Source organism: Adiantum capillus-veneris, chromosome 14 (genome assembly GCF_014529385.1).
Source record: "Adiantum capillus-veneris isolate H3 chromosome 14, ASM1452938v2, whole genome shotgun sequence".
NCBI classification, from domain to species: Eukaryota; Viridiplantae; Streptophyta; class Polypodiopsida; order Polypodiales; family Pteridaceae; genus Adiantum; species Adiantum capillus-veneris.
Genome location: NC_140944.1, coordinates 59130925 through 59275103, shown reverse-complemented (window position 1 = coordinate 59275103; position 144179 = coordinate 59130925). Strand labels below are relative to the sequence as shown.

The following is a 144179-nucleotide window of genomic DNA, read 5'->3' as shown; positions in this document are numbered from 1 at the left end:
GTCAGTGATTGGGAAACATATTTCTTGAATAACGTGATAAGGGAATTGTTACGAACTTTCCAAATCATGCATAAGAAGAGTACTCCTTATTATCTGCAAGCGAATGGTTTGGATGAAAGCAACAATAAGGTAATTATGTGGATGTTGACCAGGTTAGTGGCTACAAAATGTGATGATTGGGATCTTAAACTTCCTATGACACTATGAGCATATCACAATTCATATAAAGTGGCTATGGGGTTAACTCCGTTCAAAGTGGAATTTGGAATAGAGACCATTTCTCCATTGAAATTTGTAGTACTCAACAAGTGAATTGCGGTGTCGGAGAAACTCTTACTAGAAGACTTGGTGGTATACCGTATAGATCAATTGCTTCACTTGGAAGAGGATCAATATACCAGTTTGATGCTAATGCAAGAATTTCAAAACAGAAAGAAGAAACAAGTGGACCGGTTAATGTGGTTTAAAATATTCAAACCAGGAGGCTTGGTGCTTACATTTAATTTATGGCAAGGGAAGCATAAATGAAAGCTTAAGTTGCACTGGCTAGGCCCGTATCGTGTTCATGAAAGTGTAGGTGCGAATGTTTTATGGTGAATGGGTTCAAATTGGGGCAAATTGTGATTTTGAGTCTAGTGAATGGATTCAAATTGGGGCATTACATTGGGACGGTGCCCAATAATCATGATGAGAAGATCACGGCTGATCCAACTATCACTGTAATTATGTTGGTGAGAAACTTTGAATGAGGAATCTGTTTTTGAGGGGGATATTTTAGGCATCATGAGATGGATAGTGGAATGAGAAGTGTATTTTGTCATGGAATGGTGGTTCATTGATTACTACACATGTGAATTCACAAATCGAGGCATGGTCTGCAGTGTTCAATATGCACAAGAAATCCTATAAAAGTGCAATGCCTATTTTGGACTTACTTTTACATGCTGAGTGTTTTCCTCCTACCTATGTGCAAACTTTGCACTTTCTTGAGCACCTTTTCTACCTACAAGCTTTCCATACTCCATCTTTGTCAGGCCAAGAGCAATCCTGGGGGGTCACAGACCCCGGGCCAAGGGTTGACTGCTAAGTTGGGCAAGGAACCCTAGAATGCCAAGGGCTATATAAAGGGCAGTAGGGAGGAGGGTTCTCCATAGTAGTTTCTAGGGTCCTTTCACTGGTATCAAAGCCTCACGCTATTTTTGGAAAAGGGGGGGTGTAGTCTTCCACTACATGCTCATGCAATACATGCAATAGCCGTGGAGCCGAGGAAGAGGAAGGAGAGGAAACCCATGTGTAGGACCGCTTAGGGAAGGAGGGAGCCAAAACTTGACCTGCACCAAAGTGCAAGCAATCGGGATCTCTTGGTTCTCAAGGGGGAGAGCAGCAACTCATGCTCGTGGTACATAGGCCAGGGAGCACTATAGCAGGCTCCAATGCTCTCTCTCTCTCTCTCTCTCTTTCTCTCTCTCTCTCTCTCTCTCTCTCTCTCTCTCTCTCTCTCTCTCTCTCTCTCTCTCACTACCACTAACACTACAACCAGTTGCCACAACTCCAAAGGGCTTCCTTGTCACATCAAGCGCCCAAGGCTTGTGTCCTTATGACAAGTAAATTAAGCCAAAGGAGGATTCTCATGGGCCAAACCCCCCTTCAACGTCTCTTCCTCATGAGCAAAGCAATCAACTCGTTGCCGGGGTGAGCAGATGACTGGGGTGACCAGATGACTTCTTCACAAATTGATGAAATTCTATACATTTCAAAAATTTATACAATTTCCAAGCAAGCAAGTATTCAAGACAATTTAAGTTAATGAACCTCACCATAGCCAACAATTCTAAGCGAGCTCTGCATGGTGGGAAGGCTTTCAACAAAATTTTAAGCAATAGCATTCGCTTCATTGATAAAAACAATCCTGGATTTTTACCAAGATTGACTTGCGGTTGGGATATCACCAAGTATACATTTGACTTGTTGATATACCCAAAAATGCATTCCAAACAAGGTTTGGACATTACAAGTTTTTGGTTATGCTCTTTGGGTCGCAACTTTCATGATGCTCATGGATATGTCCTGAGACCGTATTTGGCAAGTTTGTTATCATCTTTCTCGATGAAATTCTCGTGTATAGTGCCTCTGAAGAAGAGCACTTGCAACATCTAAAGCAGGTGTTTGGATTGCTAAGAGCAAATAAGTTATATGCCAAAGAGTCAAAATGTGATTTTCTCAAAGAGGAAATTCACTACCTAGGGCATGTCATCTCAGCTGATGGGCTGCACATGGATCCATCCAAAGTGGATGCCATTTGGAGGTGGCCTTCTCCCAACAATTTGAAAGAGTTACAGATTTTCTTAGGATTTGCCGATTTTTATCGAAGGTTTGTTAAAAACTACGCTCATATTGCTGTGTTGATAGGACGAACCAACTGAAAGCCAAGGGGAAAACCTTTCAGTGGGGTGCCGCTCAACATCAAAGTTTTGATTCTCTGAAGGACGCATTAGCTATAGCTCCTATTCAAGTTATTGTGGATCTTTGAAGCCATTTGTTTTGGAAATGGATGTTAGTAATCATGCTATTGAAGTAGTCCTTCTACAAGAGGAAGGTCAATTGAATTTGAAAGCAAGAATCTTGATTCACCACAACAAAATTACTCTGCTTATGAACGAGAACTCTATGCAATAGTGTCTGCTTTGAAGACATGGCAGCATTATTTGTATGGAGCTCAATTTGAGATTGTGTTCAACCATGAAAGCATAAAATGGTTTACACAACAAACTGATTTGAAGGGTCAAAAGACCAAGTGACTGAGATTCTTCAGGAGTATGATGCAAAGCTCCGATATCGTAAAGGACGGTACAACGTGGTAGCTGACGCTCTTAGTCGTATGCTTGAGATCAACTCTCTTCTTTTCACGGAAATTTGAAGTGGGTTTTTGGAATGTCTTAAGGGTAAATATGAGCATGATGATGCATACTCCAAAGCGTGGAACCGTGTGAAAATGAAGGATCCTTCTCACTCTAATGTTGGTAATGTGTCTTTAACCTCCACACATAGCGCTCCTCTATCGAGTGATGAACTGTAGAGATGGAAGAATTTTTCCATCGATAATGGGTACCTACTCCACAAGGAGAGAGTTTGTGTACCGACGGACGGGAAAATTTGGTGCCAAATTATTTATGAATGTCACGATAGTCCAAGTGCAAGGCACCCATGCATTAGGAAGACCTTTACTCTTGTAAGACGATAATTTTACTGAACAAGTTTATATGGTTATGTTCAAGAGTATGTCTTGCATTGCCAAAAATGTCAAGTTAATAAAGTAGAGCGCTTGAAAGAAGGAGGAATCTTACATCCTTTGGAGATTCCCAATGGTAAATGGATTTCATTGTGGTTTTACCAACCACTGTACGAGGTCATGACTTGGTATGGATGGTCATAGATCGGTTGACTAAACTATGCAAGTTTATTCCAACTAAATCAACAATCAAGACTCCAGAGTTAGCTAAGTTGTTTGTGGACAATTTGTATAGGTTGTATGGATCGCCAAGTAACATTGTGAGTAATCATGGTCCTAAGTTTAACAGTCATTGCTGGAGGGATGTGTTTAAACGATTGGGTACACAACTCAATCTAAGTATAACAGATCATTTTGAAATGGATGGTCAGATTGAAAGAGTCAATTTGCAAGTGCTAGAGGATATGCTACAAGCATATGGTAGCAAGAAGCAATCAGACTGGGAATATTATCTACATATTCTTGAGTTTGCTTACAATAGTGCTAAGCATGTAACAACTGGATTTAATCCTTTCATGCTAATGTACGATTTTTGACCTACATAACCATGTACGATGGGGTTGGCAACTGAAAAGCTCCAACAGGTCAAGGATTTTATCTAAGACCATATGTTTGACAAGTGTAGGATCGTTATAAGAAGTACACTAATGAGAAACATCGGTAAGTTACCTTCACAAAAGGGGAAGAGTTATTTTTGCGTATGCTAGAGCATTCAAAAATTCTGAAGATTGGACCAACACCTAATTATCTCCGAGATAATGTGGGCCTTTCAAGATACTCAAGTGAGTTGGTGATCAAGCCTACAAACTCTCGTTACCTGTATACACACTCTCATATTCATCATGTATCTCATGTAAGTCATTTATATGGGGACGACAATGTCATTGCCCAACAGATTCTGGTTGATTTCATTGAACCTCCTACCCAACAACATGAATCTGAGGGAATCTTAGACTACCATGATTTATGTACATTTCATCATGTATGTCAACAAGCTTTAGTCAAGTGGAAAGGTCGACCTGAAGAAGGTGCCACTTCGGAAAACATTAGTGTTCTTAAGAAGAAGGTTCCCACTTTTGTTTTCAAGGACAAATTTCACTCGATAGCTTGGTGCAAGGGTATACACACACGCAAGCTTTTACCTTTGCATGGACAATTTTTGCAAGGGTATGCATACACACAAGTAGAAGAAGATCAAAAGCTTGGCATCATTGGAGATTCTTTGAGAGAAAGAAACCTTTCTTACTGTGTGTATAATACACCCACTCTCTTGGCAAACAAGAAGAAGTGTCTGAAAGTTGTGTATACATTCACACACACACACACACACACACACACACACACACACACACACACACACACCCACAAACAGATACACACACAGACAACACATTGAGTGTAGACACACGTACACACACTCTCTTGGCAACAATGAGAAGGGTTTGAAAGTTGTGTGTACATTGACACACACACTTACCAGATTGTGTGTAGACACCACCCTTTCCTTTGACATCCGCAAGCATCAGAGGCCTCTTCATTAGAGGCATTTGGCCATCCCTAGCCTTCACACACACACACACACACACACAAAGAGAGAGAGAGAGAGAGAGAGAGAGAGAGAGAGAGAGAGAGATTTGGGCTATCTTCGACACTCACATCGATGACATCTCCTTGCATCATGGCTTTCCATGACCTCAAATCGAGAGATGACATCTCCTTGCATCATGGCTTTCCATGACCTCAAATCAAGAGAAAGTGGCATTGACTCTCCTCTAGCATGCATCTCAAGTGGTCAAAGTCATTGTTGCCATGCGGCATGGCATAGACTACCCTCATCATTTTTTCAACATGCTTGCTACCTGGCCATCGGCTATCAACTGTGAGACCACCAATTTTGGTCCTTTTTGGCATATGAAGAGAGAAAGAGAGTGAGCATAGCTCTCTAGCTATGCGTAGCTTGTCGGCTTTGCCATAGATAAAGTGAGAGAGCATGTAGCTCTCAGATAGCTACATTCCCGTCCATGGCAAGAGTCAACATCAACCCTCTCGTCTAGCATTAGTGACAATCAGCCCACCTCCAACGGATTTCCCCTTGGTGAGAGCATGAGAGAGAGAGCTTCTTGGCTCTTCTCCAATGTAGCTTCAACATCGACAAGGGATTTTTGACATTTGACCCCCCAACAATGGTGTTTTTGGTACTTTTGTCTGGCAACAAAAGACGACATCAGCTAAAAATCTCCATATTGTCTACTCACGAGTCAACAGAGGAGCTTTTGAGCCTTCATGTGCTCCCTTTCTTTGTGGCCTGACACATTGGCAGGCTTTAGTGCTCATGTAACTATCTCCAAATTTTGAACAGATACATGTATAGCACATTTACATGCATTTATGGCCGCAATTTCACTGTGGGATGTTATGCATTGCATATGTGTTTATTTTTTATCACTCAAAGTGCTATCGATCTACTTTGATTTTTTTGGGCTTGTGTACTAGTGTTTTGGGTTGTTCAAGTACTCAAAACATGGTTTTCAATAAGTATTTTCAATCGTGCTCTATAGCTTGTGAATCGGACTTGTACATCATGAGTTATGTGCGTGCGAAGTGGGTGGTCTTGACTTAGAAAGTGGTTGCAAATGCGTGCGACAAAGGCAACTGGGCCAACTTGAGGATCTAAAATTATAAATGTTGAGATTTTAAATTTTTGGAGATAGCCGAAGTAATGGGCTCTAAGTCGTGCTTTTCATCATCGTATTTGGTGGCCGGAGCGGTGCTCTATGCCCTGGAAAGTTGGTCCTGAGAAGAGGTCAAGCTGGAAATTTTTGGTGGAAAGGAGGGAGTTGAAGAAGTGTGGGAGGAAGGTGCCATGTGGCAAGGAAATAATCCCACATAGAGGAACTTGGGTTCAAGGCAAAGGGTATAAGATGGGGAATGGGTGCCTATTAGAGGTGTATCAAAGGTGAGAAGAGCTCTCTCAAGGCTTGGCTATGGGGGCTCGTGGGCTTCATGGGGGGGAAGATGGCCATTTTTGTGTTCCCACTGCCTTCCCAGGTGATTGGCTCCCTTTTTGGTCCCCTAGACACTTGCCACACCCCCCTGCCTTGGGTCAGAAGTCACCGACACCTCATTTCCTACCCAAAAAAGGCAAAAAATAGACCAATTGAAAGGAGCCTACATGGAGAGTCTTGTCGGCTGAGAAGAGAGAGAAAATATTTGGGGATAAGAGATAAAAAGAGGCCCCATTTTATAGCTACAATTCTCGGCAACACCTGTAAAACTTTCCAGAGAGCTCATTTTTTAGCAAGAGAGAGTACACCCCAACTTCGGATGGCCATATCTCTCTCATCTTTCATTTGTTTTAGCCTATGGATACTCTATGAACATCTACTCAAGACGAGCTACTTTGTTCTGTCCTTGGTTTCTCCTAATTCCAAGTGTGCATCATGCTAGAAGGGTTCTTCATAAATCTTTACACGTGCTTATCACAGGTGGTTTCGGCAGTACAATAGTTCTTCCTTTCAATAATGTGACTTGTGCAAGGCTATAGAGGCACTCGTTTTCCTTGTCGTTTGTATGCTAACATTGTTTTGGTGCCCCCTTTACATGCTTGTGAAACATGCCTATTCTGCAGGTAGAGAATGTAAAGGGGATGTGGGTCCTTATGGACAACCGTCTATGTATGTGCAAATTGTGGACAACACTTGAGGCAATCATGTAATTGGATTGTACCCTTTGGAGGGTTGTGAAGTTTTATGAAGCCAAGCACTGGGGCCAAGGTTACCCACAGTGTGAGGTGGGTTTGGTACTAGAGCAATCCATCCACATCCCTTGAACTTTCGACTTCACATGTAAGTGTTTTTGTGGCAATCGAACATGGCGGACGAGTTCCACAATTTCATGGATTGCCTTATGAGAATGCACAGACTTTTATTGAGAAATTGGAAGTTAATTACTTACTACAAAATTAGATCTATATTATTGCGGTTGCTGCAATACAGTTTACAAGATGAGGCAAAAGTTTGGTTACAAAATTATGAAGAGGTGGTACATGCACAAACTCCAGGGGTGGTTTTGGACTACAATCGTGTGAAGCAGGCTTTTCAGGCACAATACAGGAGCATTGAAGTACCTGATGAAGTTTGGCATGAAATTTTGGGGTACACTCAGAAGGCTAATCAAATGTTGATGACTTTGTCATACAGTTCACCCGTTTATGGGATAAATGGGCCCAAGCTTTGGGAAATGAAATCCCGTAAGCCATGTTAAAGAAGGACCGTTTTGTGGCAAAATTAAAGGAAAGTCTGAAGTTCAAAGTTGAGCTGAAAAGGCCCGCTACATTTGAGGAAGCAATCACTATCCCCAGGGAGAAAGAATGGAAAGCTCAAAGACTCAATGAGTAAGGAAAGCGGTCCATGTGCAAGGTAATGGTGGCCAAAATGAGGGAAATTAGGCAAAGGCTGAAGCCCAACCTACTCAAAGGGTTTCAAACACTGAACAGTTACAACAAAATATGCAAGAAATGATAACCATGATGCAAGAAGTGCAGCTCAGTGTTCCCAGAGGTGGTCATGGTTGTGGTCGTGGTCAAGGTAGAGGAATGACCCAGCCATATGAAGCTCAACCTAATTCTAATGTGGGTCATGGACAAGGTGTCTTTGAGCCACAAAGGAGGTTCATCCCTACCTCTGATAATTGTGGTGAACTTGGTCATATCAGCACTTATTGTCCAAAGCCAACAAGGATGGGAGGTGATATGTTTCCACTTCCTTAGCATCTTCCTAACAAGGCTAATGATTATGCATTGGATATACGGGGAGATCAAGGTACTGAACAGAAAAATCAGGCCTCAACCTCTGGTGGTCATGTGGGTATTGTGCGGATTGAAAAAAAAGAAGTAGATATGATAGCTATAGACGCGAGAGAGAGAGAGAGAGAGAGAGAGAGAGAGAGAGAGAGAGAAGGCTATGCTGCTCTAGGTCCCAATAAGAAGAAAGGGAAAGAGAAAGATGGTGAAGATGCGAAAGTTAAGAGGAAGAGAAAACCCCGTAGACGGTTTGATGTAGTAGATTTACCTTTGGGAGAAGGCCAAACAACTTACAGTTTAAAGAAGACCTGATTGGGAGGAAAGTAGATTGCACTTTTGGACAGTTGATGAATATGGTACCCAAACTTAAGAGTCAATGGAAGTCATTAGTGAATCCAGAGAAAGAGCCAAAGCATGGACAAGCCAAAGTGTTGGCTGTGGGAGAGTTACCCGATATTTTTCATGTGGTGAACGCTTGGCACAAAGGTGTGGGCATGGGAGAGGCCTACATTGATGGAGGTGCTCAACTTTGTGTGATCACACTGTCATGTGTCAAGAGATTGGGTCTCATTACATGCGAAAGCTCTGGGTTTAGGATTTGACTAGCAAACCATGCCAAAGTGAAGTGTTTGGGGCTGAGTAAGAATTTGGAAGTTGAAGTCTTTAACATGAAGGTTATAGTAAACTTTCATGTTATGCCAACTAGCTTGGGAGCTTTTTCTCTCATTTTGGCACGACCTTGGTTGAGAGCTATTGGTGCTGTGCAAGATTGGGGCAAAGGCACAATCTATGTGTATGGAAAGAAGGGTGAAAAGAGGGTGTTTGGATGTAGCAAGCATTGGATATAGTGTCTGTGATGGTTATTCAGGGTATTTTCAATTTATCCTTGCTCTTGAAGATTGGAAAAAGACTACTTTTATCACTCCATGGGGTTGTTTCTGCTTTTGCTGCCTTCCTTTTTGGTTGACAAATGGACGTGCAGATTTTGAAAAAAAAGTGGATCGGGTCCTTACCCCGTTCCTTGGGAAGTTTGTCAAAGGGTTCATAGATGATTTCTGTGTATACAATTCAAGGAAAGAGCATGTTCAAAAGCTTGAAATGACTTTTGCAAGGTATGATGAATGCAGGGGTTAGTTGAACCCTAAGAATTGTCATTTGGCGCAGACAAGGGTGAAGCTTCTTGGAGATGTGATTTCAGAAAATGGGATTGAGGCAGATCCAGAGAAAGTGGAAGCTTTGTTATTGCTATCATCTCCAAAGGATACAAGACAGTTGGCCACTTTCATATAGAAGGTTAAATATCTGTCTCGATTCATACCTTTGGCATCATAGTTATAGTATCCATTGCAACAAGCGGTTAAGAATGATCCATTGGAGTGGACATGTGATTGTGAAGATGTTTTTGACAGAGTCAAGGAAGTTCTGAGTACACTACCCATTATGCAAGCTCCTGACTAGGAAAATGAGTTTTATGTTAACCCATCAATGGTAGATGATTCCAATGGGGCCATGTTGTTGCAAAGGGGAAAGGAATCTCAGTATATGAAGCCTATTCATTATGCTAGCAGAGTGAAGACTCCTCATGAAAGAGATTACTCAAAAATTGATTTGGTTGATGACCAGTATGGTTTATGCTTGACAATTCAAAAATTACTTGTTGCAAAAGTTTGTTCGTTTTTCTTACCAGTTATTCATTGCTTCCTTAGTTGTTTAATAACTCAAATGTATAAAAGATAGTGATGAAGTGGCTTATTAAACTTTAAGAGTTTTAGTTCACTTTTTTAGTGGAAGAGAGTACTTGGGCTACCTTGGCACATTTACTCATTTATAAGAAAACTCCTGTTTTGGTCAAGGAAGAGGTGATGCAAAGAAAGAAGGTCAAAACTCTTGCTACATCCAATGCTTCACTGTTATATTTTGATGGCTCTTATCGAAGAATTCATGATGTTGCTTTGAGAGGAATTGTCATTTGATGCACAAGAAAAACTTGTAAGAAAACAAGGGTTGAAACTTGATGCAAAAAGTAACAATGAAGCAGAGTACATGGCTCTTGAAGGTGGCTTGCACATCTGTTTACAGTTGGGAATTAGACGCCTACAAATCAAAGGAGATGTCTTGTTTTGGTTGTGAAGCAAGTATTGGGAGTATGGAAGAATAAGAATCCTAAACTAAAAAATTTATGCTTCGAGGTGAATCATTACTCAAAAAGTTCAAAGCATGGAGTTTGTAGTATATTTAAAGGTCTTAAATGAGGAAGCTCACGACGCTGCCCAAGAAATGATCAGTTGTGTGTTTGTGTTGAAGGCTAATGCCCCTTTATATCATGGAAGAGAAGTGTTATCAAAGGAGGTGGATTTTTTGTTGACAAGTGTTTTACCTTAGGGTCTATCATCCAAAAAGTATGCTTTTATAAGAAAATCTAGGAAGTACAAAATGCTTGATGATGTGCTTTACATGAAAGGAAGTGATTTAGTATTGCGTCGTGTGCCCTGGAAAGAGAAAATCTACAAGATTTTGGAAGAAAATTATGAGGGATCTTGTGGAGACCAATTTTCCAGATTACATCACATAAGATTGTGCAAGAAGGCTATGTGTGGCAAGTATTCAGCGGGATGTTAACCATTGGTGCAAATCGTGTTTATCCTGTCAAAAAATGGGGATCTTGTGGAGGCCACTTTTCGAGATTACATCACATAAGATTGTGCAATAAGGCTATGTGTGGCCAAGTATTTAGTCGGATGTTAACCATTGGTGCAAATCGTGTTTATCCTGACAAAAAATGGGGAAGGAAATTTTGAAGCCTGAATTACGAAAGACAATTCTAGCTTTTGATGTGTTTGAAAAATGGGGTCTTGATGCTATCGGACCCTTACCCATGACTAGTAAAATAAATTCTTGCATCCTGACAGTAGTAGATTATTTGTCACGTTGGACAGAAGCTAAAGCTGTCAAACAAATTACAAGTAAGGCGATGGGAAAATTTGTATATGAACATATATGCTGCAAATTTGGTGTGCCATTAGAACTACTTTCTGATAGAGGACCGGGATTTAGAGGAGAGCTATTATATTTCCTGTGCAAAAAGCTCAAAATACAACACCAATATAGTTCTCCTTATTATCCACAATGCAATGGTCTCAATGAAAGGTTCAACAGAGAGTTGGTGAGAGTCTTGACAAAGATGACCCAGACACATGGGAAAACTTGGGATTCAGAGTTGCCTTGTGCATTATGGGCCTATAGAACTCCTATCAAAACAAGCACAAGGTTTTCTCCTTACCACTTGGTCTATGGCAAGGAAGCATTATTGCCAATTGAAGTGGAAATTCTTGCACTTAAATTGTTGTCATTGGGAGATGAAGAGCAAAAAGATACTTGGCATAAAAGGTTATTGGAATTACAATGTTTGCAATTGGACATAGTTTTGGCTATAAGCTACTATGAGGAAGTGTCAAAGAAATCTCAGATAAAGGCTAATGAATGTGTGAAGGATAAGGGAATTGAAAAGGGTGATCTTATGTTGCGATACAATAGTAAGTTGGACAATACCTTTCAGAAAAATTTTCAACTTAAGTGGGAAGGCCCTTTTACTGTTGTGAACAAGTTTGACAATGGGACATATCAGTTGGAAAATTTGGATGGTGCACAACATAAATACCATGTTAATGGTTACAAATTAAAAAAACATCTGACATGTTTGATGAAAATTGTGACAGATGAGATGTTATCAATGGAGGAAGACAACGTGAAGACATCTGAAAATGTGAATGAGGTTTTTGGGAATGAGCTACAACAATTGTTTACCTAGAAACCTCTACTTGTCATGAATGATCAAGGAGGCTAGGAGGGGGGGGGGGGGGGGGGGGGGGGGGCTGGCAAGCTATGTCAGGCATTTTTTGGATGAGCATAAATCCAGTAGATCATGCCAAAAATCTTGCTAACTAGCCTTATGTATATATGTGTACATAGTGCTTCAAGTCTTGGGAGTGACCATGTAAAATTTATGTACAAAGGTTTGGTTTTTCCGGGATTTTGTACTAGTGTTTTAGGTTATTCAAGTCTCCAAAATATGGTTTTCAATAAGTATTTTCAGTCGTGCTTTATAGCTTGTGAATCGGACTTGTACATCATGAGTTATGTGTGTCCGAAGTGGGCGGTCTCGACTTAGAAAGTGGTTGCAGATGCATGCAACAAAGGCAACTGGGCCAACTTGAGGATCTAAAATTAGAAATGTTGAGATTTTAAATTTCTAGAGATAGCTGAAGTAATGGTCTTGGAGCCATGCTTTATGGCGTCGTATTTGGTGGCCGGAGCGGTGCACTATGCTCCTGGGAAGTTGGTCTTGAGAAGGGGTCAAGATGGGGACCCTGGACACTTGCCACACCCCCCTCCCTTGGGTCAAAAGTCACCGACACCTCATTTCCTACCCAAAAAGACAAAAAATAGACCAATTGAAAGGAGCCTACAAGGAGAGCCTTGTCAGTTGAGAAGAGAGGGAAAATTTTTGGCGATAAGAGATAAAAAGAGTCCCCATTTTATAGCTACAATTCTCTGCAACACCTGCAAAACTTTCCAGAGAGCTCATTTTTGAGCAAGAGAGAGTACACTCCAACTTCGGATGGCCATATCTCTCTCATCTTTCATTTGTTTTTAGCCTATGGATATCTCTACAAACATCTACTCAAGACAAGCTACATCATTATGTCCTTGGTTTCTCCTAATTACAAGTGTGATTCATGCTAAAAAGGTTCTTCATAGATCTTTACAGGTGTTTATCATAGGTGGTTTCGACAGTGCAAGAGTTCTTCCTTCCGATGGTGTGACTTGTGCAAGGCTGTAGAGGCACTCATTTTCCTTGTTGTTTGCATGCTAACAATGACAAGGGAAAAGCTAAGATTGAGGAGCTTAATGTGCTAGAGTCTCATAAGATTGTGGATATGCTCAAGGTCCAAACTTCCTCACATGTTCTAGTTTTCACAGTAGATCTTAATCCATATGCTCTTATTGCACAAGATGCTAGCTTTGATTAGAATTGGGTCCTAGATTCTAGAGTCAATTTCCATATGATGCCTCATAAAGTATGGCTCTCTACATATGCACAGACTCATGAACAAGTGAAGCTCAATGATGCCTATGAGCTTGATATACATGGTGTTGGGGACATCAAGCTAGTCATGCATAATGCCATGGAATTCATAGTTAAGAATGTGAGACATGTTCCCAAGTTAGCAGAGTTTGATATCTACTGGTCAGCTTCATGACTTGGGTTACACAACCACCTTTGGGAATGGTTCATGGTCAATCAAAAAGGAAAATCTTGTGATTCTCACAAGTCAAAATCATGGAGCACTTTACTTCATGTTTGTTTTGTGTGTGAAAGAGGGTTGTATATCCATAGCCGAGCTGCCAATTATTGAGTTGTTGCATAGCTAGCTAGGCCATATGCGCCAAATAAATTACCAAATTCTAGAGGAGATGTGGTCTACAAAGAAGCCACATTTTCATCACTTGTGTGTCTTTGGATGTGAGGCATATGCACATGTGCCCAAAGAGCTTTGTAAAAATCTAGACCCAAAGTCACCCACATAATTTTCTTGGTTATGGCATAGACGGAGAGATGGGATATCATCTCTGGCACCCAAATCTTGCAAAATAATTTGTAGTTCACGTGCTATATTCTATGAGTCAAAGATGCACAAGAAACCTATCAAAGAGGTTGAGTATAGAAAAGTCCTATATGAGGACATTGCCTTAGAATCTATGAAAACTCAGGAGACTAGTGACTTACCTTCTACTAGAAATGCTCCCACTGATAGGGCACAGAGCAATAGTCTGGCTTTGAAATGATCCAGAGGTCCTCACATCCGCATGAGAGATTTAAGCTAGGGTTGGATCATATCATGCCAATAGACTGCGATGAGCCGTTTTGTTACATGGAAGCCATGCAAATGGATGACAAGGTCCAGTGGCAATAGACCATGTAATTTGAGTACAATTTGATTGTCCAAAATTAGTCATGGGACTTGGTTGAATTTCCAAAAGGCAAGCAGGAATACCTTCAAGTGGGTTCACAAAAAAACTTTTACATGTGATAATCACAAGCCTAAGTACAAAGCTAGATTAGTTGCAAAGGGATTCAAGCAACATAATGCAGTTAATTTTGACAAAATCTTCTCGCCCATGGTCAAGATGACTACATTGTGCACCCCTCAAAATGTAGCTTCTATATTGCAAATTTACTTTAGATGATACAAAAAAACCTGTTGAAGTACATTACAAAGTGTCTATAGACTAGACAAAGTACCTATGTAGGCACCTATGGCACTTAGAAAATACCTATGTCCCAAAAAGTAGTTTTAATAGCTTCTTAATCTACCTTTGAAGGACCTCAAGGATTACAAAAATAAAGGACTTGTAAAACCTACAAAACACCTACGACTATACAAAGCTAGTTTAGAACACAATTTGTATATGCTTTACAACCACCCTGTATAATAGAAAAACTAACTTTGCAACAATACCTACAGGAACTAAAATACAAAGGGACTTATTTTTTTAGAAAAAAGTACCTGCATAAGAGATACATATGCCTTCATATTAGTCATGCTGGAATCAATCCCAACCTGCTCTTCATTGCATGTAAAAGGGCATAAATCTATGCCTTAAGGGATACCATCAATGGGCTATCTTTGTTAGCAGTCCCCTTGATTTTATCACACTTGGGCTTGAAGATCCACTGTTTGCTTTATAATCATAGCCAACACTCGAACAACCAGTAGCAAAAACCTTGCCCCCTTTTATGTTTCACATGTTTGCAAATTTACTAATGGATAGTCCTGGCAGCAAAAACCACCATGTTTAATAGAGAACAGTTTGCACCATAGTGAGTGTTTGAGGACAGATCAAACGGGCATCCACCTGGCCGGACACGTAGCCGGACACCACATTTGTACTCTATTAATTGACCGGGCTAGTGTAATGATACTCTGTGTAAATCATGATTCCAGAGTAATGGATCAATTCCCTAAGTTGTAATGCAAGTTGTTGATGATGATTTTGCCTCAGTGTTCCACATAGATTGTTGCATGCTCTCAAGCTCTCCCTGCTTTGATTGAATAGAAGCCTTCATATCTTATACTCTAGCCACTGATTGCACCATCAATTTGTACATAATCTCCAAGTAAAGCTCTACCCATGATGCATTGCCTAAGCCTTGGCACCCATAAGTTGCCTCTTCTTGCACAAATTCTATTTGACCATATTCATGGATTTCTACGTTATTGCATGTTGGCATGCCAGAAGTTGGCTCATCAATCATATTGGACCCCCCATATTTTGTGCCAACAACTTCTTTTCTATTCCACCATGCAATTTCTTGCAATGGTCCGCCACCTACTCTCCAAAAACTATCCATGTAGCTTGTGGCCATTTAGGTCTCGAGTGGTAGCTTTAGAATTCTGAAATACATACAACATTACAAATTTGTATGCAATCTCCTTGTTAATTAGGGTTGCTTTTGATAAACATGATGGAAAAGTTTTTCCACGGACTGAGGAGCTAGTGCATAATAATTTTTGTCTTCTTCTCTTGCTTGATGCTAAACATGCTAAGCCAATATGCATAAAAAAAATACTCTACTCCTTGGTGTTGGAAAAACTTATAAACCAAATTTAGTATGTAAATATACTACGATGAAGAAAAATGATTTTTGCTTTGGGTAAAGAAGCTCCTTCCCACTAGGTTTGACATGTTGATTAACCGGTGAGGTGTAAGCTGCCTGCCTATTGTTGCACACAGAGGGAATGGAGAGAGAGAGAGAGAGAGAGAGAGTACAATGCATTGAAAAACAACAACAAGAAGTGTCTTAACTATTAAGTGGTCCAAATTTATATTGAGAAATTGATGCACTCAATATAACATCTTGGGTGAAAAGTCACATTATGTTAGCTTATTGCCATGAAGCTCCCTATACCTTTGTATTTGAAAAGTGAAATTTTGTACCACCTTCCCTTGCTTCCACCCTATCGTGTCATGTGTGTAATTTTTTTTGCTAACATTGACAAAGTCATATATACATAAGTATAATGTAGAAAAGTGAATAAGGCATGATCGTGGTCGTAACCCACACTAGGAAATAAGTTGCATGGGAAACATGAAGATTTGGAGGTAAATAATTTTAGTAGATGACATAATCTTATTGAATAGAAATAGCTTTTTTAAAAGTAGAGATAGAGAGGCTTCCTAAGTAAGTGAGGGTCTTAATACGTAAGTGGGACAACGTGTGGATTGAGGATAGAGTTTTTTCATGAGGTGGGATCGGTTTTGAAGAAGGGAGCAAGAAGGATGTGCTACAAGGAAAGAAAAACGAGCATGTGTGTATAGAGAAGAAGGAAAAGCTTTGATAATGGTTGAGAGACATAGCAAAGGTGTTTGAGGGTGGTTTGTGGCTTGGTTGAGGGTGCATCTTTCCCTTAAATAAAGGTTGATTGGTCTCTATTCAATCATCTCTCGTTTGGCATACATAGATGCTATGGAGAGATCTCTCTTTACTTTGTTCATATGGTTTCTCATTATGAGGGGATCATTTTGATCATTTAAGAAAGGTCTTTGAGAAGCGTAGATTATGTAGGTTTAGTTAAATCCTCAAAAGTGTGTATGTATGGTTCAACAAGGAAAAATTGTTGGACATATAATGTCAAAGAACGGGATTTTTATAGAAAGATAAATGCAATCAAATTTTAGGGCCTTTTGAGTATTTTTGACTGCTAAGTCCCAAGCTTTGAAGGTTGAAGTATGAGAACTATATGCATTGTAAAAAAATTCTTTTACCTTAAGCTTAACACATTGAATGGGAAGTAAAGAATGATAAGTGTGAGGCCAACCAGCCTTGTGTACATATGTGTGCTTCTTTAATGAATTCAAACATGACAGGGGAGTGATCTGACATCAGCATAGACTTATCAATCCAAAAGTTCACTTGCCAAAAGTCTTGCAAATATCTAAATTCATATATATTCTATCAAGCCTTACTGACCTGTAGTAGTTACCTTGTTGTTTGCTGGACCAAGTGAAGCCAGTTTCTTGGGAGATGTCCAACAAGTTCTTCTTATCAAGCATACCATCCCATTGATTTTTTTCTGTACCACCTATGCTTTGTCCCAAATTGTTCCATATGTTATCCAAATTTTAAACCATGTTAAAGTCTTCTGCAAGAATACAAGGCTTAGAAAAATTGGCAATCTCAGACCATACTGTAATCCTATCCGATAAAGAGTTAGAGCATATAAAGACACCATTGTAAAGTTAAAGGGATTGTTCAAGTGATAAAAACCCAGCAATCGATTGCAAATTTTTGGACAACAATAACCAATGCATTGTGCTGATTTGAGATGCATATGGATGCTCCTCCTTTGCCTTGACCATGGTCAGTGCTATACCAAATAAGAACAACCCCTAATTTGAGAGAGATTGTCTTCAAAGAATGTTTTGAGTCTTTAAGCTCATGCAAACATATAAAGTGAGCTTGAGGCCCAATTCCTTGAGCCAATGTTTCAAAATATGAGCTCTGATGGGATTTGTAAATCCTTTGCAATTTAGGGAAAAGCCTTTAATAGGTGGTTAAATCATTTTTTACTATCGTGGAGGGGTATTAGGGTCTTTTGAGGACTCCTTTTTCCTCTTAGCTTTGGAAGTTATGGGCATAGGTAACATTTCTTCCTCAACTCGTGTCCTAATGATATCCACTGAGGGAGCATAAGACCTGTCAAGTTTACCCTTTTCATCCAATATCTTGAGCTTCCAGATATTCTTCAAAAGAAGGATTATCCTTGACAATTAAATGAGGTAGTTGGGTACTAGGAATTGTTTCTTCTTCAGTATCTAATGAGGATGTGGATGAAATGCCTCTAGTACTCTCCCTATGGATTGAGGGACTCTAGGTTAGGCTCTTGCTCTTCTTCCTATTCATCTAGTAGATCATAACTTGAAGGGGTCAAACACATTTTGAAGACGAGGGCTGTAGTTGAATTTATTTTTGGAAATGTTTGCTCCATAGTTTTCCCTCCTTTAGTAGCATTCCTATTTGGGATAGAGTGGAATACCTCACTGTTGTCTTGAGCTACCTCCTTTGGGATAGGGATAGGTTTCAGATCAAGGCAGTCCTTGATAAAGTATCCTTGCTTAAGACAATGAAAACAAGCATTTGGAAGATTCTTATAGGCCACTCTTTGGAGATGGAGAAATTTACCTGCAGAGTCCTTGATAGGGACTTCATACTTTAAATCTTTCCCAATATCAACTTCGATGAGAATATGAGGGTCCCACTTAGGATTGATGGTGCCTCTGCCTTCTGTCCTAACACTTTACCAACCCAATTTCCTACATTTTTCAACTAGGGGTATAGTTCAATAGGAATGTCTAGAAAATCAACCCACAATGGCACCCTTGTGGGTTTAAGGCCTTTGGGATTAAAGTCAGGGTGCGGGTGCCAGTTAAAGACATTCATAGGAATGTTCCTAATTATCCATTGTCCATGTCAACAACTTGTAGAGCAGCATTTGGGTCTTCAAAGAAAAAAATATAGTAGGTTCTAGGTACGTATTGCATTTGAGAAACCTTAATATTTTTATTGGTCCATTATTGTGCATTCCAGTTCTCCCGAGTCTCCATGGAGGGCCTAATGCCATGGCAAAGCCCAATGACTACCCTATCATGCAGTTGATTATGGCACATTTCAAGTTCTTTGGTGGGGAAAATAACACCACTCTCATTGAGGTATGGCTACTCAAAGGCTTCTATTTTCCCTGTGTGGAGGGGACCATGATCTTCAACAAGATGAAATTTTGGAGCTGAATTATGTTCAACTTCATCACCTACCATAGGCTATCACCGTTAAACCCATTGCTCTTTTCTATATTTCTGCTATTGAGATTGAAGTTCTCAAAATTTTCTTGATCTTGAGGAAAATGTCACTTACCCTCTCTATCAAGTGGTTGAATGTGCTCCAGTATAGCAATTGAGCTAGGATGAGGGTTTAGAGGGGGGTGCATCACAACCGTAGCATACAAGGGATGTTGGGGAAATTGATGTAGTTGGCCTCTATTGACGAAGGTACTTCCCACAGAGAAGGGGGGTAATGCTGAGGCAATGGAGGAGGCATTGAACAGAGGCCTATATTGAGCATGGGGATTTGGGGCATTTGGTTGAGAATGAGTGAACAGAGAATGCTATTGCGAGAGTGGGTTATCAGAGAAGGCTCTGACTAAACCATAGCATAGAGCATCCTGCAGCTCCATCCTCCCTCACTCCCCAGTCTAGGGGGGAGAAGGGAGAGGTGGGGAAAGGGGAGAGATCAATCAAGTTTCCTAAATGGGAAAAGGGAGAAGGGATCGAAATGATGGCGAGATGTCTCCAGGCGTGGTGGCTATAAACCTAGCATGAGCTTTGAGATCAAATGATGCTAAGGAAAACCTCAGGTAGCACATTCAGGTAGAAGGTAGCTCAAGCAAGCCAATGACAAGCGACATAGAGCCTTGTATTTCAAGGAGTAGCTAAAAAGGTGTAAGTTGCAACTGCTGCAAGTATTTTGTAGAATCCAAGGCTTTGTGGCCTTGTCACTAATTGACACCTCCATTTGGAGGTGGGATCAATGGCTCACGATCACCGGTTGATCGTGACCATTAGATTGCCTACGGAATGCAAAAGATTCCCACTTTCTCGGATCCGGGACTTGAACCCACTACCGTCTCCCCCACGGGATTGACTCTAACCACTAGGCTAACGCGCGCTCGTTGGAAGGTGTGTGTGGGATAAGTTTATAGATCATGGCGTCGCGAACAAGTTTACACCTAGTTCACACCGAGTTCGCACTAAGTTCACACCAAAGTTGGTGTGGTGTGTAGGCCCTCCCCAGTTCACACCGTGTGAATCACACAGTGTTCACGTCCAGTTCACACAGAGTTCACACCAAATTTGGTGTGGTGCACATATCTCCGAGTTCACGCTTAGTTCACACCTAGTTTAAATGTCGATCGGATGGCCCGGATTGCACCCGCCTCGCGACGCCTACTGTGGGCCATTGATCCCACCTCCCTGGGGAGGTGTCATTTAGTGACGAGGGCTTTGTGGGGCATCGGGGCACTCCGGGACCACAAGGCAGCAATGGATTCTATAGGGCGTAGGTGGATTTCAACGATCAACCGGCTGTAGACGACACGAGCTACAATGATGATGTAGTAGGTGTCTGCAAAAGTCTACAACGAGTAGCAACGGATGATGTGGTAGGCTTGGCAAGACAATTAAAGAGCAGCAAGTAGCAACAAATTACTGAGATGGGGCTAAGGATAGCTAATGGTGGTTTTTGCAACCGATTGATAACAGTAACCCAGTGATGAGGTCGATAGTAGGACAAGCCAACACCATTGAGGCAGTACACAAGCAGCAAAAGAAAACACCAAGGCGTAACAAAGCATTCTAAAAATCCCCCTTTTTTTTGTCCTATGCGAAGTTCACACCTCTTGTACACACACACACACACACACACACAAACACATAGTTCACATCTCTTGTGCACACATATGCACAAACAATCAATGAAAGGACGTAACTAGAGAGAGAGAGAGAGAGAGAGAGAGAGAGAGAGAGAGAGAGAGAGAGAGTAAGAGAGATTGTTGAACCAACCAACCAGGCAATGATTTAGTGAGTATACACTGGGGGAAAGGTGGTGCTTATATACTAGCGTGGGGGCCCTTAAGTATCCCCCTTTGTAAATTTGCCTACCCAAAATTTAACAAATCAGTAAAATAAATACTAAAGCCAAAATAGATTTTGGGATCACATTGGGCCATTCACTTGAGATGCTATAACTTTAACACCCTCTTTGCAGCTCATAGTGGACATATGTAGGAAGACCAAGTCGATGAAGAAGCTACCATGGACACCCCATCAGGGGAACCTTTCCACTGGATACACCTTTGTTATGCGGCCTCTAACTTTCTACCTTAGAAGAATTTCATCTTGAGCATTGTTTGCCTCATAGAAAATTGAATTATAGACCACACTACATCCAAGAATTCCCATTTGTGAACTATGAGCACATCACGTCCAAACATTCCTAGACAATGAACTTTGAAACACATCCTATCCATAATTAGGCCAAAACAAATCGATTGGTGTACTTATCCAAAGTGTTTTTTGTACATCGTGTTGGTTCCTTGTTGCCAGATGCATGTGCCTTGAACTCCAACCCACGGGTTCAAACATCGATAACTTGAAATCCAAAACATGGGTTCAAATCATTTGTAGGGATCTTTGTTTGCCCCTCTTTGCCTCTATCTAGCTGAAGCTAGCAGCAACAACCACCACCTAACTAGAAACTTGGCATCATGGCCACTATGGGTGCCATCATGTGTTCCTTGTCAATTTCCTTTGTCAGATATTTATCGCCGTTATCTCTGTCTAGCTTGCCTTTTCCTTTGTCCTTTTGTGAGTTCTTGCTTTTGCCTTTGGCTTTGCATTCCTAAGCTAAAGAAAGCATCTTCTCACATTCAAATCACAATGGCTCTCGGACCTCGTGGGGTACCGAATTGAGCACTTGCCCTGATGTTCTTGTCAAGCTTGGCCTTTGCCTCTATCCTCTAGCGAGCTCATGCATTTGCATTTGGCTTCACAATCCCAAGCCAAACAAAATAAAGGCTTCCATGAGAATTTTAGTTTTGCATAGGCCACTAATTGGGTATTGGTTGATGCACTATCCATAGCCAAGAGTTGGCGTTGAATCACTTTTGGAACTATCAATGCCGATGCCAAATGAGAACAACCACACTAGAGTTTCAAGAACAAACTTATCAAGCGGCCTTCCAATCCAATTTTAATGGTGTTTTGAGTCGCTCAAAAGGAAGTCCAACAACCTCTTCATTGACCTCGTTGCCATTGTGTAGACAATGCTACCCAGCCGGCCAGTTCCCCCAGTGTTTTTAGAGCTTTGTCACTCACCAAAAAACAAGAGGATGTTTAGCCTAGCACCCTTGCATTTAGCATTTTGATGCGTTGGTTGACAAGTTACTTTAGATTTTGTTGCAATTGCAAGATGCTTTAGAATGATGTGTGCAACACTAGTGCAAACTCTATCGAGCCTAGGTGTTGCAAATTGCAAGCGATTGAGGCTAGGAGAAAATGGCACCAAAGGCCTATGCATTGCAGAAAGCACACTCCTCAATAGTTAGTCATTGGGCCTGACTGCATCTCAAGACACAAGGTTTTAGAGCTCTTCTCCATCATCAAAGTGACTGCCACCTCATGTGCAAAGCAAAATTTTGATCCAAGGTACTAAGGAAAATGCGGTTGATGGTGCTTGCATTTCTACATGCTACCAGAAACGCCAGACTTTGAGCATTTTGAAATGCTACCACCTTCAATACAGTTGTCACCCCGGTCATATGTAAGAATATAGAGCCATCTTTTTCTTTTGATCTTCTTCGTGTTGGTTCTCCTCCCAAGAGCAAAGATCGCCTTGCTTTGATGCCATGTGAAAGTCAACAATGCAAAAAGCGTAAAGCAATGAGGGGAATACATGTGTGTGTGTGTGTGTGTGTGTGTGTGTGTGAGAAAGAAGGAGAGAGAGAGAGAGAGAGAGAGAGAGAGAGAGTACTGGACCAACCTCAGGGGGCTCACTGTGTATAATTTGTGTATATCGCGTGCGTTCAAGGACTATTTATAAAACTCTTTATCTGTAAATTTTTAATAAATAAAATACACCCTTTTTTATTCAATTTGTAATTTTTTTTTCCAATTTCCTTTTACAGTACCCTTCTGATTGTGAAACTGTGAGAAAAAAGTAAATATAGTAACCCCTTCTGCTGCACTCACATGATAGTCACAATTATTAGGTGACCCCCCCGAGGGACCAACCAACTGGGGGATGAACTAGTGAGTGTACAATGGGTGGAAGGTGGTGCTTATCTACTAGCCAGGGGGCCCTTAAGTACCCTCCTTAGTAAATTGCCCTATCCAAGATTTGACAAATGAGTAAAATAAATACCTAAAGCTAAAAGGAATATTGGGATCACATTGGACCATTCACTTGAGATGCTATAACTTTAACAAGGACCTCTCCTTCTCATACTTCTATTTCATTGTTACCCGGGTATACAATGAAAGTGATCTGGATTTGGACTTTTATTTTCTATTTGGAATTAGATTTTCACTTTGTATATGATGATTCCTGTCGCGATAGTGTTTATGAAATTGAAGTTGAGATTTATGAAGTTGATTTATTGAACGATGAGTGTGACCAATGATATCTTGATTCATCACGGTATGACATATACTACTTATTCTAGTGGTATGGGACACTAGAATAAGTAGTATATGGATGACGGTAGGCATAAGCAATGTTGTTTAATTCTAAAAAAAATTCTTTTGATATGTGATATTTCTAACACAGAATACTAACCATTGTTTTTGACAAGTATGGTTTGAAAATTCTTATCTTCAGAAATGAAAACATTTGCTTTCTAACGGAGAGGTATGTAATGGACATTGATATATTGTTATTTTCTACAGCTTCTTGGTGAAAAAAGCAGGACCGAACTATGGGTTGTACAAAAGTACATCACATTCATGTATATTTTATTATTCAAGTGCTCTTTATGAGATATGGCCATTTATGCCCAGCCGGCCAACATGTATTTATTGTGAGCATTCAAGAAATCTATAAATAAATATGTGCAAGAGGAAAATATATACTCACTCTTGTACGGGGGGAGATTGTACCCAGTGCTTGTGTCTTTCTTCTCTCCTCTCCTCTCTTCTCTCTTGCCGTGTCGGTGTAGCACTCCGATCCAGGAGGTGCACCTACATGTACTTTTGTGCTTTCTCTTGCTCTTTGTCTCTCTCTGTTTGAGTACGATTTGATTATATGCTCACAGGATTTGTCAGGCATGTAGATTGGTCTATTTTATGGGTTGCAATATGTTGTTTTCAGTATTTTGCAAGGCTCTCTACGCCATTGTCTGTAGCATGTGGTAGTTGGAAAAAGATAAAGGATGCACTTGTGGATTTTAGCAAACGCCTTTTAAATGGAAATGAAGAGCATGTTGATGAGCATGCATATTTGTGGGATAAGGAAGACATTTTGTTTGATAGCACATGTAAGAAAATTTTGAATGTGAAATTTTAATATGAAGAAGCTCATGTAGGAGAGTCTATGGTGGAGTATACATTATGGTAGCTTAATACAAATTTTTGTGAATTTGAATTGAAGCATGAGAATGAGGTAGCATGCAAGCATGTGGAAGATGATGTCATACATGTGGTTGATATGTGTGATGAAAATGCAAGAAACTATTTGGTTATCCTCTTGAAGATGTACATGCTGATGTGGATGATGTTGAGATTGACTTGGAGACCACGAATGAGAAGGATATGAAAATGGATGAAGACTACATTTTCACATGTGGTTTGTTTGATGAGAGTGATTTGGAGCCTTGACACTATATAAGAATATGCTAAGCTCCAAAATATTGTGGACCCTCTTGGTGCATATGCTATGGATGATGAATTTGCATGTACACATGGGTTGTTTGATGAGATACCCATGGTTGTCACTATCGATGAAAGTGATTATGATACACAAGATGCTTTGTTTTTTTATGAATCTTTTGATGATGTGAAAGTGGAGTTATTTGATGATGATAGATATCCCATTGGTATGTGTGAGATGGTGTCCCATGAAGATTATGTGTCTATGTTTGGATTGTTTGATGAGGTAGAGAATATTTCTAATGATGTTGGGCACATAGAGATGAAGGGCATGCATAAATTGAGAATTCTAATATTGTGGATGGTATTACGACTCTTATGAATGGTTTTGAGATGCAAACAAATAAGGAAAATGCTATGAGGGATGATGTTGGTGTTGATTGTGAGAGACAAGGCTTTGCTAATATTGTGCCTCTAGTTATGCCAACCAAGGATAATATGGATTTTGTCATGAGTGAGATATGATTTGATGCTTATGTGATGAGGATATTGGATACCTTTTAAAATCGTTTTGATGTATCCCTACCATGTATTTATGGTTGTCATGCCAATAGCTCGTGGGAAATAAACTGCTTTGAATGGCATTGTATGGTGTCTTTTTTATAATGAGATATATGATAGATATTTTGGGAGGTATCATGCTGATATTCATGATTTTGAGAATGATTTTTTTTGCAAATTATGACATGCGATGTTATGTGTTTGATAGAGGTAAGTGGGGTATGCTTGATATCACATGGGCTCTTGCTTCAAGAGAGGTAGCTCTTGGTATACCATGCCTATGGTTGTTAAATGAAGCATGGAAATGGGAGTAAGAGAAGCCACACTTTTTGGTATTATCATGGTCTTTTATACCTTCTTGAAATGCAAACTATATAGAATGACTACTTGATGCTAGAATGTTCATATGAAACACTTGAAAGTGTTCCATACTTGTTGGGGGGGCAATATGTGACGTGTTTTTGAGGAATGATAGGATCCACCCCAAATAATTTAAGAAATTTTATTTTATGCTTTTGGTTCCTTGGATGTAAATAAAGCATGATTATAAAAAGTGTACAAAGGCGATATGTGCCACTTGTTTCTACGCATGCGGGCCAGTTGTACGAGTACATAGTTTTGATGTTTTTGTACATAAAAGTGTCGAGAATTCAAAGTGTGACTAAGTGATTTAAGAATATGAAAAAAAGAACTTTTATTAGCTTAGGGTCTCAAGTGAGTTGGGATATTTAGATGTGAAGAAGAAAGCCATTGTTGTTGCAACCTATGATGGTTCATGGGGATTATGTAGTCGAGGTGTTTGTGTGTGTGTTCCAAGGCCCGGAGACTTGATTGGAGAGTGTGTCTTTCATAAATAAGGCCATGAACAACGGTGGTGACCTCTAAACTTTCACCCATCCTCTCTCATTTTGGTGATGGAAGCTAGGTGAAGTAGAGCTACCTTGTATGCATGTGTCTACGACTCAGGTTTGGCAGTGGAAGCCCTCTGTTATTGTTGTGAATGAGACAGTGTTCCCTCATGTTCACCATGGATTTTTCTGAGTTTTTTGGCTAAACATCATGAGTATTTTTATAACTCATGATTGGCATGGTTTTTGATGGGTGTGTGTGCGGTTGGGAGCGACTATGGAGCCTCATCTTGCATATGTAAGGGCTATTGAGATGCTGTGAGGCTATGGTTTTTATGGTCAAAAGTGCAGAGATTTTTCATGGTTTTTGTTGAATACCATATTAGAGAGTTTGAGACTTTAGAGCCAATTGGGTAATCACCAATGTCTTAAAGATGTGTCCATATGGACAAATCTCAAACTATTTTTAAAGGCCAAATCTGTTCACAAGGCAATAATTAAAAATCTCTTTCAAGACATGCTCTCAAAAATTTGGCTAAGATTTGGTTGTGTGGTCAAATCTTAAAATTCTTTTGAAAGTGGGAAATCAAGAACTGGTGCAAGCCCCATATCCAGTTCCTTGTAAACCTTGTGTTTATAGATGAGTTGTAAATTGTAGAAATAGGGATAAAAAAATCTCACCAATGGACCACAAGTCTATACATGAGTACCATCAAATACATATGGCAATATAAACTTCTCTCAAAATGCATAGAGAGCACAATAAAACTACGCATGCAAAAGTAGCTATCTATGGCAAATAAAATCCACATGTAAAGTTGTCATCAAAATCTATGCCTCGACTAGAATGGAGTCCTTGGTCGAAACTCCAAAACTAACACCACCTGTGATGTCGATGTAGAAAACTCTGCCTCTGAGCAATGTTCTCTAGAAAATAATCTCTCAAAAGACTCTATGGGAGAAAAAAGTACACTTGTACTAAAAGACTACACCATGGTAGCCTTAGAACACACCTTGGCACTCTCTTGTTGATGTTAAAGAGCATGTTTGTATGCCAGAACAAAACATAGGGGCATTGATACAAAAACTATCTACACGTGGTTGATGTTGTAGGTCCTAGGTAGATAGTCAATGGCAAGGACACAAGGTATTCTGAAGTCAATGTTGATGAGGAATGCCAATGTTGATGGGATCTAAGAATATAAATCAAATCCATGTCATAAGCCGAGGAATGTTGAGAGTCAAATCTGATGTCAAAAATGCTGAATGAAATCTATCTTATGATGTGTTGCTTGCATGGATATTTTGAGGGTAGAAACAACTTTGAAAGAGAGCTTAAACTCCAAGACAGTAGGATACATGGTCGGAATACTTTTGTCACAATGAGGAAGCTGCAACAAAAACCAAAACCCAAATCTAGGCTGAAGCTGCATGCGCATGACGTGAACGAGAACTTCAGCTCTCTTTCTCTCTCTCACTTGCTCTGAGCTCTCAAGCCCTCTTCTCTCTCTACTTTGATCATTGTGTGTTGCACTTTGTGTTTTGTGTGCTATCAAGCTCACTCAAAGCTCTAATTTAATATCCACACAACCTTGATCCACCCAAGACATAGTGTGTTAGGTAGAGGGAGCTCACGCAGACGCGAAGGGGAAGAGCTACCATCATCATATATCTCATACCATGTGTGAGTGCATGCGGAGCATGTGTGTGGTGAGTGTAGGAAGGAGAACAAACATAGCATATGGTGGAGCACCAAATTACAAGAATACTCATCTAGTATTAATAATTTTATTAAACCAATAAGTGAATTATGTTAGCAATGGGCTAGTGAGTGTTTGGCCTGAATCCTCGTCAAAAAAACTTGAGCAGAAGTGGTGACTCTAATAGCATCACTTAAGGCCTATGAAAATCTCATATGAAAAAATTAGCATTACACTTGATTATACCATCAAAGTAGCAAGTTTATGATGACATAACATAGTTGCCAACTCAAACCAAATTGACATTGAGTATAATAAAATGCCGCATGACAAGAGAAACACAATGCACTAATCAAAAATTGATTCTGATTACTAGAGAAAGAGTTATGTCAACTGTAAGTTTTCATAGAGTAGGTAGCTCACTCATACAACAATATTTTCCAGAAGGATTCCTCTTTCACTATACATTTTGTTCTTTATACCTAGGGTTACTAAAAATGGCTGTCGTGTTTCCATGGCTTAGAAATTAACAAAATGAGAAATGGATTTATAGAGTGCAAATCAAAATTTGGGCTTTTGAAAATTGATATTATAATTTAGCTTTTGTACAAGAATATCAACTAAAAAGGGTATCTGTGACATCATCTATAAACACCATAATTTTCTTATCTCTAAGATACACGTCTTACCTTGGGTGTAATTTGATTTGAAACAACCACAACTTTAGGCCCTTCACCTTTAGAGTCTTTCTCATAAGCATTCAAAATTGACTTGATGTGTTAAATCATTTGACGCTTGATTGAATCAAGTTCTTGTTCAATTGGTTCACAACATTTTCCTTTAATAATGTCTTTTTACCAAAAAAACTTGCACTTGGTGATCCCAAGAAACTAGTGGAAGAAACTTGGTGATCAAAAAGTTGTAGGTGTATGATGAAAGTGTTAGAGCTAAGGGAAATTTGTGGCCTTATGCTTTAAAGACAATTAAATCAAGTAAGGTTTATGGTAAGGAGGTCGATGAAAGTGCTAGAGATAAGGGCAATTTATGGCCTTATTAAAGACAATGAATCAAGTAAGGTGGCTCGCAAAAAGCTATCTCAAGTTGGGAATGTATTTGTAAAAATTAGGGTGGTCAGACTGAGTGGAATCTTATTTATATATGTGTTTATTGCTAAATCTTAGGTTAATGAAGCGATAGTGGAAGAGGAGCGTAAAAGGGATGAAGCTAGTGCAAGATCATCAAAGAGGGCTACAAGGTCCAACAAGAAGAAGCATACCACCTCTTCCATAATTCAAGAAAATAGGCTCTCCAGTTTCCGTGAGATGGATCCTCATGTCCTTCCAAAAAATAAGATTTTTCTTGTGTAAGTTTCATTAAAGTATTCACGGTCTTCATGTTCATGATCCAAACTGTCACACCTAATGCAGAGGCCATCCCCATCCCTACATGGAGGATGTTTCCTTTGCCCTGATGTAGAGACATTTGTCCTTAAACCTTTAAGTTTTGTAGCTTTCAAATTCAAATTTAATTCTTGTTTAGCTATTACCAGCTCATCAACAATTGGCTCCTCCGACTTGCACTTTGTAGGGATTAACTTTTTCATTGGTTCTTTTTTAATTGTGTCCATGGGATTGACAATTAGCTTGTACACCCTCATTTATCACTTCAAAATCATGTTTACTGCTTCAAAAACCATTTTCCAATCAGAAGTTAAGCTCAACTCACTCATTGGATCTTCAGCTAGATGCATCAAACTCTTTCATAGTCATTGATTAGGAGCTTGGACAAATAACTCCACCCTTGTTAGGTTCATCAATCATTGCTCTATGGTGGATAACTACTCAAATTTCTTCTCAAACTCTCATAAAAACTCTCATGCAGACATTGGCTTTCTTTTTTTTGTGCACCCACTTCATAAAACTCTTCTTGGTCACTATCTGAGAATCATCAAGAAAATAATCCTCCTGGAAAGCCTACTTAAATCTTGCATTTAGCACCATTGCAAGCCAAATCTCCCCAATTGATCCTTGAGTTCTAGAATTACAATCAATTGAAACCCTTCAACAACATCATGGTCTTCAAATATTATGGCCTTCATATCATTGCAATTTATTGGTTACCACTTGTCTAGCCTTTTGAATTTGTTCTTCAGATGGAATTATTGCTAGTTGGCCTATTTTTGTTGCATGTAAGAAACAAATTAATTCATCATCTATTGCATGGTTACCTCTTGTGGTGTAGACATCATCACAAGGACAAATTTTCTCACTTCATATTGGGTTCACCAAAGATGTCAAAGTTTTAAGTGCTTTGGGAGAGGAATTGAGAAGGAATGGGGCCCTTGGCTATAAAAGAGTAATTGGGAAGAAGCAAAACACAAGAGATGATGCAAAAATTATAAATTGATATAAGAAATTTTCTTGCTAATATAGATTAATATTACAAACCAGGAAATTTTGCACAAACAAGGTCGCATGTGTATGCTCGATAGAGACGACAAACACCAAGGTGAACTTTCCCTCTATGTAAATCACAATAGGTGACACACACTAGAGGAGAGGAATAAGCTACAGCCAAAACTTTACAAGAATTTGGCACAAATGGGGTCCTTGTATGCTTGATACATAGAGCAAACTCCCTCTATGGAGATTGCAATAGGTAGCATATATTGGAAAGGAATAAGATAAAGCCAAAAATTTAAGTTGATTGCCAATTTCTTAGCCTTATTTGTCTTCAAATTTTTTTTTCTAGAGGAAAAGATTGAGTGAGAGTGAAAGTGAGAGACAAAATCTCCTCCTTTCCTTCTTAACAGAGAGCAAAGAGAGAGAGAGAGAGAGAGAGAGAGAGAGATGGAGATGTTGTTGAGAGTTCTCTTCCTCTCTTTTCCTCCCATTTCTTTGCCAATATATCTACTTCACCCAAACAACAACTCATTCGTCTTCTCTCCTTTGCACAAGATTTTTGTGTGCTGCAAAAAAATCCTATTAAAAACCTCCAAAAACTACTCGTTATCCTTATTATATGTGCTTTTTTGTTGCTATACCCAAAATAGCAAAAATTTGCTTTATTTTTAGTCCACTACATTTTCTACATGCCATTGCCCACTTAACTCCCATGAGAACAACCTTGCATAAGGGGTGGGATTTGTATGCCCCTACCCTATGTGGGAAATCACCCTCCAAAACGGCCATCAATAGTGTCCCATCACTATCTCTACTGCACACCCGACACCGTCGCACAACCATAGCAGCACTCAATTGTGCCATGAAGCGTGCGCAAGGAAGGAGGACCAAGCGAGGGAGAGCTCCAAGGTCCTCACTTCTACTGGTGATACCAATGAAGGGAATCACCTTTAATCGTCTATATACATTGAGAAAATCAAACATTCTTTTGCATACAGGTTAATTCCCTACCATGTGGCATTCCCAAAGAAGCCCCCTAGCATAACTTGACCAAATGGCACCCAAATTGAACACTGTAATTCATATCTTGAACCTTGTATCTGGGACTATCAACCAAAACCCTGGTGATTTAAAAACATCATGGCATGCATTCAAAAGCCCACCCGTATACTATAGACTCAACCCTCAAAAGAACTTAAAGTGCTTCTAACTTCCCCACCTGGATTTTGATTAATAAGTGGTTGGCAAAGACAAGCTTGAAGAGCACTTTGAACATTACGTAATTAGCCCATAAACCTGCACTTGGTAAACTTTCAAGCATCCCAATCCAAAGCATTAAAAATTCACTTTTTGATCCCAAAAATCCACATTTGGCATACATACCATCTGCTCTTGTTTGCATATGTGCTCGATCATTACACAAATAATATATACACTTTATAATATATATATATATATATATATATATATATATATCTTTTCCCTTTTCCGCATCATAAAGCGTAGCAACATGACAACACTAAAAATACACGAGCTAGTGCTATCTATTGACTATAGAGAGAGATTTGGGATGAAATGGTACAGAAGAAGTGCCAAGCTGAGGCAATTTTGGGGAAATAGATTGCTTCATTTACAATTTAATATGATAAATTTTTGAAAATAGTGCACACTTCTCAATGCAAAAAGGCCATTAGTATTTCATCTTGGAGTGAGTACTCTGATGATGTGCAATCAAATTTGAACTCATAAATTAGCCAATGGATGAATTCCATGCCTGACAACACATGCTATCTATCCATGTGACTTTGTGCCATTATTAAACACAAGCCCTTATTGCTATTGGGACTTTAACCTTAGATGCATTAGGCTTGGTGGTGGATTGATTTTTTAACTATTGATCATTCACTAGGAGCAATGCTAATACCCGAGGGATTCACTCCATATAAAAAATGGAAAGCCACATGTGAGAAGACAATTTGGGGAAAACTCCCATTTACAACTTGTATAAGGTAAATATAAATCTCATTTTACACTTATACAGGTTCATTAAAATTATATATATATACACACACACACACACACACACACACGCATACATACATACACACGCTTGACTTATTATATAAGATTTTGACTTAGGTGACTTTATATAACAAGACAAATCAAAGTGATAATCTGTTTGCAATAAAAAAATTATGCTTTTTTTTTTTCACAATGGCATGGTTTCCAAGAAGAAACAAGGCAATTATTTGAAAATCATGTACTAAACAAGAACTCCTTCCGATTAAACAACTTGAACCTAATATAAAGAGGTGTGAGTTCCTATTGTATAAAAACAACTATTGTCTCACAAATTGGAGGATGGGGATCTTGCTCCCTTGGGCAACCATCCCTATGTGACACAAGAGTTCCCTACCTTTGTCTCCCCTGTGCTAAGCCACCCTTTCCCTTAATTTTAAGTTTAGGGGTATAATTATTGAGCGCCTATGTAATCCCTTACTTATACACTTCTGTAGCCTTGTAAAAAAGACCCTCCTCTACACTTATGTGGTATAGTAAGTTTCCCATGGTCGATTCCCCGGGTGCTCAATATGTGTCATATAAGAATACTATGGTAGCCTTTTTGAACTTTTATGCCATGCTATGTCTAAGCCTATAGTGGAGATGGGTGTAAGAAACCAAACACATGATATCTACTCTTCTCCATGGTCATTCTAGGAGACAAATTTATAGATGACACTTTCACTCTCTATGATCATAGCTCTCTCTCTCTCTCTCTCACAGATTTTAAAAAAGAAACTAAAAAATGAAGTGTTCTTTCTCTAAGGGAAACAATATTGATGAGGCATTTTTCCATCTAGCGTTTATGCAAACCATTTTGGATGTCCAAAAAATAGTGAAACTTCCTACTCAACAACTAACAAGGATTGGTGCAAAATGGAAGTTTGTGCATTTTGTTTATTCTTAGGCACCCTTCATATGTTTTTGATATTTTTTATAAACACTAGTCTTGTAGAGGGAAAGCCACTTTTGTGGCTTTTATATCCTTTTGTAAAAGAAACACGCCCAACACAATAGAAGTTGATAAAATATTATTGAAACTTTTTTGAATGCTCAATGTGCCTTTTTGTAGCCATCTCAATGAATTAACTTTTTCAAGTGCAACAAACTTTACTAAAATATTTCAAAGATAAGTCAAATAAATTTTAATCATAGTCAAAAAAAATAAATTTAAGGTACATGATAAACGTATCAAAATTGTAAAATTATGGGATAAAGATTGATTACATTTTTAACAATAATTACTATTTTTTGAAAAAGTGATTTCTTTTGAAATTTTTGAGTCAAAAGATTTTCTCAAAGCCTTGTTTGCATCTAATTTCAAGAAGTTTTGTGAAGGTTTGTTCTCATATGCAAAAGTTATGCTCAAATTACTAAAATATGACATGAACTACGACCCATATACAAGACTCATGATAAAATGATACAAAAAAATTAATTGGCATCACAAAAAAAGTGCAGCGAGAATTTTTATTTAAAAATGTATATAATTTTTATTATAACACCATATTAGTAAATTTGAAAATTTCTCAATTCCCACTTTCAAAAGAAGCTTAAGATTTGACCACATGGCCAAATCTTAGCCAATTTTTTGAGAGTAGGGCTCGGAAGACCAAATAAGTACTACCTTGTGAAAGGCCTTAATCTTAAAAACTAGTTTGTTATTTGTCCATATGGCCAAATCTTCAACACATTGGTGATTCCCAAATTGTCTCTAAAGTTGTTTCAAACTCTCAAATATGGTGTTTTATATGTTAGCTTTATACTTATTAGAAATTACATTTGAGGGTATGACGGAGAATACATTTCCAATGAATATTGGATTTAAGTAGCATACACACAAGGAGAAAAACCAATTTATAAATGATGTCATTTTTTAATGAAAGAAGGTATCAAAGTAAGCATGGGTGATGATATATCTTAGTACAAACTCCTAAAAATAATCAAGATATATCATGGAGATGTCCATCAATTATGTGGTTGTTCGGTGTGTCCAGGTTGTGCTGGGGGGGTGTGATGGTTGGGTCCTGGTGGACGATAATCAACAAAAAAGGCCAACTTTCTGCTTGCGACCAAGTCCTGTATCAAAATGGAATCAAATTTTTGTACATTTATTAAAACTAAACTCAATGTTTTCTCTATTTTAACTAGCAATCATCCTATTAAAAATGAGAAGCATATTGACTTTATTTTTTCAAGACCTTTCTTTGATTGAGATTAATTGTTAGTTTACTATCTAGGTTACCTTATTATCATGGCTGTTTGTATTTGAGTAACTATTTATTCCTATTTCACATAGTCGTCAGTGTATTCTTAGTAAGCTAAGTTGTGCCCTAGTTAAAATCATCCTTCCTTGAAAAAGTATGTGATACAAAATTTCACCATAAAAATCTTCACGATCTACTTATAATATGATCTATTCAATTGCTTATGCAATGTATTGATGTGCTCAAATCTTGGGAAGGAAAAGATTTTGGCTACTTTATCGCCGATTCTTGAATTTATTTTGATGCAATGGTACAATCGAGAAGTAGACAAAGAGCTAGTATGTTTTTGTAGTTGATGTACAAGATGAGATACCTACTACAACAAGGAGCTATCATAACTCAGTTGGGAGAGACAGGGCTACTATAACACTCATATGCTAGATGATCTTTTTGATGTTTGGAAAGGAAATATTACAAATTTGGAGGTTTTCAAGGCTTGTTTTTTGGAACGTGGGCTGGGTTGGACCGAGGAGAGTTGTAATCATTGGCAAATGCCAACATTTTCCTCCTTGACATTCCATATAAGATACACTCCTACATAAGATTGCATAGAAACCTTGATGAAACTATTGTTCTATGTAGTGGCATTGTGCTTAACTAAGTTTGACACAAATGTGGCATGACAAAAATGAGGTCCAATTAAGACAATATGGCAAATTAATCCTTCCTTTTATAACTTAGTCACTTTGATGTTATGCTTGGTGTGTTGTCCATCCCCTTGATACATGCAACTAGATGCGTGCAACATTCAACATTTTTTTAGGGCAATGCATGTGCCATGCAGATTGAACTCATATGTAACAAAACCAAAGCATCATTAGCACAATTGAAAATGAGAGGAGGACTTACCTTTTCCTTTATTGCATGGCCTACATGCATGGACACAAGCCAAGGTGAAACTTTGTGGGAGATTTCTTATCTCCCTCCTAAAGAAACTGATGGCCCACATCAATCAATCCTAGTAGACCATCATAGACATCAATCCCTCTTGACCCTCCTTGTGTCATTTACTTTAGTGGGGAGTCAAGGCCTATAGGTTTGGACATAAACATGTTTTCATTTTGTACCCATCGATGTTTTATCAGCACATTTGCATTTGTATGACTCATGTTCTTTGGTCTATCTAATCGGGAATGGCATCAGGAACATCACATTGTTGCATCAGTGGGTTTAGAAGTTTGATTATAATGTCTTCAAATGATTGAGAAAGAGGCTTAATGAAGCAATAACCTCAAAGGATCTTAATAGTGGTCATAACAATGCATGTGATTTTCTTACATGAACCTCAGAGTCACAAATATTGCTTACGAAATCTCTCAAGTCATTTTGAAGCGGGAACCAGAACTGGAACCGGAAGGGCTGTGTGTATAGGACGCGTTCAGAGCTTGGAACGACGTTCCCTTGTGGCTATGGCTTCTAGGCCCCTTTTTGACAACTTGGTTTATTCATCTCGATATAGAGCGGTACCACAAGTTAAGAAAGTGCCTTGCATGCTGGGCAGAGAGAGAGAGAGAGAGAGAGAGAGAGAGAGAGAGAGACGTACCAGGGTGGCGGCAGCAGCGTCTTCTTTGTTTGGCCGCCCGCCCAAGAGTGGCGGCTCGTCCCAGCCTGCATGCAACAAAACGAGGCGTCTCTCAATCAAAGTGTGACCTCATGACTTAATCCGAATATAGAACTCGCTTACTCTCTTCTTCTTCTTCTGCTGATGTATTATTGGCGTGCGCAGCTACGAGCTCCCCACAACACGTCCAATGCACCATCATCATTAACACAAACACACTCCATGCCAACATTAATTTACCCATTAATCTTCTCTCACTCTAACCTTAGCTAACCACGGCCAAGGACGTTAACACTAGACTAGTACCCACCGTCTAGGAAACCCTAAATTAAAACCATAGCTTGAGCTACCCAAGTCTAGTATACACTTGCTAGCAAACCCTAAATTAAACCCTTAGGCTAACTCTAGAGCTATGCATAGTTACCCAATTAGCTAGCAAGCCTTAACCAAACAATGCAAACCTTAGCTTGCCTAGAATCACCCACTTACACCCCCTTAATTAGCTTAAGAATGCCCCAACCTAAATTTAAGCTCTCATCGATCTTGTAGCCATTTTACTTCATCGTCACCAGTGTGCATGCGTCAATTTATGGACCATCCACATCGCTCTTTAATAATTCCACAAAATCTCTTTTTTTTTAACCTTTTATACCTACACTTGCGAAATTTCAATTCAAAAGTTAATTGTGGTGGCCTCCAAGGAGGGAGACATCATGGCATTGTAGTAAAAGCTTGGGGTGGCCTCTAAGGGGGAGACATTATGGACATGGTAATCAAAGGTCACTATTGGAAATAGTATAGTGGAGCCAAGGGAATCCAATCTAGTGCTTCCAACCTTTACCTTCTTGTTCCTTGGCATGCCCTCATTGATTATTTCAAGGCCATGTCCTCCTCTGCAATCACATAGACATTCTCAATATAGTGCTTAAGATTCCTCTGGTCTTTCCATTAAGGCCTCTAAAAAATAAAAAGAGATATCCATTATTATATTAGAGTTAAATTTGAGCAAACAAACATAGGACACACCAAGGTTATACTAATTTTTCACAATTTCTTACTTATTTCCATTTTTCATTTCTTTTTATTTTTTGGCTACAAAGAAGTCATTTTATGGATTATTTTTTGTTTTGTGTGATTTAATTTATAGGATTTTGCTTTGGTGATTAGTGGTGGAGAGCTTAGATGTAGACAATTAGAAGGTGATTTTAGACTCTTGTCCTCGTAAAGGCATATACGCATATCTCGAATCTTCTCTTGTTGTTTAAGATCAACCTCTATATCTTTCCATAAAAGCCTCTAAACTTAGCAACTATTGTAGTTTAGTTTGCTTGGGTAAGCCACACGACTTTTTAAGTTGTTTTTGTGATAAAAGCAAACCACTTTGCCTTTTCTTCTTGGGACTATCTATCATGCTATTGCTAGTGGAAGCTTTGCACGTTTTCCACTTAACATGCAAGTTGCTACTTATAGTAATATGCATATGTCTTACATAGGTGGAAAGATGCATCAAATATGTCTTATAAACTTGGAAAGGAACATCGAATTTGGAGCAAGTTGTTGTAGAGGGCTAACAACAATCCACATAGAAAGTGATACTTTGCTTGTTAACCTTAAACATACCAGGGCCCAAACTTTTCAGGAGAAAAAGATTCATCGACCATGGCTGAAACATTCTTCTGGAGTTATATAGTGAGAAAGCTTAAACCATCAACAACAATGACATAGAACAGTGGTTGTGATCTATTGATCATAGAAATATGGTCCACACATGGGCTACTATTCTAATGTAGTACCTTGAGCAACCAGACATAGAACTTAGGCCCGATGCATGGTACCTTTCTAGGGGCACCACTTTAGCATTATTCCAATGATCAAATGCAACACTATCATTTGAATATGTTTCCTTAAACAATCTGACTCTTCCTATAGCAAAAACTTTTGTCTTTGTCCCAAGATCTGGTTGTGCTAAAATATTACACAAGTTTTGTCACGTACTTATGATTCATTTCCATATATAATGATTGGCATGAAAAGAAAATGCATTGATTGGAATGTTTTAATAGATTATTCTAGATATTTACTATTACATTGTTTTTATAAACCAAGAACAAATCTTCCACGCAAGCATGGATTTATACTATGCATATTGGCAAGTCCACTTAAGAGAATGTGTGAATGCTCTAGTAGAAATTGTGACCAAATACACATGCCATTTCTTCATATGCATGCTTCTTTTGTGTATATGTGTTTACATGTGCTTGCACCATAGAGTATTGGATGAAACACCAAGTGCATATGCTTAATCATATTGGAAGGCATGCATGAGGGGCGGTCCCTCTCTCTCTCTCTCGTCCTCTCTCTCTCTCTCTCTCTCTCTCTCTCTCTCTCTCACACACACACACACACACACACACAACACACACCCCTTTAAGCAAGACTAACTATCCCCCTAAGACACTTAAGTGTCCTGGGGTGTAGTGCATGTCGTCAATAATTTTTTCACATTTCCATTCATAGTTTCGGTGTCATTTCTTTTTTAAAGAAGAAACTACAATCTTTTAGACCACACAAAGATCTTACAAATAACAAGACCCATAAACGGGACTAAGTGTCCCCCCAAAGACACTTAAGTGTCTTAAAAAGTAGCAATTTTGTCAATATTTTTGGCTTTCTAAGACATGCCTTAGAAGAGAAGAGAGTTAGGCACACATTTAAAGTTGTATTATTTTTCACACTGATTGGACGTACCTTTTCATGTGACCGATTGAAACTTTCTTAGGTTTTTGTGTAGTCTAAAAAATTGTAGATGCTTCTATATAGAAGAAATGACAAACAAAATATAATTATTTTTCACTTTATTTTCACCACTTTCATTCATAATTATAATTTGGGTGTCATTAGAAGAAATGACACCCAATTATAATTTTATTTCACTTTGTTTTCACCGGGTGTCATTTCTTTTATATAGAAGAAATGACACCCAAATTATAATTATTTTTCACTCATTTCTTCTATATACAAGCATCTTTAATTTTTTCAACTACACAAATATCTCACAAACAACAAGATGTAATCAAGTGTACTTGAGGGATAAAATCTCACAATAAATCACACTAAAACTAGAAGCTATTTAAAACTTCTCATTTTTTAGATTTTCAATCACCATAAATTTTGGCATAAATCCCACTTGGCATTATTAGCTTGACCTTAATAATCAAAGCAAAGAAAAGGGTTTTTGGCCTGTCCAAAGGGCTAAGGCCATAGTGGTGTACTCCCTTTTTTTTTAGTGAAAAATGTCACATGTATTTTAAAAATAAAAGTAAGAAATAAAAAATAACCTATATGGTTTTGAGTGGCTCTTCAGAGGATAGGTTCATTGGATTGGGTGTCTTTTGAGTGGTTCTAAAGATTAAAGGTTAGGTGTCTGGTCAAGAGGCATTTTTGCAAGCTGGAGGGCTTAAATGGGGTTGGTGAGAGACCATATAATGACTGGAAGGGTTTCATTCTTCCCTCTTTTGGAGTGGAGACTCCTTGAGCTCCGTGGAGGGAGCTCTCCTTACCTTTAGGAATAATGAAACCCTAGTAATGCGTTGGGGAATGGGAATGGGTAGGTTGTAGCAAGCTTGGTTCAAGCCCGCTGGCCTATGGCGGTTCTTGGTCTTGCGTCGGTGTTGTGCATGGGCTACCTCTGCGCGCTCTTCTGTTGCTTTTCTCTGTCGTCCTGCTCGCCAGCTTGTGGCGGTTCTCATCCGTGCTTGTGCTCTGCTGTCCTGCTTCCTGCATGTGTTTGTTGAAGAGATGGTGACTCGTCGTCCTGCTTGTCGGCTTGTGGCGGTTCTGGTCCGCGCTTGTGCTCTGTTGTCCTGCTTCCACCATGTGTTTGTTGAGAGAAGGGTGGATTTTATGTTAGCATGGTTCCTCTCACCGGTCTATGGCGTTGTTGGGCGTGATTCGGTGCCCTGCCTCTCCGCGGTCTTGTGTTGTTGTGGTTTGCCATCCTGCTCGCCGATCTTTGGCGGATCTGGGCCGCATTTGTGCTTTGCTGTTCTTCTCTGCGGGTGCCTCGTGTTCCTGGTTTGCTGGTCTATGGCGGATTCGGGTCGTGCCTTGGTGCTATGGTTCTCCATATCTCAGGGTTGTGCTGCTCTGTTTGCTCGTCCCCTTCGTCGATCTGAAGCGGATCTTGAAGACTCGTCCCCTTTGGTGATTTCTTCGCTGTTCTGTTGCGTTGAGGTTGCTCCTGCCATGGTGCCGTGTTGCTCTGTGCATCGGGGTTGCGCTGCTCTGTTTGGATGTCCCCTTCGCCAATCTATAAAACGGACCTTGGATGCCCATCTGTTGTGCTGCTCTTGTTTTCGGTGTGGTCGTGCTGCATTGTTGTCCTCTCCGTCGGTTTGTGGTGGATCAGGCCGTTTTGTTGTGTAGCTCTGCTGCGGTGTATTGCGCTACTCTGCTGTGTCGTCCCGCCTGCCGGTCTATGGCGGTTCGGCGTACTGTGCGGCTCGTTGGCATCTCTATTCTAGCTTTTTGTATGCATTAAAGAGATCTTTTATGGATATTTTTGCTGCTTTACTTTCATTTGGATCTTTTATTTACTGTTTTGCTTCTCAACTTTGATGATTTTTGCAGGGTGGTACGCAGCCATTGATGGGATCGGATGCTTTATTTGGTTGTCTTATATGCAGAGGTCGAGCACAATATTTTCCTGGGGTGAATATTTTGAAGCTTTTAGATCTAACTATTATGGTGTTGATGGAGTTTATTAATGTGTAATGTTTCTGAAGCTGTTTATGTCTAGAAGCTTGTCTATTTTGTTGATAAATTTTGTGCTTTGATCTGCTATAGAAAGTTTATTTTGCTTATTGTGTCAAGGTGCTCTAAATTCAAGACGATTAGCTCCACATTCTATAATGCAATCTTGGTCCATGATTTAATCCTATTGATGGATTATTTGGACTGGCTGAGCATGTGGTTAGGGTTTGGGGACAAGCGATATTGAAAATTTATGGCTCCGTGGCTATTTGTTGAATGCAAGAAAGAAAAAGAAAATGATTTAACTTCGAATATTATATTGAATGATCTCATGGTTCATTGTTTATATTGTAAAGTAAGAATGGGAATAAATCCGTTTTGATGTGTTGATCTAGAATGGTTTACCTCAAATCTTTATAAAGTTTTATGTTATAAGTTTCTCTTTCTTAGTTACTCTCAATTTACTTTTAGTTGTAGCTCTCATTTCATTTGCAGCGTTGCACCTCTCTTCTCTTCTCTCCTCTCTCTAATAATAGTTGAGTTTCTTTTCATTTATGCTTGTAGCTTTTATTATTATCGCAAAAGTTGAGGTAGAGTTAATGAAAAGAGAAGCCTTTTTTCTTTCTCTCTCTATGTAGTATACAGGTCGTGACCCAATATTATATAATGATAGATGATAATAAATGTAAAAATCTGCATTTACTACAAAACATTGAGTGAAACTTCAAAGTATCTATCTTGAAGTACTCAAGATTATGCATCAAGTTTCACTCTTTGAGTTGTAAGTATATAAAAGCTAAAGGTATGTGAAGAAGCATCACGTTTTAGAAGCTTCCTCATCTGAGATTACTCGTGCTAAGAATTATACTCCCTCTATAGTACAGTCTCCTTAACTTTACAGCCACAATCTTTTATCAAAGCGAACGCCATACTCTTTATTACTGGGCCTTATGGATTTGAATATGGATGGTAATATACCTCTGCATTTCGTTTGCTCTTTTGTTGTCTAAGAGTCTTGTTGTCTTGCTTGTCTTGGAAATTGTCTTGAATCTGCTCTTGATTATAGATGCTTTCACAACAAATTCAAGCAATGACTACTTCAAAACTTTAAGTGTAGCTCCTAGTACCAAAAACTTGCACGAAGTTGTGTCTGAAAGTGGGGGCCTTGGATCGTCAAGTAGTTTAGTGAATTCTCCAAACTCACCATTTAAAAAGCTTAGTCCCAAAGCCAAATTAAAGAAAACGTCTCCAATATTTGTTCAAAAGGCCCTTAGTATTGCAAGAGGGATGGCCTCTGAGAGAGGTTAGATTTGTTTTTCGTTTCTGTGGCTTATGAATGTGTAGTTGATAATAATAGTATCGTGTGCAATGTGTTGTAGGGCGAACACCGCTTAGCTCTTATGGGATTGCCACTCCTTCCGGCGGTGTGAGCCGTTCGTTGGGTTTAGCATCTATTAAAGAAGAGCCAAGACCTATAGTTGATTCCTTTGGATCTCAATTGGCATTGAGTCGATCTATGCCTGAGCTTCTTATATCTGAACTTTCTGATGCTATTAACTACCGTTTTGTCTTCGTTGGCAAGGTGCTTGCAAAGTATGGCACATATAAAATCCAAAAAGCAAATTACAGCATATTTTTGAAGGCTGATCTTGTGAATAAGGTTGCATATCATACCATCACTTTGTTGTGGCAGAAAATTATATAGAACATTTTGTTAACACATTTGTGGTAGATGATTTTTTACGTATTGAAGGGCCTGTTGTGAGGAAGAAGAATCCTAATGATGGAGGCACTTGTCAGCTTGCTCTCTATGCTGATGCAACTACATCTATTGTGAAGTCTCCTTCATTTGACTTTGTGCTCACTCTCTTTCCCAAGCATAAGATAAAAGATCTCGTTTCATCATGGACTTCTATGATTGAAGATGGTGTGCCTACTGTAGCTTTTACTGTTATCAAGGTGGAGAACATGGCCAAAAGTGATGGCAGTAGTGGCACTAGACTTATTGTTGTTGATGGTCTTGCCGATGTTGATAGAGCAACGGTAAGCTTCTATACGCAGCTCTAAGCCCTCTTAATAGTGTTTTGACTCTTTGTTATTGCTGCAGCTTTTGTTTGTGCCCTCTCGAAAGGCTGACTTTTATAACATTTCCAATGAAGTCAAAGAGAATGGATTTTATGATTGTGTGGCTCACAACATAAATTTCTTCAAACAATTCTCCAACACATTGTCCGTCCTGAACTACACTATTCTGCTGCCATTGCCCTCTTAATTGAAGTTGCTTTTCAAAGATATCCATGTTAAGAAAATTGCCAACATGGGGTTTGGAAAAATGGTGAGTTCTTATTCATAGGTTATTTACATTGCTTGTGCATTGTGTGATCTTTTTAGGTTAATTTCAGGTGTTCGGTTCTCTCGAGGTTGTTAACGTAAACAGCGTTGGATTGGAGTATTTATGCGGAGTTTGCAAATCTGCCCAAGTCAATCGTCAAAGCTCAAATCCTCATTGTTTCGCTTGTAACAAAGTTGTTGAAATTTGAAAAGTTCCTGCTCTTCAAGCAAAGCTGGTTCCCCGTGATGGTAAAGGTATTTTTGTCACCTTGCACGGGAAGATTGTTGACCAAGTCCTTCGCCTACCCTCTTCTTTTTTTCACTTGTATGAAACTGATCTATTGAGTTTGAAAGCTTCCTTGGTGGGAATGAAGAGAGCTGGACATTTCTCAATTGATGCACAGGGGTATGTAACAAGCTTTAAATCCGAATAGGAAGATACTAGCTTTGCTAATGTGCCTTGCACTTCTCTAGGAAGGTCATATTTTGTTGAATATGCTTTTGTATCTAGGCATTATGGTGGGATTATCTCTTGGCGATAAAACTGTTTTTTGTATAAATGGCATCCAATCTTCAATCGACTCAAGTTTTTGGAAGACATTTTCTTTTAATCAAGATGTTTTAAGGGCATTGTTGTTTGTATGTGGTGTAGATATCTGTATCAGTTCACTAGAAAATATTATGTCCAAGCATATTGTTGCAAAAATTCGTTCTCAAGACTTAGAGATCTCAAGTGTGTGGCTAAAATTGTGGAATGATGAGAGTGGTGCTTGTAATGTTGACGATAAAACTCTTGAATCTTTAGTTTGCCAACGTATGAGTACAAGAACAAATTCTGTTTTGCTTTCAATCAATTTGATCACTCTAGCTTGCCATGTCTTGGAGTTTTAATGTATCGTTCATGTGTTTCAAGAACAAAATCATCAACATTCCTTCAATGCTAATCCTCGTGTTCCATCTTCTTCCTCCTCTCGTGGCTTGTTGGTCTTTATTTGTCAAGGTGGATTGTTTGTTTTTCCACAATCAGCTTTGATCGAGAAACGTAAGCATTGCTCTTGGCCTAAAGATCTTGCCGCTAGGTTGCTTGATGTTGTGAAGACTTTTCCAAATGAAACAGCATCGCATATAGCTTCTCAATTTCAAACACAAGTCTTTTCTTCTTACACTTTGAAAAAAATTCAAAACAAAGTTTACTCAATATGGAAAATGTTGCATGAAGACAATGTTGTGCATCAATCATATAAGAGATCTAGGAAACGAAAATATGTAGTGGAAATACAAGACACTCCTTCATATGCATGTTTAAGTTGTGGTAGTCTTGTGTTTCAAAAGAATTTGCATCGTTTGACCCTACTCGAAGCATCCTTTCTTCAAACCTTGACAGGATTGCAAACATTTAACTCTGTTGTAGACAAAAGAGTTTGTTTCTCTTGCAAGCAAAGCTTAAAATCTCAAAGAAAGCCGCTCTTTTGCATTTATCCAAATTCTCTACTCAATGAAAGTATTGCAAGTGTTGCATTGTTAAATGCAATTGAGAAACGTCTTGTATCACTTCGCATTCCTTTCACTCAAATACGAGAGCTCAATTATGAGGGTCAGTTTGGGCTGCGAGGGAGTGTCATTAATGTCATGGCAGACTTAATAAGAATTCAAGCAATCTTGCCACGTTTTAGTAGAGAGCACACTACAATCCTTGTCAAGATTAAGCGTAAACTTGAGTATGCCCATGCATATCTTAGTGGTGGTGTACATCCCTTTTATGTGCTCCAAGCATCGAAAGACTTGATTGGCACCCCTTTATACGTAGAGCACAAAGCCTCCATTAATGAAGCTTGGGTTTCTAGTTTTCACATTAGTCTAGATGTAGTGTTGCATGAAGAAGATGAGGTTGATGAGTTGGTGAATGAGCATTCAGACACCCTTGTCCATGGCATCTATTCTTCACAACAAGTCATCGATCATAGTTCACATGTGCATAGCGTCGCACCTTGTGAAGGATTTACCCCTTTGTGCTTATTCCATGATGCCGACTGTGAGGAATTATCATTTTCAGCTTTGTTCTTTGGGAAAAGAAGAGCCTACGCAGACCTTGCGAAAAAAAAATACTTGAAGGTGGTGCAATGGGAACTCAAAAACAAAGATAGACGCTTCTCCTTGGATATTAAAAATTTGTTCTTCAAAGTGATGAAGATTATCATCCACAAAGTGCTTGGCTCTATATGGGTGTGTCTACGAAAGGGAAAATTGCAAGGCAAGCAACTATGCGCAAAAGATGTTCAGAACAACACTAACATTGAGAAAATACTATCATCCCAACTAGGATATCACGACTTTGAATCTCTGCGAACGTCATCGGATTACAAGGCCAAGCTCAAGTGTAATGTCTTCGCCATGATTTGACAAATAGGCCAACCTGCCTTTTTTGTCACTCTATCATGTGCAGAGCAAAGATGGAAGCCATTACACAAATGTCTTGCTATGCTTAATCCACAAATCAACGAACCTAATTTCAATCTACTGCACACTATATCCGTGCATTGGTTCGTGCGGATCCTATCACTACAGCTCGATACTATGTCCATAGATTCAAAGCTTCAAGAAAGCGTTGAAACGAAATTCAAAAATACTTGGCCAAATCATGGATTTTTTCTTTGTCACTAAATTTCAACATAGGGGAAGCCAGCATGACCATGGATTAATTTGGATTGACAATTCTCCAAAGCTTGGGATTTCTGATGATAAAGAAGTGATTGCTTTTGTTGATAAATATATCTCAAGTAACAAAGATGAATTGGGTGTTGACCTACAAAAAGTACAAATCCATTCCCATCGAAGAACATGCAAAAAAAGAAAGAACCATTGCAGTTTCGGATTTCCAAGACCACCTGCACTGGAAACGACTATCTTGCATCCGATACAACCAAGTGAAGAAAGGAAATCCATGCTTCTTGCAAATAAGAAACAACTCGAAAACCAACTTGTAGCTTTACCACACTGCCCTGAAATGAGTTTTGATGATTGGTTATCCTCTTAAGCATGGATGAAGACATGTACCTTGAGACACACTCAATATCGCTCTTAGAACCAACACTTTTGCTCAAAAGACAACCAAAAGATATATACACAAACAATTTCAACAAAACAATGTGCATATTGTGGGATGGCAATCTTGATATTCAGTTTATTTTCAACCCTCATGGAGCTACTGCATACTGCACATCATACATGACAAAAACAGATTCGACCACAAGCAAAGCAATCAACAAAATCCTTGACAAATGCAAGAAAGAGAGTCTTCTCGCAATGGAGCGGCTTAAGAAAATTGGAGGTGCCTTGATCAATGCTCAAGAAATCACAGCTCAACAAGCAACATACATTTCACTATCTCTCCCATTGCATAGCACAAGCAGAAAATTTATCTTCATCAATGCAGACTTCCAAACCCAAAGGACAATATTGTTAAAGAGGAAGACTTCCTTGCAAACACTTCATCCTGATGACACAGACATATTCTTTGATGACCTCGTAACAAAGTATACAAAAAGACCAACTAGAATAGGAAATCTTTGCTTGGCAGAGTATGCAAGCAACTACACTATCTCACAAGGGACACACCACAAGTGCAAGAAGCCTCGTATCATAAGATATACAAACTTCAGCAAGGAGACCGACAAAGAGAGGCATTACCACCAACTATGTCTACTATTTCTGCCATTCACAAGCGATGAATACACGTTCGATGCTTTGACATCAACTTGGAGAGAGAGATATCAGTCTAATATTGCTACAATTGCACAAAACATGGAGCCTTTCACAAAGCTAGAAATCAACAATCAAGAATCATCAACATCATGCTCAAACTCCTCGCAAGAAAATCAACAAGAACGGTTCACTTATGAGCTTGATCTCGACCTACCGAGCACAAGGCATCATACCACTCAACTACCAACATCATCCAGATTCCTTGGCATGCCAAATGAAGAATATCACTCAATTGTCATGAGTTTGAATATAGCGCAAAGACATCTTTATGATGATATCATGACACGAAAGAGCGTATATCCCAATGATAGAATCCACCTTTTTTAACAGGGGATGCCGGAACAGGAAAAACCTTTACTTTGCGTGCAATCGTCCAAGGCCTGGTCTGACACTATGCACCTTCGATAGAAGGAAACATTGAACTTCCAACAGCATTGTTGATGGCGTATACAGGCAAAGCAGCATTCAACCTTGGTGGCATAACAATTTACTCTGCATTGCGCTTTCCGTTGATGCTAATTGAGATGGTCCCTCTTTCCAACAACACTCTCAATGAGCTATCCTAAACACACGCAAATCTCAAACTAGTTGTCTTTGACGAGGCTTCCTTAATAGGCAACAGACTGTTGCGTATTATTGACACAAGAATCCGATCTATAAAGCGCAAACACAACGAACCCTTTGGTGGTCTAGACGTTATCTTCTGTGGTGATCTTTGCCAAGCAAGCCCTGTCCACGATCGATGGATATTCAGCAACAGAAACAATACACTTGACATCCTCACACCATCAAGGTGAAACACACATGTCACATGTGCTGAGCTAACAACACCAATGCGCCAATCAAATGAACTGTTTATAGAGGTCTTAAATAGGCTACGTGTTGCAGAGCAAACACAAAGAGACTTGGCATGTATCAATGACACATTTGGAAACAACAACTTTGACATTTTTACAACACATCATCTTATCTTCACAAATAAACTAAAGTCCAAGCACAACCAAATGGTCTTTGAGAACTTGCAAGAGACACCATACATCATCAAGGCTCATGACAAATTCCACAAACATGCTGAAAGAACCTAGTCATTCCAAACTACCCTTCAGTAACTGCTGGATTATCCTCCATCCTTGAGCTAAAGCCAGGAATGATAGTCGAGCTTTGTGCTAGCAATATCAACGTTCTTGATGGTTTGGTGAATGGTGCGGATGGAATCTTCCAAACAACAAACAACAGAGCACAATCATTGATAGCTTGGGTGGAGTTCTTTGATACCTTAATTGGGAGAAGGCAACGATCCCAAAATGCACATCTCTACCATGGAAACATAAACAAACAATGGACACCAACACTTCAAGTCACGAAAGAATTTCAAGTAGGCAGGAACCCACTCAACTTAGTCTCAAGAACACAACTCCCAATACAAGCAGCGAACGCACGCACAATCCATAGATCCCAAGGCTTGACAATGGCAACAGTGGAATTTGACCCTGCTGGGATCCAATCTCATGGCTTGGTCTACACAGCTCTATCACGTGTCAAAGACCCTACAAATATGCATATTCTTAGCCCCATTCTCAAGAGCCATATCAAAACTGACCCCATAGTCCTGAAAGAAATCAAACGCCTTCAAATGAATTCTAGGTGGTTTTACTTGAACGAGCCCCTGGTTGCAATTGCGCAAACACACCATATTGTTTTATCATTAAACATCGTCTCAATCAACAAACACATTGACCACATCAAGGGAGAGCCAAACTTCATGTCATCCAGTATCTTGTGCTTCCAAGAAACAAAACAAAACAAAAGTACGAACCCCCTCACACCAGACTTTGAGCATATTCAACATTATAATGGTTATGGTCTATCTATATTCCACCATCCAAGCATTCAATCCATATCTCCAAAAACTATCTCAAGAGTAGGACTTGAAATAATCGATGCAACTTTCTCTTTCAGAAATCAAACTTCAACTCATATCCATGTCATGAATGTATACAAGTCACCCAAGACACCAATAAAGACACTTCTTTTAGAACTCCAGCACTTGATACAAAAAAATGATAAAAAAAACTTGAGCATCATACCAGGAGACTTCAACATCGATATCGACACCACAAACACCCAATACCAACATTTGGAATCTCTACTTCATTCGAAGAACTAGCGGCAACAAATTAATGAAACAACAACCATCTATAATTCAATGCTAGACCATATTTGGGTGAGAAGCCAACAACCTCACTACATTTGTGGCACAATATTTTGCTTTTGGTCAGATCATTCGATCACATATATACTGCTTCCAAAATAAATAGACCAAAGATCATTGGAGGGGACACCTCCCCTCCCTTCCACTTCCCCCTCCCTCCCCCGCCCCCCCCCCCCACCAACCCATCAAAGCAAAGGAAATCTACATTCATGCCGTCCAAGTACCTCCCTTAATATATATCAACTCATCCCACCATATGTATCAAACACAAATTTTGTAACCTACAACCATTTTGTCAACATAGTTTTTTCCCCTGCTCAATCTCGAATCTGAGCATGTGTATACGACAATTACTTCATCTCTAAAATGTTTGTCTTCCAAACCAACTGCTACTAGATTCAATGGATCGCCACCTACCTCTCTTTCTCGGTTAATTTTTTCTTTCCGTTTTTTGTTAGCAAAACAAATTCCTATGGCAGGCCTCGTGATTTTATCACTTTTTTTTCCTCTTGTTTCAATAGTGATAAAGTGTACTTTTGAGTAAATTACTATCTTTAAATTTATCATTTTTTGTGCAACCTTGCCCATTTAAGTAATTTGCAAAAAATTTAGCACCTTGTAAATGTTGATTTGATGGTTTACCACATTATGTTTTCCACCAAAGAGGCTTGCAAATGATGACGATGCGTGTGCACTTGTAAAGGTAGGTTTAGAACCCATGCCTCCAAAATGGAAGGGGGCAAATTTTAATATTAGAAGGGTGGTTTGTATTGAGCAAGGGGTAGATAATATATGTATGATTTCAAAAATCATGAAGGAAGATATGAAGGAGAGGTGGCTTCCCTTGGATCACGAAACCCTCACGATAAACCTATTTACCGGACCATCAAGTATGCCCCTTTTGATACTTTATGCAAGGATTAAATCCTCCAGTAAGCAATGATTGGACTCCATGAGGCTTTCATCTCCTCAAGATGTAGTATTTAGGACAATTTTTTAAGGATGAGTTGTATATAGGGTAAACCAAAGCCATGTGGTTGCCCTCTTATCTTCTCTCTCATGAGGCATACTTTCAAACTTTTAACTACTATACATGGTAAAGAAGCCACTCATGTAGATGAAGAAGAGGAACAAGCTCAAATCTACAACTTACATATTGACCACCAACGAAGGAATGAAGAGGAACTAGCTCAAATCCATAACTTACCTATTGATCACTAGTATTGAAGATCCCGCCGGTTTCCAAAGTAAACATCACATGTAGAATATAAAATCAAGTTGTAGAAGGATGGGGAAACTCGACTCTCATTGATAAAGGAGCTGATTAACATTGAGAAGCAAATGAAGACATTTCAAACGAGGAGCAACAAAAAAACGTGGGAAGCCTCTTCATGGGCAGATATCCGATGCTCCAAAACACAAAAAAACTTCACATACTTCTTAGGAGAATATAATTGATAAGGACACCAAGCATCTTTGAAGACATAAAAACTCTTTAAATAAGAATCTTTGCAGACATCATAACTCAACTAAACTTCCCTACCATATATCATGTATAGAGAGATGGATAGGTTGAAAAAGCAAGCCAAGTCATGTTTTGATCCCACTATAGTAGAGAGCCAAAGTGTTGGATGATTTACATAAAGACTTAACACTCGAAGGATTGGTCTAGGACTACGTGTGCCTTGTTGTTAGCAGATGGAATGCCTAGGATGTGGGAAAGTCTTGGCCACCGGTAATTAAAAGATCTCATAAGGACAAGTTTATGGACCTTGTGTATCGAGGAGCAAGGGGGGTTTGGTGGGGGTGACTGCTCTGATAGCTGATGTAATTATAGTTCTTGGATGATGTCATGGCTCAACAAGAGCATGACAAGACCTTGTAATTTTTTGGGATGTTCAATATAATTCACTCACAATTGTGAGTTTTGCTATTTTTAAAAAAAAACACTATATGGGTAATGGAAGAATTTTATAACCTGAGACACTTTTATGTCCTCTTAATCAAGAAACTTTCTATAATTATTTCAAGAGATTCAAATTGAGTTTTGAAGTGCTTTATATCTAAAAGGTTGGCATATGAGCTAGAAAAACCTTTGCATTTTTTTTCGCTATAGATTTCACCTTTAACCTTACGCTTGTGAAAAAGTTTTCAACCTAAATTGTATAAAAAAATGCATGCTATATTTTTTCCTTTTCATAATATTGGAAAATGACCATCTTAAAACTCATGTTAGTTAGGTTTAGAGTGCTATATAACTTGTACATGCTTCTAAGGAATAGGTTGTGTTTGTCTTTCAACTTATGGTGTATTTACAAAAAATTGCATATACTAATTTATTCATAAATTTTGTAATTTGATGAGTTCTTTTTAGTATCTCAAATGCAATACACATGGTTGATTGTGCATATCGATTTCCTATCATTTAAATATTACTCCTTGAGTTTTGGGGCACCTAATAGCACATAAAGCACGCAATGTAATGTTGGGTTATATTTTGGCTTTACTAGAATCCAGATCATTTTGAAACATAGGTATATTTAATTCAGTATTGTCCATTTGATAGGGGAAACATAAAAATTTCACCATAATTGTTCAATTTGGTGTCATGTGTCCATAGATTTCTAAGGGATTATAAAGGCCACATTATGGAAGCCAATTTTTTCATACATGTAATTTTAGCACTTCATACTTGTCTTAGGATGGCTTTGTTGATTAGGACATCAAGCAGTCTCTACTTCCATATAGGGAAACTTGTACCATCAAATATCTTAATGTAGTAATCTTCTTTATCAGAAGATCTAGCCATACTGACAATTAGAGCTAACTCCAAGAGAGTAACGCTAACAATTTATGGCAAATTTTTTGTGAAAATTTTAGTAGATTCTCTTCTGCTTGGAGATGTAAATCTTGACTAGAAACTTAGCAAAAACAATTGCAATGTCAATGCAAAAGAGTGCTATAAGCAAACTAGAGGACTCGTTGAAAAAATCTGGTAGAGTCTCCTCCATTCAGAGATCAAAATCTCAAGCAAACCTAAGCAAAAAAAACAACGCATAAGTCAACAAAGGATGTTAATCGAGCTTAAAATGACATACACTGCTCAAAAAAATTGTTAAAAGACTACCAACATGCTGTCAAAGCACCTATATTCATCTATATATATCCTATGGTGAGGCCACAAAGTGGGATCTCTAGCAACCTAATCCACCTTACACAGGTAACCTGGCCCCCACTGCTCGGCTTCAAAAAAGCTCACATCGCAGGCATCACAAAAGGTTATTCAGAAACAATTAGCCACATTCTCAAAAAGTTCTCTTTTGGATCGAGTCTCAAAAATGGCTGGGATTGGCAAAACAAGCCAAAATTGGCTCCACAATGAGGTACGATGGTAGTATACGATTTCCACCATCGGGTGGAAGTGTCTTGCCATCTGATACCACTTGTGGAGCATGCGTGCATAGATGCATGCATGTTTGACGTGCAATGCAAGGAAGGAGTTATCAGTGAGGATTGGAATACCTCATCTTCTTGTGAAGCATGCATGTGCAGATGTGTCCCTGCTCTTCATGCACTGCAAGGAAGGAGAATGCATACTATTTTGGGTGGAGCTCTTAGTGAGCACTAGAATACCTCACTACTCCTTATTGAGCTATTTTATCAATGAATAGAGATAAGGTTAGTGCACTTAGTAAGATGGGTGTCTGATCAATTAGCCTAAACCCTAATAGGTGAGACAACTGAGAAGCTACATACACATGTTGTATCTTTGCTAGCCACTTGTCATCTTGAGTTTGCTTGAAATCCATGATTCTTCCCTTTCCATGCCATGTCCAAGAAACCATATGTCTCCTTGACACCTTCTTTAAACCTCTTGAGCTTGGTTGTATTGTCACCCACATAAATAATTTATGGTCGCCAAGAACCGCTATCATCTTGCACATTTCTACAAAACAGTAAATAACACTCCCGGATTTACGAGTATTTGGAGAATCCATGAAAGGAATACAACACAATGTGCCAAAAAAATCAAGATTAGTTCATATACATGGTTATTCTTAGTGTGGACTAGCGATGCTAAGATATATGCAAAGACAAACAATGGCACGGCTACAAATCTCTACATGCAAGATGGAACAAAAACCAATATGGTGAGCAAAGTTATGAGACAAACATTGAAAATAGAAATGAAGCTCATTGTTCTTACAACATATATGCTGAAAGAAGCCTAATAATCTTCCCAAACAATGGTTCTATGCCTAATCTTCAAAACAATGTTGATGAGTAAGGGACCATTTTGAATCTAGATGAGGAAGAAGGACTAAGGATAGAGGTATCATCCTTGAAGAGAGTAAAGAGGAAAGAGACACTTGAAGAAAGAGATGTAGGTTTCATAGCTAGAGGGGAGAGAGGATAGAGGTAGGAGCCTTGGAGAGAGTAAAGAGAACACACACACACACACACACACACACACACACACACACACACACACACACACACAAGGGAGAGGTAGGAGCCTTGGATAGAGTAAAGAGCACACACACACACACACACACAGAGAGATTGTCAGTATGTTTTTTGAAATGGTCCCCTTTTAAGGGGGAGGGGGAGTCAACGTATTTAGAAAGAGAAAGAGTGGGTTTTTGTCCCAACTTTATGAAAAAAGGTTCAAAATTAATTCTCATTTTATTAATAAGGAAAAGACCCCTCCACATCTAGGCCTATGAGTTTGACCACTCACTTTTAGGAGTGCCATACCTACCATTTCATCCACATTGCAGCCCCCCATTTGCTCATTCTTTAATTTCATTTCTAATCCCATGGAAAATAAAGAGGCCTCCTACACCCCATTCCCTTCCTAATGACTACACTTTGAGTATATTGTTTGGCATTCATGAATTTTTATGACTTCTTGATATGCATAAGGAAGAAAATCATCATCTCTCTTGGTTTTTAGCTTGCCTCAACATATTTGAAGGATTGGTTATGTCTTTGCTAACTTTGGATGGATCATGTTAAGGATTCCTTCACACATGAAATTTTTCACACATGGATACCTCTAGCTACTATAAAGGTCAGGAATTGAAGGAGTACGAGCGGAAGTGTGACGCGAGAGAGAGTGCGAGAAGAAGAGCACGACGATATGGTGAACTCGCTCTACTGTAATGTGTAGAGCATAGTGAGTTCTTATTAGGTTTTTACAAAAGAATATGTGTACATACCTGGCGGCCCGCCCACTTACCTGGGCGACCACATTGGGCTTTATACCCCAACAACCTCCCACTTAAAGTCCAATGTGGTACTTTAAGTGTGAGAGAAGCTACTATACAAGCTAATATACAAGAGATGTAGAGAAGTGCTGTACTACCCTACACCTAACTGCTTGCGAAAATGCGCAAAGCTCTCTGAGGGAAGTCCTTTTGTAAGTAGATCAGCAGGATTTACTGCTCCACCAGCCAATGTAAAGACATACCCTGACGTAGACCTTCGGTTGTCTAAGTCACCTGCATAATCTGAATCTGTAAAACCCTTTACACTTAGCTCCTGACTCCCATAGCATATACGCATACTCTTTGTAGCTTTCAGGTATCTCAATATTCCTTTCACTGCCTCCCAATGTTTCTTGCCTGGGTTTGACATGTATCGACTTACTACTCCCACTGCAAATGCAATGTCTGGGCGAGTAGCAATCATTGCATACATTCAACTACCCACTGCAGACGCATATCATTAGGAAAAATATGAACCCTCTAGGGGCCCTTTGGGATTAAGGTTAATTAGAGGCCAGCCAATAGGAAGAGGGTGGTGGACACACTCTATACCCTCAAAAAAGTAGGAGGACAAGGTAGCCTTACACCTCTTTATGGCCTCTTACCTAGTGAGAAGGTAAGGGAGGTGGCTAGGGGGGGGGGACCACTTTGACATTTTTTTCCCCCACTTTTTGGTCCGGATTTAAAAATACACTAAAAAATTCAAATTTTCAAAAAATTTCAAATTTCAAAATTTCCCTCTTTAAAAGGTCTCCAAACTTATTTCATGGTAAAAAAAAGTATTTTTTACCTCCAAAAGTCAAAAACTTGAACTAAAAAATACAAAAATTTGAATTTTTTCAAAAAAGTTCAAAACATCATTTTTCACCCTCCAAAGTCTTTCCAAACCTATTCTATAGCTAAAAAGTGATTTTCTCTCTCTACAAACTCTTTTCTAAGCTTTCCATTGCTACAACAACCACATGCACCCCCTATAGTGTAACACTATCTCTCTACTAGCTTTCTCCCACCTCCATTGTAGCACCAAGCAAGCTCCTCCCCCATCTCTTCCCCTTGGACACCACATAGTTTCACACCAAGCTAGCTCCTCTTCCTTCTCTCACCTCCATTACACCATGAAACAAGATTCTACTCCTTCTAATTCTATTCACTCACACTCCATGGAAACCTCTACTCCCGAAGATGGAAAAAATATGAGCTCACATGACTTGAATACCACAACAATAGGAGGTGTGAATAGTGTGTGGGCTTTGCAAGGGTTGATCTTCAACATAAAGATAAAATGGTAAGAAAATTACCCTTGTAGCTTACATTCAGAGCTTAACATCATCTCCATCTTTAAGTTTATCATGCTAGAGAGAATAAACCTCTTTATGGCTTTCAATGTTTAGGCTTCATACCTCATAACACTGGGTGGTGCTATTTTGTTGATGGCTTTGGCACGCCATCTATAGTTGTGTAGCATGTGATTGAGTCTCACAATGCAAGTAAGTTGTGTTATCTATAGAGAGTCATCAAAGATTTTTCTTATAATTTATTCTTTGTATAGTTGTCATTAGATTATCATTTTCTACTTTATAACTTTGTGCTCACATAATCTGTTGTTTACTTACAGAGTCAACTTCTTTTCAGAGGACATGAGCAAGCAAACATGTGCAGAGATGGAAATCACTCTATTTTTGTTCTATGAGGAACCTTTCACTACGATGTTAAAGGATTTTGATAAGAATAGTAGAATTTTTGTAGAATCTTGAACCAATAGGTACTCTCTAGGAGCTCTTAGAAAAGCCATCCATATAGTACTACTATCTTCCCTAGTGTCATAGACACACAAATACTCAAGTGTATATGAATCTCTAGATGAGGAAGACAAATACTTGTAAGAGAAGCCTAATAACAACAACATTGTCTCCGTTTGTAATTATTTTCATGAGGCTGGATTCTTCTATAAATGCAATATAAATGTGTTTTTTTGTTAAATGGCGTCGCATTGAGTGAGAGTATTTAATTTAGATTACTGGAGTTTCATACACATTTGAGAATTATTGTTGAACTTTATGGATATTTTTATTTGCCTGTAAGATGTTTCAAGTCTCAAGTCTTAATCAGAAATTCAAGCAATATTTTGATTTCAGTTTAATCATTAATGGTTATTCTTATTAAAGTGGATCATAACCTTTGTCAAGATGTCCTCATTTGGGGATGCTTAATATATATCATTAACAACGTTTCACAAGTTGAGAAAGCTAAATTCTTGCTTTCCAACATGTTATTGTTTCCATACTATGCCTATGCCAAGCTTGACTTAGAGAAATGCCAACTTGAGATGAAGGTGTCGATGTATAAGGGTGACTTATTATTGACTCATGTTTCATCATACATATATTGTAAAGCCTTTGAGTTTCCACCTTTTTGAGTAGTGGTGACAAGTTTTTGGTATCAAATCTTCTTAAATATCCCCATTCATGAGCTACTGGTAGCTATTTCTTTGGTATTGCTAAAGATGATACCAATAGCTATTACCTTGTGAACTTAACTGTTAAATTGTGGATTTGATTTTTACTATGTAGCTCATTTGGATAGAGAAAGTGTAACATAAATTATAGATACATGCATTATTAACATAGAAGATATGTATCAATCGAGCCTATGTAAACTGCTAATCAAGAAACCTTTGGTTGGATACTATAACAATAGGGGTCACATGTGGTTTCAAATACCAAAGAAATGGCTTAACCAAAACATTCCCAAGAACACGAGATGGACACAAGGAAGTAAAAATTGGCTCCTTGTTTGGTCAATTTCTAGTGTGAATGTTTAGTGCACAGGATTTGTGAGGCCTTTGACCTGGGGAGTTCACTAAAGTATATGTAGCATAGCACACGTGTTCAACATAAGGGATTTTGTATTCTTGTAAAGTTACAAAAACATGTGTAGATAAGGTCTATAAGGGGTACTTTTAATCCACTCTAGTGAACGCACATGATATAGGAAAATTTTACATAGTGAATGTTCCAGACCTTTGAACACATAGAAAAAGGGACCGGGGGGGGTGCTCTGATTACATCAAACGCTACACCTCTATCTCATGGCCATGCATTAAAAAAGCTTCTATTTGTCAGTATAAGACCCCAAGGGGGGAGCTCTTTCTCTCTGTACATCTATCTTACATCCTTTTCTCATACTTATAACAATAGTGTTACAAAATTTTCTCATGTAAAGACTCCCAGGGCTCTCAACAAGAGTGGCCACAAGGGCGCACAAAATGGCCATCCAAAAGTCCTGGATGGCCATTTCGCGCGCCCTTGTGGCCACTTTTTTTTTTTTATAAAAAAATTAGTGTTGAACTTGTAGATTTTGATGAAAAAAAAAACATACCTTGTTTGGATTCTCTAAAAAACAACGTGCAAGTTGACAATCTCTTAAAAACTAATGTAAAGCAGACATTTCTTACTTTTTCCTTAATCTGCGGGCTCCAACGAACATTAAAACCATGGAATCTGAAAATACTCAAAAAACTAATGTTTTTTATTGTGTTAAGGACTGTATTTCCTACATACAACACTTTCTCAAAATCTTGCTCTAACACCTTCAAAGACCCCAGGGGGTGAGCTCTTGCTCTCTGTACATCTAATTTACAGCCTTATCTCATACTTATACACAATAATTTTGTAAATTTTTGCCATGGAAAAGCTTCCAGGGCCCTCAACAAGAGTGTCCATAAGGGCGCGCAAAATGGCCATCCAAAAGTCCCAGATGGCCATTTCGCGCGTCCTTGTGGCCACTTTTTTTTTTTTTTTTTTAGTGTTGAACTTGTAGACTTTGATGCAAAAAAAAACATACCTTTCTCGGATTCTCTAAAAAACAACGTGCAAATTGGCAATCTCTTAAAAACTAATGTAAAACAGACATTTCTTACTTTTTCCTTAATCTGCGGGTTCCAACGAGCATTAAAACCATGGAATCTGAAAATACTCAAAGAACCAATGTTTTTTATTGTGTTAAGGATTGTATTTCCTACATACAAAACTTTCCCAAAATCCCACCCTAACACCTTCAAAAGTGGCTTCCAAGAAGTACCCTCGGTCAAAATTTGAAGCTGAAGGAAAATAATCAGAATGAACTCCTAAACTCTGTACAAACTTTAAAATAACCAGAATTTCTTTCAAAAAAAGTTATTACTAAAAATTTGAAAATAGACTTCCCTTGAACTTCCCACAACGATAGAAATCAAAGGGTTTAAGCAGAGATGTGGTATCGAGGTTTATTCCGTCAAGATCTCTTCTACTTTATCATGTCTTCTCATGTACAATCTTACCAAACAAAAACAAATTTACACTTTAAATGACTACAAATCTTATTTAACTTATCAAACAATCTAAAATATGGTAGACCTAGAGTGCTCTTTCACATTAACAAACAAAAAAGTCCAAATTTCTTCTCATTAACTTTGATAAACATACATTTGTAAACAACTTCCAAGGAGTAGTGCGGTCATAGTTCTTACATCCATTCCATGGTATGACATGGTATGGGGTGACCTATCACATAAAAATATCTTTGGTAGGAGTGCCCTCATGTTAGAAAAGGATGTGTTGCTGTTGATGAAAAGATGTTGCATTGTCCTACTAGGGATCTCTCCATGTTAGCATAATGATTTTTGGTGTAGTGGGAGCCACATTGTCGTTGAGGAGAGCTTTGTGCCACCGTAAAAGCTTCATATTATGCCAGTTCCTTGAGCCATTCTTGCAAACAACAACACTCAACTAGCATATTAAGAGGTCACCTTGTAACAAAAACATGTATGAATTCAACATTTGCAAGCTGTATAATAAAGACACTTGTTAAGTATAAGTTGTACAAATGTGCAAGTATTTCCATCCAACTGGGAATAAACAATCCTAAAATATACATTATAATCAGATTACCCACCTCTAATAATCATGGATTTGAAGCACCTACCTGCAAGATGTAATAAAGAAGACTGTTTTAGAGGAAAAGTGGTGACACTTGGCCTCTCTAACCTGCAGTTTTTCACTATTTGTGAACAAAAGCAACCTTTGTGCCAAGCACTACAAAACAAGTAGAGGCAACACATTATACTTCAAAGTTTATGATAAAAAGAACACAACCAAAAGAAAGAAGTATATTGTTACCTTGCACAAAGGGGTGTTTTATTCAAATATGTGATGGTATTGGCAAGATATTGAAGAACCATCAACATTCATCTCACCGACGGTACGACGTTCTTGGGATAACCTCTACTCACCCTTAAGTGTGGCCTTCGGTGCAAACGCCATGGACAAGAAAACATGTATGCATACGATTTCTAATGTCCGTGAGTACCATGGCAGCTGTTGCATGAGGAAGCAAAAGATGAAAAGAGAGAGGGGGAGGGAGAGGAAGGAACATGGGAGGAGAGAAGGGGGCAGTGGGGGAGAGGGAGAGAGAGGGGAGGAGAAGGAGAGAAGGGGACAGGGAGGGAGAGGGAGGAACATGGGAGGAGAGAAGGGGGCAGTGGGGGAGAGGGGGAGAGAGAGGGAAAGAGGAGGAGAGAAGGGAGCAGGGAGGGAGAGGAGAGGGACAAAGGAGGGAGGAGGAAGAGAAAACAAAGATTTTTTTTTTGGGGGGCTTTTTTTTTTTGAATAATTGGACTTTTAGTGCTTGTAGGTTTTAAAAAAGGTCACAAAATGATTTTTTGATATGCATATATGTTGGGGGGAAGTTTTAAGTAAAAAAGAAGTAAAAATTTTTATTTTTTTTAAAGTCATCACATATGGTGGCAATGGAACACTCAATGCCTTTTCCTTCTCCATATTGAAACGTTGCAAAACCTTGTCAATATACTCATTTGAGATAACCAAATCAACTTCTTTGATCTGTCTCTCTCAATGCGCATACCAAGTATATGACTTGCCTCACCCATGTCTTTCATGTCAAACGATTTTTCCATCTTTGACTTCAAAGCTGAAATCTCTTCCAAGTGCTTGCGAGCAATCAACATATCATCCACATACAAAATAAGGATCAGCCAACTGCCATCCTTAGCTTCTTTGTATATAAACAGTGATCGAACTCACTACTTTTGTAGCCTTAAGAAAGCATAAACTTGTGGAGCTTATGGTACCATGCCCTCGGTGATTGTTTTAAACCATAAAGACTCTTTACAACAATATGGCATACCAAATCTTCCTTGCCTTTCTCAACAAACCCTTCTGGCTGCTGCATGTAAATTTCCACATCTAAATCACCATGCAAGAACGTTGTCTTGACATCCATTTGGTGCAACACCAAATCTAATATGGCAACCAATGCAAGAAAGCATCTCAATGTAGTCATCTTGACCACCGGAGAGAAGACTTCATCAAAGTCAATGCCTTGTTCTTGCTTAAAGCCCTTGGCAACAAGCCTTGCTTTGTACTTTGGCAGACTATCATGAGCGGTGATCTTATACCTGTAAACCCATTTACAAGGTAGAGCCTTTTTGTCCTGTGGTAATTTAACTAGCTTCCATCTCTGGTTTTTATGCAGAGCTGTCATCTCTGACTGCATGGCCAATTGCCAATTATCGGAGTCCTTCATTTGCACTGCTTCCTTGTAACATGAAGGCTCATTGCAATCAGTCAACATGACATAGCTCATAGATGGAACAAACCTATCAGGAGGTCGCGTGACACGTCCAGATCTACGCACAATAGGTGGCTTAGGCTCAGCACCTCTGGTTCCAATATATCCTGTCCTTGCTCCTCTTGAGCCCTGACATTTTGTCTTGCACGTGCAGGTCCATCTTCTTGGAAGACGACTCTTCTAATCTCCTCAACCCTCTCTGGTTTAGAATGATATGTGGATTCATTAAAGTGAACATCATTGCTGCGGACAACCTTTCTGGATTCAGGATCCCAAAGTCTGTACCCCATCTCACCAAAATTACCATAGCCTAGAAAGATGCACTTTCTACTCTTTGGCTCAAGTTTGTTCCTAAATTCCTTTGGAACGTGAGTATATGCCTCACAGCCAAAGACTCTGAGATGCTTGTATGTGGGCAATTTGCCTGACCATACCATCTCTGGCACTGAATCCTTCTGCAAAACCTTGCTAGGAGATCTATTTACAAGATGAACAACTGTTGATACAGCTTCAGCCCAAAACCCATTTGGCAGCTGTGCATTAGACAACATACTTCTGACCGTCTCTTGTATGGTCCTATTCATCCTCTCAGCAACACCATTTTGAGGAGGATTGTAAGGAGCAGTAAGTTCACATTTTATACCTTTTGACTCACAAAAGTCCTGAAAGGCCTTTGAAACATACTCTCCACCATTGTCGGTGCGTAAGCATTTAAGCTTCTTGCCACTCTGATTCTCCACAAGTGTCACAAACGTTTTGAAAACACTAAATGCTTCATCCTTGTGCTTGAAAAGTAAACCACAATACCATCTCTGGCACTGATATCCTTCTGCAAAACCTTGCTTGGAGGATCTATTTACAAGATGAACAACTGTTGATACAGCTTCAGCCAAAACCCATTTGGCAGCTGTGCATTAGACAACATACTTCTGACCGTCTCTTGTATGGTCTTATTCATCCTCTCAGCAACACCATTTTGAGGAGGATTGTAAGGAGCAGTAAGTTCACATTTTATACCTTTTGACTCACAAAAGTCCTGAAAGGCCTTTGAAACATACTCTTCACCCATTGTCGGTGCGTAAGCATTTAAGCATCTTGACCACTTGATTCTCCACAAGTGTCCACAAACGTTTGAAAACACTAAATGCTTCATCCTTGTGCTTGAGAAAGTAAACCCATACTTTCCTTGAGTAATCATCTAATAAATGTCATAAAGTAGAGAAGCTCCCCTAGAGATAGGTTAGGCATAGGTCCACACAAATCACTATGAACAAGTGCCAACTGTGTATCTTTCTACTGCTTCTATGCTTATGTGGCTGCTGTGTTTGCTTACCATACTGGAAATGTTCACAGAATTCAAAATCATTAAATGAAAAGCCAGGCAAATAACCAGAACGAGACAAGATTTCCATTCCCTTCTTGGACATATGTCCTAACCGGCTATGCCACAAAGAAACGTTCGGCTGCTCGGTTACATTGATTACATTTTTAGAGACATTTGATACATAAATCATGTAAAGTACTCCAGACTTTACTCCATGTGCTACTGTCATAGAACCCTTGGATATCTTCCACATGTTTTGTCCAAAAGTGGTGACATAGCCAGCATCATCAAGTAAACCGGTGTTGATCAAGCTCTTTGTAATTGCGGGAACATGTCTCACATTCTTCACCGTGAAAGAAGAGCCATTCTGAAACTTCAATTGAACATCTCCAACACCTAAGATCTCACATGTCTGCAAAAAGGGAGGACACTTTCTGAAAGATTGTCTTAAAAATCTTTAAACAAGGGTAAAACAGTAGTAAATGTAGTCCAAGTGATTCCTAGTAGCTCATCTGAGAGTGAACCGATTGTTCCAATCAATGTAATCACTAGACCCCAGGCTAAGAAAAAGAAACACAACTCCTCTGATGATTCAGAAAACACGAAAGTTTCCTCTCAAAGGATCAAAAGAAGTAGAAGCAAAAGATATGAGATGAGAAACAAAAACAACGGGCGGAAATCGAGGAGAAGCAAAAAAGCTATTCAGGTGGAAATGTAAAAGAAACTGGAAGTGAGTCAAGAAATGAAGGAGTACGAGCGGAAGTGCGACGCGAGAGAGAGTGCGAGAAGAAGAGCACGACGATATGGTGAACTCGCTCTACTGTAATGTGTAGAGCATAGTGAGTTCTTATTAGGTTTTTACAAAAGAATATGTGTACATACCTGGCGGCCCGCCCCACTTACCTGGGCGACCACATTGGGCTTTATACCCCAACAACCTCCCACTTAAAGTCCAATGTGGTACTTTAAGTGTGAGAGAAGCTACTATACAAGCTAATATACAAGAGATGTAGAGAAGTGATGTACTACCCTACACCTAACTGCTTGCGAAAATGCGCAAAGCTCTCTGAGGGAAGTCCTTTTGTAAGTAGATCAGCAGGATTTTCTGTGGTGTGAACTTTGACAAGCTGAAGTTGCTTATCCTCGAGCATTTCCCTGATGAAATGATACTTCACATCCACATGCTTTGTCTTTGAGTGATAAACTGGATTGCGAGCCAATTGTATAGCACTTTGACTATCACAATATAACACAGGCATCTCTTCTTTGATTCCCAAATCTGTTACTAGTCGATTAAGCCAAATTGATTCTTTGCATGCCTCTGATGCTGCAACATATTCAGCCTCTGTAGTAGACTGAGTAACACAATCTTGTAATCTAGAACGCCATGATACTGCTCCACCAGCCAATGTAAAGACATACCCTGACGTAGACCTTCGTTGTCTAAGTCACCTGCATAATCTGAGTCTGTAAAACCCTTTACACTTAGCTCCTGACTCCCATAGCATATACGCATACTCTTTGTAGCTTTCAGGTATCTCAATATTCCTTTCACTGCCTCCCAATGTTTCTTGCCTGGGTTTGACATGTATCGACTTACTACTCCCACTGCAAATGCAATGTCTGGGCGAGTAGCAATCATTGCATACATCAAACTACCCACTGCAGACGCATATGGAATCTTATCCATTTCAGCCTGTTCTTCCTCAGACACAGGACAATCTTGTTTGCTAAGTTTCACATATGGTGGCAATGGAACACTCAGTGCCTTTCCCTTCTCCATATTGAAACGTTGCAAAACCTTGTCAATATACTCTCTTTGAGATAACCAAATCAACTTCTTTGATCTGTCTCTCTCAATGCGCATACCAAGTATATGACTTGCCTCACCCATGTCTTTCATGTCAAACGATTTTACCATCTTTGACTTCAAAGCTGAAATTTTTTCCAAGTGCTTGCCAGCAATCAACATGTCATCCACATACAAAATAAGGATCAGCCAACTACCATCCTTAGCCTTCTTTGTATATAGACAGTGATCGAACTCACTGCGTTTGTAGCCTTGAGAAAGCATAAACTTGTGGAATTTATGGTACCATGCCCTCGGTGATTGTTTTAAGCCATAAAGACTCTTTAACAACTGGCATACCCAATCTTCCTTGCCTTTCTCAACAAACCCTTCTGGCTGCTGCATGTAAATTTCCACATCTAAATCACCATGCAAGAACGCTGTCTTGACATCCATTTGGTGCAACAACACAAATCTAATATGGCAACCAATGCAAGAAAGCATCTCAATGTAGTCATCTTGACCACCGGAGAGAAGACTTCATCAAAGTCAATGCCTTGTTCTTGCTTAAAGCCCTTGGCAACAAGCCTTGCTTTGTACTTTGGCTGACTATCATGAGCGGTGATCTTATACCTGTAAACCCATTTACAAGGTAGAGCCTTTTTGCCCTGTGGTAATTTAACTAGCTTCCATGTCTTGTTTTTATGCAGAGCTGTCATCTCTGACTGCATGGCCAATTGCCAATTCCCGGAGTCCTTCATTTGCACTGCTTCCTTGTAACATGAAGGCTCATTGCAATCAGTCAACATGACATAGTTCATAGATGGAACAAACCTATCAGGAGGTCGCGTGACACGTCCAGATCTACGCACAATAGGTGGCTCAGGCTCAGCCACAACCTGTGGTTCCACTCTATCCTGTCCTTGCTCCTCTTGAGCCCTGACATTTTGTCTTGCACGTGCAGGTCCATCTTCTTGGAAGACAACTCTTCTAATCTCCTCAACCCTCTGGTTTAGAATGATATTTGGATTCATTAAAGTGAACATCATTGCTGCGGACAACCTTTCTGGATTCGGGATCCCAAAGTCTGTACCCCATCTCACCAGAATTACCATAGCCTAGAAAGATGCACTTTCTACTCTTTGGCTCAAGTTTGTTCCTAAATTCCTTTGGAACGTGAGTATATGCCTCACAGCCAAAGACTCTGAGATGCTTGTATGAGGGCATTTTGCCTACCATACCATCTCTGGCACTGAATCCTTCTGCAAAACCTTGCTAGGAGATCTATTTACAAGATGAACAGCTGTTGATACAGCTTCAGCCTTAAAACCATTGGGTAGTTGTGCATTAGACAACATACTTCTGACCTTCTCTTGTATGGTCCTATTCTTCCTCCTCACAGCAACACAATTTTGAGAAGGATTGTAAGGAGCATAAGTTCACGTTGAAGCTCCCCTAGAGATAGGTTAGGCATAGGTCCACACAAATCACTATGAACAAGTGCCAACTGTGTATCTCTTCTACTGCTTCTATGCTTATGTGGCTGCTGTGTTTGCTTACCATACAGACAATGTTCACAGAATTCAAAATCATTAAATGAAAAGCCAGGCAAATAACCAGAACGAGACAAGATTTCCATTCCCTTCTTGGACATATGTCCTAACCGGCTATGCCACAAAGAAACGTTCGGCTGCTCGGTTACATTGATTACATTTTTAGAGACATTTGATACATAAATCATGTAAAGTCCTCCAGACTTTACTCCATGTGCTACTGTCATAGAACCCTTGGATATCTTCCACATGTTTTGTCCAAAAGTGGTGACGTAGCCAGCATCATCAAGTAAACCTGTGCTGATCAAGCTCTTTGTAATTGCGGGAACATGTCTCACATTCTTCAGCGTGAAAGAAGAGCCATTCTGAAACTTCAATTGAACATCTCCAACACCTAAGATCTCACATGTCTGCCCATTGCCTAGCCGAACATGATCTTTAGTGGTCACATAAGAGGTAAACCACTCCTTGTTTGGAGACACATGAAGTGATGCCCCTGAGTCTATAATCCAGTCACTCAGTGCATTTCCATCAGATGCTGTAAGAAGAGCTGAGTCCATTGTATTCTTCAAGAAGTAGATGTCTCCTGACACTAGACTGTCATCCTCTGCAACAGTGTTTGTCACATTTATTTCTTGAATCTTCACTGAGGACTTGTTCTTCTCACCATGGTCTTCAGCTTTCTCTTTGCCTTTTTCTGCTTTCCATTCTCTGCAGTCTCTTTTCATGTGACCCTTCTTGCCACAATGGTAGCATTCTATGTCACTCTTGCCTTTAGCACTGCGGGACTTGCTACGAGACTGATTCCTCTTTCCACCTTTGTACTTTTCTTTGGTCCTTCCCCTGACAACTAAGGTTGTTCCTTTGCCTTTGTCCATTGTCTTTCTATTGGTTTCTTCAGTAAGCAGACTTCCTTCTACACCTGCTATGTTCAAACCATCTGGAGGTGCAGAATTACTCAAAGCTGTGCGAAAAGTGTCCCAACTTTCGGCAATGTGATCAACAGGAACATAGCTCTAACAGGTTCATCAAACTTGACACCTTGAGCTGACAACTGACTATAGATTGTGTTGAATTCATTCAGATGATTGGACATAGGTGTCCCTTCTTTCATCTTCAAGTCAACAAGCTTCTTAAGCCAGTATACCTATGAAGCTGCACTCTGCTTCTCATAAAGATCACTCAGCTTTAACCATGCTTGATAAGCCGGCATCTCGTCTGCTACATTGAAGTAAACGCTTTCTGCCAAAGTCAGCATAATGGTAGAAAGTGTCAATTTATCCATTTCACTCCATTCATCTTCGTCCATATCTTCTGGTTTTATCCCCCTGAGCTTTATAGGTTTTATCTGCTTCTTTTGTACCAACACGTGTCAAATCTGCTTCTTCCACAATGGGAAATTGGTTCCATCCAGCTTCTTGATATTGTAAAGAGAAGTGTCCTGTGATCCAGCCATAGCTACGCTTCACATTAGTTTACTTTCCTGGGAAAAATTCGGCAGAGTTTCCCCTGTAAACTGACCTCTGAACCAATATCAACCTGTCAAATGAACCAAGAAAGCTTCAGATTCTGCAAAAAATTTCGGCAGAGTCTCCTTTGTAAAATGGCTCTGGTGTACTCAAAAAAATACCAAAAACAGCTCAAAAAACCACTGTCTCTCTAACACTATAAGCTGTGGGTAAACCTGTCCTGCACCTGTACTGTCTCTCACTGTCCTGTCACTGTCCTGTAAGCATAGATTGCGACAATGCGTCAACAGCAGTAAAGCAAAGATGCAATCCCAACTGTCTAACTCACAGTCAATACATCCTAGCTGCCTATCTAAGGGTGCTCGAGGGATCGCTCCAAGACATGTATCACCAAAAGGATCTCAACATTCGAGAATCCCCCAGCTCAATAAAACCTCACTCAACCCTCAACAAAGGCTGCAGTAAATCTGACAGTACATAGACTTCCCACAAAGTCATACATCCACAAATTTCCCACTGTATGTTGTAACCGCTGCGGCGGTTGTTTGCTGCGTGACTCACAGCCAGCAAACCCTCAACAGCATACATCATCTCTGACAATACATCCCATGTGGAAGTACCTGCAATGTCAGGATGAAATCTGGAATATCAAGAAACAAACACAAGCTACCTGATGAACTAGTGGATGTCGCCTACAATCTGTGTGTAGATGCGTCCGTGTCGTATGTGACACGCCTCCAAGAACTGTGAGCCGTCCTTCGTTGTGTAGACAGCCACAAATCAGCACTCTGGAAGTGCAGATATCCTCAGGACTTGCAGTCGTAGGCCGAAACCCCAAATTTGCAGAGTCGGATCTGCACCCGCCGAGACCACGTAGTCGAAAATGGCCTGCGCAAAACTTTGTCGAAGCCGAATGGCGGCTGAGATGACCTCAGAATAAATTGGGTCCGTGTCTTTGCCTGTCGAATTGGGGCCGTGTCTTTCCCTGCCGAATTGGGGCCGTGTTTTCGCCACAGGAATTGGGGCCGTGTCTTCGCCTATCGAATCTCACTCCAATCTAAGCAGGTGACTCTGGCTACCTGCAAATGCTGCCCCGAGCCTCGATCTGAGCTCTGATACCAGTTGAAGGAGTACGAGCGGAAGTGTGATGCGAGAGAGAGTGCGAGAAGAAGAGCACGACGATATGGTGAACTCGCTCTACTATAATGTGTAGAGCATAGTGAGTTCTTATTAGGTTTTTACAAAAGAATATGTGTACATACCTGGCGGCCCGCCCACTTACCTGGGCGACCACATTGGGCTTTATACCCCAACAGGAATCTTCGTCCCCCACTTAGGTTTGAGTTACTTAGTCTTTTGGTTTTCTTGTGTGTGTGTGTGTGTGTGTGTGTGTGTGTGTGTGTGTGTGTGTGTGTGTGTGTGTGTGTGTGTGTGTGTGTGTGTGAGAGAGAGAGAGAGAGAGAGAGAGAGAGAGAGAGATTTTAGAGATTGAGAGAGTGAGAAAAAGAAAAACTGCAATGCAAATACTTTATTCAATGGGCTTTGAGATGTGGGTTATACTCTCCCTTCTACACGAGGAATTTTGATGAGGGTGTCTCCTCTGTTACTCAAACGCTCAGTTTTACTATTTATCGCTTCACGTTGCACTTAGGATTCTTTTGTATGATGTATAACATTGGACTATTTGAGAAAATTTACACTTAAAAAAGACCTAGTGCCATAATTTATCCCAAAGTGGTTTGCTATGATGTATGTAATTTGGTTAGTTTGTGCATGGATTTGATCCCACTAATCTATTGGTATTATTTTATCTCACTAAGAAAAGGCATGCTCTATTGTTTTTGAGCTAGATCCTCTTTCTAATGACTGGAGTACCTGGGTGATATCCTTTGATCGTTTTTTTTATGGGTATTTTCTCCCCATAGGATTTCAATCCTATAATGATGGCCTTGGTTGGTAAAGGATACCCGATATTATTTGAGGATGCTATGACTTTTTGCTAGTTTTTTTCTCTTTGATGATTTTGTACCTCCTTTTTTCTTTAGGCTGATGCTTCATCTTATGCTATAAGAATCAATGTTTTTACTTAAATGTCTTGATTGCTTCTAGAGTCTACTTTGTACTTGGCTTTTCTCTTTTACTTCCCCTTTCTAATGAGTGTTTGCATCTCATCTGCATGTTACTTGGTGTTTTATACTAGCTAGTTGCTCTGCTTTTGTTCTCAAATTTTTGCAAGCTTTGAAAAGCTTCAACATTTCTATTAATACTTCAAAAGAACTCATAGTACTTGGTGTGCTCAAACTTTTCGTTCAGGGTCATTTTGGCCTCCGCTTCCACTATAGGCAATACTACACATGAAATTTTATCCTTTTGTGCATAATTTTTGTTAGTACATTTTTTTGCAAAATAGGTCCTTACAATCCTCTTTGGGTTTTTCTATATAGCACTGGCTAGTCCTACTTTGTTTTCCTTTTTTGGGACAATTTAACCATCTTGTGTAGTCACTCACCATGGTTGACAACAACACAAATGTCTTTAGACTATTTGCTATTGAGGATAAATTGGATGGGGATCATTACCCATTGAGGGCTTGCATGATGACAAAATGTCTTGTTTCAAAGCTCATTTAGAATGTTGTGTAGTGCATTGAAGTATATCCACATTTTGTGGATATAGGCTTCGTTGAGGATGTTGTAGGTTCTAGCAGGTACATTGCTACTAGAGTTCTTTTGCCTACAGTTGAGCAATCTTGTTGGGATATTGGAGATTTATAGGATCATGCATTGATTGCATTATCTGTGAAGTACATTATTACTACTCACATTTGCTTAGCAAAATCAATAAAACAAGCTTGAGAGACTCTGGTAGGTCTTTATTCAAGTCGCAACATTGAGGCAAAAAATACATTGCTTTGTAAAGATCTGGAATTTAAGATTATGCAAGAGGAAGATGGCATGGATATTTTTCTTGCTAGGATCAAGGATATCAATGAGCAACTCATTCCCATAGGTGGTCATATCTAATAACTCACTTGTAAAAATTATTCTAAATGCATTGCCAGACTCTTACGATATGTTTGCTAGTACTTGGAGACTTACAACCCTATGAAACTCTCAAGATGTCAGGTTTGATGTGTTATGCATATTGCAATTACAAAATTCACTTTCAAGAAAGAAAAGGGTGAAACAATGTGCAAATAGGCTTTGGTTGTTTCCTAAAGAGGAGGTGGTAATAGCAATGCAATCAGTTCTCGTGGTTCTTCTATGAGTAGCAAATCACCTGTGTCTAGTGCTTTTTTTGGCAATAACTCCTCTAGGAATTTTGGTGAAAGAGGCAAGAAGAAGATGTCTTGCCATTATTGTAAGGTTAACGATCACTTGATAAAGCAATGTCCTAAGTTGTTGAACGCAAAAGAAGCCAAGAAGAAAGGATTTGGATCATCTACTAGTGCAACTTTGTAATCTTTTATAAATGGAGATTGTGATGATAATGTAGATGTTTGTATTGAAAGTGATGGGTTTTTGGGAGCCAAAAATGAAGCATGTCAGATGTCATACAATAAAGCATATGATTTGCTTTGGCTTGTATTGTTGCTCAAGTGCATTGCATACATAAAACAGATAAATTCATGGATGCTTAGTCGTGATCTCTTTCTCTCTCTCAAGATCTCCACTGGGAGATTTTGCCAAAGGTTAAGACCTACACCTAGAAAATGCACAAGCCCTTTACACTTCTATGCACATGTTGTAAGTTTGATCTTTCAGCAAACGCCAGATCCTTGTTTTTGTGGATTTGATGATCTCACAAGGAAAGTGTGCACACTTCAAATCTCAAAATGGATTTTAGAATTCTTGCATATTCTCAGAAGGAGATGCTATAGCTTTGGAGGAAGAGGTTGCAAATCTAAAAGGAGATGTTATATAGCTAAAATGATGAGTGGTAGGCAAAAAGGTGCCCTAACATGATAATAGGAGAGGAGAGAGAGATGTCACGGCATTTTAGAGAGAGAGAGTGGGATTAAAGATTATAGATGTGCACTTTTCAATAGCTGAGGGAAGAGAAAGAGACCTTGGAAATTTTTTGAAGGGAGAGAAAGAAGAAGAGAGAGACAATCAAGAGGGACTGAAAAAGGGAAACTTTTAGTATTAGAAAATTGAAAAAGTACTTATTGGGGGAGAGTAACTCCAACTTTATCTAGTTGGAGAGTAAATCCAACTTGATCTAGTAAAATCTACATATACTCTCAGAGAGAAAAAAAAAGTATTTTTATATAGGCATGTCTATGTTGTCTAGCCCACCATTCTAGCCTTTGGTCAAAGCTTGATTAATTTGTAAGTATTTTATCAAATTGCCAAATAAAGAGGGCCTCCTATATCCCATTCTCTTTCTAATGTCAAGGTTATCCATGTGCAGTGTTAAGAGGAGAGGGGATGCAGAAATCCTGAGAGAGAGAGAGTAGCTTTGAAAACAATCAGGTTTTATAGGATGTACACAACCTAATAAATGCAATGCAAAGAACCCAATGTAGCACATGAAGAGTACCTACAATCCTTACTATAGAAGGAAGGGCCAATTGATAGATCAAAGAAGGAAGGCATGGAAAGAGAGAGAGAGAGAGAGAGAGAGGTACAAGGGGCACACCATGGTGTAGGTTGCCATGAAGTGAGATAGAGGAAAGAGAGCTAGAGTCAGTCCATGTGACTAGAAATGGTAAAAATTATCATCACTAAATTCCTAGGTGAAAATTGGGAGGTAGAAGAGAGTTTAATCAGACCAAATCCCCAAGCTACCAACCTTCGACAGTTCTGAGGCACATCCACCTAATCCAATAAATTTTAAGAAAAGCAAAAAATATCCATAGGAAATCTTATCATAGTTATGGAACAAACATCAAAAGAGAAGCACAACATCAAGCTTAGAGACATCAACCTTTGAAGAAGCCTCAAAAAAATCAAATTTATGAAAAGTGGGCATCAATAGCATGTTTGACATGGGTGGGTGGGTATGCACGCACACCCATTGCATGCACGCATGTGCAATGTGTGTGCGTACGTGCCCACCCATTCCTAGGCACCATACTCAATGTTAAGGTTGTAGGCCCATTGAGTATGGGTCTACTACCTCATCAAGTCTTAAGCCAAGTGAGTTTTTATACTCAAAATCAAAGAAGAATTTCTACAAAAAATACCAATGCTAGAACAAAACCAAAACCCCAATGTAATGAGACTCATTCCAAGCATGTTTAAGCTTTAGGGAGTTTTCTTAGTCTAACCTAGAGATACTAAGTAATCTTTTATAACCAACAATTTAGCTAGATAATGCAATATATCAAACAAACAACAAGAGTCCAAGGTGTTATAATGTGACAGTTTAAAAGTAACCAAATCAAGATCAAGTGTTAGCCATGCTTAAGACAAAATTACTTAGACTTTAGTCTAAGTAGAGTAAAATCAAAAGGGTAGCAACCAATGACAGCACTTAGCAAAGTGTTCCAATCATGTTATCAACAATAGAAAACAATAGCCATTAAATAGTGCCACCCATTTTTTGTTCAAAAGCGGCCACAATTTTTAGTGAAACAAGTATAGACTTCATAAGGTGTATAAAACTAAAGTCAAGGAGACCTAAAAAGTTGTCTACAACTTGATCCAAGAGTCCAAAATATTCCTTGCAAAATGAAATGTGCATTTATCAACGATCTTTTAGAAAAAGATAAGAATCGTCGACAAAAGATCAAAGTTCCATTGGAGAGGCATTGTCTAGACAATTCAAAAAAACAATAAAAAACTATTTAGAGAGGAATGTATTATTCCCCAAATATCCTCAAGTCAATGGAGCAAACACTTTGCCTTAAGATCCTCATACAACAAAAAACAAAAGCTAGCCTCAATAACAACCAGCAGTCGTAGTAGTAGTCCATGCTCCCAGAATCACTCTCAAAAATTTATTGCCATGCCTATTGTAGAATCAAACCAGTTAGTCAAGGGTCTAAGTCCAGTAGTAATGCCATAGTGCTCCATGTCCTAGCAGCCCATACCAACATCATCTTAAATAGAGATAAATCAAATCACTACTAAATAGCAGTATAGGTTCTTAAATCATATGCCCTTGTCTTCTCAAGGTATATTTTTTTAAACCAACCATTAGCAAGCCAAAGCAAGTACTAATATGATTTCAACTCAAATATATCATACACATACATGTGCATCTAGTCAACCTTGAAAAGTGTAAGCCCAAAACCAGTATAAGTTTAAGTGCCAACCAAAAATAAGAAGTTAAGCTTGCACCAAGATCCCATCAAAAAAGCTAAAGTTACATTAGCTTATTTTATCCTATCACTTTGTATAGAGCTCTAAGTAACCTGCAGACACTCATTAGAAAGGGGAGAGGTAAAAGAGAAAAGCCAGTACAAAGCAGCCTCTAGAACCAATCAAGACATATAAGAAAAAACACCATTTTTCAAAGCATAAGTTGAAGCATCAACCTAAAGCACAAACGAGGTACAAAGTCATCAAAGATCAAAACCTAAAACAGTCACACAGAATCCTTAGCAATAACTGCAGCATAAAACAAACACTAGCAAAAATAATAAAGTTTTTGTAACCTGTAAAGAGGTGACACATACATCAAAATTCTTTGAGTACAAGAGAGAGTATAACTCACATCTCAAAGCCCACAAAATAAATTGTTCTCATTGCAGTCGTCGTTCTTCACTCACTCTCTCAATATTTGTAATTACTCATACTCTCTCTCTCTCTCTCTCTCTCTCTCTCTCTCTCTCTCTCTCTCTCACACACACACACACACACATATCTAAGCAAGCTAGAAGGACTAAGTACCCCAAGGCTAAAAGAGGGAAAAATCTCCCTCACATTTATAGCAGTTGGAGGTTTCCATGTGCGCAAAATTTCAAGTGTGAAGGAATCCTTTTCTTGATCCATCTGGAGTGCAGCATAGACAACACCAATCCTTCAAATGTGAGGTAAGTCAAAAACCGAGAGAGATGATGTTGATCTTCCTTATGCATATCCAGAAGTCATAACAATTCATGAATGCCAAACAACATAATCAAAGTGCATTCAAGGTTATCCATGTGCAGTGTTAAGAGAGAGGCGATGCACACATTCTAAAATTTTGTGTGTGTGTGTGTGTGTGTGTGTGTAGCTTTGAAAACAACCACATTTTGTAGGGCGTACATAACCTAATAAATGCAAGACAAAGAACCCAAAGCAACACATGAAGAGTACCTGCAATCCTTAGAAGGAACGGTTGATCAATAGATCAAAAGAGGAGGCCATAAGTTATTGATGGGAAGAGAGAGAAGTACCAAGGGCACACCACAGAGTAGGCTGCAAGTGAGATAGAGGAAAGAGAGCTAGAGTCAGTCCACGTGACCAGAAATGGTAAAAATTATCATCAATAAATTTCCATGTGAAAATCGAGAGGTAGGAGAAAGTTGAATGAGACCTAATCCCTTGTGTGTGTGTGTGTGTGTGTGTGTGTGTGTGTGTGTGTGTGTGTGTGTGTGTGTGTGTGTGTGTGTGTGTGTGTACGCGCGTGTGTGCGCGTGCCCACCCATTCTCAAGCACCATACTCAATGTCAAGACAGTAGGTCCATTGAGAATGGGCCTACTATCACATCAAGTTGATGAGAGGAAAAAAATCAAGTCTTAAGCCAAGCAATTTTTTATACTCAAAATCAAAGAAGATAGTATAACATAATTCAAGCTTTGAAAACCATCATAGCAATATTTGATACTTAAACAATGCCATACAATGTTTCCGTGAACATTTTACTTTGGTAGGAGTTCTAAGTAGTGTGGATGACTTTTGTAATCTTTCCTTGAAAAGGAAGACTTCAATATTGAACAAAAACTCTAACAAGAGGAAATATGGTTTGTAGCTCCTACTTCCTGAAACTAGCCAAGTCAAAGGACCAAAAAGGCTTTGAATAGGAACCCTTGTCTGAGGCCAATTTCTAGACCACCTAACACCTGTCAACCTAAAAGGACTTACTCACAGTGGGCTTGTCAAAGACTATAGACAATACAATAGTCCAAAGTGAGCATCGTGGCTAGCACAACTACCTAGGAAGGCCTTGTGTTCCAAATTTTTGTGTTCTTGTATTGAGATACTACTTATACACAAAAATGATTCTGTATTAGACTCGCTTGTTGGTACAATATGATCAAAATCAAATAACATTCTAGTAATCTAATACATCAAGACTAAACCAATTTACGAGGATGAAAGAAGATTTTATCTCCAAGGTCGATGGACTACACCAAAGCTAAACCATTTTATGCAATTCTCACCTTCATCCATATAGACAAGACAAAAGATTATGTAAGACTTAGCTATGTATAGCATGTGTCAAAGGACCCATCAATTTGTGTCCATGTCATAAGTTATTAGACAAGCAACAATCCTATATGTGCACAAGGTATTTAAAGTAGAAAAATGCTCTCATTTCTAAGCAAGAAAAACATCCTTTCCTTTGAACCTTTCTACCAAGCTTAATTTTCAAGGCTCAAACCAATAAGAGATAGCCAAGCAAGAATCCACCATCAAATAGTAGTCTAACCCTCACAGTGCCATCATAAGGCTCAACATTACAAGTTTTATAAGCATAGTGCGGAGTTATTGATGGCCATTTGAGCAAAGCATCCTCACTTTAACAACAATTGTAGACAAAAATATCGAAAGAAGTATTGCAGTCTCTAAGTATACTTACAGATTTCTAAAGAAGAAGTAAACCCATATTTTTATTACTGAGCCAAAGACCAATACCCAGCCTACATCTATAAGGATCCATACCCTTCAAAGAATCCTTTAGTGTACCATGTCAGGAGCAAGTACCAGTACCAGTATCATCCAAGTAAAAATATCAATGCCAAAAGAAAACCAAAATCCCAATGTAATTAGCATCATTCCAAGCTTGTTTAAGCTTTAGGGAGTTTTCTCAGTCTAAACTAGAAATACTTTGTTATCTTTTATAACCAGCAATTCAGCTAGGTAATTCAATATATCAATCAAGCAACAAGATTCCAAGGTGTTAGAATATAAAAATTTAAAAGTAACCAAATCAAGATCAAGTGTCAACCATGCTTAAGCCAAAATTACTCAGTCTAAGTAAAGTAAAATTGAAATGGTAGCAACCAATGACAACATTAGTAAAGTATTCCAATCATGTTAATCAGTCATAGGAAACAGTAGCCATTCAATAGTGCCACCCATTTTTTGTTCAATTTAGTAGCCAAAATCTGAGTGAAACAAAACCCAAAAACACATGACAAGGTGTATAGAATTTGATCCAAGAATCCAAAATATTCCCAACAAAATGTAAATATACATTTATCTGATATTTTTCATAAAAATATAAGAATCATCTACGAAGTTCAAAATTTCGTTGGAGGAGCATTGTCTACACAGTTCAAAAAACCAATAACAAAAAAAATAAACAGGAATGAATTATTCCCCAAATATCCTCAAGGCAGTGGAGCAAACACTTTGCCCTAGGATCCTGATACAACAAAAAACAAAAGCCAGCCTCAATATCAAGAGTCCTATTAGTATTCCATGCTTCTGAAATCACTCCTCGAAATATAATGCCATGCCAATTTCAAAATCAAAGCAGTAAGTCAAGAGTCTAATTCCAATAGTACTGCCATAGTGTTCCATGTCCCAACAATTCATGCCACCATCATCTTTAAAAGAGATGAATTAAATTAGTGCAAAAAACCATTACACATTCTTAAATCCTATAGCCTTGTCTTCTCAAGGTACAGTTATTTAAACCAACCATTAGTAAGCCATAGCAAGTAACACTATAATGGCAACCCAAATATGTCATGCACTTACATGTATAACCTGTCAACCTTGAAAAGTGTAAGCCCAAAACCTGTATAAGTTCTAGTTTCAATCAAAAGTAAGAATTGAAGCTTGCACTCAGATCCCAAAAACAAATCTAAAGATACATTATCTTATTTTATGCTAGTGTAGTCAATTAGTATAAAGCTCCAAGTAACCTACACACACTCATCAAAAAGGGGAGATAAAAGAGAAAATCCAAGTACAAAGCAACGTCTAGAACCAATCAAGGCATTTAAGGAAAAATTCCAATTTTCACAGCATAAGTTGAAGCATCAATCTAAATAAAAAAGGAGACACAAAGTCATTAAAGATCAAAAAACAAGCAAAAAGTTAGAGCATCCTTAGAAATACTAGGTATTTTTTACCAATCAAGGCCATCATTATAGGATTGGGCATGTATGGGTCAAAACTAACCATGAAAGGAGATTAGCCAGGTACTCCAGCCATTAGAAAGAGGATCAGCCATTAAAAAAAACCAAGTCTCTAATTAGTGACATAAAACATTATCAATAGATTAGAGAGATCAAATCCATGCACAAATACTATTAGCCAATTCTTATCCTTCACAACAAACATCCTGGGATAAATTATTCAAGCACATTTTTTTATAATTGCAAATACTCGAAGGCTATCTCATAGAAAAAAATCATAACTGCAGCATGAAACAAAAAATAGCAAACATGAGATCTTGAGAGACCTCTAAAGAGGAGACACCCTCATCAAATTCCTTGCGTAGAAGGGAGAGTATAACCCACATCTCAAAGCCCACATAATAAAATGTTTGTAGTCTTGCTCTTTTACTTACTCTCTCAATCTTTGTAATTACTCTCTCTCTCTCTCTCTCTCTCTCTCTCTCTCTCTCTCTCTCTCTCTCTCTCTCTCTCTCTCTCTCTCTCTCTTTCAAGCAAGCTACAAGGACTAAGTAACCCAAGGCTAAGTGAGGGACAAATATCCCTCACCTTTATAGAAATTGGAGGTATCCATGTCCACAAAATTTATGTGTGAAGGAATCCTTATTATGATCCATCTACAGTTTAGCAAAGATAGCACCAATCCTTCAAATGTGTGCCTCAACTCAAAAATCGAGAGAGATAATGGCGATCTTCCTTATGCTATCCAAAAGGCATAACAATTCATGAATGTCAAATAACATGTTCAAAGTGAACACTTCAGCTAATTGTCTAGGATCTTCACTTGCTAGATTGTGACAAATACTCCTTCATAATCTCCTTAGCTTCAAAGTTCATATAATTATCCTTCTATGTAGGATTGATTAATGCTTGAGGAGAGGAAGTGGTAGCATTAGGTGGCCAAATATTGTTATGGCATGTTCAGGCTTCAAGTACTTTACCATTGCCTCTTGAAGTATTTTCAGCTCATACTCAACATAGTCTTTAACTTCTTGAATTTCTTCTTCCTCTGTCCCTCTCTTTGGGCCCCTAATGGCTAGATGATGTTCTTCCATTTCTTCTTCAAAATCCACATTTCTTTCTTGTTTTGGATCTCTTCCGCCCTTATCTAGTGTATCTATTAAAGAGTCGTAGATTCCAAGACCTGCGTTGATTGAAATGGTCATCATTGGAGGATTTTGAAGCTTGAGATCTTTAATCATAGATTCTTTTGTGATTGTTATGTAGTTTAGGTCTTCAATATGTTTGTCTTTCTCAAGAAACAAATCATTTGAGTGCAATCACTTCCTCTTCTACTTGTTTGAGCTTCTCATCTTGTTTTTCTCCCATGGATCCAGGTACAAGAGTGTTTCTCTATAGCTTCTCCTCCTATAAGTGCTCCTATAATTTGATTATTTTAGTTGATTTGACTCTTGATGTCCTAGGAGCAGCTGGGGTGGTTGTGTAGATTAGGTTGGTCAAAAGATTGGATAGAGCATGCCAAGTAGACTCATGTGTTTTATGTTTTTGGTTATAACACCCACCTTATTCTCTAACTAGCATCTCATTTGGAGCTCTGCGACATGTTCCATCACCTTCTCTTTGTCTTCTTCAGTATTATCTGATTGTGAGATTTGCATTTTTCTTTTGTGGATCTATCATGTCTAGCTTTTGATTTTCAACGGATTGGTGAAGTTTAAGAACTTCTTTCTGCTGGATCATGCGACTAATTTCTCTCAGAGTGAATCTCCCACGTGCTAGCTCCAGGTGTCTTTCAATGTCATAATCACCTATGACGAGATGTAGTCGTTAGTCTAGCCTTTCTTGCTGCTCCTTCCTCCTTTCATCATCTTGATGTTGTTCTTTTTGTCTCTTTCTCTTTCTCAAGGTCTTTGGCAACTCCTTTTAGTTTGACTTGGGTTCTTTGTACTGATGTGGTCCTCGTCTTTCTCAACCTCTGCATCTTTAGGTTTTTAAAGCTTGGCCTTTTCATTGTCCTTTGGTGGTGTAGATATTGGTCTCACTTCATCCTTTCTTGATGTTGTTTTGCTATGAGGTGTCGCATCTTCTTTTTTAGGTTCCTTTCTTTTGGATAGGGATTTTTGTCAAAATGGTGTGGGAACCTTTAGAGGTGATGGGGGAGGTGTGTTGTGGAGAGTTGAAATTCTTTCATCCTCCTTTTTCTTCATCCTCAACCTTAGTTTCTTCTTTCTTTCTTTTCAATTCTTCTTGTGTCTATTCTTGTCCTTTGGCCATTGCCACATCTTGACGTTGTTTTCTTAGCAGCTCCTCCTCACTTCTTTTTAACATGTCCTCATCTTTTAGGTCACCTTCTTCCCGTTCTTTTATCTCCCTTTGTGCAACTCTCTTTCTTGTTTCTTCTACTCGATGTACAATATAGAGTGATCGAAACCCCCCCCCCCCCCCCCCTCCGTGAGACAATGAGCTCTTATAGCCAGCTTTTAGCCATCATCATGATGTCCACCCACTTCCTTGGCAACATGTCCCCTTAACATATGTCCTCCTCTGCTTGCCATTAGGAGATTTCAAAGGTCATTGGAGAGTCTTGTAAGAAATTCTATTTCTCTCTCTCTAAAAACAATTCGTAAAATGCACTCGCTTATTGAGTACGTCCAAAAGGACAACTTAACACTCTAAAAAGTGAACCTGACTTTCTAGCAATCCTTGAAAACGATCACCTTTTCATTCAATGTGTAAAGGGAATGGCCTATGAACTTTGAGAATAGCGGAATTAAGAGAATTAGAGTGAGCATTTTTGTGAGATTACTTTGAGAACTTGGAGGGTAAACTTAATTGATGGTAGCAATAGAAACATAGTACTTAATGAACTTGGCATGAACAATACTTTTTCAAGAGAGAGAACATGACAATAGATGAGGACCGGATTTAATTGGAGCCGGTCCCCCCTTCAAAAGGCGTTTGTATTATAGATTCTCCCATCAAGAGAGACTTTGTTACAATCAATCTTTGTGTTCCTTGTGACCTTGGTGATGCTATGAAGATGGAAAGCTTCATGCATCACGAGCTTAACATAAACTTTGCAAAAAGCATTAACTATCCCAAGCCTCGGTCCCAAGACCTTAAACACCTTCGAAGGTGGAGAGAGCTAGCAGGGAATGAGGGTAGGGAAGAGGAAGAAGAAACATTCCATAGGAGAAAGAAATAGTTCCGCACTTATAATCACTCTTCTTGCATAACATAGCATAATTTCATAGTAATGAAGATGAAGAAGATGGCAAGCTTAAGCATTGAAGCATGGCTCTTGGTTGGATTTGCATTCCATAGCCAAGAGTGTTGGTGTAGGCTCTCCACTTCTCAACAAACTTGCAGAAGGAGATGGAGATCTTGCATTTTTCACTCCACACAATGAGAGAATATGTGTGTGTGTGTGGGAGAGTATACCCCCCTCTCATGCTTGGTCCACACCTCTCTCTCTCTCTCTCTCTCTCTCTCTCTCTTATTATTTTATTATTTCATTTGGACATGTGTCCTCTTTTTCCTCTTTGAGAGAAAGAACTTAATTATTTATTTTTATGTATCTAAATTCTCATTAGACACCTTCAAAAGCTAACCAATAGCATTCAAGCACATCATGAGGGCCACATTTGGAGGATCATTTGAACATGTGTCTTTTATGTTTATTAAGTCATTTGGTTAAATGGCGTACTTCAAGGACTTAGTCAATCAAGCAAGCATGTGTCTTTTACGCTTCTTAAGTCATTTGTTTTGAATTGAATACTTCAAGCCTTAGTCAATCAAGCATGTACGTTCATGCCTCTTGAGAATTTATCTTTGAATTTAACATTTCAAAAACCTTAGTCATTTAAGCGTAAATATCACCTCAAGCTTTGGGCAAGGTTCCCACAACCACTTTAAGCTTCTTAGCACCTAATCCTTGGGTATGATTCCCACCTCGAGGTTAGCCCTAGCTTGCTTAAGATCAAAGGACTTTTTAACACTAACTTTTGAAGGTCTTTAATGAAGCTAACCCTAACGTCTTTTAAGCTCCATTAGGTAGCATTGCTCTTTGACAAACCATCGTGTCATTTAAAAGAAACATGTACATTTGCTTACTCTAATGTAGCATTGTAAGCGTTGTCAAGGTTCATACTATCCATAAGCTGGATTCCTTGCATCCATCTAGCATCTTCAAAAGGATAATTTTTTAACTTAATAAGATACCGTTGGATAATCTTACCATGTCATAGTACCTTGTCTTCATGCCAAAGGATAGCTTCTTATTATAGCACCTCTTTTTGGTCTTCGATTTTGGGAGGGTCTTCAATAATTGATTCATTTGGAGGCTCTCTTTTGTAGGGTTTAAGTAGGCTCACATGAAAAGCATTGTGTATGAGCCAATGGTAAGGCAACTTTAGTTGATAAGCCACCTCATTGATTGGCTTCAAAATTTGAAAAGGACCATAGTATCTTTTTGCTAGTTTAGCATAATACTTTTGATGGCCCGTAGGATTTTTGCCCGTCGTTTGCCTCAATCGAGCCTTAGGAAACTTAAGTAAGACCCAATCATTTTCTTTGAACGTAAGGTCCTTTTGTGCTTGTTAGCAGCAGCTTTTTGCCTTAGTTGAGAGATGGATATAGCCTCCTTAATCTTTTGAAGGGATGCTTGCAGGTCACGGCTATACTCATCGGCAACGAAGATCTTTCCATGTACTTTAAGTAGTAACGGACTTTTAGGTCTTCCCTCTTATGATTTCAAAAGATGCTTTTCCCGTAGAATTATGGATAGTATTATTATACGCATACACTACAAGAGGTAAGTACTTTTCCCATTGTGAGAGTTGATCTACTTCTGTAACATAGGTCTTAAGTAGATCAAGAATCGTAAGATTGGCTATCTCACTTTGGCTATCTCTTTGTGGGTGATAGGCCGAAGAGAAATTCAATCTTGTACCTAGATTTTTGAAGAGACCTTTCCAAAAATTAATGGTCATTCTAGGATCTCTATCTGACACGATGGATGTTGGCAATCCATGGTGTTTCAAAATATGGGATATGAAGAGAGTTGCTATTTGGTGTGCCTTAATAGTTTTCTTGACATGGATAAAGTGTGCTTGCTTGCTAAACATGTCGACTATTGTCCATATTCCCGTATTCCCATGGATAGACTTGGGTAATCCAAAGATAAAATCCATGGATATACTCTCCCATGGTGAATTAGGTATTGGCAATGGCTCGAGTAATCCAAGTTGCTTCCCTCTATCATACTTGGCTTTTTGGCATACCACACATTTTGAAACATACTCTTGTATGTCCACTTTCATGGTAGGCCAATAAAAGTATGTCTCTACTCCTCGAAGAGTAGGTTAAATGCCTCTATGCCCCACATAGGGAGGAGCATGGGATTCATACATGACTTTCTCACGAAGGGAGTGGGTAACACATAGCCTATTGCCATGGAGAAGATAACCATTCTGCAAGGTGAATGGTTCCTCTTTCTTCCCTAAAGCAAGGGCTGACATTATGTCTTTAAAGTCAGGGTGAGTAGCATACTCATGTATCATAGAAGATAGATCATTGTGAGTTGCTATAGACAAAGCATTAACTTTTGGTTGTCGTGAAAGTGCATTAGCCACTTGATTGTGCTTACCAGCAATGTGAGTAATGTGGAAATTAAATTGCGAAAGAAAATTTGTCCACCTCATTTATTTGTCAGAAAGCTTTGTTTGCGTCATGAAGTACTTGAGACTTTGATGTCTGTTCGTAAAATGAATGGAGTCCCCAATAGATAGTGCTTCCATGTGTCTAGGGCATGTAAAACAGCTAAAAGCTCTTTCTCATAAATGCCCAAGACCTATTCATCCATATTGAGCCTTCGGCTCTCATATGCTATGGCATGCCCTTCTTGAAGCAAGACTGCTCCAAGGCAATCACCACAAGCATCACATTGGACCTCAAATGGTTTTGAGAGATCCAGAAGCATGAGGACCGGTTGAGAGGTAAGCTTCTCTGTGAGCTTGTCAAAAGCTTTTTTCTCCTTAGCAGTCCATGAATACTTAACGTTCTTCTTTGTTAAGTCATGTAATGGTCCTGCTATTTGAGAAAATTTTGCTATGAAGCATCTATAGTATGCACATATACCAATAAAGCTTCTTAGCTCATGTAGATTCCTTGGATTAGGCCATGCTTTTATTACCTCTAACTTCGATGGATCCATACGGATACCGTCTTGAGAGATAATATGACCTAAGTATTGAATCTCTTGAAGGAAAAATTCGCTTTTCTTTTGGTTGAGAAAAAGCTTGTTCTCCCTCAATGCTTGAAAAATCACTTGGAGATGTTGCTTGTGTTCCTCCAAGGACTTGGAGTAGATGATGATATCATCAAAGAACTATCCACTGAACTTGAGGTGGGGTCTAAATATTTTCTCCATCAAATGATTGAATGTGGCAGGTGCATTGGTCAAGCCAAAAGGCTCATTAGATATTCATAAAGACCAAACGTTATACGAAACGCGGTCTTTAGGATATCTTCCTCCACTATCCTTATTTGATGATAGCCACTTTTAAGGTCACGCCTATTGAAGTAGGTGGAGCCTTGTAGTTTATCAAATAGATCTTCTACCCGAGGTACGGAAATCTATTTTTGATAGTGATATGGTTTAGTGCGCGATAGTCCACACACATGCGGTAAGTTCCATCTTTCTTTTGCACTAAAAGGACTGGAGAACAAAAGGGAGAGGAGCTAGGCCTCATCATCCCTTTTTCTACCAATTCTTGTACTTGCCTCATGATCTCCTCTTGTTGAGCTTGGGAAACTCAATAAGGAGGTTTGTTAGGCGGTGAGCTTCCTGATAAGAGCTCAATTCGATGGTCATCATCCCCTCGTTTTGGAGGTAAGTCCATAGGGATATCATCGATGAACACATCTTGAAATCCTTTTAGAAAGTTAGACAAGTCTAACTCTTCTTGATTCCTACCATTCACCTTTGATGAACCATTAGGACCTTTTAGGGACTCTGACAAAAATCATGTACGCAGAAACTGAGCTCTTCATTGATTTATCAAGGGCAAGAGGATTTACAAGTGGTATAATACGACCAGACTCATTAGCATCTATATACATGTTCTTTCGCATGTAGGTGAAGTAGATTCTCCTTTTAGGGAACTTCATGTTGGCAGCCATGCAATTAAACGGGATAGCATCCTCATGTTGGAGAGGAGAGATGAAAAAGTCTTCTTTGTCGACATAGCTTTGTACATGAAGCCTCAACTCCCCAATCAAGGGAGTAACGGGGGCTTGTTGTCCCTTGGAAGCTGTGTCAGCCGTTACAATATCTCCCATCTCAAAATATTGAATGCCCAACTTGGTGGCCGTCTCCGTTAATATGAAGTTGTGAGTAGAGCCAGGGTCAAACAAGATGAAGGCATCATGCTCCCTTACCTTTCCCCAAGCATAGGAGAAAGATGATCCATTGCAATGAGCATCCTCTTTTGGAGCTTCGATGGTGGAAGCTCTAGGAGTCTCATAACGAGCATTTCTTTTGGGACAAGAACAATAACCATGTCCTTGCTCCCCACACTTAAAATATTTTTGATCCTTGCGAAAAAATTCAAGCTCTTCAGGCGAGAGTTTATTTTTATCTTTGTAAACTCCTTTCTCCTTACACCTCGATTGTTGTTGTTGTTGTTGGAATGGCCTTGGGAAATATTTTGGGCATTAATTTTTCCCTTTGCATCACTTTTGTCTTTATTTTCCATGGGCTTGACATTCCGTCTAGCCCCTTGTTAAAAATTGATACGCGAAGCAACCATGGTATGGTGGATTACTTCGCTAATAGAACTAGGCCGTTGAGAGTTGACATACTCGGCCTTCTCTTCAAGTAATCCCACACAGAATTGTTGCTTTTGCTCGGCGAAGTCTATCTTTCGAAAGATAGTAGCCTTGAGATGTAAATCCCAAAACTTGTCCACATATTTGCGGATAGACTCATGAGAGAGAAGCCTTAAACTCCTCCATTCGGTGAGCACTTTGTCCTTTGCATGGCTTTGGGGCTTCGTCGATGCCACAAAGGCTAGCCCACCCTTGACGAGCCGATTTTTGGAAGTGCATACCTACATGGCGTAGCTTGGAGGACTCCGTGAAGCACTCGTCTCCAAAGGCCGCCTCAAATTGTTGGATGAAGGCCAACACTTTGTCGGTAGCACCAAAGGTGTCATCATAGGTAAGAAAAGAGATACTCTTTCCTCTCTCTTTGAACTTCTTTAGCTTTTTGTGACCTTCGCCATGCAGGGTAAGATTTGCGATGTCCTCCCCTCTTGTATTCTCTAAGAGAATAGCCATAGCTTTCATCGGTAGAGGAGAAAGGTGAAGAAGGAGGAGAAGAGGGTGACCTCTTTCTTGCCCTTTTCTTCCTTTGTTTCCTTTCTTTCCTTTTGGAGTGACGAGGAGAAGGACTATGGGTTAATGGTTTCCTCTTGGGAGGAGTTGGCAATCATTTAGTATGCCTTCTTCGTGGAGCCACATCTTCGGAGGAACTTAGGGATTCATTACTTTCTTGATCTTTGGATTCCTCCTCTCATATGGGAGAGAGTCTTCTTTTGGGAGTCTCATCAAGACGCCTCCTAAGCTCTCTCTTCTCTTAAAGAGGAAAGGAAATCCCAGAAGCACGAAGTTGTTGAGTAACTTCGGCTTGCAAAGCAGGGTTGCCCATAGCTTGCATAGCTTGTTGCAACCTAGTAACAAGATAATTAACGAAAATGGGGGCATCATCATTAGCACCTTCATGTGCAAAATCAAAGTTATCAATGTTCATTCTACTCTCTTTATTATTGTCAGCCATGTTAATTAAACTTATGTGTTTACTTAGTGTATGCTTTGGCAATTCAAAACTTTAGTTGCTACTCGTCTTAGCCTCCACTGCCCACTGAACAACCTAGTCCTATTCCTAACCAAGTGTTTAAAGCCACAAAGATGTTCCACCTTCGAGGCATAGTTGAGACCTATGACCAGTTTGACCGCCCTGACCTCAAAGCGCCCAAAATAATCCAGAAGGCTTTGAGATCCTTGAGAGGACCCTGGTCACCCCAATGATCTTTCCGATCGCAAGCAGCGTTGAAAATTGATCTTTCTAATCCCAAGCAGCGTTGAGGGGGACCAAGAGGTCAGGATCTTACAATATGTAAAAATACCAGAGGCGAAAAGGGGGGCATGACAACGGGATCCTAAGCTGCGCAAGAAGATCGTGCCCATCCATTTCTCAACCGCCTTCTGCATGGGATTTCATTAACCAGGCATAAAATGGGTGGAGGGAGGTGACTAATGGTTGATAGAACAAAGGGGGGGCCACTGGCTCAATGCTTGATCCCCCCGTCGTTTTTAGAGTTAGAGTTGATCTGCAACTTTGAATTGCGGGTGCCACCTAATTTTCCAAAAGGAAAAACGACTCCCAACAACAGATAAAGAACGAAGGGTTCTCAGATAAGATTTAGTGAAAGATTGCACAGTAAGGGCTCCATATCCCAGAGGATGTATAGGGTGGGTTCGCTCCCTCACGGAATCTCTCATAGGACGACCCCTTTGTTGCGTGCGCAATTAGAAACTACCTTGGGAATGGCGGTCCCCTTATACAGGAAAGGATGTGCCTCGCATCAATTGACAAAAGTTTCTTTTTAGGGGTTTTTTGGTATTTTTCCCCTCTGCAAGTGTCAAAACAAGGCAAGTGTCAAAGCTTCAAGTTCTAGGTCATTAATTGACAGATTTGTGATTTTTTACATGTCAACGATGATAAAGCCATATTGAATGAGCGGCACCTACCTCATGAAAAAGACACCTTTTTCGTATTTTTTTAAATATCAACCTATTTTTCTATGTAGCATTGACTCTTCTCTCATTGAAGAAACTCTTTTTTCTCTATCTTGTAATAGGCCCTCCAAAAAAACTCCAAAATCTCATCATCAATTGGTGAGCTTTTCCTTCTCATAACTCATCATAACTAAAGCTACCCAACCATTCTCCATCTTCAATATCGTGGCCACATGCCTTCTCTCAACCGGCTTACAGGACCACCATACCCTCACCTCAAATGTTCCATTTGTCCTGCTTCCTTCACCAAAGAGCTCTTGCTCAGCACAAGCTTCCTCATGGCCTACCCTAATGCACACATGGTGATCCTAAGCTCGAGCTCATATCCACCTTTTCATTTGCAAAATTTAAATCAACAAATTGTTTTTTCCCGCTTCTATGGAAGTTAAGAAGACCCTCCCTAAAAACTAAAAAATTAAACGAAAACCCAATCCTAATATGTGTGCACCACAGCAAAAAATAGAAAAATGGAAGATCCCAAGGAGATTTTGTTTGGCAAGTGGATGCAATTGACTCTCTCTCTCTCTCTCTCTCTCTCTCTCTCTCTCTCTATATATATATATATATATATCTGAGGGTCTGGTCCAAATGCAAGAAAAAACCATTTTTCCAAAACCTACAGAAGTGAAACAACAAAGGTAAATTGAAAAATTTGAAGGTTTCTAAACCAAATTAGACTAAATTTTTCAAAATTTTGTAGGCTCTCACCTTCAAAGATAAAATTAAGAGGTAAATTTTAAAATTTGTAGGTGGATTACACTAACCCTAGGTTTTTTTCAAGCACTGGTCTGGTCTCTCTCCCCCTCTGAGTGCAAGCTGTGAGGTGCCCTCTTCTCTCTTTCTCTCTCTCTCTCTCTCTCTCTCTCTCTCTCACATCTACAAGGCAACCAGAGAGTCAACAGCCAAGACAAGGGAGTTGGGGTAAAGAGTCTCCGTGTCGTGCAGGCAGAGGGGGATGAGGATGAGCATAAGGGTCGGACTGCAACACAAGGGTGACGTGGATTTTAATGGAGGGCGGGGAGAGGGGAAGAAGGGGAATCTCACTACTGGGAGATTTTAGTTTGGTTCAAGCCATTATGTATGGAATCTAAATGTCACAATGCTATTAAACAAGCTAAAATAAAACACTTATCCATTCATTCTGTAATTTTGATTTTGAGGAACTAGTACACTTTCCTCGTAGAAATGAACTAACATAAGCAATTTCCTGTCTCTGTTGTATGCTTGCGTGTAGCCTAAAAACTATTCTTGTATGAGAAAAAACTTTTCTTGTTTTCCTACTAGAAAAGAGCAACATAAACAATTTCCATTCTATGTTGTATGCATAAGTGGGCCTATGAACTAGTCTTGCACTTAACCTTCTTCCAAACAGATCAATGAGGGCAATTCAAAGATTCACAAGAAGAGATCTAGCATTCAAGGATTTTTGTGGGAACACAAGCTTTTTCCATATACAATTTCTCTTGTCACCCCCACGAAAGAAACAGAGAGCATTATGACAGAAAAAAAAAAAAGATTCAATCCTAGATTTTTCTTAGTCATTAACAAAAGGACAGCAGAAACAAACTACGGTCATCCTTATTCTCAAGCCTACACTTTCACAATTGTGCCCACGAATCAAACAAGCATTGTAATTTTTCTTTACTGATGACTGAAGCCTACACTTCACAATGGTGCCCATGGATCAAACAAGCATTGTAATTTTAAATTGAAGGCATGGCCTTCCAGGCCGAAACAGGGGTAAGGACCATAATGGCATATACCCATCAATTCACTCTACAAAATCTCATGCCAACATGAGAACCATACACGCACCTTGAAGACTTGGCAAACACAAGATTGAAACAGGAAATTCAAAGGCCAAAGTTAATAATGAATAAAATCCTGTACCTTGAACTCCAAAAATAAAAATATGAAGTTAATACTATAAATCATACATAGCCTGGACAGAAACTTCATGAGCTGCAGCGGACAAGAGCAGGCAGTGATACCCTGCGATAACTGTTCTACATGGGTCGGTAGCTGCACAGAGGGCATCTCTATTGCAGATGGAATTGACCTTTCACAGCAGCTTCACAATAGAAACAGCAGTTAACTGTACATTTTCTAAGATCCTCTCCTGCACTCCATGTACATCTCAACATACAGATAATGCCCATCGCTCCATTGAAGCAACCAACAGGAGAACCCAATTGAGTCTGCGTCCGCCCATGCCATCAAACTTTATCCACTCTAACTTCCGCTAATGAACTACTCTCATATTAGCATGTTTGCCTCTGTCTAGTACACAACAGGACTTGCAGGGTGGAAGGCAAACAGGGACCATCGTTGACACAAGGCGCGCAAGGTAACTTCATGTGACAGTATAAATCCTAGGTAAACAAACTTCATGTCTCTGCCCAATTGAGAACACACTTCCATGAAGCCTTGCTATGGGGACGACACAATAGACACACCGAAAATCTTCTTCCCAGAAAATGACTCAAATCACTAGGCACCACAAGAAAATCCTGGATCCACAAGCAAGATCGACTACATGTCCCCTTGCAAAACAAAAGTGCAGGCTTGACAAGATACGACCATCCAAGATAAGGAAGAATGAATTCATCAGGAACTGCGACATGAGTGTGTCTCAGCCGCTCGAACTGGATTGAAGTACGGGTGCATCTAACCAAATTTGGAAAACACAACCAAGCTCAATGTTGATGACTTATCGAGCGGGTAAAACAAGTACATGCAATCCCAATGACCTTACCATGGCCTCGCGCGCAGTGGGCCTTTCCTGATGGTCGTATCGCAGAAGCTTGTCAAGAAAATCAACTGCCTGCAAGTGCAGTACTATTAAATACGAGGATGACAATCACTTGATAATTGGCATCAGCTCAACTTGCCTCAGGTGTGACTAGATGTTGATTGTCTGGTTTCATGAATTTTTGCCATGGTTTCCGACTATGCCTGTCACATGTATAAAAGAATGAGGGGTGGAAAAGAGGCCGTCAATGATCTTAGCCACAAGCTAGAAATTACCATCCAACCAAAGACCGCAGTTGGGGGTCTAGGTCAATGTGATATTTATCAAGATACGCATTTAGCTCTTCTGTCCCCAATACCTGTAGAAGGCACAAAATATGAAAAATCAGACACTAGTTTACCTTTTTTAGCTAGCTAAATGAGCCTCAACAGATATAGGCACAAACACGCCCACATGTATTTGTGCTTTTTTTCTCTTTTTTTTTTGGGTGGGGTGGGGGTTTTTTTACCTTTTTTTTAAGGGGGTGGGGGGGTGGGGGGGGGGGGGGGGGGGGGGGGGGGCCTAACCCTGCCCCCTCGCATCCCAACCGTAAACGCCCCTGACTACACCTGCCGCTGCTTGACCAAGTCTCTCATTTTGCTGCACGTTCTACAGATTTCGCCACCGTTCGCATTGCACCTTCCATCACAGCCCGCCTGTTCCCCACCGCTGTTCGCCTAAATCTGCAGTCTCCCCTTGCTGTCCACCCTATTTCTGTTGCGCTGTTGGGGGCTATTGTATATTGGCTCAGATTTTGCCTATAGTGACTGTGTGCGCCTAAATTTTTCCTTTCAATTTGCTGGCTCCAACAATTGCTGCCCGATCGAATGGGTTTTCATCTTGCCGTCAGCATCATACGCTGCGATACACATTGCCTTTCCTTAACAGGCTGCTGCCCACCTGCCACTTTGGGCAGGGTGATAGGATATCTAGCGTTTTGTTTGTGAACACGTGGCCTCAATTGGTAGCGGAAACCACTTAATTAGAGGTTTCCCCAATCCTGCTTCAACCGGGCTTGCAGCAAACCTCGCAACCAAAGTGAAACGAACACACGGAGAGGATCTCCCGGCTACACAGACCCCGCCTATAGACGCGTCGGACAAACCACCCGACCATAGCCACCATCCGGTAGCACCCCCGGATTGGGGCCAACGTCCAAGGACATAGGCGTGCACCTGTAAGACCGAGCATCCCATACCACACGGCCTCACCTCCTCGAGGTGACCTCGCCCAATCCTACCCTCATGGGCTAACCAATGGCACTCTGCCAATGGGCTACAAATAAGGCCTTGGTATCCCTTTTATAAAAGTGGCCAACCACATTGGCCGGATTCACACTACGTCGTCTCACACACCGGACGCCCATCCCGACGGTGCCTTAGACCAGATCCCCTCTCTTGTAAGCGGGTCCCCCCTTGAAAACCATTGATGTCCTCATCAATGAAGTCGGGATACTGAGCTTTCAAAGGGAGGTTTTGGAGTTGGTACAAACCATTTATGCAAAAGGGTTCCAAAACTCAAAAACGTAACTTAATGGACTTGTATTGGCATGTAGGTCCTGTGAACAAGCTCGCAAAATTTCCGGGTACTGAGTCTCCTTGGTTCTAAGACACTAATATGTAGCATATTGGCTCTAGAGGTTCATGTAGCATGTCCGCGTGGCACACAGAACCATGTGCACATGGCATCCCCTCCTGTTTAAGGTGAGATACGGGTACCGAGTTCCATGGCCTTCTTATACGAGACTATCGCCCTACGGGCCCGTGTCATTGACTATCGAGATTTTCTATTCACCCGGTTCTTTCCTTGAACTTTACAACACAGAGAAACTCCACAAATAAGCTTGTGATTGGAAATTACACTTCAAACAAAACATGGCTTGGGAGCTAGGGTGCTTCCAAGCAAACAGCAACACCCCGTAGGCCCCAAAGACCGGTGCCCCTTTCGGTATTTCTTTATTTTAATTGCATATAATCGATTCGAACGCTTTCATCTAGCTCTCACAACGCTGTAATTGCAGGTTTTTGACCCAATTTTGCCAACATAACGACGCAAAACCCCTGTAAGTCAAAAGTAGACGCCAAGGACAGTTTCCCATGCAATTTGGAAGCTCTCGTGAGCTGCAGGTCAACTTCAGCGTGCTGTAATTCCCTATTTTGACACTCTCATGTGCCCAAAGCCCTGTTTAAGCATCTCGAGGCTTTCCCGAGGCTCCCTTGGCAATGTCCTACAATTTAGGTGTAAAATCCTAAACCTGCAGAAAAACACAGCAGGCTGTAATTTTCTGTTTTGAATTGTTTTGGGCGGATCAAACACATCTATGCGTGTCACAAGTGCTCCCGCACGCAATGGGACAGTTCCCCTTTGAATCGTGAGTTTTCATGCCAAAACCTCTCCCACTACGCAATCCTTCGCGATGGAACTGAGCGTACCTATGGCCTTAGCAAACGCACATAAAACCCCCAAAATTGTACATGGTCAACTGAGAAGCCCAACTAGTGGGGCCTTACCATACGTGCAAAGGGGAGAGCGAGATGCACAAAGCAAATCATCGTGCTACATGAGACAACGAAGAAGGCAAGCTTTTCCATTAAAGGTGTGATCACCTACACCCCCTTCTCAAATTTGGGTGCCCCCTCTTGCTGATGACACTAGTAAATCCACCCAGAGCCGCCATGTGTCCACTTTGCCTCTTTGTCCAGTCATTTGTGACTTCAAAAAGAGGGTAATCAAGGGAAAGAAACCAGCAACTAAGGTTAGTGGTTTCCACAGCCTCGTGACATACCCCCCTCTTGAAATCGCAAACATCCTCGATTGCATGCCAGATATACATGCATAGATGATTTAGTGTGATTAGCACCCTTTTATTATCACATGTGTCCGGAAGAAAGTTCATGTAACATAGATACAAATGACTTAATGAAACCTTCATACTTTTGTCATTTCTATCTACGATAGAAGTGAGCGTTATCCCTTTAGCATTTGTAGAGCAACATCCACCTCTATTGCACTAAATCCGTATGTACATTGGATGTGCTAGCTCCATTATGACCCCTCTCTTGAGCACGGTGAGTTGGGGCATAGCTAGGTTGTAACCCAAAGACCCCTCTTTTGAGCACGTTGAATCGGGGCGGCATACCTAGGTTGTAACCCAAAGGCCTCAAGGTAAAGCTGCAACACGTTTGGTGACTCTAGCAGTCTACACTCTTCCAACGACTTTGCATCCATAGGTGGATAGTTCCTGAACTTCACCAAATACTGTCCTACAACTTTTTCCTTAACTTTTCTTTCCTTATCTGTCACAAACTACTGACATGTCAAGCCTTGAAGAATGGAGTCAACTTGCAGATCTCGACAAAGGGGCCTAAACCCTAGAAGAAGCAAAAGCAACAGAAACAGAAGAAAAAGAAGAAGCCGTAGAAGGATTTTACGCTGGCCTGCTGACGTGGTAGAGCCATACGGAATCCCGAATTTTACGTTGACATGCTGACGTGGCAATTGTACGAACGCCCGGGTTTCGATCTGACATGTGCTGACGTGGCACTGTACGAATTTTTGTAATTTGCCTTGGCAGCTTTTTACATCAACTTTTGGGCCGGTTGCTTTTGAGTTTAAAGCTTTTCATGTAAACTACTTTTAATGGCCAAGGGCCTTTAAATATGAGGCTAGGGCTCATTCTCTAGCACTCTTTTGGAAGGTGCAGAGTGTGGAGTACCGGCTTGTACTGTGTTGATGCAATATAAAGAAATATCGAAAGGGGCACCAATGTTTGGGGTTAATACTCTCTGGGATGGAATTTCGCCACTCCCTGTCACGTGCGCTCTCTCTCTTTCAGTTTCAATTGTTATTGAAGTGCTCAAAGTCTATTCAGCCTGCTCTTTTCTATTAGCACGTGGTGCCCGTCTTGTGACATTATCTGCCAAAATCTGCTCAAGTACCAAGATCTCATCAAGTTCCTTAACTTCTGGTTGATCCTCATTTGGCATGTCTTCTGGCACATCTCCCACGAAGGATCTTAGAAGACTCACGTAAAACGCATTATGCATCTTCCAATTAACAGGTAATTTCAGCCTATAAGCAACATCGCTAATCTTGTCAAGTACTTGAAAAGGCCCATAGTAACACAAGCTGAGTTTGGGAAATAACCTTTCCGTGCCCTTCACCTTTTTTAACCTTGCCTTTTCAAACAGTAACAGTACCCAATCACAATGTGAAAGAAAAAAATTCACGTCGGTGACGATCAGCAACCCTTTACTGCTTTGCTTGAGTCTTCTCCGAGGCAAGCTTAATTTTCTTGTACATTTCATCTATATTCTCAACATATCAATCTGGTTCGAAAATTTTGTCCTTGTGTGCAAAATGGAAGGAACCTTTTTGCCACCCTCAACAATCTCAAAAGGTGTCTTGCCTGTTGACAAATGCACCGTATTGTTGTACGCATACTCAAGCATAGGTAGATACTAAACCCACTTGCCCTTATTATCTGACACGGCATTTTAGTTCTTTTGATTGTCCATCAGTTTGTGGATGAAATGAGGAGGAAAACTTGAGCGCGGAGCCCATGTTTTCAAATAAGCCTCTCCAAACATAAACAATCGTGCCAGCTGATTAGATTTTATCTTCTTCCTGACAGGAATAAAATGGACATCCTTTTGAACCTACAAATAATGGTCCATATACCATCATTTCAAAGATAAAAACCATAGCAATACTTTCCCATGGCTTATCTGGAATAGGCAATGGTTGTAACAACCCTGGTGTCTTTTGCATGTCAAACTTAACCTTTGGGCAAACCACACATGCTCGCACAAAGGCATCTACATCTCTCCTCAAAGTAGGCCAATAAAAAGAATGTCTCGACCGCTTTTACAATCGCATCTATACGACGATGCCATGCATACGCTCGGACATGGCTTTCTTCCCCATAACCTTATGTCATAATGGCCTAGTGACACATAGGCTTCCATGCATCATCATAAAACCGTCCTTGAGGAGGTAGTCCTCATGGCGTAGCCCATCTTCCAACTCTTGAAAGATCCTTCCAACATCTTCATCAGTAGCATACAGTTCCTTCATGTCAAAGCTCGTGATGATAAGGAATTGACACAGCTGAAATTTGTGGCTTTCTTGATAACGCATAAACCACATTCCACATACATTATCTGAAAGTGGAACATGGAAAGAATGTTTGCCCATCACATATGCTTTTCGGATAACTTTGACTATGTCAAGAAGTATCGCAAAATCTAATGATCTGTTTGGACAACAAAAATCAACACCTAGAAGGTAGTGCCTCCAACTAGAAAGTGCATGAATCACATCCAGTAGCTCTCTCTCATAGATTTGAGTAGTCTTTTTTGGCCCTTGCAAGATTTTGCTCTCATAAAGTGCTAATGAGATCTAGCAAGACGATTACTGAATTTGGAAAGTCATCTTTTCTTTTAAGATTAAAAGCTGAAATGTATTTTTTGTAGAGCATGAAGGGGCAATCTTAGTAAAGTTCCTCATAAACCTTCTGTAGTAAGAGCATAAGCCCAAGAAGATAAGGACATCGTGCACAGTCTTCAAGTCTGGCCATGTCTTAATTGCTTCAACTTGGCAGAATCCATTCGGACACCATCCCATGACACTATGTGGCCAAGAAAGTGGATCTCCTTCAAGAAGAATTCGCTTTTCTTAGGATTGACAAGCAACCTAGCTCTTTGAACAGAATGGTCAAGTGACGCCTACGCTCCTCATCATTCTTTGAATAAACTATCATGTCATCAAAGAATATACCGACTAACTTTTGATGTGGGTGGAAAATCCGATCCATCATCCTTTTGAACGTAGCAGGAGTATTTGTAAGATCGAACGGCATCACTAAGAACTCATACAGACCAAAGGTCTTCCTAAACGCAACCTTATGCACATCCTCTGGCCTGATACAAATCTAATGGTACCCACTCTTAAGATCTATCCTGCTGAAAATTGCAGCATCCTCTAGTCGATCAAGAATAATCCTTAGGATAGGAAACCTGTTTTTTATGGTATTCTTATTCAACGCACGGTAATTAATACACATGCACCAAGAGCCATCTTTCTTCTGTACTAGAAGCACTAGGTAGCAAAATGGTTAAGAACTAGGTTGAATCAACCCTTTCTCTAGCAACTCCTCTACTTGGGTCATAATCTCTTTCTGTTGAGCCGCACTTATCCTGCAGGGAGGGCTATTTGGTGGGCTACAACCTGGCACCAAATCTATCGCATGATCCTCAGGCCTCTCCGGCGGCAACTGAGACGGTAATGAATCAAAAAAACGGTCACTAAACTCTCGCAAAAATGCTGACCTTTCTTCATCTAACACAGATAAATTTCACTGACAATGATCTAAAACATTACATGCAAAAATCAAGTACACCCAAGCAGATACAATAGGGACACAATCCCCTTTAAGCTTTACATCAAGAATGTGAGTTTTGTCCCTATGCTAAGAGGTGATCTTTTTGTTGGAGACATGTAGCACTCCATGTATATGGAACATCCATCGGATACCCAACAGCGCATCGCACCCTTCTAGTGGCATGATATAAAATTCATTTGTGTCCACATATGACTAAATATGCAGACGCAGCTTTTCAATGATAGGCATAACACACTCTTAATGGCCAGGACATGCAAACCCTGCCTCTGCTGTGTACCCCATCTCTTCGCCTTTGATGCCCAACTTGAAGGCCAGCTATGGTGAGATAAAGTTTGCTTTAGCACCTGGATCAGGGAAGATAAGTATTGTCTAGTCTCTGACTTTACCCCACGCTCTGCATAACTCACTGGCATCGGAGTTTGGCCTATCAACACCGCTGGCAGTAACATGGCCGTGGGTTTGGGCTCCTTCCCTTTCTTGTCCTCTTTGTCCTCTGAGTCAGCTACCTGCTAGCCTCCTCCTCTGGGGGACAATCTACAGCAAAATGGTCAGGCTGCTCGCATATAGATCATTTGATCTCAGCCATTAAAGCCTTCTTTTCCTCGAACGACTTGCATACAAAAGTCTTCCTTTTCTTTTTCTTGGCATGTCCTTCAAATGTCTAGCCACTTTGTTCTTTGTGCAGTAGTCTCAAAGCCCTTTAGGCAACCCACAACAATACTTCTCAATCTGCCATGTCAATGGCACAAACCTGTAGGAGGTTATTGAGAGCAACGCATTACAAAACCTCCGATTGTACTCCTGTAGGCTCTTGCAAGTAGCTGCAGTGAGTTGGTGCCAATCTGTCATGACATTGGCTTTAAATGCATTTGACAACCACGTAGATGCAAACATTTGCTTGAAGTATACCCATGCGGCGGATACTTGTCCTTGCATCAACAGTGTTGTCCACCATGTAAGCGCATTGCCTTTCAAGAAAGTGGCAACTTTCCTGACCTTGGAGTCTTCTGTAAAATTCCCCCCTGCATAAGCAATATCAAACTGCTGGAGGAAAGAGAGAGCCTTTGTCTTATTCTCAAAGCATTTGAAAGTATCAAATTTTACAATTGCACCACCTTCTTTCTATGCTTTTGGCTTTTCCAGTGCTCCCAAATTATCATAGGAAATTGTCTGTAACATGGACATTGTAATAGGAATCATCGGCGCCCCTTGGCCAATGACAATGTGTTGGTGAAAAACCAACCATGCCAAAATTGTCATGTGGCACCCCAAACTGGCTTTGATTGCACGGAAACCCTTGCTGCATGCCAATGTTACCATACATGGGGTTAGGCATCATGCCTCGCATACCCCCAAAGATTGTTTTTGGCATATATTGTTGGTTCCTAGGAACCAGGTGCATAACCAGCCACGCTCTCAAACACAAATTCACCCCCGAAATACCCAGGATGTACCGCGGGTGGTGGAAGAACCTATTGCATAGCCTGGAAACTGGTTCTTGTCCATTTAATGCAACACTAGGACTCTGAAAGGTGTCTTGTTGAACTTGTCCTTCTGAGACGCACAAGGGACCTGGGCTTGAGCCTCAACAAGCTCTCCTGCATGAGAAAGTTGCCTTGTTTGTTGTGACACAGGTGGCGCTTGCAGAAATTCCATAAACCTAGGTTCTGCACCAACCGAGAAAACAAATGTGTCCTGAAAGAATCCTCTTCTAGCTGTCCAATCATAAACCGTGGACCTTGTGGGGCATTCAAATTAACAAAAGATACAAACGGGGATGGCTATAAACTTTCGCCGATCTCTGGAGGGGGAACAACATGTCTGTCCTGTGAAGAGGAACTCTCTTCCCTGGCGTCATTTGTCCTCTCAACCATAGTGTAATTCCAAGTTCCTGTGCTCTATGTCTTCGCCTCGAACCAACCAAGACTCACTCTTTAAGGAAAAAGTGATTTTCTCTCAACGACGGAACCATGAAACTGGCTCGTAGGGCAGTAGACTTTAGCTTTCACCCGTTTCCAATCTTGAACTTTACAACAAACAAAAACTATACGAATAAGATTGTAATTGGAAATTGCACTTCACACAAAACACCGCCTAGAATAAAGAAATACCGAAAGGGGCGCCAATCTTTGGGGCCTTCAAGGTGTCGTTGTCTACTTGGAAGCACTCTAGCTCAGGGTGTTAAACACCATCACCTTGGTTTTACCAAGATTTACAGGCAATCCACTATCGTCTGCAACACAGTGTAATGCATCCAACTGTCACTGCATACCCTCTGGTGATTCAAAGATCAACACAATATCATCGGCATATAACAACAATGGGATCCACGTCCCCGCCAACTGGGCACCTCTATCACCCTCTCTGTCAATGTAATCAGACACCTCATCAACATACATACCAAATAGAGTAGAAGACAATGGGCAACCCTGTTTCACCCCAATGGTGGAGTGAACTACATCAAATATCCTCGCCGCGGTGCGTACATGTCTCATCACTGCTCTGTATAGAACCATAATCCCCCAAATCAACACTATGGGCACCCCCATCTCCTGCATTTTGCGCGGTACCATGTCAAATGCTTTGCAGAAATACACAAAACTACAATAAATCTGTCTCCCATGTGACATGCCCTCTACAATGATGGCTATGAGTGTCAAAATATGATCAAGAGTAGAGAAACCCCTCCTAAAACCGGCCTAGCCCTTTGTTCGTACACCCTCACCCTCTGCCCAATTACTCAATTGTTGCTCAAGATTGGATGCATACAACTATGCTAATGTGTGCCCAACCATAATAGTGCGGTAATTCCCATGCTCTGAAGTAACACCTCCCTTGAAGATAGGCACAATAGTAGACAACCTCCAAGTCTCAAGTAATCCCTCACACATGGCATGATTGAACAACACTGCAAGAACCTCTACCAACATATCTCTAGCATGTATAAAGTGCTTTGCTACTAGACCATCATGATCATATGCCCTGCTGGTTGTCAATGGCTCTCTTTACCATCTCAGTGGTATAGAAGGTGTTGGTAGGTGGGCATGGCTCTGTAGGATCTGGAAGGGGGTCCTGTCAAGGAACTGTATATAACGATGTCGCATACTAGCCCCACACATTAGGAGAAGTAATCACTTGGGGGGGAGAGCGCTCATGAAAGAATCGCCATGCCTCTCTTGAGTCTCTACTCAAGAACAGTTGATACAAGTCTCGCTCCATCTGGGCCAAATAAGCTCGTTTCTTCCGTCGCACAAGGCGCCAGGAAGCAATCCGAGATTGTCTATAAGTGAAGACTCCTAAAAGAAGATCTCTCTGGAGCTGGGCTCTCATCTCTCTGCACTCCTCATCATACCAACTATTCTGGGGCATGCTCCCAGAATGTCGCCTCCGACCCGGCTGAGTGTGTGGGTATTCCTCTGATGCTGCACCATACAGTGTCTCAGTCAGTAAAGTGGTGCACTCCTCCACTGAGAGACCAAGACTAGCTGTGCATAGACGGCTATAGATCTCTGTATAAACCGAGTCAGTCTTTGGTGTAAATGTATAACGCAAATGTGACCTGCCTCCTAATGTCCGGGTTGTACTATACTAAAATGAAACGGACAATGTCAAAAGAGCATGATCCACTGCTACAACCCACTGGTCTGGCTCCCACTATGAAATCCTAAATACCACCTACATCCAGCTCTCTAAGCATCTTATCTGCAGTGTCGTAGAAGACTCACTGAGAGTTGCCCGTTCGGGCATTGAAGTCCCCTAGGAGGATGATATCACCATCCCTAGAAAACTCCCATATATCATCATCTAGTATAGAGAAAGGCGATTGTTCTCTGGGTGCAGCATATAATGACGTACTAGGGGGAAGTAACATATGGAAATGTATAGAAATCGGCCTGTGTCAGCTATCAGTCTCACCCACATGTATCTAGCATGATCATCTCTCCATACAATATGTAGTAGTGGCTGTAACTTCTCCCTAAATAGCACTGCTGCTGCTCCTGAACCTCTACTTCCATGCTCAGATCTCACGACTGTCCTGTGGGCTGTCTCCCATTTGTATCCCACCACATGTGGCATAAGCTGTCCAGGGGCCTGATCAGTCTCTAAGAAGAAAACATTGTCCCTCTCGCTGAAACTGTCCTCAAAGGCACCAACGTCCAACCTCCTAGATCCATTACAATTCCAAGTAGCCATCTTTAGTGTGGTCCCATAGGTCTCACACCATCATGTAGAGTGCCGCTCTACAATCACCACCCGACCATCTCTATAAAAGGCTGTCTTTCCCTTCTCCCTTGCCACCGTAATCTCTGGCATTACCTCTCTCATATGCGCAAGCTGTGAGAGTGAGATCATCACCGAGGAAAACACCCGTCTTCTTGAGAGTAGGCCTCTTTTTCAAGAATTTCTTCTTCTCTTCCAAGGAGAGGAAGCGTAGTATAGAGCTCTAATTTTTGAAGATTCTCCCGGGCCACCACTCTTCTTGCCCACTCTCCATGCCTTTGTGTGTGAAGGCTTGTCCACCCCCATCATGGATGTGAGCATTGTGACCTCTTTTTCCACATTGTTTATGTCCTTGAGGCCGGTTACCCTCACATGTAGAGCCCGCATCCTCCTCCTTTGTTCCTCTTCGAGGGTCATGTTAATAAGAGTGGGTGTACAAGGAGCTTCCTTACCTTTCATTTTCTTGGTGACCTCAATCCATTTTTCGGCCTCTTCTACTTTCTTTTGTGTTGCGGAGATGATCGCGGCCCATGACTTCTCCTCATCTTCCTTGATAATCTGTATTTCTTCTCTCATGGTATTCAATTCTTCCATCATGGATGGCTGAATTACGCCTTCTTCGAGCCGCCCACTTTTTGCTGCAAGAAGTTCACTTTGGAGAGTTCGGATTGTGGCTTCTTGTGAAGCTGCTTGCTCTTCGACTCGAGAAATCCTTTCGCATAGGTTCTTCTTCTCCTCTTTCCATTCCTTCATCTTTTGAAGAAAGGTTGCCTCCATCTCTTTCTTCCACTCCTTCACTTCAACTTGAAGTGTTGATATCCGCTTGTTGGTAATCGAGAACTTCATGTTGAGAGGGAGGCGGGCTATAGCCACTGAACAGTGAGAGAGAGTCCAAACCCATGTGGGGTGGGGTGGGTGGAGAGAGAGAGAGAGAGAGCTTTTCAAAATTGCCTTGAAAAAGTGCACCAAGATTAAACTTGCCCCACGCTTATACCACTACCTGAAAGCAGGCAGTGCCAACAAGACTCACGAACACATCATGCCCAACTCAGCCCTCTACCAAGAACCTCCAAAATTCACCTTTTTGTCTTTAATTGTTCTTTTAGCAAGTCCTTTCTCACTTGGTTGTTAGAAATTTGAAGCGTAAATTGAAAATGTAGATTTATTGTTTCATGCTTTTTTTTTTAAATAAAAAAATACGTATTTGTTCCATTTGTAAACACTGTACTTTTCATACATCAAAACTATGGTGGAAATACGCACCTCCTCAATCCTAAGTCCTCTCAAAGGAAAATATGAACTCTCTTGTTCCTCAACTCTGCACCCATGGCATCACAAAGCTTGAAGCTCCTTGTGTTCTCGATTGAGAGACACGAACTTTACATCCATCAAACCACTTCGGATGCAAGGCTGGCCTTGTTTTGTTCAACCACTGGACATTGTGATAACTAGTCTTGGCTCATGTGCAGCAATTTCCCTTACCACCGGTACAAAGCCATATCATGGAAATTTATATCCTGTTGCTTTATCGTGTTTCCTCTTTCATTGATGTGCAGAAGTTTACGTGGTGCAAGTTTAACCCATGATTGTGGGTGCGGCGCTCTTACCACAATGGAATCACCTTGTATGAGAGAGAGAGAGAGAGAGAGAGAGAGAGAGAGAGAGAGAGAGAGAGATCCTTGCTCCTCACCTTAACAATCTTCACCAATTGGTCTGCATTATCATGCCCATAGAAAAAGGGCTCCTTTTGAAAAATCTGGAACCATGATATTCAAAAAAGTATCATATAACTAGACCTGGAATCGAAGTTAGGAGCCTCATAAGACGCTTACCATCCCAGCAAACATGCAACCTAAACTCCACATGTCCAGTGAGTAGTCATAGTCCTGTAAATCTACAAGAAGTTCAGGACCTTTGAAATACCTGTATAAAGAGCCAAAAGCATGACGATCATAATTACAAAATATCATGCAAAATAAGAACAGCCCAGATACTGATAACATCGTATACCTTGATGCTACACGAACATTATAATCGGTGTTAGGGTGGTAAAACTCTGCCAGGCCCCAGTCAATCAACCGTAGCTTGCGCTGCTCATGATCAATCATGACATTATGGGGTTTGACATCACGATGCATAATTCCTTGTGAATGACAAAAATCAAGAGCCTGCAAACAGCCAACTAGAAGTTAGACTAGGACATCACAGTATTCATTAACAAACGAACCCTTTCATGGCTGTGTTACATGCTACCAATTACTCTATCATAAATGGTATACACAATAAAAATCTGTAGGTCGAAGCAGATTTGTTCAACTTGCACAGATAAGCCGACAAAACTCCTCATAATGAAGGCTACAATGTAAGCAAACAATCTACTAAACTTGGCTATTGTATATGTGAAGATACACACATACACTAGAAGAATAAAATACCATACAATCTGTCAAAGAAACTGTGTGAATCCAGGATAAGCCCAGATTCACCCTTAAAGGAAAGTGCAAGGTATAGACCCATGGTAGTCATGAACAAGACAATATAACCATCAGCTCCATCATGCATAGTATTGACTAAATACCTTGACATCCCCACGAACTCGTCCGTGTCCAATAGTGGGTATAGAACTAGGTATCAACATATGCTCCCAAACACAACACACACCACACGCACGCACACATGAGCATACATCAACACAAAGTGCAACGTACCGAGTTTCTGTCATGACTCCGAAGATCAAGGGCAGACTCAGTCATAATGAAGCCTAGCACTAAAAGAAGCATTGAATCGGAAAAAGTAGCACAAAAATGAGGTAATTGATAGGGTATACGCACCACAAAAGATACAAAGAATTAGCACAATATCAGCTGATCATAACTCTGACAAAAACTTCACAATGTGAAGTCTGCATGTCTGCTACACGACTAAAAAATATACCTAGATAAATCCAGGATAATCCCAGATTCATCCTTAAAGGAAAGTGCAAGGTATAGACCTATGGTAGTCATGCACAAGACAATATAACAATCAGCTCCATCATGCATTGTATTGACTAAATACCACGACATCCCCACTAACGTCGCCAGTGCCCAATAGTGGGTATAGAACTAGCACTAACATATGCTCCCAAACACAACACACACCGCACGCACGCACACATGAGCATATATCAATACAAAGTTCAACGTACGGAGTTTCTGTCATGACTCCGGAGATGAAGGGCAGACTCAATCATAATGAAGCCTAGCATTTACGTGATGTCCATAAGTATTAGGACGTATCAACCTAGGACGGTCACTCCAAAACCTGGAAAAGAAAGGCCTAAACAAGCAAGGTACATACAAAGATTTGGCTTAGGTTGTGTCCCGCACATGCAGACAAGCTAAGGCATGCCATTTACAATCATAACTGCTTTTGCACACCTTTGGTACAAAAACCTTGTTGACAAACCTTTATAAGGTCAAAAAGGTCTGAACTTAGAAACTGTCAAACATTAAATCATTTGCACAAAACATAAAACGTGTAATAATGAGAGATCTATATAAAAAAGTGTAAAATGTAAGTTAAGTCCAAAATTTGAAGACTACCTATAGTATACACTTTTTAATACTAAAATTTGTAAGTAATACTTAAAACGAATAAAAACGACAGGTAAAAATAGCAATCGAAACTATATTCATCTCTTTCACAAAAATCTCACTTTTAAACCACCCCCCCCAAAAAAAAAGAGAAAAGGTATGTTGACATTCAAGCCCGTTACAAGACAAACTCAAAGCAGATATAATATATTTCAAACAATTTCCAAATAGTATTCTCAAACAGGTTTCAAAAAGTGTTTAAATACAAAGCAAAAGCAAATATTGTTCGGGGTTGGTTTCCATACGTCGGACTCGAAGCAATTGCCTTGCCATCCTAGTTCAAGGTCATGGTTCTATAGCGGATATGAATGGTAGCATTGTTTTTATAATGCAAAGGCATTCCCACAAGCGCATCACAATGCCCCAAATTCATGACGTGAAAGTCAACCTTGCCATGGTACCCTTGAATGGTGATAGGAAGGGAAGGAATAAGAGGAACAATCCTATACCTAACTCTGATTCAATGCCTCCAACAAACTGGTCGTACTCAAAGTCTATGTTCTTTAGATATTCTGGTTGGATGAAAATTTCAGTGGCTCCAAAGTCGAAGAAGATAGTGTTTGTGGCCACGAATCTTTCCATAAGCTCGGCATGATTCTTTAAAAGTAGTAAGAGTATAAATGTCTGGAACAAGTCCCACTGTGGTTCTAGCCTTCTTGGCGGGAGGTTGCTCAAGGTCCCCTCTGTGTGGACAAACATAGGAAGTGCGTCCCGTCTAGAAACATTCGAAGCACCTGCCTTCTTCTTAAATAGTTTCTCCTTGACGACCAGTAAGGCAAGGTCGTACAAGCAGAGACGAAGTGTCACAAGGATCCCTAGAATTAGAACGTTGTGGTCAAGAACTTTCTCTAGGGGCTAGTTCATCTTCAGACACAATCTTCGAAACTTGAAAGGTTAGACCCTCTACTCATGTCATCTCTCCCACACATAGATGTGCATTTGTAAAACTGACTCGCTAAAGAGAACTACTTCATAAAACCAACAAACTGAGTTTCTTCTATAAATCTCCAAAGTTCATGGACAGACTCACTCATAATGAAGACAAGCAAAGGCGTAACAAGGGCACAAGTACAAATACAATAAAGAAAATCAAAATGCAAATGAGTGAGTCACTAAGCTGGATAATAAGTAGGCTTGCAATGGTTCAATTTCCTAATCCCTCCCAACTTATAAAGTTGTCAGGGACTTGCCAAGACGCCCAAATTCCATTTTGGTGCACACAAGCTTCCATACTCATAAGAATTCCGTGCTAACTCGCCGATCAATCCCCGACTGACTGACCTAGATTCCCAATGTGGGAAACCCGTTTGGCTGCAGCCGTTTCACACTAGCCATGCAATGTCCACTTGCACCTTTTCAAGGGTTCCGAGGAAAACAAGCAAAAATAAAATAAATAAAAATAGGAAAATTTACCAAAATACCCTTGTAATTTGTAAATTACCAAAATATCCCTAAAATGTCAAAAATTCCCAATATACCCTTGCATATTTTTCAATTGGATTTGCCCCAATTTTTGCGTAGTCTAATGTTTATGACAATGGACATCTATCTTTTAGAGTCTTAGACAAAATTATTTACCAATGAACTCACAAATAGAGGCATCTGTATTCAAAAATGACGAATGTTTTCATCTAAAGAGCCCTCAATACCATCTGAAATCCTAGTTCTATCATCTTCTATATAGAACCGATCTTCCTATGAAGACTTGCAAAAGAAATTGCTTTTAGAGATGTTTGTGAGATTCATTAAAGGTATTTTGGGAATTTTGGCAAAATTGAAGGGCATTTTGGGAATTTTAAAATTTGAGGGGTATTTTGGGAATTTCCACAAATTACAAGGGTATTTTGGTAATTTTCCCATAAAAATATTTAGTACCATATTTAAAGAAGGCAACACGAAAAATACACCTCCTAAGTCGTGACACTCTACCCACTGAAGTGTGACTATATGTTGGGAGTGCACAATTTTGGTTTTTTTTTTTTTACAAAGGTTTTTTTTTTTTTTTTTTTTTTGGGGGGGGTGGGGGGGGGGGGGGGGTGGGGGGGGATCACTTTAAAAAGGTGACTCCACCTCCCTTACTGCCTCAGGCCTGTAAGAGGTCTCTCTATGGCGTTGGATGTCAGATAACAAAACCGCCCCACTCCGTGCTGGTTTGCTCCCTCAAATAGCTAGCCTAGAGAGGCTCCCCAAGTAGTGTGGGTATCTCTCACTAATAGAGGTATATACTCTTCTCACAAGTAATGCTCCTTTCTCTTCACATCCTCTCTCCATAGGGCAACTTCGGATGAAAATGCCACATGAGCATGAGTGCCACTTGTGTGCACATACATCGCCGACACAGCTGAGGGAAATATGCATCCCTTACGTGCGGGCGGGCCTAGTGACAAAACAGCCCACTCCCTAGCAAGCTCCTGGGGATTCAAAAGCCACCACCGGATAGAGCGTGAGATAGTAAAACCACTAATCTAGAGAAATAAAAAAACAGAATGTGACACAATTTCAACAAACTAGACTTGCATTAGGTAGGGCTCTCACAAATCTAAATGATTATGAGCATGTATATAGCACTAGTGTGCTTTGCATAACTCGTCATTTACAGACCAAATCAGCTTTTTTACATAAGAACACAAATGGGTCCACATTGATGGTTATACGTCTTAATTGTTCATAGAGGATTAACTAGGATGCTAGAAAACCTAAATCTCAATCAAAAGGAGGTCTTACCGCTAGACCGGTAGCTATATCCAAATAACTGTCTAAACCCTTACAATTTATGGTTATATAATACAGAATCAACTACACCATAATCATGCAATACATCATTGAGTAGCTAAAGCATCAGGCATCATGCACACAATCTCTCATCTTTTGAATTTCTTTTGGCTTAGGGTTGGACGACATTAGTCACAAAAACCTGAGCCGCAGCCTAAATAGAAGATGAGAGCAAACCGCATTGGTCATCCACAACAATCAGCCTCATCATGCATAGGAATAACGCGATAATATTACACAATTTTAACTTCAAATGCCTCAAGAAAGAAACCATTCAAAAAACAATCATATGCCACAAAATTTCAAAATGGAAGAAGATGCACAGTGGGAAACTTGAACAGCAACGTTTTCCATTTGATCACAAGGGTAAGAGGGTTGTGCCATGGTAAAAGACAACATTAATAGAAGATGAGCTTCAGTGGCAAAAAATTTTGAGGAATTCTGATGTTGCAGCAGTTGATGTTGAGAATGTATGTAGTATCGTACCTTCAAAAGCTCAAAAATGTAGTAGCGTATGTCGAAGTCTGTTAATGTCGGATAGAGAACCTTAAAATCTCTATTATTCACATACTCAAAGACAAGGCTTGGGGTTTTTGACTGTTGATCACGAACAATATCCAGAAGTTTAATGACATTTGGGCCTCCACATAAGTTTTGCAAAATCTTTATCTCTCTCTTGATCTGCAAAAACAAAAAAAGCACATGAGTAAAAACACAACAAAACAAGTGGCACCACAACTCTTCTTGTACTTACAAGATCTTACAAAACTAAACTCAAGGAAATTTTCGACCAATTTCACAAACGAAGAGCCTAATTCAAAAACAGCCGTTGTACTTTTAACAAAATAACTGAAACATAATGCATTTCAGTGAAATAAAAAACGGTCCAACAAGAACCCTACAGCCACTTTTGTGACTATAAGTTACCTTTCCATAAAATCAAATGCTCTCAATTCAAATCGTAATCTATCCAAGGGGTTTCAACCAAAGCATTTAAAGTTCAAATAAAACAGGCGAAAACCATTTGCAAATGAAACTGCCATTTTTCAAGATGTCCAAGCTCAGGTACAATGAGACAAGAACCACTTATTGTGATGATGTCACATGTTTCTAAGTACCTTTAATTTTCGAAGGTATACATGGACGTGTAGGCGGGTTCCTACTCTAAATTAGCTTCATCTAGAAGAATTATATATCTAAAAAATTATTGGAAATAATTAGATCCATATAAGCGGGAGGGTTTTCTTACTTCAAACATCTGAGTACAAATATTTCTAGTGCATCATTCAAAGGAATGACGAGAGCATTCTGAACAAGAATATTTTTAGGCCACTAAGAACGGATACTTCTGCTACGTCACATTGGATGTACTTCCATAAGAAGTATTCAACCATCCGGAACGGACATATCTGATGCGTGATGGGATGGGTGACATAAAGCATCACGAAGGAGTTGTTCCGTAAGTTTGATGAGAAACGATAAAGTGATGGGTATTCTTGATGTGTCAATGGTTGGTGACGGGAGTATCAGATAGGTAATATTCCATAGTCAGGAGGAATTTCGAACTAAGTAAAGTTGTGCACAAGAGATGAGACCAGCATTTGTCTATAGATGGATTATGAATAAGCTTTGAGGAAATACAGCTACTTTCTAAAAAAGAGAGTTGCTTTTCAAGAAAGCACATGCTTTTACGTGAAGGAGTCTATGTTGGCATTGCATCTATGCATGAGATTGCATCCAAGGATGCCTTGGATGCGTTTGTATAAGCATAGTTTTCAGCCTATAAGTTTTTATTGAGTTTTGAACAGATTCATACCATTTTTAAATTTGGCTTGCCGCCCACTTACTGAGCGGGCGGGCAGCCATCTGCAAATTTAGAGCCAAAATCAGAGTGCCCCGGGCCCTCAAACCATCCTGCTTTATATAGCACAAATCATGCCCCTTCCCCCTCTTCTTGGCATGGGCAGCAAGGCAGCATTCTCTCCCCCCTTGTCTCCCCCTATTCTAGTAGGGCAAATCACCTCTATTCTTGCCAGCTACCAAAGCCTAAAAAAGCAAAGGAGGAGCAGAGGGCACAAGCCTCGGTAGGAGAAAAGCGCTTTGGTAGGTCCGCCGGATAAGTTGGTTAAGGGCCCTCGATGCAAAATGGATAGAGGAAAAGAACATTGCAAACTCTCTTCAACGAGAGTTGCACCTTGAAGCTTTTGGGTTATAAGCAGTGTCTATACCAAAAGTTACCAATGAATCAGCAAGTTCAATTTGGTGTGGTGCAAACTGCAAGAGGGGAGCCATTCCACTCCTTTGTCACAAATTGCCTAGATTGAATAAAGTCACTAATTACTCTTTGAGATTTTAGGGGTACTAACAGGCTGACAGTATTTTGTGGGATGACTTTATAAACAGATGTGCACTGAATTGGAAACTTCCTTAGCTGAATTGAAAACATGTGCACTTTCATGTGTGTATAGAGGCATGTAGAGAAAGATGAAATGTTTGCAGCATTTTGTCTAATGAATGATTTGAACTTAGTACATCTAGACATCTATAGAGATAAGCAAGATTTCAATGTGATGGCTAAGTGAATAAGAACTGATCGATACCTGAATGAGATTCTAATGTATCAAGATGTCTGTCTAGATGAGATGATTGGATACTCGTGTAAGTGAATCAAGAGTTTCGGAAGGATGGGATGGTTTCACAGGTAATCTAGGTGCATCAAGAGTTCCGGAGGTATGAGATGGCTCGATTGAATGATTGAAAAACGATGTTCATTGTGACCTAAGTGTGCGATTTTATGAACCGCATGCTATGTGGATGTACTGTCTTATGGGGAAGGTCATGGGTATAATTTGCTTGATTGACATATGAAAAGAATTCGCTTTTTGTGCTAGCTATGCCATGTGGCAAGCTGTACGATTTTCGCTTTTTACACCGATAAATTTTGACAGTTTCTACGCTAGCTTTTTTGAGCAGATGTTTTTGGGGTTAGGGCTTTTGGGTGAAGTGCTTTTGGGGCTCTTCCTTTGGGCATCCCTTATACTATTTATAAGGACCCTTGGGGCCCTCACTCTGCAAAGTTGCAAAGTATCTGGACGCAGAGTCTCATAGAGGACCCTCAAGAGTTACACCTTCAGACGACTCAATAATAAGAAATACCGGAAGGGGCGCCAGGCTTTAGGGCCAGTGCATCTGGGCACAAAACTCCGTCGTGCCGCATCTCTCTCTCTCTCTCTCTCTCTCTCTCTCTCTCTCTCTCTCTCTCTCTCTCTCTCAAAATTCAGTGATTTTGCAGTTTCTCTTTGTGTTGCTATTGACTTCTTGCTTGGAGTGTCCAAGCTTGTAACATAGGATTCTTTGAGAAGGCAACAAGAGCGAGATGCTCAAGAACCTAGAGAATCCGAGGAGCGGAACGCTCAACATCCACAAAGCCGATTACTCAGCAAACTTAAGTTGACAACCCATAGGTGTATGACTTGGATATGCATGTATGTGTGTATGTGTGTATGACTTGGATATGCATGTATGTGTGTATGTGCATGTAATGCATGTTAGCTAACAATCGATTTTCAAACCATAATATCAAAGGCACACTGAAAAACAAAAGTTAGGAAGCTAGAATTTGACAAATTTAGAGTCAAGAATTTATAAGTAAAAACAACCAAACGAAATGATGTTTGAGAATGATAGCTCATACTTGTGCCTTGGACCCTTGCGGTTATTTGCGAGGGGAGTATTGAATGTTTGAAAAGTGTTGTTTTTTCTCATGGCCCGGACCCTGGTGGTTATTTACGGGGGGAGTATTGTTGTTGTTACTCATGGCCCGGACCTGGATGGTTATTTACGCAGGGAGTATTAAGAAGTCTGAGAAGTGGTTACTCTTAGCACCTCCAAACGACGGAGGCTACGGTCTTCGCGGCGTTTGGTTGTAAAGGGCCTCTATATCTCACGGCCCGGTGTCATAAGACGGGCACCACGTGCCAATAGAAAAGAACGGACTGAACAGACTTTTAGCACTTCAATAACAACTGAACCGAGAGAGAGAGAGAGAGAGAGAGAGAGAGAGAGAGAGAGACGAAACGCGACACAGAGTGGTGGAATTCCACCCCAGAGAGTATTGGCCCTAAACCTTGGCGCCCCATTCGGTATTTCTTTATATTGCATCAACAAAGTACAAGCCGGACCTTCTCCTGGAAGCATGCCAAAGAATGAGCCCTAGCCTCATATTTAAAGGCCCTAGGCCCCAAAAGCAGTTTACAGTGAAAAGCCTTCAAACTCAAACTTCTGGTCCAAAAGCAATGCCAAAAAGCTGCCAGCGTAAATTACGGAATTCCGTACAGCAGTCAACGCAAAACGAGGAAATCCGTACAGCCTCCCACGTCATCATGTCAGAGTAATTTCTAGAATTTTTGTACAGCTGCCACCTCATCAACTGTTGCGCAATTCTCTCTGTGTGTGTGGGTCTTGCTTTATTTTAATCCTTTATGTCACTTGGGGCCCCATCAGATAGGGTCCCTATAAGTTGGTAGGACTTCTTCTTCTGTTACTTGTTCTTCTTAGGGTTTAGGCCCCTCGGCCGGCAGCTGTAAGTTGGCTCCATTCTTCAGGGCTTTGACACGTCAACAGTTTGTGACATCTCCCCTTCTTGAAAGAGAGTAATAGTCCGCGATTATAGCATTATCCACAAAACAACTTATTATTGATCAATGCAAAGTACAACTCCCGAGGGTCCTCTGCTCTCAGACTCTATGTCCAAATGCTCTGCAGAGTGAGAGGCCTAAGGGCTCTTATAAACTTACAAGGGTTCCCCAAACAACAGAGCCCCAAAAGCATCAGGTTCAAAAGCAAAACACACCAAAAGCTCTAGTCTCCAAAAGCTAGCACTGAAAGCTACAAAAGCTGGCAACATAATTTATAGAAATCCGTATAGTCCTGCCACGTCAGCATGTCAATGCATTTTACAAAAATCTCTTTCAGGGTTCAAGCTTATGTCGTTTAGGGTTTGGGCCCCATGGCCGATGCTTCATAAGTTCTTCAAGTTAGTCCAATCAGTTTCTCTCATCCACTCGGCCATTTCTCTTCCAGTTGGTCATGCCACATTTTCACTTTGTGACATTCCCACCTCTTGAAATAATTATAATCTCACCCTCGATTACGCCTGCAAAAACAGCCAAAGGACTAAAACTTTCTTCGGTAGACACTGACTCTATGTACTCATGCACTAGACTGTTAGAGTTCATCTTCCTATCCGATGGTAGCTCTTGTATCTCCCAGGAGCAGATTAGGGAGTGAGGGTTGTTTTGTGGTTGTGGTAGACGTACCTATTCTCGGCGGTGCACATCATGGTATTGCTCACCCGATAGGCTGGCATGAGGCAGGACCCCTGTTCCTAGGGTTTCCCGGGGTCAGAGTCTGGAGTCATCTGCACTTAGGCCACTAAATATGTCTTCCAGGTCACTTTTAGTAATTTTACGTATTTATTAGCCATTTTAGCCAATTTCCAGAATTGTGGGGTTTTCTAGCTGAGTAGGGCAAACTGGAGTTTGTCCTATATAAGGAGTCCCCCCCCCCTTGTACTTTTGGCAAGTTGTTGAATGCAGATTACCAACATTTGGGCTCTCTTCTTTGCTAGCGTTCTCTCTCTAACTTTTGGCACATTCTCTCTCTAGCGTTTTGTGCAGGTGGTGACCTCAGCTTGCGATCTCTCTCTCTGCCCTAGCGCTTCCCTTTCTAGCCTGTTATCACCGCTCCGTAGTGGTTGTGCATCCCCGGCAAGATCCGGTGCCCGTTCAATGGGCGGTACGTGCTTGTGCCTACACAGCAAGGAGATTCATTGCAACAGATTCGAGATCTATTGGCTACCCGTCACAGAGAGGTGTCTCAATCGCAGTTACAGACAAGTTCCTCATCCGATTCACCATTGACATGGTATCAAAGCCAAGGCATGGTCTTGAATCGGATTGGTGATTTGCACGACATTGGTTTGCTGGTTTTTTCTGATTTTTCACTCTTTTGGGGCTGATTTCAGCTTTAGTGAACAGATTTGCAGATTTCCTCTCTTCCACTTCAACCTAGCTGCTTCACATGCCCAAATTCTCCAACACATTGGATAAGAGTGATGACTCTGACACATTTTCAGCCCATGGTGATGAAGGACACCAAGAGGATGGGATCGGCGGCACTGACCACACTGTCAATGACGAATGGGGAGATTGGTCCCAGTTCTATTCCGGAGTAGGTGATCAACCAATCACGATACCTACACTTCCTACCTTTCCCTCAGATCGGCGATTGAATGGAGACAATTATGCCATTTGGAAAGCAACCATGATGGCGGTCTTTGACTCTTACAAGCTTGGGGGATTTGTCTCAAGCAACTTTCAAAAGCTAAAGGACTCTAAGGGAGCGAAGTTATGGGAAGGAGTAAATGCCCAGATCCGGTCTTTTATTATCCTCAACAGTTCACCCGCAGTGATTGGCCACATTAGGCTAAGTTGATGTGGGATCAGCTTTCTTCTCTATATGATCGAGTCTCTCCAATGAAGCGGATAGCCCTCGAGGTGCAATTGAGAACCTTGGATGCGAAGAACACTTCCATGCAGGATCATATCAACAAGATGCAAGAGCTTCAAGAGGAGATACTTCATATGGGAAAGCTTATCAGTTCGGAGGACATGGCCATTCAACTTTTGACTCAATTGCCTCCCCAGTATACCAACTTCTACTCTTCCTTGATTACCAGTGGACGCCTGAATACTATCACTCAGGAGGAGCTACTTCCAATGGTTTTAGACCAAGAGGAGCGGCTCCAAAAGGGGAAGAAGTCAGGCTCCAAAGCCTTGACCGGTTCTTCCAACAACAACAATAACAAGAAGCAGAGGGGTAAGAAGAGAAGCACCAACACCGAAGACAAGAAGAGTGATGTTGAACGTGATGCCTTGAAGGCGAAGCGGCATTTCAACAATTGTGGTGAGAAAGGACATTATTGGAGGAAGTGTCCAAAGCGAGTTGGAGAAGCTTCGACCTCCTTGGCGGCAGTAGTAAGGTCACCGACCTTTGTTCATTTGGAGATTCTCCCTTCGACGGACTCTCCAAAGACATCGGAGGCACCGGTGACCCATTCTCCTCAAGTAGTCGTGATTGGATTCTTGATAGTGGTGCCTCACGGCACATGACACTTACGAAAGATCTATTGTCCAAGATGCGGCGACACTGTGGTACTATTTTCATCGGCGACAAATCTGAAATTCCTATTCACATCGAGGGTTCCATGGAGCTCATTCGCGACGACAGAGGAGGTATGCATACCTCCAAGGTACTTTATGCTCCGAAACTAGGTTTTCATCTTATGTCAGTACACGAGGTGTGCAAGCTTGGCATGGAGGTGATCTTCATGGAGGACTCAATATCTATACGGGATCGGCAGAACAGTATAGAAGTCAGAGGCGGCTCGGAGAGAACGGCCTTTATCGACTCCACGCTCTTTCTTCCTCCACACAGATACCCACAGGTGATTTATGGCATTACAGGTTTGGCCATTTGAACAATGATGCCCTTCGACTTGCTTTTCGAGAACAGTTGCTTCAAGGCTTACCAGATGTTGGGAGTAAGCATGGAAAATGCATTTCTTGCATTCGTGGGACACATCATCGAGAATCCATCTCAAGGCTTTCTACACGCCGAGCCACTGCCGTGTTGGAGTTGGTTCACATCGACCTTTGTGGACCTATGCAGACCCCTTCCCTCAGCAAGGCTCTTTACTTCATGTTATTGGTGGATGACTTTAGCCGCTTTACTTGGGCATATTTTCTACAACACAAGCACGAGGCTTTTGGCCTCTTCAAGAATTGGAATACTCTTGTGGAGAAGGAAAGCTATCATGTATTGAAGACCATTAGATCAGATAAAGGTGGCGAGTTTACCTCCAATGCTTTCATTCAGTTTTGTACGAACCATGGATCGAGCGAGAGCTTGCGAATACCAATACACCTTCAAAGAATGGAGTTGTGGAGCGGAAGAACAAGACAGTAGTAGAGATGGCTAGGACCATGCTTGGACATTGAGATTTACCTAAGTCTTTGTGGGCTGAGGCAGTTGCGACGGCTGTACACACCCTCAATAGATCTCCAACCTCTTCAGTTTCAAAGATGACACCATTTGAAGCCTATTTTGGTAAGAAGCCCGACGTCTCCCATTTCAGAATTTTTGGGAGCGATGCCTATGTCCACGTATCAGAGGAGCAAAGGGGGAAGTTTGACCCCAAGACCCGCAGCATGATCTTTGTCGGCTACAACTCTCTTTCAGTGGGATATCGACTATATGATCCAAGGAAGAAGGAGATTGTCTTAAGCCGAGATGTAGTCTTCAATGAGACCTTACCTTTAGAGGGGGTTCCCGCTCCCAAGCCTTCCACGACAACTCCTGATTTTTCGATTCTTGGAGACCCAGATTTTGACTTGCCCTATAATGAGCCTCTTCTCCTACCCCTGTCTCTCAAGCCACGGAGGAGGATGCACCCATATCCGAAGATGCAGTTGACAGTGGATCCCATCACAGTGCCGATGTAGAGACAGATTTGCCAGTGGCTTGCCCCCCCGACAAGTTACCGAAGTGGTTATTGGAGACCTTGCGAGATTCAACAATCTCAGATTTTCCACCCGATTGGCAAGAAACTGGTACCTCACGACGCTCACATGGACTTCGACTTGCCGAGGTAGATGTCCCGTTACTAAAGGTGAACTATGCATTGATGTCTTCAATGATCCAAGACAGAGTTCCTCTTACAGTTGAGGAGGCACTTTCACTACCTCAATAGAAGTTGGCCATGCAGAAAGAGGTTGATTCCATCAGGAAGAACAACACATGGGTGTTGGTTCCGCGGCCTCCCAAGCGGAAAGCGATCAAGGTCAAGTGGGTCTACAAGACTAAGTATAAAGCTGATGGTTCTCTGGACAAGTACAAGGCGAGACTTGTTGCCAAAGGCTTTTCTCTGAAACCCGGTGTAGACTACGCGGAGACCTTCGCACCAACCGCATGGATGGCGACTATTCGGATTGTTTTTGCCCTTGCTGCCCTTCACGGGTGGCCGGTTTTTCAGATGGATGTGGTTTCGGCATTCCTCAATGGCGAACTAGAGGAGGAGGTTTATGTGGAGCAACCTCCACGGTTCAAGGATCCATAATTTTTAGATATGGTTTGTAGGTTGCTTAAGGCTCTCTATGGGCTCAAGCTATCGCCTAGAGCGTGGTACCGAAAGATTGATTCCTTTTTCTTGCGACACTCCTTCCAGAGATCTTCTTCTAATCCAGATTTGTACATTTTCCGTGAGGGAGGGTTAGTGACACTTGTTATCCACTACGGCGATGATCTTGTGATTACAGGTATCCATGTTGAGCACATCCGCAGTATTATGGCAACCTTGTCAAAGGAGTTTTGAGATGACAATTCTTGGCTTGCTTCATCATTTTCTTGGATTAGAGGTTAGGTGGACACAGGGGGCATCTTCCTCTCTCAAGAACGGTACATCCAGGAATTATTGGAAGCATTTGGCATGACAGAGTGCAAATTTATCTCTACTCCCATGGATCCCAATCAAAAGTTGTCACACTTTTATCTTCCTCTTCTAGCAAATGCAACAGAGTATCGGAAACCGGTTGGTTCTCTCATTTGGGTTCTCAACACTCATTTGATGTCAGTTTCCCAGTGGGTCTACTCAGTTCTTTTATGTAGAAACCCGCCAAGTCACATATGCAGCAAGCCATCAGGGTCCTACAGTTTTTTAAGGCGACCCAGTCATTTAGCATTCACTATGCAACTGGAGGTTCAGATCCCCAGGTCATTGCAGTGATTCAAATTGGGGAGGTGATCCAGACGGACGATGGTTGATTACAAGTTTTACCTTTTCTTTTGGCTCAGGAGCAGTTTCATGGAGCAACAAGAAACAGCCAACAGTTGCTTTGTCTGCCACAGAGGCAAAGTATTGTGTTGTTTGTAGTGCTACATGTGAGTCAGTTTGGATTCGGAGGCTACTTTTGGAGATGGGCTTTCCGCAGCAGACAACCATTATGCACTCAGACAATCACAGTTGTATTGCCATTGCGAGGAATCTGGTGTTTCACGCCCGGACCAAGCATATAAAGATCCAGTACCATTTTGTCGTGAGAAGACACAGGATGGCTCTATCCGACTAGAGTACATTCCGACTTCGGATAACCCTGCTGACATTTTTCTTCCACAGGCTACACTATCCTCTCATGCCAGCTCCCTTGGACTCATTCCACGTCCAGGAGCTGAGAGGGTGTTAGAGTTCATCTTCCTGTCCTGTGGTAGCTCTGGTATCTCCCAGAAGCAGATTAGGGAGTGAGGGCTGTTTTGTGGCTGTGCCTGGCCATACTTGAGGTAGACGTACCTATTCTTGACGGTGCACATCATGGTATTGCTCGCTCGATACGCTAGCATGAGGCAAGACCCCTGTTCCTAGGATTTCTCGAGGTCAAAGTCTCGAGTCATCTGCACTTAGGCCACTAAATATGTGTTCCGTGTCACTCTTAGTGAGTTTACATATTTATTAGCCATTTTAGCCAATTTTCAGAATCGTGGGGTTTGCTAGCTAAGTAGGGCAAACTGGAGTTTGTCCTATATAAGCAGTCCCCCCCCTTGTACTTTTGGCAAGTTGTTGAATCCAGATTACCAGTGTTTGGGCTCTCTCCTCTCCTAGCGTTTTCTCTCTCTAGTGTTTTGGCACATTCTCTCTGGCGTTTTTTGCAAGTGGTGACCTCAGCTTGCAGCGGTTATGCATCCTCGGCAAGATCCAATGCCCGTTCAATGGGCGGTACGCGCTTGTGCCTACACAGCGAGGAGATTCATCGCGACAGATTCGAGATCTATTGGCTGCCCGTCACAGGGAGGTGTCTTGATCGCAGTTACAGACAAGTTCCTCATCTGATTCACCTTCTTTCTGCTGCACCTTGACATAGACTGCACCTTGACATAGACTGCACCAATCCAGCACTTCCACAAACACATCGGTCACTGATCAATCACATAATCTTCCGAAACAAAGACATTGGCAAATAAGTATCCCAAAATCTCCGATAGTAGTCACTGAAGTATCTTGCTTAGTCATTCTCAAGTGATGCCAAGCTGTGATGACATCTCTTTCATATTCGTTTGATATCCAAGCTGGCGCAAAAAAAAATTTGAATTTTAACCGCGTCACGAGAGCTTCTCTATGTAACAACAGAGTAGACCACCATCTCTGTGCAGTTCCTTTCAAGTAAGATGCCGCCCCTCACACCTTGGGAGTAATCTGTGAACCGACCACCAGAGAAGGTGGCTCAAGGACTCGATGGGTGTCCTGGTAGCCTGAAAACGTCTCATACGTGACGGCTTGACCCCCTTTCTTGAACTCCTTGGTCTTCTTGCTCATCTAGTCACTGCCAGAAGGACTAGGTGGCTCAAGGACTCGATGGGTGTCCTGGTAGCCAAAAAACGTCTCATACGTGACGGCTTGACCCCCTTTCTTGAACTCCTTGGTCTTCTTGCTCATCTAGTCACTGCCTGAAGAGAACGAGCCCTCCCCTTCTAAACTGCTAGATGGCCTCCCATGCCTTCTAGACTTTTTTACAAATCTACTTTTCTTACTTTCTCTCCGCTTCTTCCACCTTTTCTCCTCCTCTTTGGAACTAGAGGATGACGAACTATCGGAACTCCATGAAGACCAAGAAAAATCTAAGTCATCCTCGAAACGAGCACGCTTCTTAGATTTGTTTGCCACCTCAAAACTCGACTTCTAGCCCAAATAAGTGGGGAAATCCACCGATTTCCTCTTCTTTTGAGAGTGCTTCAAGCCTTCCATTATTTGGTTCATCTTCTTGTCGAGAGCTTTGTCCATTCTTTCTGCGAGTACAGATTCTGCTTTTCTACACTTGTCTGTCCTTTCAGCTTTCTTCCCAACGTGAGATGAGAATGGCCTCACGCCATCTCGAGTGAATCTCATCAATCGGGTAATTCATCAAGTGTTCCTAAATCTTGGGTCTCTGTCAATCTTTTCACACACGTGTCAACCGACGTTTGTAATCCGCTCTGGCAAACTTCTCCGCCGAAAATTTTCTCAATTCTTCATTCTTTTCTTCAGTTCCACCTTCCCACTGAGAGGTGTTTCTCTGTCACATTCTCCTCGAGAACCTGTGTGTGTTGCAAGGATCGGATCCTCCTTAGAAGAAGAATCTTTCTGAGCTCTAATACCATTGTTACAGGCTTGGAAACACATAAACAGAAACTTCAAAACCACTGAACTTTAATAAAGAGAGAGAGAGAGAGAGTCGACACGGCACGACGAAGTTCTGCACAGACTCCGTGTCCAAATGCTATGCAGAGTGAGAGACCCAACGGCTCTTATAACCTTACAACGGTTGCCTTAAAAGCAAAGCCCCAAAAGCACAGCACCTCAAACGCTATGGTCCCCAAAAGCTAGCATTGAAAGCTACAAAAGCTGCCATCGTAATTTACAAAAATCCGTACAGTCGTGCCACGTCAACAGAACGTAAAACCTAGAAATCCGTACAGTCTTGCCACATCAACAATCCCTACAGTCAGCCACATCAGCATGTCAGTGCATTCTACGAAAATCTCTTTCAAGGTTCGAGCTTCTCTCTTTTAGAGTTTCATGCCTCACGGCCGATGCTTCATAAGTTCTTCAAGTTAGTTCTTCAAGTTAGTCCGTTCAGTTCCACTTATCCACGCGGCCATTTCTCTTCCAGTTGGTCATGCCATGTCATCACTTTGTGACACTGATATACTACATGTGTATGCTTTCTACAAATCCCTTCTCTGTCTCTAAAGCTACGTCTAAAGGTCTTGTAATCTACTTTCATGCTAAGCCATTAGGTCTCTCCAATCTCCGAAAAATAAAAAGTCTTTTAAAACATCTTGAGTGCGTAAGCCGTAAGTGAAGGGTAAGTTTAGGAAATGAAAAGACCCATGAAGGTGGAAAGGCAAAAGACTTTCTGTGTCCATATAAAGAGGTGGTCAACTTCACATTGATACATTTGTGTTTCTCTTCTCCTTTATTTTCCCTTTTGCGTTTTCTTCTCTTTAAAGTGTCCTTCAACTATGCACTTGCACTATGTAGGTAATGTTTTAAAAAAAACCAAAAAAATTTAAAGCCATTAGGAATACTTTCATGATAAGCCATTGATAGAAGATATCTCTCTATTGTAGCTAAGGGTGGTTATCCAGAAGGTGGTTAATATCGTGTTGGATTTTGTGATTCTCTATGCAAACACATAAATCACATATACACCAATTGTTTGTTCTCACCAAACAATAACGAGCATTCATCAAAGTATAATGAGGTACTCTCATTTTGATCGTCCTACCATTAATTTTCAACATCTACAGTTTTGGGCTTGCCCAAGCTTCAAAAGCCTCCATATGTTTGCTCTTCATGCACATACGGCTTGTTTCCAAAGGATGCTACTTCTCATGTGTCGTATTCTTGAGCTTTTTCATGCTCACCTTGCAAGACCTATGGAGGTGGACTCACTTGGTGGTTCCAAGTATCATTTCTGCTTGTTAAGGCTGACCTTGCAAGACCTCTAAAAGCAGATTCACTTGGTGGTTCTATGTGTTATCTTGTAGTAACGGGAGGGTACCACATGCCAATGGGAAAGAATAGACTTAATAGTCTTCAGATGCTTCAAAACAATATAACTAAAAGAGATACATTGCACAAGAGACACGGAGTGGCGGAGTTCCACTCCCAAAGAGCATTGACCCCTAACGATGGTGCCCCTTTCGGTATTACTTTATATTGCTCTGCATCTCCAGACAGAAGCATGTCATAGAGTGAGCCCTTGGTTCATATTCAAAGGCCCTTGGCCTACCAAAAGCATTTTACATGAAAAGCTGATAGTCTAAAAGCATTTTATAGAAAATCCGTCCACTCCCACGTCATCGGCTGAGCACAATTTGGGGCATCTTTAATGTTACCACGTCAACATGTCAGCGCAATTTGTGGGCATCCATACAACTGCCTTGTCAGCACGCCCCCATGCAAGTTATTTGTGTGCGATTGCTTTTATCTTTAGGCCCCATCGGACGGGGTCCCATAAGTTATTGGGTTTTAGAATTTTAATCCTAACCCTGGCCACTTGGCGAGGATCTGTAAGTTGGTAAGAACTTCGTCTTCTTCAGCTTTTGGTAGGGTTTAGGCCCCTCGCCCACGATCTACAGGTTGGCTAGGGAAGCCCAACCCTCTAGGTCTTCAATGGCTTGACACGTCAGCAGTTTGTGACATCCCTCCTTGAGAGAAGAGTAATCATCCACGATTACATCTGCAAAACAACTCGAGTTAGCTCAAAAATAGACGAGGGTCATTCAGTTTTCCATATAGGAGTTCTTGAAATTCCGATGTAGCAAAATTAGCCATCACACCTTTATCTATAACGAGTATCTGCACTAAAATTACATACCTAGGCAATCTCACTCAAGTGGCACGTCACAATGCAACACAGATCCTTATATATGCATGTTACAAGACACAACAAAGAGTGCCGCTGAGCACTCCTCCCAGACAGACGATCTTAGGCATGAAGCTACTCAACAACTACCTCCTCCTCTCCCCCGCAAATAACCTAAAAAGGTCCGGGCCACGAGCTTAGAGGATTGATACAACCAAACGCTTCCCAAACCACAGTCTGCGTCACTTAGAGGTACACAACATACAGCTAAACGCTCCCCAGACTCCCGATCCGTGTCATTCAAAAGTTTCCAGCATACGACTAAACGGAAAGAGGTTTCCAACATACAACTAAACGGACCCCAAACACCCACTCTTCGTCGTTCAAAGGTTCCAGCATAACACATCCGATATAAGTCGTTCAGAGGTTTCCAACATACAACTAAACGCCCCCCAAACACCTGGTCTGGATAACCGACGAGTACACAGTAAGCGCGATACTAATTGAATTAACTACAATTTACACAAAGCGCTAAGAAGAAAAGAGAGCACAGATGCGTCCAACGATTAGATCGCCACTGCGCACACGAAGACCGACACCATGTAGGCCCCACAGACTGGCGCCCTTTTCATGGGCACCCCTATCGTGAAAAAAGACGATCCAAACACTTAAATGAAACTCTCACCCAGCTGTCTAAACCTCTCAAGGGCTGAAATCGCAGGTTTCCGACCTGATTTCGGAGGCATAACGACGCCAAAACCCCTAGGTCAAAAGTACACCTATAGGACAGATTCCCTTGCATTTTAGAAACTTTCCAGTGAGCTGTAGTTGAAATTCAGCATGCAGTAATTTACTGTCAGGCCACTTACAGGTGCCCAAACTCATGTATGACCAGCCCAACGCTTCCCCAAGGCTTCCTTCATGTTAATTTGCAGTTTAGGTGCGAAACCTTAAACCTGCAAAAAACAAAGCAGGCTGTAATTCTCTGTTTTGGATAGATTTGAGTGGAGCGAACACGTCTACGCATGCCCCAGGAGCTCCGGCACGCAATGGGACAGTCCCCTTGTGATTTGGAAGAGTTTTTAGGCGAGAAAACTTTTCAAATTCGCAATCTTTCGCGATGGAACTGTGCGTACATGTGGGGGATTAGCAATTAGCTAATCCGATTCCTGTTCAGAAGGCTCTTCCTTTGGCAAACGTGCATAAAACCCACAAAACTGTACATGATCATCTAAGTAGCCCAACTAGTGGGGCATTACCATATGTGCAAAGGGGAGAGAGAGATGCACACAAGAGAAAATCATCGTGCTACATGAAACGAGGGAAGAAGGCAAGCTTTCCATTAAAGCTTCAAAAACCTTAAAATCCACTTTAAAATTCCTCTCATATTTGGACGGCCCCTAGCTGGGATGAGTCTTCTTCTGGAGTGTGAGTTGGCTCGCAGGGTGCTCTCCTAGTGCCATGTGTCCAGCTTGGCCCTTTGGTTTAATGTCCTAGTACACACCAACTTATAAAGTTGTGACTTGCAGAGTGGCCCAAATTCTATTTTGGCACACACAAACTTCCATATTTATCAGAATTCAACCTAGATTGCCGATATGAGAAATCCGTTCAACCGCAAAAGTTTCACACTCTTTTTTAAGTCTTTCGGGGAAAACAAGTAAAAATAAATAGATAAAAATATGTAGTACATATTCAAAGAAGGCAACAAGAAAAATACACCTCCTCGTGACATACCCCACCCTCGAAATAGTGCAAGCGACCTCGCTGTATACCAATAATACATGCTGATATCTCTTTATATCACATTTGTACTACGGAAAATTACCAAAATACCCCTCAAATTTCAAACATTCTCATTATATTTGGCCAAAAATTCCCAAAATACCCTTAATTAAGCTCGCAAACATCTCTAAAAGCAATTTCTTTTGCAAGTCTTCATAGGAAGATTGGTTCATCTCGATAGAAGATGATAAAACTAGGATTTTAGATGGTAGTGAGGACTCTTTACATGAAAACGTTCATCATTTTTTAATACAAATGCCTCTATTTGTGAGCTCATTGGTAAATAGACGCTAAAAGATAGATCCATTGTCATAAACATTAGACTATGCAAAAATTGGGGCATATCCATTCGAAAAATATGCAAGGGTATTTTGGGAATTTCCACAAATTACAGGGGTATTTTGGTAATTTTACCTTTATTCTATGATGGAAATCGAAGATATACATGCTTCCAGAAATGTAGCCCTGGACGATTAAACAATCCCACCAACTTGGCTACCACACATAACTAGAGTGCATCGTTAGCCTGCATGACTGCAAGTGGATAACAAACTGGTGGAAAGGTACAAGCCTTCAAGGCGATTGCAATTAGAGAGAGAGCTTCCCTTTGGTAGTTGCACGTGTATGGAAATGAATGGAGAGCAAGGGCACTATTGTAATTACTATTTTGTTCTCATCGAAGCATTGAATAAGAGCATATTTCGTGTGTATACTCTGTGATGTACATCTCAAGGTCCTCATCTGTCAGTATCAAATTTCTAGGTTTGCACTCAAGATAGTATGACCTGGACGTGTTCTCAGGTGAGAGCAGCTGGGAAAAAAAAAAAGCCTCCGGATGATGCCCTCGGTGAAAGTCTGTGAAATGGACCAGTCGGCATTGTTGTTGCAACGATTCGCCGTATGTATTCTCCTCTAAAAGTCCTTTTTTCCTCCGGATGATGCCCTCGGTGAAAGCCTCCGGATGATGCCCTCGGTGAAAGTCTGTGAAATGGACCAGTCGGCATTGTTGTTGCAACGATTCGCCGTATGTATTCTCCTCTAAAAGTCCTTTTTTCCTTTCTTTTCCCTTCGTCACTATGTAATTCTTGTGGAAGTCATAAATGTAAGCTTCTCCGGAGTTCGTGGTCATGCACAATACAGATCAACAGGGTGCAGCACAACATTATTCTTGTGAGAAATGATTCGTTGTCGTAGTGCCGGGGGGGCAATGAGTCAACATAGTCGACGCTATCGCTCTTTGAAATGATTGGGATTTGCAAACAATCTAATGCCACTTATGTTGCTGAGATAGGTTTTGACAGTAAAGAGGCTGAGATCAGCTTCAATTTCACAGTGTCGAGGCCACCTAGGCCTAAGCACTCTACATCTTCTGAGCGGATGTTAAGATGGCCCATTGGTTTAGTTTTGAGTGCATACTTCAAGAGGTAGTAGGACAATGATGAATTGGTGACCCGATGTATATTCATATGTGCACCCCATAGCAAGAGCAATGTAGGGTGGTAAGGTACGACATTTCTGTCTTCATGTCGGGGCCTGAAGTAGTGCCAACTGTGATTTTGTTCATTGAAGACTGGGTTTGGATTTGGCTACACATGAAATGGAAACCCGTGTTTACATACTCCATCTCTTTGACCGTGGTAACAACTGGTACGGCACTTGTGAAGTTGTTTCCTGTGTACGAGTTCTCGGAGCTGGCTTATCTCTGGTGAAACCATAGAGCCAGTTTTTGTCAGGATGTATGCTGCTATTTCAGTAGATAGTTGCTCTTTGTCTTCTTCATGCATCCACAGTATGACATGAGCATGCAATGATCCTCTATTTTGAACCTCATATCTAACCAAGCGGTGTTGCACACGGCCCAACACACCATTTGCAAGTATATATTTGGACAGAAGCATCTGGAACTTAGAGTGGAAGGTGAGGGCGCATTCGACTGGGCAGTCTGTCCAAGTGAAGGAAGCATTTAACTGCTGTGCAATTAGCTCGATCGTGTCAATCTCAGGCCATCTTGTGTCTGTGACCTCATCGGCAGGGAAAGTCAAGAAGAAATCAGGCATTCCCCATTCGTCCACCATTGCTATCAGGTCCTTTAGGTTCTTGCGGTGCCACGAGCAAGAGCTTGGCATGGCGATGGGGTGCTGTATTGAAGCACATGCCTCATAGTATCTTCGTCAGTTGCTGTACGATTGGCCCTCTTGTAATTGTCAATGTCGTTTTACAACAAGCTCGTGTGTATTGTTAGCCAACATAAGTGCATGCTTTAGTTGGTACATTGTGAGCATGTATGGCTTGTACAGGGTGTAAACGGAGAGCAGAGCCGATGCACGTATGTTTACATGTATACTGAAGTTGATTTTACCATCATATTGGCCTTTCCCAAAAGGGAACAGGAATGGAAACATTGTTGTCTCTATTGTGATGTTTGTAGAGCTTGATGGAACAGGCATGCCGTTGGGCTTGAAAGTAACTGTTCTCTCAGCAACTGTTGATGGCCACGGAGTTGCAAAGAAGCAAATTTGTAAGTATCGCTAGCGGTGAATGCTCTTCTACTGGCTGGTTCAACGATGTTCTCGATGATACCAAACATGAAACTTGTGTCAAGCTGCACCATCAGTGCAAACGGTGCGTTGTCTCGTTGTTGTTGAATGATCTTTCTCACACTATCTTGACTTAGTATACAGAGGCCAACCTTCTTATTCGGTTGTTCAGCCATCGACATGTACTTCTATAGTACAGAGTTATTCTCGAGATTGAATGCAAGTATGTCTGCCACTTGTGATGTAGCTAGATCTTGCTCTCTGAAGGTTGTTCTATGCTCTTTACTCCATGATAGCAGATGGTTATCCAATATTGAACGTATGTCTAGTGTACCTCGTGCAATTGTTATCACTGTTGAGATGGCGGTGACAGATATGTCAATGAAGCTCAGTAGCTATATGTGAAGCTGATTTCCGTTCAATATTCTTCTTGTGTAGTCTGGAAGTAAGGACACACAATATCTGCGACATGCACTTGAGTTCTCACAAGTAGAGCACTGCACCCATTGCGTTTGTATATGTGTAGCCTCTAAGCTGGATACCAATAGACTGCTAGCAAACATTGCAATCGATGTCTCGTCTAGAGCTCGAGTACAATCGAAAGAGGCACTTCTTTGGATGAAAACTACACCACAAACAAAGCATATGCTTAAAGGTCTAAATATCGCTGCAACGTATGAACTCCATTGGTAGCATATATCGACAAAATCAATCCATGATTGTGAGCACGGTAGAAATCTGACCTTCTTCCTGATTGAAGTGTGATATCTCGCTTTCAATCTGTTGAGGTGTATCCTACCCTTTCGGTGATGGTCCATTCAAGGCTTAAGTCGGACTCAATCTGTATGATTCAATGCGATGAGAACCTTGTGATATTTACTTACTAGTTACGTCCAAGCAACGAACAATGCAAGCGTTTGAAACAACCATGAACCTAGTGCTAGATTGTGTTGTTGTGGGCTTTCGAGCTGGGAAGAGTACTATCCAACTTGATGATCTGCAAATATTACCAGGGTTTGAAAGATCTTCGAGACTCCTTTCTGGTTCTGTCCGGCTTGCTGCTATGCAGACATACTACGCAGAAAAGAACTGGTGTGAATCTTGAGAATTAGGCATGGGACCTACTGTATATCATTTCCATGAACATTGAACGATGGCCGAGGGCACAGGGTTGTTGAATCTGCATGAGCTATACTTGGAGCGGCATAATGCTGGTCATAACTAGTTGCGCTTGCAAAAACGAGTTGAGTAAGGTAATTGAAGTTGGACAAATTGTTCAACTAGCCACTGGGTCTTGTTGCACACAAAGCTTCTATCATTGCTACGCGGGGAAGGCGCAGAGGCTTTACTGCAAAAGAAGGTCGATTCCAATATGCCGATGAGGCAAACAGTGACATTGTCAACCTTCTACTGCTGGAATGAATAGGGAGGAGCTTGGCCTATAGACTCTATGATATTGAAGAATGCTTTTGCCATGTCGACGAGGTAGGCTTTTCTTCATGGCTCTTTGCTTCCATGTGAAAAGGTATACGGTGCCAGTACAACAACTAGCTGGGCGTTGCCACTTCCAACACCATAGATAGGTGTTGCCACTCCCAGCACCATAGATCAGAGGATGAGTCGAAGGCAGTAGGGTCCGCGTTTGATGGTTCCATTAAAGCTCTGCGCGAACAAGTACTTCTAACTTTTGTCTCCATTGCTCTCTCTTATATGACTTCATATGTGAGTAGAAGCTACTAATTAACCTCCTGATAAGTTGCTTAAGCGTAGGGTAAATGCGAGCTATTTTGGAGCACAGAAGAAAAGCATGGAAAGAGAAGGGTAATCTGTAGACCCACATCCAACAATGCTTGTTACTTCCTGCAGTACTAGCTAGAAAGAAGTCGCAGCCTCCTGTAGCAATTACTCCTGTGAGAATGTGTGTGCGGAAATTATAACATGCTGCGATGATGGCTTTGGTTGAAAGGAGGAGCGTCAAAAGATGCTACTAGCTTCATAGGCTTCTCTCTCTCTCTCTCTCTCTCTCTCTCTCTCTCTCTCTCTCTCTCTCTCTCTCTCTCTCTCTCTCTCTCTCTCTCTCTCTCTCAAACAGTGGCCAAAGACAAACCTATAGACAAAGCTTGCAGCTGCTTCTGGCAACTTGCAAACTGCTTGTGGCTGCAACTTGCGAACTGCTTGTGGCTGCTTCTGGGAAGCTGCGAACTGCTTGTGGAGAAGATCGAATTGCTGCTGAGAGCAATGCAAAATGCTTTTTTTATTTTATTCACTTGGTAGCTTTTGACGGCGTAGTTGCTGAGAGCAACACAGAATGCTTTTTTTATTTTATTCACTTGGTAGCTTTTGACGACGTAGTTTTTTTTAGAGCTTTTCATCACTTGGTTTTTTTTTTTTTTTAAGAGAAGCCACGTGGGTTAAGGAGAGGTCAGGGATTTCAAATTGCCTCCTACGCTAACGAAGAATGCTTTTTTTATTTTATTCACTTGGTAGCTTTTGACGGTGTAGTTTTTTTTAGAGCTTTTCATCGCTGGTTTTTTTTTTAAAAAGAGGAGCCACGTGGGTTAAGGAGAGGTCAGGGATTTCAAATTGCCTCCTACGCTAACGAAGTAATCAAGAATAGAAGTTTTGTCACAAACTACTGACGTGTTACACTGAAGAACCCTACAGATCCCAATCGAGGGGCCTAAACCTTAAGAAGAAGCAGTAGCAGCAAACGAAGTTTTACCAACTTGCAAAGTCTTGCCAAGTGGCCTATTTTCAAAGAAACTTCCACCAACTTATGGGAGTCCGATGGGGCCCAAGTGCCTAGAGATAGAGATTAAATAAAGCGAGAGTAAATACCTGATGATGTGGCAGTTGTACGGACGCCTGCGATTTACGCAGCTGACATAGCATATTGTATGGATTTCCACGTTTTACGTTGACAGATGCTGGCGTGGCATACTGTACGGATTCCCATGTTTGGCGTTGGCTGCTTTTGGAAGGCCAGGTACTTTTAGAACTTGAATGCCTTTCATGTAAACTACTTTTAGAGGCCAAGGACCTTTAAATATGACCCATGGGCTCTCAGTCTAGCAGTCTACTCACGGGAGATGCAGAGCAGAGCCATGGGAGTTGTACTCAATTGAAGCAATATAAAGAAATACCGAAAGGGACATGTTAAAAGTTGCCTTAATATCTGTAATCACCCGTCGGACGGATGTTCCACTTGAACACACAATTCGTAACTAAAAGATTGGAATGGAACAGATAATTCACATTTGCAGATTTGACTCAACATGGAAGAGGCATAGTTTCCCTAGAGAGAAGTTTGGCACTCAAGTTGAGTGCCTGTTGTAGCTTTTCTATATTTATTATCTCAAGAAATTTACAATTGAATGGTCAGACCACACACTCTCAATTATGGTTTTACAACTGACCTTGCTCATGATTTTATAGGCACTTGGCCCTCAAAAGCAACTCAAAGTTCATCTAGCTAAAAACAAGGTACTTAAAAGCCCTTGATTCATGTGCTTTAATTGAGGCCAACTAAGCTCTTTTAGCGTAAAATCTAGTAAAGTCATCCAAGTATGTCACCATGTGGCCCATTATTTGTCATGCGTTTTGCAAATATGTCAACGCGAGTATGGATGTTGGTGTCCAATCAATATGGTGTGTGTATGTGTGCTCTTCTCGACATCGGCGCATTACAATATCTATAGTCCATTCGTTTATTCCTCTCTAGCAATTGCCTTGAGCTTTAGTGAGTTGGAGGGACAATAATGATGAGAGTGACTCACAAAGAGAGGAGGGAGGGACAATAACGAGGAGGGGGGATTCATGAGCGAGCTAGGGCTTCTTTTCATACCAACCCGTTGCCCCCCGTGAGCCCTCCTCTTCTGATGGCACGCACTTTGCTGCCTTGTCCACGCTAGTGCCATTGGTGTCATGCCATTCACGGCCGTCCTCGAATTGCTTTCTTGTCGACCTTCCGGACGCTCGACGGTAAGCATCATCTCCCCCTCTTCTTTTCCTAGACACCTATGTACCCGCATCGTCTTTGTTGCTTCCCCTTCCCTTTTTCATGGAGGTATTTTTCTTGTGTTTCCATTATTCTTGCTTGCTTTCAGTGCATGTTTGTGTGCGCCTTTTTCTTTTGGGTGTGCTTGAGTGTGCCTGATGTGGTTGCTTAGGCTTGGGGCGGGTGTTTTGTGCAATTGTCTGTGTGTGGAGGAATGATTGTATGTTTGTGTTACGTTTTTGTTTTCTCTTGTTTGGTGGGTGTCCAGTTGGGGTTTGGTGTTGGGTTGGTGGGTTGGTATCGCAGTGGAGGGTTGGTGGGCAGATCTATAGCCTTGTCTGCAACTCTTTGCCCTAACAACCCGTATATATCTTGCACGTTGTGATTACCATAGCTCTTGGATTGCTACCAAAGATGGTGGTGGCTTTTCTCTCCTCCGCTCTCTTGGATCTTTTGATTCAGGGCTACTTTGTGGTGGAGTTGCATTCATTTGTTGGGGTGCGTGTCTGCTTATTGACTTTGGGAGTTTGATTCTGAAGATCAACTGGTGGAGTTCTCAACTACCAACATTGTTGAAGCTTGTTTTTCCTACAACTCTCTTCTAGTCTTTCGTTCCTTCCTCATCTCCAGCTCTTGATGCATCTCCCTAGTCTCGTAGACAATCTCTCTTTGGGTGATTTTCACGTGTCTAGTGCATGCAAGATATCGATCTTCCGCTCTTCGATCAATCTAGAATACAGTATTATGAAGGCGATTTATGTTCCAAACATGGTTTTCAACCTACTTTCTATGGCGAGCCTGGATTCCTAGAGAGCATCGGTCCTCTTTGGCGGAGGCAAAGTCCCATTCAGCGACATAGTCAGTTCTTGCACGTGGTGAACCACAAGTCTCTCTTCAAGCTCATTGCCCTTCTTTATTGTGGAGCAGGTTCTTCTTCATTGTGGCATGCAAGATTTGGCCACTTGAACTAGGAACAGCTGCACAAGGCAACTAGGGAGTCTCTCAGGGAGGGATTACCCAGCATTGCTCTTAGTCAGGCGTTCACATTGCTTGTGGGTTGGGCAAGCAACACATAGAGACCTTTTCAAAGCACGCTTCGAATTGAGCTTCGTAGTCCCTTGCACTCATTCATGCGGACTTGTGTGTGGACCTATGTCAGATCCCTAAAAATGCTTCTGCTTATGGATGATTTTGATAGATACACTTGGGTTTACTTCCTGAAAAGTCAGAGGCTTTTACCTACTTTCGAGATTGGAGGACTATGGTAGACAAAGAGAAGAATCCCAAGATTGTCACTCTTCGCTCACCCAGAGGGGTCAGTTCATCTCCAAGGAGTTTGCATAGTGGTGCAAGATAGAGGGCATTCAACACCAGTTGACTACTCCCTACACGCCATTGTAGCATGGAGTTGTTGAGGAGAAGAATTGGATGATCCTCGAGATGGCTCGAGTTATGCTTGAGCATGCTTTCCTTATTAGAAGATACATATACATCACGGAATAGGAGATCGGTGCATGCATAAAAATCAGCCACAAACAATTAAGGTGTGGAGTAATGATAGATAAAATTGTGACAGTAAGTGTTTGGAAGTGATGAAGAGCTTTAAAACAGAACATTCAACACCAGTTGACTACTCCCTACACGCCATTGTAGAATGAAGTTATTGAGGAGAAGAATTGGATGATCCTGGAGATGGCTCGAGTTATGCTTGGGCATGCTTCCCTTATCAAAAAATACATATACATCACGGAATAGGAGATTGGTGCATGTATAAAAATCAGCCACAAACAATTAAGGTGTGGAGTAATGATGGATAAAATTGCGACCATAAGTGTTTGGAAGTGATGAAGAGCTTTAAAAAAGTTGTTTGGAGGGGAACATGCATATCTAATTTGGCGAGTGAAAACGTTGGTGTATGGCGCACATATATGATAGGTAGCTTCTAGAAGCTTGTGTTGTGAGAGATCTCCAAAAATTTCAAGTCGTAATCTGGTAGGGTTTTCGTCTGGCAAGCATTTCAGGATACCCCACTCTACAAGAAGCTGCAATCTGAAGAAAGATGTCTTAAGGCATGTAACTTCGGGCAAAAAAATTTCTTGAAAGCTTTCTTAGTCCTTGGTAGCTATAAACATCCAGCACTACATGGCACTGCCTCTGAGAAAAACAATGGCTTGAAAAATCTTTGATCCTTCTCTTGCAAGTGATCTTTATGGCTTATGCCCTGTAAGACAAAGCGATGAAGACAGGAGCACTCCCGATGCGCGATGTAGTAAGGGTGGGAGTGGCTAATAAGTCCGGGGTCGGGACACGAAGATACTTTCATAAAAGCCCTGTAAAACTTATCTTGCTCTTTGGTAGGACCGGTATGCTTTCAGAAAAGCACACACATGAAGCTCTAATACCACCGTAACGGGGACTGGCACCATATGCCAACGAAAAAGAACAGAATGAGCAACTTTAAGCACTTCAAATAACAACTGAACTGAAAGAGATAGATGACACGGGACGGGAAGTGGTGGAGTTTCACCGCAAGCGAGCACTGGCCCCCAACATTAGCGCCCTTTTCAGTATTTCTTTATATTGCTTGAACTTGATACAACGTCGGTACTCCAAATTCTGCACCTTCTCCATGAAGCATGCCAGAGAATGAGCCCTTCGCTCATATTTAAAGGCCCTTGGCTTATGAAAAGCAGTTACATGAAAAGCTACAAACTCAAAAGCATCAGGCCCAAAAGCGTTGATCCCAAAAAGCTACCCGCGTGAATTACCAAAATCCGTACACCTGCCACGTTAGCACCTGCCAACGTAAAACACGAAAATCCATACTGCTGCTGCGTCATCATGTCAGTGTAAATCCCGAGTTGTCAGCTACCGCATTGGCAGGTTTTTAACACGTATGCGTGTGTGTGTGGGTCCAGCTTTATTTATTGTCTTTGTGGCATTTGGGCCCCAACAGGCAGGGTTCCATAAGTTGGTGGTAACTTCTTTTGCTTCTTTTGCTACTTCTAGGGTTTGGGCTTCTCGATTGGGATCTGCAAGTTGGCTCTGTTCTTTAGTGGATTGACACGTCAACAATTTGTGACATATACGGTAATCACGGACGATTACTTTTTTTCAAGAAGAGGGGATGTCACAAACAACTGACGTGTCAAGCCACTGAAGAACGAAGTCAACCTGTACATCCCAGTCGAGGGGCCTAAAACCTAAGAGGAAGCAGCAACAAAATAATTTTTACCAACTTGTAAAGTCTTGCCGAGTGGCCTATTTTCACACGGAGCTTAGCAACAGAAGAAGTTTTACCAACTTGCAAAGTCTTGCTGAGTGGCCTATTTTTAGACAGAAGCTCCATGTTGCTCCGTCAAAAAAGCACACCTGAAGCTCTAATACCACCATAGCGGGGACGAGCACCACGTGCCAACAGAAAAGAACAGACTAAGCAACTTTAAGCACTTCAAATTACAATTGAGCTGAAAAAGATAGACGACACAAGACGGGGAGTGGCGGAGTTCCACCCCAAGAGAGCTCCATCTTGCTCCGTTAAAAAAGCACACACCTGAAGCTCTATATCACCATAACCGGGACGGGTACCACGTGCCAACAGAAAAGAACAGATTGAGCAACTTTAAGCACTTCAAATAACAACTAAGCTGAAAGAGATAGACAACACAAGACGGAGAGTAGCGCAGTTACACCCCAAGAGAGCACTGGCCCCAAACATTGGCGCCCCCTTCGGTATTTCTTTATATTGTTTGAACTTGGTACAACGCCGCTACTCCAGACTCTGCACCTTCTCTAGGAAGCATGCCAGAGAATGAGCCCTTGGATCATATTTGAAGGCCCTTGGCCTATGAAAAGCAGTTACATAAAAAGCTACAAACTCAAAAGCATTGGGTTCAAAAAGTTGTCGGGTGAATTACGGAAATCCGTACACCTGCCACGTCAAGGCCTGCCAGTGTAAAACGCGGAAATCCATACTGCTATCACGTCATCATGTCAACGTAAATTCCAGGATGTCCATACAACTGCAATGTCATCAATTTTCAATGCTTTTGTGTGTGTGTGGTGTGGTGTGTGCGTGTTTTTTTTGTTTTTTTTTTTTTTTGGGGGGGGGGGTTGGGGAGGGGGGGATCCAGCTTTATTTATCGTCTTTGTGGCACTTGGACCCCATCGGACGAGGTCCCATGAGTTGGTGGTAACTTCTTCTGCTGCTTCTAGGTTTTAGGCTTCTCGGTTACGATCTTTAGTGGCTTGACTCGTCAGCAGTTTGTGACATGCAGTAATCCCAGACAATTACTTTCTTCAAGAAGGGGTGGTGTCACAACCTGTTGACGTGTCAAGACACTGAAGAATGAAGCCAACTTGCAGATCCCGACCCAGGGGCATAAACCCTAAGAAGAAGCAATAGAAGAAGTGGCAACAAAAGAAGTTTTACCAACTTGCAAAGTCTTGTCAAGTGGCCTATTTCAAATTTCAGCATTTACAACAACCTGTCAGTTCCAAAACTGAGCCTCGGGATGCACCACAAAGGCCCGAAACTATCGATGAGCCACTCGTTATTAAGCCAGAAGATGTTGGACAACCATTGCATGCACATAAAGGCGATCTGCAGCCAAGAGAACATGCTGAAAATAGGACTGAAAATGATGTATAGCAACCCATAAATGATGATGATGTCACCTCTCCTGATTTAGAACCTATGCCATATAATGTAGATCATTGGGTGCGGAGATCTAGCAGGATGAGGAGACCAATTCAGAGATTTGACCCCTCTTTACAATACATTATGTTTCCAAATGAGGGAGAGCCTCTTACATATAAAGAGGCCATGTCATGTGATTCTAAGAGCAAGTGGAAGCTTGCTCTGCAGGAAGAAATCAAGGCACTGCATGCCAATGATACTTGGGATTTACCCAAGGGTAGGAAAGCCATTCCTAACAAGTGGGTGTAAAAATCAAAATTGTCCATGGCAAACCCAAGTACAAAGCTAAGCTTGTTGGCAAAGGATATGCGCAAAAGGCATTTTCACGAGGTGTTCTCTCTTGTTGTGAAAATGACTACCCTTCGTCTTCTTTCTGCTCTCGGTGCTATCTTGGATTTAATGATGGATCAGATGGATGTAAAGACAACATTCTAGCATGGTGATAGCTATACATGATGGAGCCGGAAGATTTTGGCATACCTAGCATGCAAGACCTTGTATGCATGTTGAAAAGAAGTTTGTATGGGCTCAAACAAGTTTCTTAGCGATGGTACAAAAAGTTTAACACTTTTATGTTGAAACATGGGTTCAAGCGCAACCATGCAGATCACGCGGACAGCACCCCAGTGATTCTCATATTGTATGTGGATGACATGCTCTTAGTCGGAAAGAATAAGAGCACTCTTGACACTCTCAAAAGCCAGCTGAATTCAGCTTTTCCAATGAAAGATTTGGGTTCAGCTGAACATAATTTCGACATGCGCACAACGAGAGATGAGCAACAGAAAGAGTTGTATTTGTCTCAAGAAAAGTACATTGAAAAAGTACTTGGCAGGGTGATGCTAAGCCTTTGAGTGTGCCATTACAGCCACATGTAAAGTTGAGTGCAAGTGATTGCCCAAAAACTAATGATGCAACCAAAGTGCGATGAGGAGTACCTTATGCTTCAGCTTGCGGCTCTCTCATGTATGCTATGGTTGCCACTAGACCTGACATTGCTTATTCAATGGGAGTAGTGAGCAGGTTTATGTCTAATCCTAGCAGAGCACATTGGGATGTACAAAATGTTACACTCCATAATGAGGCACTTGAGAGAAACCAAAAGCAAATGACTGTGTTATGGAAAGGGTCCATTAAACTTGTAGGGATATTGTGATTTGACATGGCAGGTGATGTTGATATCCGCAGGTCGAGAATAGTTTCACTCTCTACTACTGAGGCTGAATATATTTCAGTCGATGACGCTTCCAGAGAAGCCATATGGTTAGCGCGCCTAGTCAATGAGCTTAGATTGCCTAATGACACGCCTATCCTTGGATGCGATACCTAGAGTGCAACCTGTTTGGTTAAAAATGCCATGTTTCGTACGCATATCAAACACATTGATGTGCAGTATCATTTTATCAGACAGATGCTTGATGATGGTTTGGTCTCATTGATCAAATGGAATCATGTTACTATAGGGAAAGAGCAAGTGCAGGCTATGTGCACCATGTCCTCTACATGACCACAAACAAATGACTATCCACAATTTGTTGCAAATCTTGGCCTAAAGGCATTCTATGTAGATTTTTATGGCTAGATTTATCTCAAGAGCGAGTGAGACCTAAAATAGACACGCATATCCTCCTTGTGGAAGTGTAGCCACTTGGAGAAAGTGACCCAAATTTTTATGAACATATGATTGACATTAAATACTTCCATCTTAAGCATAGTGAGAACATAGACATAGCTAAAATCTGTAACAATGCCTATCTTGAGTTGGACCACCCGATCAAAGTGCAACTATGGCATGCAGATCAAGACTTGGTGTACATTGAAAAGGATGAAAAATTTTACCATAGAGAGCCCCAAAACTACAACCCTGGCCAAGAGCTAATCACAACAATTCCTTGGAGTGCACCAATGTAGCGAGGTACCGAGTAGTTGATGGAGCTCTATATTCACTCATATAGAGCATGATTGGCAAAAATTCACCACTTATAGGAGTGCCCCAGATTAGCACAAAGCATGAGATACTTATACCCCATCAATAATGAGATGTATCCTAAACCTAGACCATAAGAAGACATAGGAGAAGCTAGTGTTGATAACCTTGGTAACCCTGCAGATGCTCTTACCAAAAAAAATTCGAAGGCACAACATGAGCATTGCCTACAAATGGTGGGAGTTACATAGCTTAAAGGTGACTCTCTGGGCCTTTAAGTCAGAAATTGTTGAAGGTAAATGTCTAGAGGTTACTCCTGATCTCCTCCGGATTGTTTCCGGTGCATAGCATTGCTCGGGAGCTTCACAAAGCTTATTTTTGTATATTTTTTTGCCCACCATTTAGGGCCTATACAAACATTATACTTCATTTATTGACCTTTGGACCACTTGGACTATTTTTAAAGGTTTCACATTGTCCAGATAGCCAATGGAACATTTTGGCTAAAAAGTCCCAAAACCCTCATCACTTGAGTTTTTGAACTTCACAAAACTTACGTAGACTCTTCTCCTACAACGAGCGCTTCCTCTTTCTCTCTCTCTTTGCACACCACCTGAGCGCACACGCATTGCTGCTCAAACTCACCCTACATGGGTCTGCAAACATCCTCTTCCACATATAAGGCCAATAGAAATGCATTGTCATTCCAAACCTGAAAAAATCTCCGACGTCCTCTAAGTTAAAAATTCTTCCAATTAAAACATAAAGGAGCTCATATACGAAAGCAAAACCCAGTATGAGTACCCACTACAAAAAGAACTTGTTTCTATAAACAAACGATAGTACCTTCTTACAAACTTTGAAGATCATGAACTAGATAGAAATGCAGACCTTTTTCTTCTTTACAGGCTTTAGTATTTTAATAATACATCGCTCATTGTTGACCACATTGACACCTTCAAAGACTTCGCTGTACTTTCCACGTCCAACTTTGCGAACCACCTCATAATCATCTGGATCCCTGTGATCAGTAAAACGTTTCAGGACAGCGAGAAGAAAAGGTAAACCCATGCCAAAGTAAAAAAACCATCACACGTTTGTCCTGCACACAAGATGTTACTCAACAAGAAAAAGAATGTTTCTGTCCCTATCCAGTCCGTGGAAGTCCCACACACATGAGACTTACGAAGTACCTGCATGTGCACAACCACATGCGCAATTTTGGGTGCATATGTACATACCCAAAATTGAATTAAGTTTGTATGTCCATGCTTGTGAATGAAGAGAAGGAAGACACCTTTTGTAGATCAAAACACAATGCATACAAATGTGCAGGTGTGTAGCTTACACTAGGAAGGAGTAAATTAAAATGATGATGAAATGAGAAATACCCCCACTGGATGTTGAGGGACTCGTAGTCCCAGTAGTCTTTAGGACGGAGAACGTTGACATCACAGTACACTCGAGCTTTGGAGAGGGAGCCGGGCCGGCGAGTGGACTTGATCTTGTGAGCCATAGAAGCAGAAGCAGAGCCGGGAAGGGGAAGAACTGTGCAGGTAAGGGAGAGGAGAGCCGCCGCAAAGAGGTGAGGAGAGCCCCAACTTCTGAAGCGGGTTCTTTTGTGGTGGTCGGGTGTGGAAATTAGAGGCCGACCTGCGATTTCCGTGACAGCCCACGACCGATTTCGAAGCACGTTCGAAAAGAAGAAGCTTTGCTGGCGCAGGCAAAGGCATCCAGCCATCACCGCAGGCAGCTCCCCTCTGCCATCCTTTCACTCTTCCGCTCTCGCTCTCAGAACTCAAACTGGGCGGCGACTCATCCTACAACGACCTCTCAACAGATTAGATACTTAAATACCTCTAGGTTTTTAAAGTTTGGCAGCAGGAGGGGGTACCCAATTGGAGAAAATCAAAAAATCGTGGCATTAGTCATAAATGAAAAAGGAGAGGGTTTACACTCGAAGAAAAAAAGAAAAAAGAGGATGGTACACCACGTGGAAACATCTTCTTTTCTCTCTCTCTCTCTCTCTCTCTCTCTCTCTCTCTCTCTCTCTCTCTGACAACTTTCTTGCCTCCTCCCTTATCGTCCCTCCTCTCAGGGTTGCTCCCCTCCCGCGCCAGCCTCGGACCATCGATCTGCACTGCTTCTCGAGGCCTGCATGAGAAAGAGAGGCCTGCAATACCAAACGGGGAGAGAGAGAGAGACTCCTGCATGACCAACCAAATGTGTGACTCCATGTGCTTGAGGTTGGAGATCAAAGGCAGTGCACGCACAAAGAGAGAGAGAGAGAGAGAGAGAGGCGCCACAGGTAGGAGGGATGGGGCACAGGCAGGAGGAGGGATCGCAGCTTATCTTGCAAGCTAAAGGTAGATGGAAACCGATGGTCGCGGTGTTTGAGAATGGGCAGTGCAGGTCGCGAACAACAACAAGCAGAGGAGAGAGGCGACGCATGTGAACGGGGGGAGTAGAGGGAATCTTAATCACTGATGAATTTTATTTCCTTCCTCCTAGTAGTAGGTGGACAGTCATAGAAGACGCATGTAAGATTCCAAAATTCTCAACAAGCCCTTCGATTTCTTCAAATTTCCCAAAATAACCCTCATTAACATCTCAAACATCTGTAACAAAAATTCTTTTGCAACTCTTCACACGAAGATTGGTTCTCCCTCTATGGAAGATGACAGAACCACAATTTTAAATGGTATTTTGGGCACATCATATGAAATCATTTATCATTTTTAGACACTAACACCTCTATTTGTGAGCTCATTGGTGAATAATTTTGTCTATAAGACTATAAGATAGAACTCAATTGTCATAAAGATTACACTATGCAAAAATTGAGGAAAATCCATTCCGAAATGATACAAGGTATTTTAGGAATTTTTGAAATTTGAAGGGAATTTTGGAAATTTCCACAAATTACATGGGTATTTGGCAATTTTACCTTCAATTTTTATTGAGAGAGAGAGAGACAGCAAGAGTTGTAGGAATAATCCCGAGGAGATCGTACTTGTGGGACGCATGTCTAACCTCACTATCCTATTTTATTGCAATATTAGTGAGAATCACAATTAAGTTGTCAATCCATGGGACGAAGCTGATTCGACTAGTGCATAGAGGCTACAAGAGGGTGTCAATCTCTCGGAAAACAACTAATAACTCGCATCTAACTCATGCTACACTCAAGTGACAGAAATCACTAAAAACCAATCGCTCATCGGCAAACAAATCACATCCGTTGCAGCATCAAATGATATCCAAACGTAATGAAACTTTTAGGACATGTTTAGAAGACCTAAGCACACATGCTTATGGTCTCATATCCCACTTTAAGTCAAGTGTCAAAATCGCAATTATTAACAGCAGTGGATTTTTGACCTAGTCGTTTTCGACCCAGAATGCATCTAAATGCTTAGCAATGATGCCCCCATCTATGCTTAGTTTTTTATTTGAAAGTGTAACTTTCTAGTTATGATAAAATTATGTCGCGGGTCGGTGACGCCAAAAGCTATGAATTACTGTGATGTGCTTACGTCAATGCATAGAGCTCTTACCTGCGGTTACAATGCAACAAAATGACTGCAATGTGACAACCGGGGAGGGAGTAGGAAGCGCGAGAAGGAGAGAGGTGAGCGCAGTTAGCTCATGCTGTGTATTTTATTATCCAAAAACTTAATAATAACTTACAAAAATTGGTTTTTATACCTTAGCCAAAGTTTTTGGTGGTCAAAACTAATAATCTGGGCGTTCTACCAAAGATGGGTAATGACAGGTTGATACAATCTGGAAGCTTGTAGCCCCGGCTCATCAATTACAAGGTTTATCCAAAAAAAATAGGAGTTACAGTTTTCCCGATTTATCAAAATAATGAGTGTTTTTACAATGAGAACTCCGAAAAATGGTATCCGTGGTATCTGTGTTAGCTTGCTGCTAACATTCCCCCCCTCTTCGCCTGTGTCGTCCCTTGACACAACTTTATGGGCTGAAGTAGTCTTTGGGCTGGTGGTTGGCGAGGCGATCTTTAAGCGTTGTTAGAGCCTTTTGATATCTGATTTTCCGTTCCTTATCTGGCACTTGCAAGAACTACATAGCTACTCTGTTTTTCAGCTCCACTGCTGAGTAGCCTACAAACCTTGAGGTCAGGTTGCTAATCACTGGCGCAAATATCTTCGTTCACCAAGTGAAGAATCCCGTGTAGAACGTTTCTTCGAATGCCAACATATTGTGAGAAGGTAGAAACATGCACTTGGCGTAGAAGCCATAGAGGACTTCTTCGGAAGGTTGGCCATTGAGATCATAGCACAAACCTTTGTTACCCTCGAGGAATGACATCCAAGGGACGCCTACTTGCTTTGGCTCATTGAACACTTCGATGCAAGTGAGCAACATTCAACAGATTTTGTATAGCATAGCACATGACAAATCTAGTAGACTTTTAAAGAATGACATGGCGCCCTTTAGGGTTTTCACCATGTATTCTTCAGTCAACTGGTCCCTTTTCTGGAGCAGGCAATTGTGGACGGCTGGCGCGTCACCATGTGGGAACGTATTCTTAGAAGATGGGCAGTGAATCACTTAGTAATTACTAAAGTAATTACTATGGTAAACCCGAAGCATATAAATAGGGCCCATTACTTTGATATCGGGTTGGCAATTGTTATCACTTGTATTAGCGCTTTGGGCTATAATTGCACTCGAGCATCAGTGGCAGTATCATCGGCTACACTTTCTCTCTCTGTAATCATATTCACTGTAATCTCAATCATGATATATATATATTCCAGTGATACTGACTTCTCAACAGTCTTCTGAATCTGAATCTGAACTTTATTCTAGTCTTTAAGTCTGATTCTCATTTCCGTATTCATATTTTAGTCTAGTCACTGATTTTTGTCTAGTCTGCTGTCTGAACTCTTCCTACTCTCAGTAGCTGAAATCCTTCAACACTGGAATTAGCTGTCTCAAGAGATCAACTCCAATTCCATTTTGGCGATCACGGTGGCTAGAGCTGAAGCTCGTTGACTGAAAGACTCTTCTCCCAGATGAAGTTTTCAGCAATGGCACCAAAATTCAATCGTGGCCGAAAATCTACCAATCGTGTGGACTCCATTCCCGAGGAGTCAGAAAGAGAGTCTGATCCCAAGCAAGAGAAAATGACTGACATTGAGGCTCGGGAGGAGCATAGTCAGGCTGATGAGCCGCAGGACTCACAGCGTTCCAGTCATTCTCGACGTAGACGGGCAGAACGGGAAGCACGAAAGGCAAAGAGTTCCAAGAATTCTCAGTCTCGCCAGAACGATGAGCATATCAAAGGCAGAACGGGAAGTCACCGAACTTCTAGCAGACAAAACAGAGAGGATACTGAGACTGAGACTGAGACAGAGATTGATTGGGATGCTGACACTGACAACTGCAAGAAGGCTTCCAAGAGTCAGTCTGAAGCCAAGAAGCGAACTGGTGGAATTAGCAGTAATCGACATGATTACTCCGCTTCCCTGAAGATTTCCTTTCCCATGTTCAAAGGAGGGAAAAATGATGATCCTAATGTTCACATACAAGCTTTTGAGCAGTATGCTGAACTAAAAAACATTGATGAAGATGATTGGGGGGAATACTTTCCACAAACCTTGAAGGAAGTAGCAAGGAAATGGTATTACCATTACCCTGCATGCCAACTGAGATCATATAATAAATTACTTAAGGCCTTCAGGTTGGAATATTCCGACAATCGAGGAGATGAGGATATTCTCTGTGAATTGGATCTGATCAAACAGCGGAATTTGTCAGTCCGCAGCTATGTAGAAAAGATCAAAGAACTCACCAGACAACTACAAGAACCATCGTCTGAGAAAAGATTAAGGGCATGGTTTCTGAATGGGTTCAGAAGCAAGAAGCTGAGAGAACAGGAAGTACCAGCCCCTACAAAGAAATTCAATGACCTGGTCCAGCGAGCATTAAAACTGGAACAGTAGGCTAAGAAAGAAAAAAGCCACAAGAAGCGAAGGACCAGTAGCAGTAGTTCGACTACTGAAGCTTCTGATTTCAGTGCAACATCCAGCAGTTCCGAGAGCAGTTCCAATGAACGGACAAAGGACAAATCAAAGAAAGGATCATGGACCAAGAAAATTAAAGAAATGGTTAGGCAGATTGCAGAGATTAGCCACACAAGACAGCCGGTCCGGAAGATGGAGACTTGGTGTTCAAGATGTAAATCCAAGGACCATATCTCTACGGAATGTCCACAATGTACCTACTGCAAGGCCTTCGGTCACCTATGGAATAATTGTGGCATCCGAATTCACCATTTTAAGAAAGGAAAGGATCTATCAGTGGTTGCCTACACTGAACCAGTGAAGACAGAGCCAATCAAAGTAGCCCAAGAAGAAGGACCAGGTACCAGTGGTACTAGTCAAGGACGAGGCAGATACCAACCAGGAATGGGCAGAGGAAGAGGAAGAGGCAACTTCCAGACCAGAAGCATGAATTTCTATACCTGTGGGAAGTATGGTCATTTTGCAGCCCAATGTCCAGATGCACCGGTAACAACTGCTACTAAGGCTAAGGCACCAGAGCCAGTCCCAGTTAGAGTAGTTACCAGGAGCAAGGAGTGATCATTGAAGAGATTCCAGACATTTCAGAAGTACCAGCCAACTCCAACAACAGCAAGTGGGCCCAACAAAGGGAAGTTTGGAAGGCCAAGGGTAAGGAAAAGGTGGTAGATGAGTGGCAAGAGTAGCGGGAACTAGCAACTAAAATCACAGAGGATTTAGCTAAGAAGCTGCCAGAGCAGCCGAAAAATTCCGAGGCTAGAGTCATTCAGAAGATACCAGCCCAATCGACTGATAAAGATCAGTCAGTACCGGCCATGACAGAGACCATGCTGGCTGTGGTACATAAACTAGCTGGTGAGATGAAAGAGGAAGGAAAGAGTGGAAGTACTGCTAAAGAAGAATGGCAGTATGAGAACACTAGCTCTTCAAGCTCTGACAATCAGTCTGACCAGGAGCAAGAGGAAATTCAGCTAAAAATTTTTGATAGAATCCAGAAGCTGACTATGGAGCTGGAGGATATAAGAAAGACCTTACCTGAGGTGGCCAATTTTATCAGGCAGCGTAGGAAGACTGAGGCAGACGCCAGAACAGTAGACCTGATGGTTGTTCGGGATGATGAAGTTCCACTTATTCAGGTAGATTACAAGGTCAGGAAGCAGTGGGAACCTCTCTCAAGTGTCATACTGGATGGAGGAGCAGGAGTCAATATAATGGGAACCCATCTTCAGCAAAGAATGGGTATCACCAACATGAAACCAACACCATTCAAAGTAAGAATGGCAGATCATCGAGTTGTACAAGCAACGGGCATGATTGAAAACATGCAGATAAGAGTGGGGAGGGAAAAATTCAAAACTAGTTTCCTAGTTTTGGATGTGCAGGGCGCATATGGAATGCTATTAGGCCGCCCATGGTTAAGAACAGCACATGTTGTTCATGACTACGCAAACCAGACTTTAACCATAGAAGGGGCCAGTGGCAGAATCAAAATCCAGACCAACAACACCAGGAGCTGGAAAAAGGAACTGAGGCCGAAGGAGTTGTGTCAGAAATACCGAGCTAAGAAAATTGAGCGAATGCTGGCAGCAATGAACATCTTTCCTTCAGCAGAAATTGATTTGAATGCAGTCCTACTAAACAAAGAGCAAGCTAACAAGCAGAAGAAACAATTCCCTGACCAATTCACTGAAGTCAATACAGGGGAAAGAAACGTTCAGCTAACTGGAAGAATGGAGG

General features: G+C 40.8%; 1 protein-coding gene across 1 annotated transcript; it reads right to left on the bottom strand.

Annotated features, from left to right (window-relative positions):
• Positions 1-89617: 89617 nt before the first annotated feature.
• On the bottom strand, positions 89618-138230 carry LOC147442451 (casein kinase II subunit alpha-2-like). The gene is made up of 10 exons (XM_086528610.1): positions 137781-138230; positions 137281-137410; positions 107472-107666; positions 102589-102746; positions 102411-102501; positions 102269-102334; positions 90191-90273; positions 90051-90118; positions 89919-89983; positions 89618-89830 (listed from the first exon to the last, which is right to left on the bottom strand). Exons 1-10 carry the CDS (start codon positions 138128-138130, stop codon positions 89771-89773), a joined length of 1266 nt encoding a protein of 421 aa, XP_086384736.1. The 5' UTR covers positions 138131-138230; the 3' UTR covers positions 89618-89770.
• Positions 138231-144179: the final 5949 nt, after the last annotated feature.

Bases quoted from the DNA above. Each gene is read 5' to 3' on its own strand.
- LOC147442451 (XM_086528610.1), bottom strand. From the start codon at position 138,130: ATGGCTGGATGCCTTTGCCTGCGCCAGCAAAGCTTCTTCTTTTCGAAC. The intron at 102,502-102,588 runs GTATACGATGTT...CTCTTTATACAG, and splicing joins AATGTTCGTGTAGCATCAAG to GTATTTCAAAGGTCCTGAAC. The intron at 90,119-90,190 runs GTAATTTCTAGC...TACATGTGACAG, and splicing joins CTGCGGTCTTTGGTTGGATG to GCATAGTCGGAAACCATGGC.